A 144,179-nucleotide genomic window follows, 5' to 3' on the forward strand; every position below is an offset into this window, starting at 1 on the left:
GGTCACGAACCTCGCCCTCTGCTGGGGAAGACCCGGAAGTCTTCTATGTTGTCTCCGCCGCGGGGGATTCCATGATGACATCTTTGGCTTGAGCGGAGGGGGACGTGTTCTCCTCCAGAGGGGGCTCGTCCTGCGTTACCTCGCCCCCTCCTCCGCGCGAAGGGGCGGAAGGATTGTCTCCTCCGATGGGTGGGGCCAAGTCTTCGCTCTCGTGCCGGGGGCTGGGCTGGGGGCTCGACACGGGGTCTTCTGCATCCTTCCCCATCGAAGCCGAGCCCTTGTTACCCTCCAGTAACCCGAGGTGCCGGAGTTTCCTCCGGGGGTGATGGATGAGGGTCTCCGTCTCCTCTTCTATTTCCCTGCCGGCGACAACAAGAACAAGAGGTCAGTCAGCAAAAGAATTCAAATCCGCCAAAGAATAAATTTATCACAAAGAGAAATCCGCCTTACTCTTCTGCAATGAGCATGGAGTTCAAATTGAACTTCGTGGGAGGAGGAGACTCTCATCCTGTAACACCCCGGATGTAACTTTCCCAATTTGTACTCCAACTCTTGCCGTTTCCGGCGTTAAGTTATTTTATTTTCTCGGGTTCGGGTCTTTGTCTCCGTGTGTTGTTATCGTTGTCATGCATCTCATATCATGTCATCATGTGCATTGCATTTGCATACGTGTTCGTCTCATGCATTCGAGCATTTTCCCCATTGTCCGTTTTGCATTACGGCGCTTCGTTCTCCTCCGGTGGCCAATTCTAGCTTTCTTTCGTGTGTGGGGATTAAACATTTCCGGATTGGACCGATACTTGCCAAGCGGCCTTGGTTTACTACCGGTAGACCGCCTGTCAAGTTTCGTATCATTTGGACTTCGTTTGATACTCCAACGGTTAACCGAGGGACCGAAAAGGCCTCGTGTGTGTTGCAGCCAACACCCCTCCAATTTGGCCCAAAACCCACCTAAGCCTTCTCCATCATCTAGATCATTCGATCACGATCGCGTGGCCGAAAACCACACCTCATTTGGACTCTCCTAGCTCCCTCTATGCCTATATATACACCCCCCCCCATTCCAAATCTCGGATCTAATCTCTCTAACCCTAAAAAAACTGCTCCCCTCGCCGCGGACGTGTCCGATTCAGGCCGGACACGTCCACCCGCCGCAGCCGACCAACGGGCCATTGCCACGTGTCCCCGTGGCGCCCCACATCACCGCTCCGCGCTGCCGGCCCGCTTGGCCCAGGGCGGGCCCTCCCCGGCCCGCGTCTTCCGCCGCCCGCGCCCCGTGCGAGGGAGCCGCCGCCGCCGCGCTCGCCGGCCCCGCCGCCTCCGCGCGCCATCGCCGCCGACTCCCCGCCGGCGCGCGCGCGCCGCCCGCCGCCCGGCCGCCGCCGCACCGCCTCCCGCGCCCCTCGGCGTCCGCGCCCGGCCGCGCCTCCCCGGCCTCCTCCTCCTCTCCCTCGTCGCCGGCGCCCCTCTCCGGCCACCGCGGCCCGCAGCTCCAGCGAGAGCCCCGGCCATCCTCGTTTTCCGTGTCGCCCGATCCAGATCTGGAAAACCCTAGCCGGTTGACTTTTTGCCCGTCCTAGTTATTTTTTTGCAATGTTCATGGCCTCGTAACTTTGCATCCGTAGCTCCGTTTCATGCATATAGCATATCAAAATGTTCATCTCAGAGAGTACATCATTTCATTCCATTACATCATTTTCATTTGAGTTCATCTTGATGCCTGAAATGCTTTTAGAAGAGGGCTACTTGAGATAATTGTCAGATCTGCTACTCCGTTTAGCTTTTTGTCATTTTTGCCATGATTAATGTGTGCATGATATGCCCTGATGCTCTACATATGTTTTGTTAAGGGTTTTGTCATCTTTCCAGAGGTGCAACCCATGTATTTTTGTGATGTGTGTGGTGACTAGCACAAACTTACAAAGTGAGGCACTTGGTAACTTTGTTTTCAGGGACTTAGCAATTCCACTAAGTCCTTGAGTTGTTTATCTCATGATGCCATATGTTCATGTTGTTTCCTAGTGATCCGTGCCTCTTTTGAGGATGATCAGTAAGGATGTTTTGTTAATCTTGTAGTTCTCTATCCATCCATGTCTTTGTTTGCAATTATGGAGTACCATACCTTGAGTCAATCGAGCTCTACTCTTGCTACTTTGTGAATCTGGGCAGATTGTCAACTTGTTTGCAATTTTGCCGATGATGTTGTAGTTGATCCGTGCATGCTATACTATTGTTCTTGCCATGTCTAGGTTGCATTTTGTGTGTTCTTGATGGGTGTATGCCTAGCTTATCATGACTTGCACCGTAGTAAGTGCATCGAGCTCGTAAACATGCCTACTTGATATATGTTTTCAGCATGCCCCAGTTTTCACTAAGTCTGAAAACTGGTTATGTTTTTGCTATGTTCACATGCTTGCAATTGTATTTTCTGATCCCTTTTGGCTCAAGGTCACTAAGGGACTTTTGTTAAGCTCTTTGAGTAGCTCCATGCCATGCTTTACTTTGCCATGTTCAATTCCCGTAGCATGTAGTTTTTGTTGCTCCAAAGAGTGCTACCTGATCTGAAATTCCAGACAAGTGTTAATTTCAAGTCTGAGATCTGTTTGCCATATGCATTTTTTCCATGCTTGTTTGAACCTGTTAATGGATGAACTGGTCATAGCTCAGTGCTAGACTTTTGTTAAGCATCTTGAATGCATCCCTGCCATGTATTTTGTTGTCATGTTTGGATGTTGTAGCTTGTTCATCTCATTGCATTTAGATGGCTACTTGCTATAAATCGCAGACCGGTGCCATATTTGAATCGCTTGCCATTTCCAAACCGTAACTCCGATTCCAGCGTTCTTTATATCGTTTTCAAGCGATTTCATCTCATATTTCCAGTGGCACACTTGGATTTCCAAGTTGAGGCCAGGTTCATGCATTCCTTGTCACATCTTGCATATGCATCCCGCATCGCATCCCGCATAGCATATCATCTTTGCATCATCTTGTTTGATCCTTGCACGTGGTTGATTGTGTCCTTGTTGCTTGTTTGTCTTGTTTGGGTAGATCCGGGAGACGAGTTTGCTAACGAGGAGCCCGTTGAGTTTGCTTTCGAGGATCCACTCAACTCTGACAACTGTGCAGGCAAGATGATCATACCCTCGAAATCACTACTATCTTTGCTATGCTAGTTTGCTCGCTCTTTTGCTATGCCAATGCTACGATGCCTACCATTTGCTTTCAAGCCTCCCAAATTGCCATGTCAAACCTCTAACCCACCATGTCCTAGCAAACCGTTGATTGGCTATGTTACCGCTTTGCTCAGCCCCTCTTATAGCGTTGCTAGTTGCAGGTGAAGATTGGAGGCCGTTCCTTGTTGGAACATTTATTTACTTGTTGGGATAGCATTATATTATCTTGTTATCTTAATGCATCTATATACTTGGTGAAGGGTGGAAGGCTCGGCCTCTCGCCTAGTGTTTTGTTCCACTCTTGCCGCCCTAGTTTCTGTCATATCGGTGTTATGTTCTCGGATTTTGCGTTCCTTACGCGGTTGGGTTATAATGGGAACCCCTTGACAGTCCGCCTTGAATAAAACTCCAGCAATGCCCAACCTTGGTTTTACCATTTGCCACCTAGCCTTTTCCCTTGGGTTTCGCGGACTCAAGGGTCATCTTATTTTAACCCTCCCCCCCCCCCCGGGCCAGTGCTCCTCTGAGTGTTGGTCCAACCTAGAGCACCGTGCGGGGCCGTCCCTTGGCAACTTGGGTTACATTGGCTCCCGTACGCTTAGCTTATCTGGTGTGCCCTGAGAACGAGATATGTGCAGCTCCTATCGGGATTTGTCGGCACAGCGGGTGGTGTTGCTGGACTTGTTTTACCATTGTCGGAGTTGTCTTGAAGTACCGAGATACCGAGTCTGATCGGAACGTCTTGGGAGGAGGTCTATTCCTTCGTTGACAGTGAGAGCTTGTCATGGGCTAAGTTGGGACTCCCCTGCAGGGATTTGAACTTTCGAAAGCCGTGCCCGCGGTTATGGGCAGATGGGAATTTGTTAATGTCCGGTGGTAGATAACTTGAACCTTAACTTAATTAAAATGAATCAACTGAGTGTGTTACCGTGATGGCCTCTTCTCGGCGGAGTCCGGGAAATGGACACGGTGTTGGAGTTATGTTTGCGCAGGTTACTCTCTAGTTTCTCGCTCGCGCTTTGCCTCCTCTTCTTGCTCTCTTTTGCGAACAGGATAGCCACAGTATTTGCTAGTCGCTTGCTGCAGCTCCACTTATATTTACCTTGCCTTACCTATAAGCTTAAATAGTCTTGATCGCGAGGGTGCGAGATTGCTGAGTCCCTGTGGCTCACAGATTACTATTACACCAGATGCAGGGCCTGATGATTCCGCTCCAGGAGACGCACTTGAGCTCAAGTGGGAGTTCGACGAAGACTCTCAACGTTACTATGTTTCCTTTCCTGATGATCGGTAGTGGTGCCCAGTTGGGGGTGAACGGGACCGTTGTAGCATGTTGGGTTCTCTTTTATTTTGGTGCCGTAGTCGGGCCATGAGTGTTTGGATGATGTAATGTTATTTATGTACTTGATTGACGTGGCGAGTGTAAGCCAACTATGTTATCTCCCCTTTTATTATCATATTACATGGGATGTTGTGAAGATTGCCTAACTTGCGACATATGCCTTCAATGCGATTATGCCTCTAAGTCGTGCCTCGACACGTGGGATCTATAGTCGCATCGAGGGTGTTACAAGTTGGTAATCAGAGCCATCCTCGACCTTAGGAGCCCCATTGCTTGATCGTTCTTAGCGGCCGAGTTGTGTCTAGAAAAATGTTTTAGAGTCATTTAGGAATTATATATGAGAGAGTTTAGGAATTCTTTTACTTCCCAGTCTCCTCATCACTCTGGTAAGGCTTCCTGACGTAGAGTTTTGACTCTTCTCTTCTCAAATTTCACAAAAAAATTAAGATCACGCGGGTATCTTGGAATCGTTCCGATGGTTTTATGATGAGAACATTGTCTTGGTGCCTCCTGTCAGGGGTTTTGTGGAAGTGTCCCGGGGAGTTGAGCTCTGAGGTGTTGTCATCATAATTTTATCGTTGCAGTTCTGGAATACCTGAGTTTAGTACGCCGACATCGAAAATCTCTTTTATGCAGTTCGTTGGTGAGATTACCTCGACGCCACCCAGTACTGGGGCGGGAGTTCAGGAGTATCGCCATAACTTGTATAACGGATGCTTTTCGAAGGTTGAGGTAGATGGTTTCCGAAGTTTTTCTTGGTTATGTGTTGAAGGATGGATACAGCTGGATGTAGGATTTGCTAGTTTGGGTGAGATATTATGCTTCCCCTGTATCCCCAACACCTGATTGCATAACCGGAAAGGTTCAGGAGTTTCATAGGTGGGAATTCTAGTAGCTCTAGTTCTTCTTCCACGGATATTGGTTTGAGATTGGGATTTCTTACCAATTATTCATTCTTGATCCGTACCTTGTTGATTTATTTCTCTACCTTAATTCTACGTGGCTTCTCAATTTATGGATATGTGACCATTTCAAGAGGAATGCATTCGTTCATTTTGTTCGGATGTGAAGACTATATGTTGCAATTTTCATTCCGTTGGATTCAGCTTCAATATTTGTCTATCAGTGTGCTAATGGATGTCAACCTCTTCAGGATGGCTCCTCCAACGCGCACGACTCCGAATCCTGATCTGCCACCACCTCCACCTCCTCCGGAGGCATGGCAAGCTGTGATGGCCGCAACCAATGCAAACACACAGTTGATCATGCAAATTCTTCAAGAGCGCAATCAAGGCAACGATCAGAATCACTCTGCTACACTCAACCAGTTCCTTGCTAACGGTCCAAAGACTTTCAGCAATTGTGTTGAGGCAACCGATGTTGACAATTGGCTTGTGGATCTGTGCAAGCATTTCGAGTGCAGTAACGTCAGGCCTGAGGACTTTGTTAAGTTCGCTTCCTTCCAACTCAAAGATCAAGCTGCAGAATGGTTCCAGCAGTACAAGGACTCCAGAGGTGGACGTGTTATCACTTGGGATGAATTCCGTCAAGATTTCCGAGCTCATCATATTCCTTAGAGCGTGATTGAAAGCAAGTGTGAGGAATTCCGCAACCTGAAGCAAGGCTCTTTGTCTGTCTATGACTACAACAAGTTGTTCCAGAAGCTCGCCCGCTTTGCCAAGCAGGACGTGCCTGATGAGAAGAGCATGATATACCAGTTCAGGGGTGGTCTCAGAGAAGAAATTCAGCTAGCTCTTATTCTCTTTGAGCCCTTGAGATACGATGAGTTCTACAACATGGCACTGAAGCAAGAGGCTGCTCAGTTGAGGTGTGATGCTTCCAAGAAGCGAGTCAGAGATGTTACTCCTTCTTCCTCTACTCAAGTGGCAAGCAGCAGAAGTATTGGCTTCCTCCTCCTCTGTTCCTTCAGCCGTATCAGTAGAAGAGCAAAGGTGGCAGTGGTTCTTCCCACCCACCCAACCCTGGCTTTCAGAACAAGACTTCGTCTCAAGCTCCAAGATCGAGTGCTCCGTATCACCGTCCGCTTTCAGAGGTCACGTGCAACAAGTGCCAACAGAAGGGTCACTATGCCAACAAGTGTTTCAATCAGAGGCGTCTTCCTCCTCCTCCTGTCAGATCGGCAAGTACAGCTGTGGTTAAGCATAACCCCAAGCACGCTAAGGTCAACTTGCTGAATGCAGCTCAGGCAGAGGACTCGTCAGATGTCATCATGGGTAACTTCCCAGTTAACTCTATTCCCGCAAAAGTTCTTTTTGACACTGGTGCATCGCATTGTTTCATGTCAAGATCATTTGTTTCCAAGCATGACTTCGTTTCACAAATGTTGGGTAAACCTATGGGAGTGGTTTCTCCGGCTAAGTCTATGAGGGCTACTTCAATAGTCCCGGATATTTCTATCATGATGGGTGATTTCAAGTTTCTGGCTTCCCCAATGGTTCTTGGTAACTCGGATATTGATCTTATTCTCGGAATGGATTGGCTTTCTAAGCACAAGGCTCAGCTTGATTGTGCAGCCAGGCAGATTCAATTGACTCATTCGTCTGAGGATGTAATTGTCTTTGCCTCGAATGATGATACTATCCGTCTGTTTTCTCTCAATGAGAAGGGTGAACTGGATGCTATCTCGCAGATTCCAGTCTTTTGTGAATATCAAGACGTCTTTTCAGAAGAGCTTCCAGGAATGCCTCCGCACCGGCCAGTTGAATTCGTTATTGATCTTGAGCCTGGCACGGAACCTGTGTGCAAATGTCCTTACAAGCTTGGACCTGAAGAGTTGAAGGAGCTGAAGAAGCAACTCGATATTCAAGAGAAAATGGGTCTCATCCGGCCTAGTTCTTCTACGTGGGGTTGTGGTGTTCTTTTTTGTGAAGAAGAAGGATGGAATGGACCGGCTTTGTGTTGATTACCGTCCATTGAACAAGAAGACCATCAAGAACAAATACCCACTTCCCAACATCAATGAGCTGTTCGAACAACTCAAAGGTGCCCAAGTATTATCCAAGCTTGATCTCCGTATGGGTTATCATCAGATTCGAATCCGTGAGCAAGATATTCCCAAGACGGCTTTCAGGACAAGCTATGGTTCATATGAATACACTGTCATGTCTTTTGGCCTCGTCAACGCTCCTCTGACGTTCTCTCGCATGATGAACTTCATCTTCAACGCCTGCACCAATGACTTCGTTTTGGTCTATCTCGACGACATTCTGGTTTTCTCGAAGAACAAGGAAGATCATGCCAAGCACTTGCGTTTGGTGCTCGATAAGTTGAGGGAACATCAGTTCTACACCAAGTTCTCCAAGTGTGAATTTTGGCTCGATGAGGTTCTTTATCTTGGTCATATCATCTCTACCAAGGGTATTGCCGTGAATCCTGAGAAGGTGTCTGCAATTGTGAATTGGGAACCTCCTCAGAACGTGAAGCAACTCCATAGCTTCCTCGGTCTCGCAAGCTACTGCCGAAGATTCGTTGAAAACTTTTCTAAGATCGCGAAGCCTCTCTCAAATCTTCAGAAGCACGTCAAGTACGTTTGGTCTCCGGAGTGTGACATTGCTTTCAACACTTTGAAAGAGAAATTGATCACTACTCCAGTTCTAACTCCGCCTGATGAATCCAAGCCGTACGAGGTCTTTTGTGATGCCTCTCTCCAAGGTCTTGGCGCAGTTTTGATGCAAGAGAAGAAAGTTGTTGCTTATACCTCTCGCCAGTTGAAGCCTAATGAGAAGAACTATCCCACTCATGATCTCGAGTTGGCGGCAGTTGTGCATGCTCTTTTGACTTGGAGACATCTTCTATTGGGAAGAAAAGTGGACATTTTCACCGATCACAAGAGTCTCAAGTACATCTTCACTCAGCCTAATCTCAACCTCAGGCAAACTCGATGGGTCGATATGATTCAAGAGTATAATCCGAGTATCGAGTATACTCCAGGCAAGGCCAATGTGATTGCTGATGCATTGAGCAGAAAGGCTTACTGCAACAGTCTGATTCTCAAGCCTTATCAACCCGAGCTTTGTGAAGCTTTCCGCAAACTTAATCTACAAGTTGTTCCTCAAGGTTTCCTCGCCAACCTTCAAGTCTCTCCTACCTTGGAAGATCAGATTCGACAAGCCCAGCTTCTTGATGCTATGGTGAAAAAGGTGAAGATTGGGATTGCCAAGAGTCAACCCAAGTACAAGTGCTACCGCCTTGATGACAAGGACACTCTCTTCTTCGAGGATCGTATTGTTGTACCCAAAGGTGACCTCCGTAAAGTGATCATGAACGAGGCTCACAATTCTCTCCTCTCCATCCACCCTGGGAGCACGAAGATGTATCAGGACCTTAAGCAGGCTTATTGGTGGACTCGAATGAAGCGTGAGATCGCTCAATTCGTGAATGAATGTGATGTCTGCAGAAGAGTGAAGGCAGAACACCAAAGGCCAGCTGGTCTCCTCCAACCTCTTGCCATTCCAGAATGGAAGTTTGACCACATTGAAATGGACTTCGTGACTGGGTTTCCAAAGTCCAAGCGTGGCAATGATGCTATATTCGTTGTCATCGACAAACTCACTAAAGTGGCTCACTTTCTGCCTATCAAAGAGTCGATCACTGCAGCTCAATTGGCGGAACTCTATACCTCTCATATTGTCTCTCTACACGGTATTCCACAGATGATCTCTTCAGACCGTGGCAGCATCTTTACATCCAAGTTTTGGGATTCTTTTCAGAAGGCCATGGGCACCAACATCCGCTTCAGCACAGCTTTCCATCCTCAAACTAGCGGTCAAGTCGAGCGTGTCAACCAGATTCTTGAAGATATGCTCAGGGCTTGTGTGATCTTCTTCGGCATGAAGTGGGAGGATTGTCTTCCTTATGCTGAATTCTCCTACAACAACAGTTTTCAAGCAAGTTCGGGCAAAACCCCATTTGAAATTCTGTATGGCAGGAAGTGCCGTACCCCTCTCAACTGGTCTAAAACCGGTGAACGTCAGTTTTTGGGTAATGACTTAATCACAGAGGCAGAAGAAATGTGCAAAGTCATTCGTGATAACCTCAAAGCAGCCCAATCCCGTCAGAAGAGCTACTATGATAGTAAGCACCGTGATTTGGCTTTCGAGATCGGAGATCATGTTTACCTCCGCGTCTCTCCTATGAAAGGTACTCGTCGCTTCGGTATCAAAGGGAAGCTTGCCCCCAGATATGTGGGACCTTTCAAGATTGTCAGCAAGAGAGGCGACCTCGCCTATCAACTCGAGCTTCCTTCAAACTTTGCAAATGTTCATGACATGTTCCATGTCTCTCAGCTTCGAAAGTGCTTCAAGACTCCTGACCGCACCGTCAACTTCGAGGACATTGAGCTCCAAGAAGATCTCTCTTATCGTGAGCACCCAGTTGCTATTCTCGAAGAGACTGGACGCAAGACTCGCAACAAGTCAATCAAATTTCTCAAAGTCAAGTGGTCACACCATTCCGACCGTGGAGCTACTTGGGAACGAGAGGATCACCTCCGTTCTGAGTACCCGTCATTCTTTTAGTCCTAGATCTCGGGACGAGATCCTTTCGTAGTGGTGGAGTGTTGTAACACCTCGGATGTAACTTTCCCAATTTGTACTCCAACTCTTGCCATTTCCGGCGTTAAGTTATTTTATTTTCTCAGGTTCGGGTCTTTGTCTCCATGTGTTGTTATCGTTGTCATGCATCTCATATCATTTCATCATGTGCATTGCATTTGCATACGTGTTCGTCTCATGCATTCGAGCATTTTCCCCGTTGTCTGTTTTGCATTCCGGCACTTCGTTCTCCTCCAGTGGCCAATTCTAGCTTTCTTTCGTGTGTGGGGATTAAACATTTCCGGATTGGACCGAGACTTGCCAAGCGGCCTTGGTTTACTACCGGTAGACCGCCTATCAAGTTTCGTATCATTTGGACTTCGTTTGATACTCCAACAGTTAACCGAGGGACCAAAAAGGCCTCATGTGTGTTGCAGCCCAACACCCCTCTAATTTGGCCCAAAACCCACCTAAGCCTTCTCCATCATCTAGATCGTTCGATCACGATCGCGTGGCCGAAAACCGCACCTCATTTGGACTCTCCTAGCTCCCTCTATGCCTATATATACACCCCCCCCATTCCAAATCTCGGATCTCCTCTCTCTAACCCTAAAAAAACTGCTCCCCTCGCCGCGGACGTGTCCGATTCAAGCCGGACACGTCCGCCCGCCGCAGCCGACCAACGGGCCGCTGCCACGTGTCCCCGGGGCGCCCCACATCGCTGCTCCGCGCCGCCGGCCCGCTTGGCCCAGGGCGGGCCCTCCCCGGCCCGCGTCTTCCGCCGCCCGTGCCCCGCGCTCGCCGGCCCCGCCGCCTCCGTGCGCCATCGCCGCCGCCTCCCAACCGGCGCGCGCGCCGCCCGGCCGCCGCCGCACCGCCTCCCGCGCCCCTCGGCGTCCGCGCCCGGCCGCGCCTCCCCGGCCTCCTCCTCCTCTCCCTCGTCGTCGGCGCCCCTATCCGGCCACCGCGGCCCGCAGCTCTGGCGAGAGCCCCGGCCATCCTCATTTTCCGTGTCGCCCGATCCAGATCTGGAAACCCTAGCCGGTTGACTTTTTGCCCGTCCTAGTTATTTTTTTGCAATGTTCATGGCCTCGTAACTTTGCATCCATAGCTCCGTTTCATGCATATAGCATATCAAAATGTTCATCTCAGAGAGTACATCATTTCATCCCATTGCATCATTTTCATTTGAGTTCATCTTGATGCTCGAAATGCTGTTAGAAGAGGGCTACTTGAGATAATTGTCAGATCTGCTACTCTGTTTAGCTTTTTCTCATTTTTGCCATGATTAATGTGTGCATGATATGCCCTGATGCTCTACATATGTTTTGTTAAGGGTTTTGTCATCTTTCCAGAGGTGCAACCCATGTATTTTTGTGATGTGTGTGGTGACTAGCACAAACTTGCAAAGTGAGGCACTTGTAACTCTGTTTTCAGGGACTTAGCAATTCCATTAAGTCCTTGAGTTGTTTATCTCATGATGCCATATGTTCATGTTGTTTCCTAGTGATCCGTGCCTCTTTTGAGGATGATCAGTATGGATGTTCTGTTAATCTTGTAGTTCTCTATCCATCCATGTCTTTGGTTGCAATTATGTAGCACCCTAGCTTGAGTCAATCGAGCTCTACTCTTGCTACTTTGTGAATCTGGGCAGATTGTCAACTTGTTTGCAATTTTGCCAATGATGTTGTACTTGATCCCTGCATGCTATGCTATTGTTCTTGCCATGTCTAGCTTGAATTTTGTGTGTTCTTGATGGGTGTATGCCTAGCTTATCATGACTTGCACCGTAGTGAGTGCATCGAGCTCGTAAACATGCCTACTTGATATCTGTTTTCAGCATGCCCCAGTTTTCACTAAGTCTGAAAACTGATTATGTTTTTGCTATGTTCACATGCTTGCAATTGTATTTTCTGATCCCTTTTGGCTCAAGGTCACTAAGGGACTTTTGTTAAGCTCTTTGAGTAGCTCCATGCCATGCTTTACTTTGCCATGTTCAGTTCCTTTAGCATGTAGTTTTTATTGCTCCGAATAGTGCTACCTGATCTGAAATTCCAGACAAGTGTTAATTTCACTAAGTCTGAGATCTATTTGTCATATGCATTTTTGCCATGCTTGTTTGAACCTGTTAATGGATGAATTGGCCGTAGCTCAGTGCTAGACTTTTGTTAAGCATATTGAATGCATCCCTGCCATGTATTTTGTTGTCATGTTTGGATGTTGTAGCTTGTTCATCTCATTGCATTTAGATGGCTACTTCCTGTAAATCGCAGACCGGTGCCATATTTGAATCGCTTGCCATTTCCAAACCGTAACTCCGATTCCGGCGTTCTTTATATCGTTTTCAAGCGATTTCATCTCATCTTTCCAGTGGCACACTTGGATTTCCAAGTTGAGGCCAGGTTCATGCATTCCTTGTCACATCTTGCATATGCATCCCGCATCGCATCCCGCATAGCATATCATCTTTGCATCATCCTGTTTGATCCTTGCACGTGGTTGATTGTGTCCTTGTTGCTTGTTTGTCTTGTTTGGGTAGATCCGGGAGACGAGTTTGCTAAAGAGGAGCCCGTTGAGTTTGCTTTCGAGGATCCACTCAACTCTGACAACTGTGCAGGCAAGATGATCATACCCTCGAAATCACTACTATCTTTGCTATGCTAGTTTGCTCGCTCTTTTGCTATGCCAATGCTACGATGCCTACCATTTGCTTTCAAGCCTCCCAAATTGCCATGTCAAACCTCTAACCCACCATGTCCTAGCAAACCGTTGATTGGCTATGTTACCGCTTTTCTCAGCCCCTCTTATAGCGTTGCTAGTTGCAGGTGAAGATTGGAGGCCGTTCCTTGTTGGAACATTTATTTACTTGTTGGGATATCATTATATTATCTTGTTATCTTAATGCATCTATATACTTGGTGAAGGGTGGAAGGCTCGGCCTCTCGCCTAGTGTTTTGTTCCACTCTTGCCGCCCTAGTTTCCGTCATATCGGTGTTATGTTCCCGGATTTTGCGTTCCTTACGCGGTTGGGTTATAATGGGAACCCCTTGACAGTCCGCCTTGAATAAAACTCCTCCAGCAATGCCCAACCTTGGTTTTACCATTTGCCACCTAGCCTTTTCCCTTGGGTTTCGCGGACTCAAGGGTCATCTTATTTTAACCCCCCCCCCCCCGGGCCAGTGCTCCTCTGAGTGTTGGTCCAACCTAGAGCACCGTGCGGGGCCGTCCCTTGGCAACTTGGGTTACGTTGGCTCCCGTACGCTTAGCTTATCCGGTGTGCCCTGAGAACGAGATATGTGCAGCTCCTATCGGGATTTGTTGGCACAGCGGGTGGTGTTGGTGGACTTGTTTTACCATTGTCGGAGTTGTCTTGAAGTACCGAGATACCGAGTCTGATCGGAACGTCTTGGGAGGAGGTCTATTCCTTCGTTGACCGTGAGAGCTTGTCATGGGCTAAGTTGGGACTCCCCTGCAGGGATTTGAACTTTCGAAAGCCGTGCCTGCGGTTATGGGCAGATGGGAATTTGTTAATGTCCGGTGGTAGATAACTTGAACCTTAACTTAATTAAAATGAATCAACTGAGTGTGTTACCGTGATGGCCTCTTCTCGGCGGAGTCCGGGAAGTGGACACGGTGTTGGAGTTATGTTTGCGCAGGTTACTCTCTAGTTTCTCGCTCGCTCTTTGCCTCCTCTTCTCGCTCTCTTTTGCGAACAGGATAGCCAGCATATTTGCTAGTCGCTTGCTGCAGCTCCACTTATATTTACCTTGCCTTACCTATAAGCTTAAATAGTCTTGATCGCGAGGGTGCGAGATTGCTGAGTCCCTGTGGCTCACAGATTACTGTTACACCAGATGCAGGGCCTGATGATTTCGCTCCAGGAGACGCACTTGAGCTCAAGTGGGAGTTCAACGAAGACTCTCAACGTTACTATGTTTCCTTTCCTGATGATCGGTAGTGGTGCCCAGTTGGGGGTGAACGGGACCGTTGTCGCATGTTGGGTTCTCTTTTATTTTGGCGCCGTAGTCGGGCCATGAGTGTTTGGATGATGTAATGTTATTTATGTACTTGATTGACGTGGCGAGTGTAAGCCAACAATGTTATCTCCCCTTTTATTATCATATTACATGGGATGTTGTGAAGATTGCCTAACTTGCGACATGTGCCTTCAATGCGATTATGCCTCTAAGTCGTGCCTCGACACGTGGGAGCTATAGTCGCATCGAGGGTGTTACACATCCTCTCTTCAGAGATGGAACGGTGGAGCTTCCTGACAGCTTCGACACCCACTGTGGCACCAAGGGCTCCGGGGGAGATGAGCTCTACGAGGAACTCGAGATAGAACAGGAGATGGACTCCGCCTCCATGACCACCGACCATTTGGCATAAGGTGCCTTAGCCTGAGCAAGGTGAGGGGATTGACGGCACGCCACCTCGGCCTTGGAAGACTTGGTGGAGATCTTCTTCACCTTCTTGGTGGGAGGGACCAGGTTGGAGGACGCCGCTCCTCGACCGGCGGCACGCCTACGGGTGCGCTGGTCTAGGTCTGGCGGGGGGGCTTGCAGCCCCACCGCAAGCCAATCCTCTTCGGGGGCTGCTGCCATGCCCTCCTCCCGCTTTTCCTCCTCTCCCTCCTGGAGCTATGTTGCTGCCGTGGCTAGAGCATCTAGCCCGGCAAAGTTATCCCCGACAGCATCCTCTGTGGCTTGTGTCTCACTGCCGCCCTGGGAAGAGATCTCGTTTCCAGCCTTCCATTTGCTCTTTCCAGCCTTTGCGGCCTTTTCCATCTCTGCGCGGCGGGCATCCTTGTCTTCCGCGACCCTCTTTAGAATGTACGCTGCCTCTGTAGCTGAGGTGCATTTATACATCTCCCCTTCATCCCTGGTGGCCTTCTCCACCAAGGTTCGGCCGCTGTAGCTCTTCATCAAGGGAAGGGAGCTGCCAAGTGCCCGACACTCCCTCAGCATTGCACTCCGGCATCCAATTCAGTATCTGATCATGGGCAGAATTGATGTTCAGGGGGATGATGGATGTTGGGAGCTTGAACATCTCAAAGCGACCAAATAGCTGGTCGCACAACCAAGCATGGCCATAAACCGACAAGTTATTGGTCAGCCCCGGCAACAGTCTCATCCTATCCGCCGCGTCACCATATAGCCACGCAGACCTATCCCTTTCCTCCAGCGGTGAGATGTGATGGATGAGGAAATGTGCCCCCACATGCTCGATGGTTAGCCCGGCAGCCGCCAGGCGGATTATCCTATTAATTGTCGGGCGCAACATGTCCTCTGAAAGGCCCTTGGCGCTCCAATCCTTGTCGCGCTCGACGCACTCTTGCCGCGCTTCAAAAAACTCAGGGGCTTCCTTGTCCTGAATCCAGCACCAATCCCCTCTCCGTTCGTCCCATCTGTCGCATTGGTACCCAGGGAGGTAATCCTTCTTCGACCGGGGAATCCAACTGATGATCCCAGAACAGTTAACTTTGCTCTCCACCCGTGGGACAAAGTAATGCCGGAACAAATCCACGTTGGGCTTCACCCCACTGAAATTCTCACACAAATGCGCAAAGATTGCCATGGTCGCCCATTGCATTTGGCATGAAGTCAAGGAGGTGAAAATCGTAGATGTTCATGATTGCCTCAAAGAATTCAGAAAAAGGAGGGCAAAGACCATAGATGAAATAAGCGGCAAAGAACCGATAAGAATTGGGGGGATTCACATCGCCCGCTGCAAAGACCATGGGCGCTCTGTGCCCTTTCTCAACGGGCCGCCCCCACAAGTATCCGTACTTCGCCTGAAGCACGGGGCTGCTCAAGGTGGACGGAAGGAAGACGACGTTCGCGCTTCGCTTCTTGTTCAGCTCCGCCGATCTTTTGCTCCCCTCGGTGGTGGGCTCCTTCGCCGCGGTCGTCAACTTCTTCTTATCCGTGGGCTTCTTCCCCATCGCTGCAGCAACGTGAGAAGGAATCATTGGGGAGGATGGCAGCGGAAGGAGAAGCAAGATAGGGAACTGCCGTTTGGCTTGCGGAGGAAGAAGGTGGAGGAGCGGGGCGGGAGTCAGATGAATCGTGTTGTTCCGATTTTCTCTGCTCTTCAGAGGGCAGGAAAGTGGGGCAGAGGCGTGACGCTTCAGAAAGTTACCGTTTTACTATAATTACAACCACCCCATGACCCCACGACGCACAGTAATTGCGCAAGGTGAACGTTGGATTGACTAGTCACCGTGGCAAACCGTCACGACCCTCTCCCGCCATGTGTCCACGCACTATTTGGGGCCTAACCCAACGTGCCACCGACACGTATGGCTCAGGCCCGGGGGCTTATGTCGGGAAAAATATATGGGGGTTGATATTTTCCCCTGAATCATGCACGGACAAGCCAAGATTAAAGCAGAGATTGGAGAACCGAGAGATTTGAAGGACCAACATGCAGCTCAAATGGACCAAGGATTGAGCCTGACGAGCAAGGTATCGACAAGTGAAGGGCCGCCCTTGCCGGGCAGGTGAGCCCGGCAAGGGGCGAGGCCACCACCCAAAGCAAGCAACAAAGCCCCCCCCCACCCAGTAGAGCCTGCCCGGGTCCGTGGGGGCAGAACCGCCCAACCTACCGCTCAAAGCACGAGCCACATTGTCAATCAGTGAGGTGTCAAGCCGCAAGGTGATTAAGTGGCGGCCATTCGCCACATGGCAGCCATTTCCTATAGAGAAGCCTACAGATGACACCCGTCCTGCGACGTGTCAAGAGAGCAAGAGTGGAGTTGGTGAGATAGCCCAGCAGGCCTTGCCAGGCGCCCAGTGATGTGACACTAAGCAATGCATTTAATGCACCATGTCAGCCCGTAGAGTTAGGTATGATAGCACTGTTTGTTATCATATTAGTGGATAATGACCACTTTACCACTGTGGTGACCCCTTAATCTATAAAAGGAGGTCCATGGCACTCGTAGGAGGGGTTAGAAGGTTGAAAAGTTGACAACCCCAAGCCACCACATACACGTAGTCGCCTCGGGCAAACCTTGTCAGGCAAGTGTACTACACACCCCCACATCCATTCTTCCATCAATCCACTAAAGCAGGATTAGGTTCTTACGCCTCGCGGCAGCCCAAACCTGGGTAAATCGATTGTGTGCTCGCTGTCGCATGGTCGTATGCTGGTCTGATCTTTGTGCAACGCACCATCCCCTCGTTGAACCAACAAGGGGCCGCCTCGTCCCATAGGTGGTCGTGGAAATCCTGTGACTGGTAGGGGGTCCCGAACTATGCGTCTGGGGATCGAAGGTAACAAGGGACACAAGGAACACGATGTTTAACCAGGTTCAGGCCCTCTTAATGGAGGTAAAACCCTACATCCTACTTGATTGTATTTGATGTGTATAGGGGTTACAAGAGTCGATCTACCTCGAGATCGTAATGGCTAGAACCCTAGATGTCTAGCTTATATGAATTCTGATGATCTCTACGGACTAAACCCTCTAGTTTATATAGACACCGGAGGGGCCTAGGGTTGCACAGAGCCGGCTTGCAGAAGAAGGAAATTATACATCCGGAAACCAATCTTGCCATCCACGCATAGGTGAGTCCTATCCGAACACGGGGGGAGGCCTTCTACCTTATATCTTCACTGCCCATCAGTCCGGCCCGTATTACACAGCCCAGACACCCGAGGACCCCCTAATCCAGGACTCCCTCAATCAACACAGCCTAGTGTTGCACCTGTGTGTCAAAAGACGATCTCCCGAGAATAATAGATATTTTTCATCTTTAGGCATATCAAGTATAATGAAATCGGTAGGAATAACGTGTCCGTCTAATCTCAAGAGCATGTCTTCGGCTACTCCTATCGGTTTCCCCGTAGACTTGTTAGCCATCTATAAAGTTATTCCCATCAGGATGCATTCCCCTAAATTCAACTTGTGATAAAGTGTTAGAGGCATAATGCTTACTCCAGCTCCAATATCACAAAGAACATTGTTTATATCTATGTTACCTATGGAACAAGATTTCATCGGTATACCTGGATCTCCGAGTTTAGCCGGTATCTTGTCCTCAAAGGGGTACTTCCTTATCATGGCAACCTATTCTTCTAAATTCATGCTTCTTTTATTTTTAATAATATCCCGCATAAACTTTGCAAAAGTAGGAAACTTCAATATGTCAATTACATGCACAGAAACTTGAAGATTCGTTATATCTTTCAAGAAGGAAGCATATCAGGCTGCAAGTAGGACTATGCATGGGATTCCCACCTTTAGCCCACTTGATCCCACTAAGTTTGGTGGGAATAACAAGTCAAACCATCACAACTTACACAAATTATATGCGCACAAGTGGGATCCCACTTAGCACTCATGATTGCAAATATCACGCCAGAAGATGGGCCACAACACGTACAAACGCAACCAGCAGCTAAACTAGTGATATTCATCGCGTTTAAATCGCTAGGCAATCGGAACTAGTAGCTTACTAGCTTGCGGCGCGCGCCGATAGCCTGGTGGATACTATGGCGACGACCCTCCTCTGGCCTGTCGTAGGTGAGGACGGGTTGGAAGCCTTGTGATGGTCGTCGCCCCTTCACGGGAACAGTTTCGGGCCCTATCGGAGCTGGCCACCGAGGACTCATTGGCAAGATAGTCTCCTTCCAAGGCACGGTGCTCAATCGAGAGGTGGAGACTGGCGACAGAGGTGCAACTGAAATGCTGGGGACTCGACGGGTTGGTGTCGACGAGGTGCCTCAGTCGCCTCTGGTGGCGCGTGACACGCGCAGGGGTGTGATAGAGTCAGCGAGCTATTGTGGTTGGAGGTGAAGGAGGGGCCGACCGATCTTGGTGTGCGAGCAATGATGAACTTACCGGGTGATACGTCCATTTTGCATCATGCTTTTATATTGATATTTATTGCATTATGGGTTGTTATTACACATTATGTCACAATACTTATGCCTTTTCTCTCTTATTTTACAAGGTTTACATGAATAGGGAGAATGCCGGCAGCTGGAATTCTGGGCTGGAAAAGGAGAAAATATTACAGACCTATTCTGCACAACTCCAAAAGTCCTGAAACTTCATGAAAGTAAGTTTTGTAATATATTAAAAATATTGGGCGAAGAAAGCACCATAGGGGGGCCACCCACTGTCCACAAGGGTGGAGGGCGCGCCCTACCCCCTGGGCGCGCCCCTGCCTCATGGGCCACCTGGAAGCCCCCCGATGCCCATCTTCTGGTATAAGGTGTCTTTTGCCCTGGAAGAAATCAGAAGGAAGCTTTCGGGATGAAGCGTTGATGTCTCGAGGCGGAACCTTGGCGGAACCAATCTAGGGCTCCGGCGGCGCTGTTCTGCCGGGGAAACATCCCTCCGGGAGGGGGAAATCGTCGCCATCGTCATCACCATTGATCCTCTCATCAGGAGGGGGTCAATCTCCATCAACGTCTTCACCAGCACCATCTCCTCTCAAATCCTAGTTCATCTCTTGTATCCGATCTTTGTCTCAAAACCTCAGATTGGTACCTGTGGGTTGCTAGTAGTGTTGATTACTCCTTATAGTTGATGCTAGTTGGTTTATTCAGTGGAAGATTATATGTTCAGATCCTTTATGAACATTAATACCCCTCTAATTATGAACATGAATATGATTTGTGAGTATTTACATTTGTTCCTGAGGACATGGAAGAAGTCTTGTTATAAGTAGTCATATGAATTTGGTATTCGTTCGATATTTTGATGAGATGTATGTTGTCATTCCTCTAGTGGTGTTATGTGAACGTCGACTACATGACACTTCACCATTGTTTGGGCCTAGGGGAATGCATTGGGAAGTGATAAGTAGATGATGGGTTGCTAGAGTGACAGAAGCTTAAACCCTAGTTTATGTGTTGCTTCATAAGGGGCTGATTTGGATCCATATGTTTCATGCTATGGTTAGGTTTACCTTAATTCTTCTTTCGTAGTTGTGGATGCTTGCGAGGTGGGTTAATCATAAGTGGGATGCTTGTCCAAGGAAGGGCAGTACCCAAGCACCGGTCCACCCACATATCAAATTATCAAAGTAACGAACGCGAACCATATGAGCATGATGAAAACTAGCTTGACGATAATTCCCATGTGTCCTCGAGAGCGCTTTCCTTTATATAAGAGTTTGTCCAGGCTTGTCCTTTGCTACAAAAAGGATTGGTCCACCTTGCTGCACCTTGTTTACTTTTGTTACTTGTTACCCGTTATGAATTACCTTATCACAAAACTATCTGTTACCGATAATTTCAGTGCTTGCAGAGAATACCTTACTGAAAACTGCTTGTCATTTCCTTCTACTCGTTGGGTTCGACACTCTTACTTATCGAAAGGACTACGATAGATCCCCTATACTTGTGGGTCATCATCGGGTGCGACAGCGTGGGGCCCGGCGAGTTCAGGTGTGGCAGAGTTAGCCAGTGCGGAGGCCGGTGAGCTCTGGCTCGGGAGGCGCGGTTGCGAGAACAAGAGTAGAAAATCCTACCTCATTGCCCAGCTGCAGGCGGCGGCTGCGGCGGTCGTCCTCGCATGCACATTTTCAGGTGGTGGTGAGTCCATTTGCACTCATCTAGGTAGCCAGAGAAGAGGTCCTTGCCCAGCATTGCAACATTATCTTAGCGCTTAGCTCAATGGATGACATATCTGCATCACTGCATAGCTTTGAACGTCGCCTATGGCCTCCCATGCTCGTGATGATGCCCCAGGGTAAGGGCCTGGTGGGTGAGGTGGGTTCCCAGTGGGTTAATAGGGCTAGCCCACTTAAATTTTTGTAGGTCCAATGGGATCCCACCAAAGCAATTTAAGTGGGATGCGATGATTAGTCCCATTTAATTCCACTCTCATCTGCAGCCTGAGAAGCATATAACTCATTATTCAAAGGTGGCCTAACTACCTTAGGGTAAGGGAGAGTTTTCTTTGTTTTACCTTTCTCTTTTTATTTCTCCTTACCTTTATCTTTGTCTTTCGAATCCTGACTGCTCTCACCTCTTGTTGGATATGGAGGCTTGCTCCTCTTCTATATGGTTGTTTCTTCTATTCTATCATGCTCCCGCCCAGCCTCTTCTTCATTCTTATTGCTATTATCGTCGACGGTCTCTACATCAGAATCAACTTCTTTATCATTCTCCCCTTCTTCTTCATTACCATGTGCATCTTGTTGATCTGGTTCTTCTTGGTCCTTGTTATTGTTGAGGAGTTCATCTTCTTGAGTTTATTGCCGACTTTCTCTCCTCTTCAAGGCATCTTCATTCTCATATCACTCAGGTCCTTTTAGGTCCTGCATCATTTTATGAGTTTTAGAAATTTGTGAGCATTGAGTTTCTATCATGCGAGAATGTTTACCAAGATTGTTCACAACATGACATAAACCATCTATCAGAAAGATAAGATATAACCTTTTCATTGTGATGAATACACAATCTTAGGTCTCTATTGAAACCCTCTTGATGGTGCTTAAACCTATTCATCGTCTCCCTAAGCTCGTCTTCCTGCGGATAGATACTAAATAGATCCACTTTTTCATGAATAACTTGTTCAATATGTTTACCTTTTTCTTGAGGCACCTTCTTAAATTCCTCCATGTCTTCAACATGATAAATTTTTCCAGTGTATTTAACAGGCTCCTCAATATTCCGTTGCTCCCTGGCAGTTATAATTTTTTTTCTATTAATTCTTTTCCTTCTTATAGAGTAAGGGACATAAAGCATCCTCTTGTACTTAAATAAATGAAAGATTTAGATTCATCATTAGTTCCATGATAGAATATATGGAGTATAACATACTCAGCAAAACCATGGTTAGTGCAAAGATTCAAATAGAATAGAATGTCTCCCCCAAGCTACATATAGGCTCTCTCCGATTTCCTAAACAAAAGAAGTAAGATCTTTTCGAAGTTTCACAATTTTGGAGCAGGGGGAATTTAGCCATAAACTTCTCTGCACACATCTTCCAGCTAGTTATGTTGTGATATTGTAGTATATTATACCACTCTTCTACCTTATCTTTCAAAGAGAACTCGAAGAGTTCCAATAAAACAAATACTCTGGACACATCTTTGATTTTAGAAGTCCCCCATAAAGCATCAAAGAACATAAGATGTGCTTGAGGGTCTTCTTCCTTAGTCCCTGAAAAGGCATGCTTTTTGACTTGAGAATAGTCAATCAAATATTAGTAGCATAATTTGTAGGATATATTATATGAGATTTGGAGCCCATATACGAAGAACACTATTCCCTCATAGATTTTTTTTTTGAGTAATCATCATTTCTGCAAACAAAATATTGAGCTCAATAGTTTGATCGTTTTGTAGTTTTTCTAATAATGGAGCTCGAAGCTCCAGTGGAATACATGGAATATAATCTGGCAAATAAGTCTTACTAGAACGAGTAGAACCCCTGTCAGTATCAGGAAGCATCTATAATAACAGCACATACAGAACATTTATGAATCAAATACTCTGTGCTTCACTCACCGACAATGATGCCAAAAAATACTTTATGATCTGCAAGACACACGGGGGAGTGTAGCACTTTCATGTAAGTATCCCAAATAGTTATCGCCCCAACAAAGAGTGGAGGACAGTATTTATGAGTGATGTTTCTATCACACACAAGTTGTCATAGCTCTTGTGTCAAGTTCTGTATGTGATTCTGTAGAAGCTATTAATGTTACAAGAGGATAATAAACCAGTGTAGTAAATATGATGAGATGGTTGCTACGAGACTAATAATGACTTGAAAATAAAGCACATGAATTAAAGACTGAAAGTAGAAGTGTTTTCCTATAGTCTAGAAATTGGGCGTAGAGAAACTTCGGATCATGGTATACCTCAAGTGTGCCAGTTCAATGGTAATTGCTGACTCTCGTAGGAGTTGTTGAGATTCCCCCAAAGAGGAAGGGTGAAATAGAACAAAAGAAAAGTATTTCCCTTAGTTAGATAACCAATGTTATCAATCCGGTAGGAAGCTTACAAGCTAACAACTTAAACATCATGCACACAAGTGATACGTCTCCAACGTATCTATAATTTTTTATTGTTCCATGCTATTATATTATCTGTTTTGGATGTTTTACATGCATTACTATGCTATTTTATACTATTTTTGGGACTAACATATTAACCAGAGCCCAGTGCCAGTTTCTGTTTTTCCTTGTTTTTGAGTTTTACAGAAAAGGAATATCAAACGAAGTCCAAATGGAATAAAACTTTACGATGATTTTTCTTGGACTAGAAGACACATGTAGGACTTGGAGGATGAAGTCAAATGAGTCCCAAGGCAGTCACAAGCCTCAGGGGCGCGCCCTGATGGCTTGTGGGCCCCTCGGAGCTCCTCCAACCCTAATTCTTAGCCTATAAATTCAGAAATATACCCAAACCAACAGAAGCGTCCACCAAAATACTTTTGTGCTACCGCAAGCCTCTGTTTCCGTGAGATCCCATCTTGGGGCCTTTTTGGCATCCTGCCGGAGGGGGATTCGATCACGGAGGGCATCTACACCAACTCTATTGCCCTACCAATGAAGCATGAGTAGTTTACCACAAACCTACGGGTCCATAGCTAGTAGCTAGATGGCTTCTTCTCTCTCTTTGATCTTCAATACAATGTTCTCCTCGATGTTCTTGGAGTTCTATCCAATGTAATATTCTTTTGCAGTGTGTTTGTTGAGATCCGATAAATTATGTATTTATGATCAGATTATCTATGAATATTATTTGAGTCTTCTCTGAATTCTTATATGCATGGTTTGATATCTTCGTATTTCTCTTTGAATTATCGGTTTGGTTTGGCCAACTAGATTGGTTTTTCTTGCAATGAGAGAGGTGCTTAGTTTTGGGTTCAATCTTGCAATGTCCTCACCTAGTGACAAAGTAGGGGTAGCGAGGCGCGTATTGTATTGTTGCCATCAAGGGTAAAAAGATGGGGGTTTCATCATATTGCTTGAGTTTATCCCTCTACATCATGTCATCTTACTTAAGGTGTTACTCCGTTCTTATGAACTTTTACTCTAACTGCATGCTCGATAGCAGTCGATGTATGAAGTAATAGTAGTAGATGCAAGCAGGAGTCGGTATACTTGACACATACGTGATGCCCATATTCATAATCATTACCTTGGATATCGTCATAACGTTGTGCTTTTCTATCAATTGCGCGACAGTAATTTGTTCACCCGCCGTATTATTTTCCTTCAAGAGAGAAGCCTCTAGTGAAACATATGGCCCCCGAGTCTATTTTCCATCATATATTTTCAGTTCTATAAACCAAAAAACCCAAAAATACCTTGCTGCAATTTATTTACATTTATTTTGTTAATGTTTTAGTAATCTTTTATATCTATCTCTATCAGATCTCATCCTTGCAAGTGACCGTGAAGGGATTAACAACCCCTTCATCGCGTTGGGTGCAAGTGTTTGATTATTTGTGCAGGTGCATAGATTGGAGACTTGCGTGTATCTCCTACTGGATTGATAACTTGATTCTTAACTAAGGGAAATACTTATCTCTAATTTGCTGCATCACCATTTCCTCCTCAAGGGAAAAACCAACGAGAGCTCAAGTATAGCAGGAAGAATTTCTGGCGCCATTGCCGAGGAGATCTACATCAAGCCTACCAAGTACCCAACATAAACTCTCATCTCTTGCATTACATTATTTGCCATTTGCCTCTCGTTTTCCTCTCCCCCACTTCTAAAACATTTTCAGAAAAACACAAAAAGATGTGCCTTTTTATTCGCCCTTCTTTCATTCGTCTTTTCGTTCGCTTTTTGGTTGCTCGTGTGTTATATTGCTTGCTTTGTCGCGATGTCTCAAGAAAATACCAAGTTGTGTGACTTTTCCAATACTAATAATAATGATTTTATTATTACTCCAATTGCTCCCGCCACTAGTGCGGAATCTTATGAAATTAATGTTGCTTTGCTGAATCTTGTTACGAAAGATCAATTTTCCGGCCTTCCTAGTGAAGATGATGCATCCCATATAAATACTTTTGTTGAGTTGTGTGATATGAAGAAGAAAGATGTGGATAATGATATTGTTACATTGAAGCTATTTCCGTTCTCATTATGAGATCACACTAAAACTTGGTTTTCATCTTTGCCTAAAAATAGTATTGATTCATGGAATAAGTGTAAAGATACTTTTATTTCCAAGTACTTTCCTCTCGCTAAGATCATCTCCCTTAGGAAAGATATTATGAATTTTAAGAAACATGATCATGAACATGTTGCATAATCTTGGAAGAGGATGAAATTGATGATGAGAAATTGCCCTACTCATGGTTTAAGTTTATGGATGATCATACAATTTTTTATGCCGGATTAAATTTTGCATCTATAAATCTTTTAGATTCCGCCACGGGAGGTACTTTTATGGAAATTACTTTGGGAGAAGCTACTAAACTCCTATATAATATTATGTCTAATTATTCTCAATCACATACCGAAAGATCTTCCACTAGTAAAAATGTGCATGTGATTGAAGAAATTGATACCTTGAGTGGAAAGATGGATGAACTTATGAAATTGGTTGCTAGTAAGAGTGTTCATATTGATCCTAATGATATGCCTTTGTATAGTTTGATTGAGAATAATAATGATTCTATGGATGTGAATTTTGTTGGTAGGAACAATTTTGGTAATGACGCATATAGAGGTAATTTCATCCCTAGGGCCGTTTCCTAGTAATTCCTCTAATAATTATGGTAATTCCTACAACAATTCTTATGGAAATTATAATAAAATACCCTATTGTATTGAGAATAATATTAAAGAATTTATTAATTTGCAAAAAGTTCTCAATGCTATGGTTGAAGAAAAATTGCTCGAGATTGATGATTTGGCTAGGAACGTTGATAGAATTTCTCTTGAGATTGATTCTTTGATAATTAGATCTATGCCACCCAAGCATTATATTAATGAATCTCCGAAATCTATTAACATTTCTATTGATGAGTGTAAAGAAAGAACCGCTAGGATGCGTGCTAAGCGAGATTGGTTTGTAAAAGCATGTTCTTCTAGTTTTTTGTGAGAATAATGATGAAGATCTTAAAGTGATTGGTGTGACTCCTATTGAATCTTTGTTTTCTAATATAAATATTGATAAAGATGGGACTAGAGATGAGTCAACTTTAGCTAGAAGGTGTCCCAGTGATTCAGAGTTTATAGATCTTAATGCAAAAATTGATAAAAGTGAGATTGGAGAGGTCAAAACTTTAAGTAGCAATGAACCCACTCTTTTGGATTTCAAGGATTTTTAATTATAATAATTGTTCTTTTATAGATTGTATTTCCTTGTTGCAATCCATATTGAATTCTCCTCATGCTTATAATCAAAATAAAGCTTTTATTAAACATATCGTTGATGTTATGATGAAGTCTTTTGAAGAAAAGCTTGAATTGGAAGTTTCTATTCCTAGAAAACTTTATGATGAGTGGGAACCTACTATTAAGATTAAAATTAAAGATTATGAGTGCCATGCTTTGTGTGATTTGGGTTCTAGCGTTTCCATGATTCCAAAAACTTTATGTGATGTGCTAGGTTTCCGTGAATTTGATAATTGTTCATTGAATTTGCATCTAGCGGATTCCACTATTAAGAAACCTATGGGAGGGATTAGTGAGGTTCTTATTGTTGCAAATAGGAATTATGTGCGCGTAGATTTCATTGTCTTGATATAGATTGCAATCCTACATGTCTTATTATTCTTGGTAGACCTTTCCTTATAACGATTGGTGCAATTATTGATATGAAAAAAATGAAACATTAGATTTCAATTTCTGTTAAGGAAGGGCATGTAACACTTTCCAAGAAAGAAAATTAAGTTGCCATATGAATCTATTATGAGGTCTACTTATGGTTTGCATACCAAAGATGACAATACCTAGATCTATGTTTTATGCCTAGCTAGGGGCGTTAAACAATAGCACTTGTTGGGAGGCAACCCAATTTTCTTTTTATGTTTTTGGTTTTGGTTCTGTTTTGCAATAAATACACATTCTTACCTCTGTAATAATTGTGTTTTGGTGTTTTAATTAGTGTTTGAGCCAAGCAAGACCTTTGGGATGGTCTATGGTGATAGTTGATTTGATCTTGCTGGAAAACAGAAACTTTTGCGCTCATTGCCAGAATTTCTAAATATCACAGAATCATGGAAAAACTTTGAAAATTTTACACAAGATTGATATAGAAATTGCCTGTGTTGTTCTAATTTTTTAGAATTTTTGGAGTTACAGAAGTATACGATGTTTTCAGATTGCTACAAACTGTTCTGTTTTTGACAGATTCTGTTTCCTATGTGTTATTTGCTTATTTTGATGAATCTATGGGTAGTATCGGGGGGTATGAACCATGGAGAAGTTGGAATACAGTAGATATTACACCAATATTAATAAAGAATGAGTTCACAACGGTGCCAAAAAGTTGTGATTTATTTTCTTATACTAACGGATCTCATGAGTTTTCTTGTTGAGTTTTGTGTTATGAAGTTTCAAGTTTTGGGTAAAGATTTGATGGACAAGGGAATAAGGAGTGGCAGAAGCCTAATCTTGGGGATGCCCAAGGCACCCGAAGGTAATATTCAAGGACAACCAAGCATCTAAGCTTGGGGATGCCCCGGATGGCATCCCCTATTTCGCCCTCGACTATCGGCAAATTTACTTGAGGCTATATTTTATTCACCACATGATATGTGTTTTGCTTGGAGCATCTTGTATGATATGGGTATTTGCTTTTTATTTTGCACAATCATCCTTGATGTACACACCTTTTGAGAGAGTCACGCATTAATCGCGAATTTATTAGAATACTCTATGTGCTTCACTTATATTTTTTGAGCTAGGCAATTTGCTCTAGTGCTTCACTTATATCTTTTTAGAGCATGGTGGTGGATTTATTTTATAGAAATTTTTGAACTCTCATGCTTCACTTATATTATTTTGAGAGTCTCTAAACAGCATGGTAATTTTCTTAGGTTATGAATCTAGTCCTAATATGATGGGCATCCAAGAGGGATATAATAAAAACTTTCATATAAAGAGCATTGAATACTTTGTGAAGTTTGATTCCTTATAATTGTTTTGAGATATAAAAATGGTGATATTAGAGTCATGCTAGTGAGTAACTGTGGATTGGTAGAAATACTTGTGTTAAAGTTTGTGATTCCCGTAGCACACACGTATGGTGAACCTTTATGTGATGAAGTCGGAGCATAATTTATTTTTTGATTGTCTTCCTTATGAGTGGAGGTCGGGGATGAGCGATGGTCTTTTCCTACCAATCTATCCCCCTAGGAGCATGCGTGTAGTACTTTGTTTAGATGGCTAATAGATTTTTGCAATAAGTATGTGAGCTCTTTATGACTAATGTTGAGTCCATGGATTATACGCACTCTCACCCTTCCACCATTGCTAGCCTCTCTAGTACCGCACATTTTTCGCCGGTGCATTAAACCCACCATTACCTTCCTCAAAACAGCCACCATACCTACCTATTGCGGCATTTCCATAGCCATTCCGAGATATATTGCCATGCAACTTCCACCGTTCCGTTTTATTATGACACGCACCATCATTGTCATATTGCTTTGCATGATCATGTAGTTGGCATAGCATGCGTGTAGTACTTTGTTTCGATGGCTAATACATGTCACTCTTTATCATTGCACATCCCGGTACACCACCGGAGGCATTCATATAGAGTCACATTTTGTTCTGACTTCTAGTATCGAGTTGTAATTCTTGAATTGTAAGTAAATAAAAGTGTGATGATCATCATTATTAGAGCATCGTCCCATGTGAGAAAAGGATGATGGAAGCTATGATTCCCTCACAAGTTGGGATGAGTCTCCGGACTTTATAAAAAAAGAGGCCAAAGAAGCCCACAAAAAAATAAAGAGGCCAAGAAGCCCAAACAAAAAATGAGAGAAAAGAGAGAAGGGACAATGTTACTATCCTTTTTCCACACTTGTGCTTCAAAGTAGCACCATGATCTTCATGATAGAGAGTCTCCTATGTTGTCACTTTCATATAATAGTCGGAATTTTTAATTATAGAACTTGGCTTGTATATTCCAATGATGGGCTTCCACAAATTTCCCTATGTCGTCGTGAGCAAGCAAGTTGGATGCACACCCGCTTAGTTCCTTTTTGAGCTTTCATACACTTATAGCTCTAGTGCATCCGTTACATGGCAATCCCTACTTACTCGCATTGATATCTATTGATGGGCATCTCCATAGCCCGTTAATACGCCTAGTTGATGTGAGAATATCTCCTTCTTTTTGTCTTCTCCACAACCACCATATTCTATTCCACCTATAGTGCTACATCCATGGCTCATGCCCATGTATTGCGTGAAACTTGAAAAAGTTTGAGAACACCAAAAGTACGAAACAATTGCTTGGCTTTTCATCGGGGTTGTGCATGCTGAAATACTTTGTGTGATGAAGATGGAGCATAGCCAGACTATATGATTTTGTAGGGATAACTTTATTTGGCCATATTATTTTCAGAAGACATGATTGCTTTATTAGTATGCTTGAAGTATTATTGTTTTTATGTCAATATTAAAATTTTGTTTTTAATCTTATGGATTTGAATATTCATGCCACAATAAAGAAAATTACATGGATCAATATGTTAGGTAGCATTCCACATCAAAAATTTTATTTTTATCATTTACCTACTCGAGGACGAGTAGGAATTAAGCTTGGGGATGATTGATACGTCTCCAACGTATCTATAATTTTTTATTGTTCCATGCTATTATATTATCTGTTTTGGATGTTTTATGTGCATGGGACTAACTTATTAACCCAGAGCCCAGTGCCAGTTTCTGTTTTTTTTCCTTATTTTGAGTTTTACAGAAAAGCAATATCAAACGGAGTCCAAATGGAATAAAACTTTACATTGATTTTTCTTGGACCAGAAGACACATGTAGGACTTGGAGATGAAGTCAGAGGAGTCCCGAGGCGGCAACAAGCTTCAGGGGCGCGCCCTCGGTGGGGGGCATGCCCTGAGGGCTTGTGGGCCCCTCGGAGCTCCTCCAACCCTAATTCTTGGCCTATAAATTCAGAAATATTCCCAAACCAATAGAAGCGTCCACCAAAATACTTTTCTGCCGCTGCAAGCCTCTGTTTCCGTGAGATCCCATCTTGGGGCCTTTTCTGGCATCCTGCCGGAGGGGGATTCGATCACATAGGGCATCTACATCAACTCTATTGCCCTACGATGAAGCGTGAGTAGTTTACCACAGACCTACGGGTCCATAGCTAGTAGCTAGATGGCTTCTTCTCTCTCTTTGATCTTCAATACAATGTTCTCCTCGATGTTCTTGGAGTTCTATCCGATGTAATATTCTTTTGCGATGTGTTTGTCGAGATCCGATGAATTGTGTATTTATGATCAGATTATCTATGAATATTATTTAGGTCTTCTCTGAATTCTTATATGCATGATTTGATATATTTGTATTTGTCTTCGAATTATCGGTTTGGTTTGGCCAACTAGATTGGTTTTTTCTTGCAATGGGAGAGGTGCTTAGTTTTGGGTTCAATCTTGTGGTGTCCTCACCAAGTGACAAAGTAGGGGTAGCGAGGCACTATTGTATTGTTGCCATCAAGGGTAAAAAGATGGGGTTTTTCATCATATTTCTTGAGCTTATCCCTCTACATCATGGCATCGTACTTAAGGCGTTACTCCGTTCTTATGAACTTAATACTCTAGATGCTTGTTGGATAGCTGTCGACGTGTGGAACCATGAACGTATTGCAACACCCTACAACAGGGATCCCTCCATTTGCGCGACATGGAGGGCGCCGTAGGATAGCACGAAAATAAAATATACAACTCAAACCAATCATGATCATCTATCAACCCATAGGACAAAACGGATCTACTCAAACATCATAAGATAGCCATAGGTCATTGGGAAATAATATATAGCGTTGAGCACCATGTTTAAGTAGAGATTACAGCGGAGAAAAGGGGTGTTACACCACTGCATAGAGGGGGAGAGTTGGTGGTGACGGCGGCGAAGTTGTTGGAGCAGGTTGTCGTCACGATGATTGCCCCGACAGCGCTCCGACGCCGCTGGGAGAGAGGGGGAGAGAGCCCCCCTCCTTATTATTCTTCATCCCCCCCTAGATGGGAGGAGGGTTCCCTTCTGGTCCATGGCCTCCATGGCGGCGAAGAGCCCCTCCGAGATTGGATCTGTCTCTCTGTTCTCTTCTGTTTCACGTTCCTGTTTTCTGGCCCTTCACCATTTCTTAAATTCCCGGAGATCCGTAACTCCGATTGTGTTGGGATTTTAACACGATTTTTTTCCGGATATAAGCTTCATTGCGCCCGAAGTAGAGCTCCAACCGACATACAAGGAGGGCACAACCCACCACCACGCGCCTGGGCTGCCTGGGGCGCCCAGGTGTCTTGTGGTGGTTGTGGGCCCCTGTTTGCATTGATTCCACCTCCCAAAAATCACATATATTCCAAAATAATTCACCATAAAATTTTATCACGTTTGGACTTCGTTTGATATGGATATTCTGCGAAACAAAAACATGCAACAAACATGAACTGACATTGGGCACTGGATCAATAGGTTAGTCCAATAAATCATATAAAATATTGCCAAAAGTATGTGGAAGTTGTATAATATTGGCATAAAACAATCAAAAATTATAGATATGACGGAGATATGTGAGGAGTCCTCATCCAACCCCAATTCACCCCAAGCGTCTCCAACAAGCTAAGGGAGCCGCCCCACTCTTATTGGGTGTTATGGCCCCATAACTCTCCCCTACCAGGCCTTATAGGTATTTTCTTTAGCCAATTGACTCTAAATAAATATTAGGGACTCCTAGATAATTACATAAGCCCTCTATTATTTATATTAGGTCCCCCAAAACTACTTCCGTCTGTATATCATTTCCCGGTATTCCCCGAAACACTTCTGGTAACTTCGAAACGCTTTCGGTTTCTCTCGAAACTATTTCTATCATTCCTGAAACCATCCCGGTATTTTCTCATATTCAATCCAATAAAAATCAACAGATCGTAATTCCCTTAAGCATGTGACCCTGTAGGTTTGGTAAAACATAGACATGAACGAAAACACCTTATGATCAATAGCGGGACCATGGACTTCACGATAAGTTACAAAACTTGTGGTGAGATATGTTGGTATCCCTGCGAGTCATACACATGCTCACTATACCGGTCTCCTTGTTACCGGTTTTGTTCTTCTTTCTCGTAGTCATGTTCCGGCATCCCTGTGACCTAGTCACATGTGTCTGGACAAACGATGGTGGATGCCATCAAACCGATAGGGCCATAAGAACATCTCTCCATTACAGGAGCAGCAAATCCCACTCTTGAGCTATCTAGCCCCTTGACATACTTTTCGATAAACCTATAAGTTGTCGTTATGATCATTGTGTTATAGCTGATGTTGGAGCAACCCGAAAGGTGTACTGTCCATTATGAGGTCACATGATGCTCGCATGGTCTAAGGAACTAGGCATACATTAACTCTTTGAGTTATTACTATAGACTTGCGATGATAACATATCTAAGTATGACAAACAAGTTGGGTCAATTCAATATGATCATTCTTCTAACATCCTACTCTCAATGTTGTTGGCATCCTCATTAAATTAAATAAATGCCTATGATCAGGAAAACATAATCATCATACAACGCTTGAGCTAGTCCTAGAGGCAAGACTAGGAATCAGGTTAATGAGTTTTATCATTCTACACGTGCTAATGAGTTTTCCTATGAATCACATATTCAAGAATCACGATAGTTATAATATAGAACATAATACTTAATTATAAATGTGGAAATAAATAATACAAATATTATTTCCTCTAGGGCATATTTCCAATAAGCTTTGAAACCCTCGACCCCAGAGCCACGCCGCCGTCTTCACATTTTCCGGCGAGTCTCCGGCGAACTAGCCACCGCCGGCGAGCCTCTATTTTTTCAGCCGTTCGATTTAGATCCAATGCACCATGCGCACTTAGGTAAGTCGCCGAATCGATACGCAATCACAACTATTAAATCTAGTTCCGATGATCCACATTTTAACTTAACCGATACCAACCAATCAGAAGCTGCCACGTGTCCCAGCCTTATACAAAAACATATCACGTTTTTAATTTAAACCACTGGATTAGAATGGCACTTTTACAAAAAAACCCTAAATATTCGAACCATTATAAGTTTTTATGAGAGAGTCTAAATCAAGTGAAACTTTTTGCAAAATGATCCTTAGGAAATACACTTTCACCTGGAGCAATAAATTTATATTTTGAAAATTTTAGAAATTCAAATTTGAAAAGAACGTATTCAAATTCAATAGGGTCTAACTTGCAAATTATAAATCCAATTAAATTGAATCTTTTTGCAAAGTTAAAACTAGTGAATTGTAGTTTCAACTTAGCTCACCATAATTCAAATTTGAGCAGGTCAAAATTTGAATTTAAAAATAGTTCAACAAAAGAAAAATTCAAAATAAAGTTCAAACCTTATTTAATGAGAGATAAGGCTCCATCCCTCCGCTAGCAGGAGCCCATCAGCGACAAGCTCGATGCGCGCTTGCTCCATCACCATGGACGACAACCAATCGCCCTTCTTCCAGTCAGGCGGAAGCACACTCGAGGAGGACGCGTTGTTGTTGTTCTTCTTCTTCTTCTACTCGAGCTTGTTGTGAAGACATAGGAGGTGGCGAGAGATTGCGCGTGGAGAAGATGGGCGCAACAGTGAGACCGCGGTGGAGATGAGGAATTGGGGAGAGAATGGCAGGATTTGATCCCTTTGTTTATTTATATATGGTAGAGGAGTAGCAACCAATGCGTGACCTCAGCCTCTCATTCACCACATCAGCTCGACACGTGTCCAAGGTAATGGCATAAATTTCAGCAAGTGGAGTAATTGGGACGCAGTAGGCGTCGTCTGGGCCCCTTCACCATGCTGGTAACTGTTCAGACTAGTCAAAGGAGATCAAGCGTGGGAACCAAGGAGCTTTCCTACGAAATTCTCCTGTCAATTCCGATCTTGCTCTGAATCTTTCGGCAACACGCAAAAGATATTCCCTGATCCATTTGAACGAGTCATTAAACAAATTAATTCCAGACGGATGAAACAATCTCGACTGAGAAAATCTTAAACCAAATTTTCCACATAACTAGTGCAAAGAAAAGGGCGAGTGACCAATCACTCTTTGCAAATAAATTCTACAAGGTTATGAACCGATGATCCCTTCTTTTAGATTTTAAGATCACTCGGGAATATCTTGAACAAGGGGCGAATTTAATACCTTCCGTGGTCTGGTTTGGTCCTTTCTCTAGAAGACAAAGTATCAAAACTGCAAGTTTGGATCTGAAGTGGATGAGGAATTGGTATTCCTATGTGATAGTGACTGGCATCTCTCTAAGAGAGTTAGTCCAAACACCATAATCAGCACTTGAATTTTATGATACATCCTCAGTCGAATCACTAGCTAGCCTCTCTTAAAAGATACTGAGTATCATTGAACATTTCCCAAAAACTTGTTCGTGATAATTAGAGCCATGAAAGTTCTTGCTATCTAGAATCCACCAAGATCTTTCTCTGAGCAAATCTACGGCTCATCGAAATTTAACGATCACTCGGGATTCTGTTTTTCATGAATATTCAGCCGGGGTCCAACGAATTGTGTGATTCAACTTCCCGAGATCTTGATGGATTCGAGAGCTAATGACGAGGTCATCTCCCACCAGGTAGACCCATGATAATCGTTTGTGTCAGTTGACATGGGTCACGGTTGAAGAGAATTTCGTCACTGGGCTCATAATGAAAGGGACATATCCTCACTCAAATGGACTTCACTCAGATCTCACGTTTCGTGAGATTAAGCATCATTTTCATCCCTCTTACAGAACAATTATAGCAAATTCTTACTGTCATAGAAAACGTTCGATTTTTCATAATAAAAAATCTGGCGTCATATTTACAACGTTACCGATAACATCCGTAATTTTTAACCGTTCTGGTTTGTTCCTTCTCTAATCGGTACCTTTCCTTTGCCTAATAAAAAGAAAAAGAATACCCTTCCTCCCCGTCTCCTTCCCTTCACCGGCGGAGCCCACCACCGCTACCGCTAGTCGGCCAACCCGAAGAAGGCCGGAACACGTCACCGTCACCGTTCACACCGCCCCCACTTTCATTATTCAAACCCCCCTTCTTCTTTCTACTCCTTCTCCTCACTCACCTACCGTTCGCCTCCTCTCCTAGCCCCACCACCCGCCGCATCGCCGTCTCCTCTCCTCGGAGCACGGCGCCGCCCGCATGGCGTCCCCGACCGCTGCGGCCTCCCCGACCGTTGCGGCCTCCCCGACCCGTGCCCTCGCTGACACCACCGCGCCCTCGCCGGCCTCCCCGCCGCGCCGCCTCGCCTCGGCGCCGCCCGGCGTGGACGCGTCCGCGGTCTCCTCCCCGGTATCCGCCCACTCCGGGGACCTCTCCGCCTGCGATGTCTCGGTGGGTGGCTTGCTTCGGAATTGGAGCTTGTCGGACTTTTCCTGCTTTCTCCTCTTTTTTTTCTTCTCTCGTTTTTATGCCGCGCGGTTTGATCGTGCAGAGCCCGTTGCTCGCTAGTAGGAGCGAGGAGTACAGGCTGATGTTCCGGCTCCCGCCGGACGAGGTAATTCACATTTGGTGGCTTCCTCTGTTCGATCTAATTGTTGGCTTCTGATTGTGATGCGTTGTGCTGGGGGAATTTGTGTACCGAAGTGGTTGGACTGGGGTTGAGGGGATTTCATTCCATGTGGAAGATTCCTCACGGATAAAACTAACAAATTCGTACTTTAATCTTTGCTCTGCTTACCTAGGGTAACGTTTGTCGTGCCAATTTGGTTCCTTCTATAAAATGTGCATTATTGGTGATGGTTCAATTATTGATGAATTTGATATAGCTTGCCAAAATTGTGTCTGACTCGCTGTAGCTGGCAGATTTGCCGCGTTGGTATCGCAGCCATTTTTTATGTATGGATTTCAATAGCCATTTCTGTATGTGGTGGATTCAGTAGTCAGTTTGTGGTTTCATGATCTTACGGTTGATAACTAATTGAGTGACTATTTTAATTTGTTTCACGTGATCGTACTGTTCGGGGAACCAAAATGTCAACCTACCATGTCCTATCACAGTAACATGCCAAGTTTATCTTTTGATCAGGACATAATTTAGCAAGTTAATCGATTGTTTATGGTTGGTCACATGGTAAAATTTGGATTTTTCTTTGGAATTGAATAGAGCACCTTATCCAGTTTTGTAACCATGCTTTGGATAGTACCCGCTCATAGTCACAAGTGATCTCGCATGATATTTCATCAATTTAATGTTAGGATGTTAAATAGTTATTGTGTTATTGCAGGTCCTTGTGCAAGATTTTAACTGTGCCCTCCAAGAAAATATTCTTCTTCAGGTTTTTTTCTTTTCTTCGCTTCAACTTCTTATGTGCTCCTCTCCCAAATTAAACTAGAGTATATGCCTCTGTGATACTCCCTTGAGCATAAGTTGCCTGTATTTAGCGGTCATGCATAGTCCAACAATCAACTTTATTGGAATTGGACTAGTTATAATTGGCGCAACTCACACTGCGTGCAACTATGTTGGTCTAGATTTATCTCTGTTTGAACTTGCTTGCAGACATGTAAGCCCAACAAAAGTCAATTCAAATTTGTGCCATCGATATATAAAATATATATGCATGAACATACATAAAATATACATGCATGAACATACATAAAATATATATGCTTGAACATACATAATGGAAGTTGTAGATCCATCAAACTTCTACTTGTGAGGGAATTTCTGTTTCTCCTGTTAATATGGCAATTGTAGTCCTTATTAAATGAGAGATTTCCCTGGAGCTTGTTTAAAATAAATACCTACATAGATTACTAAGTGCCCAAAGTTGGGAAAAGGCATGTGCTTTGCAATTAAAGGAGCTGGTGCCAGTTACCATCTTTGTTGTCTTACCTTTGTTCGTTCTTCTCTTCATTGAAAAAACAACATATTTGACAATTTGGTGCCGTTAGTGCTTTAGCTTGTGCTTGTCTCTAAATTCTCTACACTCTTGCCAACCGCAAATGCTGGAATTGTACTGTAATTTTGGTTATTTCATTTTGCTGGAGAAAATATTTAGTTTCAACCTTGTTCACGATTTTCTGATTCTAACAAATATACATTGTTTGGCAGGGGCATATGTATTTATTTCTACACCATATATGCTTCTATTCTAACATTTTCGGATACGAGACGAAGGTAATAACTAATAAATGATCTGAAGACAGTTCCATCATGTATACCTTTTTTGGTTGCTTAATTGCGCTTGCTGATAACGAATTGATTTATGTAGTTCACAAATATTGTCAAATCATAATTTTGACAGATACCATTGCTCGAAGATTCTTGTTATCATTTGACACGTGTCTTGGCACTAACTTCATATAAAGATACATTGCCCTCAAAAGATTTGTTTGAGAAATGTATTGGGAGCTATGTGTCTATATTATTCTTTGAATTTGCTATGAAATTTTTATTGCTGTGTTCCATCACAAACAGCGTGAGCACTATGTTCTGCAAGTCTGCTTTTATCTTCTGCAGTGTTTCTGTTCTGCAATAAGTTTAAACTTTTATCATCTTGGAAGTCTCATAGGCATCAATGCTTTAATAATATTTGTTAAACCTGAATTCCTGCTAGTTTTGTTTTGTACTTCCCATCTTCTCTGTGGTCATTGTACTAAATATCATGCTTTTTTGCTTCCTGTGACATTTTTTAACAGCTTGAATGGAGAGTTAGTTGGACTGGAATTTTAAGTGTGGTTCTCCAACTAAGTTACTATATACTTGCATATTTACTGATTTACATGCTGACGAAGTTAGCTTTTTGTTACAGATTGGAATTATTCAATGCCGAATATCTAAAATTAAGTTTGTTACTTGATGTTAAATACTTATATGCTTATAGTATTGCTCATTAAGTATCTTGTCATTGCATATAATAATTTTTTACCAATATATGTACTGCTCGTACTATTAAAAACTTATTATTGACTATGTTACTCTGATATTGTTCTCTATGCAGAAAACTATACCTTTACAGGATGTCACTGATGTTCGTAAAGCAAAAACAGCTGCTATTTTTCCTAACGCCATAGAAATTGTTGCTGGTGCGAAGAGGGTGAGGAAGATATCACTGCCTAAATTTCTAGTATATATAAGATGTCACTCACTCATGTATGATTACTTGCAGCATTTTTTTGGATCTTTCTTGGTGCGCGATGAAGCGTATCGTATTATAGTAGATGGTTGGGAGCAGCATGTTAGCGATGCTAGGTTGCTCATTGAACGTCAGGTTGGTAAACTAGTTTCTATTGAACTCTTTTGTTCTAACAAGTTATAAAGAAGTTCATTTCTAATAGGCTGTCTGTACTTCTCTTTTGCTGCACCGTAGGATGCAAAGTCAGCAAGTAGCAGTGATGAAAATGGTTACGTTTTGTTGGAAGAAGGAAAAGAATCTAAACAAGATGAAGGTTCGTCGCCATTGAACAGGTTATCTTTACAGGCTGAACTAAATTGACCCTCTCGTTAGTTTAGCTCAAATGGACTTTTGTCCTTCATGAATTATCTGTGAATGTTCAGTTGGGTATTTTGAATGTAGGTCTGCCAATCCTACAGCTATCATTGGGGGTAGTGCTGATTGTGGTGATCCAGATGCCAGTACTTCTAAAAGATTCTTAAAAGCGCCAGTGGATGGAACCGAGGACAACCCTGGATCTCTTAACCCATTTAACTTGCAGCCGTTTGATGATGATGCTCCTAATGGTTTGTTTGAATTGTTCTTTTCTTTGTCTTTCTTGACATTGTTAACCCCGTTAGTTTTTTGTTACTTAACTATTTTTCTTGCCTGCATATCTTTCCCTTTTCCAGTACCTGAATCATATACTTTGATCACGGAGTCTAAGTTTCAGGTTTGCCAGATTTCACTTATTTTGTACTGCTATGACTATTAATGTAACTTTGCCCAACTGACATTCTGATGTTAGGTGCCTGTGGAAGTTTTCTTTAATGTCTTACTCTCTGATGGCGCCCTTGGCTTTCTGGATGATCTCCACAAAAAGTGTGGTGACAAAGGTTAATACCCAATACTTCCCCCTTTCCAGTTAACACATCTTGTCAGTAATATATTCTATTGATACCTAGATGACCTGCAGAATTTCGTTGTTCCAATTGGCGTTTGGATGGGCAAGGAGGACTTGTAAGAGATGTCTCATTCTTGCACCCAATTAAAATTTATCTTGGTATGTCTAGAACTTCGTGCCTACTGGATATAATAATTTGCATTTCATATGTCACCGTGTGCCTTAATTACTTTATGTTGTCGTAGCATTTATGTTGATAACTCTAAATTGTGTTTAGGTGCAAAATTTGGGACATGTCAGGAGGTTCAGAAGCTTCGTCTGTACAGAAACAGGTTAGTTTAAGTTTAATATACTTCTGCAGGTAGTCAAACGATCGCTAAGGTTATTAAGTCAAAGTTCAGCTGTGATATTACCTATTATTTCATGTGAATTTCTGTTCTTCTGCATGAACTTCTTGGTGGTGGTTTCTAGTGACATGGCCTAGAATTTAATCCGTACCAGAATATTTTTTGTTTAATCCAAATGATTATTTGGAATAGAATGTTAGCTCAGTTACTCAACCATCGTGGCAGTCTATACACACGCCCTAACTTGATAATTGGGTTTGCTAGTGCCAATTCTTGTATTAATGATAATCCATGTCGTTTGTATGTGAAGATGATTATGCTGCTTATCACCTACTCCCTCCGTTCCATGACAAGAATTATAGAACGGAGGCTGTACTTTTCTTTCTCGTTGAGTTTAGATATGTTTTGCGATTGCACTTAACCCAAGTTTGATTTTGCCTAGCAGTGGGCGGTATTGAGTTATTGACTACCACGTCTATTTCCTTAAGTCCCAGTTTTTAGTGCACTTAACTCCCCAATGTTCCATTACCATTTTATCAACTCTTGGATTAATAGCATAAACGATGGTATGGTACATATTGTCTTTTTTGCCACTTCTAAGTACACATGAATACTGTCAATGGACATCATGCCCCCACATCTTACGCCCTCCAAATATCACTCCTTCCCAAAGAGAGTGATAAATAGATAGGGAAGAGAGCAAAAGAGTATATGTGGAAGATGGAGTGAACACCGATGTGTGATGCCACAGTTGCAAAGCTCTTCTCAAACTGGCCTCGGGAGTAAAGTGATCCGGCATTCGATGACCAGGGATTTAAGATCACCCGTAAAAGATCGATGGGGTTAAGTAAACAAACACAGTACTATATAGCAGTACAGTGGACAGTTTCCTTTTTCTGTGATCTTGCTATACGTGCTAAAGAGCTTTTATGTTTTACCGCAATAAATGGTTCATGCTAAGACTTGCTGATGTATCTTTTTTCTTGTTTACTTGACCAGTCATGTTGTGATTCAGACATCTCAAGAAATTGGTGATGCACCATACGGGGACCATTTCATTGTTGAGGTCAGGAAACAAGTCACAATGTTGCTTCATGTAGCTTGAAATCACTTCTGTCCACTAAACTCAGCATGACGAATATAGTTCACATAGCTCTATCTGTTCAATTATAAATGCGTTAGGGTACATGATCTAGCGTTTTCAGTTTTGTGATTATCTTAATCCACACATTTAATTGAAATATACCTTAATTAATTTTTAGTGAAGAGGTATCTCATAGTGGCATAAAGTGTCACAGGCTGTTGTAATATTTCATGATAAAGTAACATGTGATTGAACTTGTGATCTCTTTTTAAACCTTAACATTATTTATCACCGTTGCATATAAATAGTGGCACATGCTGCTCACTAGTCCTCCCTATTGAGGGCCATGGGCATGAATGTGGAATCCAAGTTAAGCAAAAACAAAGCAATACCTTGCATCTTAATCAAACAGGTTAAAAACAAACATTGTCTCAAACGTCGATCCAAGCTTCGTCTTTTGGCAATGAAATATGAACTTTGAATTTTGGAACTTCCTTTTTTTGCTTCTATAAACTCCCTATTGTTGTTACAAATGACTAATGTTGAAATATGAACCTTGCTTTTATAAACTTTTACTGTTACAATAAATAGTTAAATCCTCATATGCCACTGCAAAGTTGAACCTCCTGTGTTTATGACACATGTGGGTACATGGGGCACCCTGCATCTATGACATTGTGTGCCTAGGGGCATATAAGGGTTTCAATTTTAGAAATGGCGAGTGTTATGGATGCTTACTTATGTCCTCTACACATACAGAAACATATATTTGTCATTGTAGGAAAGCCAATATTTTGTAGCGAGCTATATAAGTATTTTGTTGTTTTTATTTTTGTTTTGGGCACTTCCTGGAATTGTTGTTGGCCTATTTACCTTGCAGGGAATCTGGGATGTTGAACAAGACAGCCTAGATGAGAACAGTTGCCACCTCAGGGTATATACTAATGTAGCGTTCTCGAAGAGGACCATTTTTAGAGGTAAGATGTATCCATTGTATCCTGAATGGTGCTCCAGTGCTTTCAAAATTTAACTCAGTATGCTACAGTCAAAGGGGACAGAATTAGGCCAACTACCATCTGATTGCTTTGCTCAAACTTCAGCTTATACGTTGATAAGCTTCAGGCCAAATAAACTCTGAGAGTTTTGGTTATAGAAGCGTTGTACAGATGTTAGTTCTCTTCTCCTAAAATAGGCAGGACGACTTTCCTTGAGTAATTTTAATTCACTAAAGTTGATTAAATGTGCCAAAAAGTATTCAGTTTCATAAAATGGTTAAACCAATGTAGTCCCTCTGTCCTAAAATATGGTGTGTATTAGATATTTTTTAAGTCAAATCTTGCAAGCTTTGACCAAATTTATTGAATCAATCAATATCTAAAATACCAAATCATTAACATTATATGTATCATGAAATATATTGTCATATGGTATATATCAGGTATTGTAGATATGTATCATTTTATCTATAAACTTGGTCAAAGTTTGTGTAGCTTGACTTCCGCGAAAACCAATGCGCACTATATTATGGGACGGGGGGAGTAATAAATAGCACAACTTAATTAAGCAGGGTAGTAATAACCCACTCTTGGTGGTAAAAAGCATGAGCAACAACAACAACAACAACAACAACAACAACAAAGCCTTTAGTCCCAAACAAGTTGGGGTAGGCTAGTGGTAAAAAGCATGAGCACAATGTTAAATTAGTCTCTCCTGGGGTTGTTCAAACTTTTTTCTGTTTCTAAATCCTGAATGTAATTTTGATACCCAATAAATTTGCTGCGGTGGGTAGTGACTCCTGTTGGCAGTGTTCTAACATGCGTCTGCCTAGCCTTCTGCCTAGACTCACCTTGTCCCGCCTAATAGACGCTTAGGTGTTATGTGTCGGTCTGCCGCAGACTTGCTCCTAGCACCTTGAGGGATACTCCCCTTTGGTAATATTCTTGAAATGAAATCCCTTGTGGACCCAGAGTTGTGTAAACAATTATGATTTGTGGGAAACTGCTCGACACCCAATACGGGTGTGGCTATCTCATATATATAAGGGTACACGAAGTGTACAAATACAATATACAGAGTATACAAAGAAGCTACGTATAAACATTATCTAACACCCTCCCTCAATCTTAGCTGTGGCCTGAAGTACAAAGCAAGTTAAGATTGTGCCTACAACCTTCAAACTGAGGTTATGAAAGTGGCCTCGTGAAGATCTCAGCAAGTTGATCTTTGGAGGAGATGAACTTGATATGAAGAAGCTTCTATGCAACACGTTCCCTCACAAAGTGATAGTCAACTTCGATGTGCTTGATACGAGCATGGAAAACTGGATTAGATGAAAGATACGTTGCACCAATATTATCACACCAAAGAACCGGTGGCTGCTCTTGAGAGACTCCCAACTCTCTCAACAGAGACTGTACCCAGATGAGCTCAGTGGTGGCATTGGCAACCACCTTGTACTCTGCTTCAGTGCTACTTCGAGATACTGTGGCCTGCTTGCGCGCACTCCAGGCGATCAAGTTGCGACCAAAGAAGACATCATAGCCCCCTGTTGATCGCCGGTCATCCAGGCTCCCAGCCCAATCTGCATCAGAGAACGCCGAGAGAGCACTTGAGGAGGAAGGCCGAAGATGCAAAGCCATGGAGACAGTATGAGAGAGATAACGCAGTATACGCTTCACAGCCGACCAATGTGAAGTCCGAGAAGCATGAAGATACTGGCACACACGGTTTACCGCATATTGTATTTGGATGATGCTATAGAGTACCGCAGTATGTGAAGTCTGAGGAGCATGAGCATGATAGTCATGTACTGCAAGCCACCAACAATACTGCGGTATTCTATAGCATCATCTGAAGGAAGCAAGGCACCATCCAAGGCTGATAACCGATCAGTCACAGACATAGGGGTGGTAGCATGCTTGCACTGCAACATACCAGCACGTCGCATCAAGTCCTAGGAATACTTATGCTGACTGAGAGTCAGGCCAGCAGGGGACCGTGAAACCTCCAGACCAAGGAAGTAATGGAGAGCACCCGGATCCTTGACAGCAAAATAACCACTCAGAGCAGACAGTAGATGATCAGCGGCAGTCACTGAGGAGTTGATAAGAATAATGTCATCAACATAAACCAGCAGGAACATAGTAACCTCAGGACGATGGAACATGAACAGAGACGTGTCAGCAGTGGACGAAGCAAATCCAAGACGTCGAAGAACCGAGCCAAGTCGAGCATGCCATGCACGAGGAGCCTGCTTAAGTCCATAAAGCGCCTTAACAAGACGACACAAATGGTGTGGACGAGCAGGATCAACAAAACCTGGAGGTTGCCGCATGTAAACCTCTTCCTCCAAGACCCCATGGAGAAAAGCATTCTGAACATCAAGCTGACGCAGAGACCACCCTTTGGCAACAGCCAAGGACAGAAGCAGACGAATGATGGTAGGTTTGACAACTGGACTAAAGGTATTCTCATAATCAAGACCATACTGTTGTTTAAACCCTTTAGCCACCAACCGTGCCTTGTATCGCTCAATAGAACCATCAGCATGCTTCTTTACCTTAAACACCCACTTGGAGTCAATGATGTTGACACCAGACACAGGAGGAACCAAGCGCCAAGTATCGTTCCTCTGTAGTGCCTGAAACTCATGCTCCATGGCATTGCGCCAATGAGGAATCCGAAGAGCCGCCTGAAAATGCCGAGGCTCAACTGTGGGGTTAGCATCTGTCTGTGCCATGCACGCCGCAATCCATGCAGCCGTGCCGTTAGTGCGCTCCTTCGGCCGAAGAATACCATTCTGATTGCACGTACGAGGACGCAGAATAGGTCGGTGAAGATGGCGATGACGACGCAGACCGCTCCCTAGACGCAGAGCTAGTCGCGCCAGGCGATCGGCCTGACGAGGAAGGCGTGAACGCTGGCTCGGCAGAGGCTGGCTCGGGCGAAGCCAACACGGGCGGGGACGCCGGCTCGGCCCCGGCGGCAGAGGTGGGCTCGGGCGAAGCTAGCTCGGCCAGCTTGACCAGCTTAGCCAGCGCGTGGCCAGCCCCATGCTGGACCGAGGAAGCAGGGCTTGGCTCGAGCAGCCCCGTCGACAAGCCAGGTGACGGAGGAGCGTCGCGAGCGGGCTCGGCGAACGTCCGAGGGGACGCAGGCGGCTACTCATCCAGAAGCTTGAGGCGTGCTCCACGCCCAGTACCTGCACCATGGTTAGGTAGCAACAAGGGGGTATATGTAGCATCAACAAATTAACCAGGCAAAGGTAAAACAAATTTCTTAGGTGTAGTGGGAGTGGTATAGGTTACCGGAAGTGCGGAAAAAGGAAAAACATTCTCATCAAACACCACATCACGTGAGATGTTAGACGCGGTTAGAGGGAACATGAAGACACTTGTACCCTTTATGAAGAGAACTATAACCAAGAAACACACACTGTTTAGACTGAAACTCCAACCTGCGTTGGTTATATGGACGAAGATGTGGCCAACACGCACACCCAAAGACCTTGAGAAACGTATAATCAGGAACTTCATTCAACAAGAGCTCAAGTGGTGTTTTCATCTGACGGAGTCGTGTAGGGAGTCTGTTAATGAGAAAGCATGCAGTGGAAAATGCATCACTCCAAAACCGAAAGGGAACGGAGGCATGGGCAAGCAAAGCAAGACCAGTCTCAACTATATGACGATGCTTACGCTTAGCTACACCGTTTTGCTGATGTGTATGAGGACAAGACACACGATGTGTTCTTTCAAGCTTATTAAAGAATGCATTGAGGTTGTGATACTCAGCCCTCCCCCCCCCCCCAACAATCGGACTGCACATGAATGATTTTATGACTGAGTAGACGCTCAACATGCGCTTGGAATTGTAAGAAAACATTAAACACATCAGGCTTGCGTTTAAGAAGATAAAGCCAAGTGAACGGACTATAAGCATCAATGAAACTGACATAGTAATTATGACCACTAACAGAGGTTTGGGCATGTCCCCATACATCCGAAAACACAAGTTCAAGAGGTTTGGGCATGGCCCCATACATCTGAAAACACAAGTTCAAGCGGTTTATTGACTACACGACTCGAATCAGAAAAAGGAAGCTGATGACTCTTGCCCTGCTGACAGGCATCGCAAATTGCATCAACATGTTAATTGGACACAACTGGAAGCTCATGACAATGAAGTACATGGCGAACAATGGGAGTGGCAGGATGACCAAGGTGCGCATGCCAATGTGGTGGAGACACACGAACACCATTGAAAGCACTAGGAACTGGTGGCACATCAAGTGCATAGAGACCATTATGGCGCAGTCGACCTCTAAGGAGTACGTCCCTCGTGTCTCGGCCCTTAACAAAAGAATGAAAAGGATGAAATTCAGTAAGAACATTATTATCATGAGTAAGTTTAGGAACTGAAAGCAAACTACGTGAAACAGAGGGAACACGAAGGACATTAAGACGACATAATTGTGTGGATCGACGTGTAAGAAGTGATGCCTGATCAATATGTGAGATGTGCATACCTTCCCATTAGTGGTGCGAACCTGATCGTGTCCACGGTACCTCCTATGTAGAGAGCTTGCCCATCTCACTCGTCGGGTGATTGATAGCTCCCGTATCCATGTACCAAGATGCATCAACCGGATAGGAAGGAGTATGCCCCTGCTCATGACTTGCTAGGGCATCCTGCTTCTCATTACCCTTGCCATTGTTCCTGATCCCCAAGAAATTCTGCTTGAAGCGACGATGACACTGAGAGGCAAGGTGACCGTAAAGTCCACACAGCTAGCAGGGGACCTGAGCACCACATGAAGAGCAGCAGGAAGGGACTCGAGCTCCCGTGGAGGTAGTGGTGTTTCGCGAGTTAGGCGCGGTCGGCGGAGGTTTGCCACCAGTTGGTGGCTTGTAGGGCTTGCCCTTCCCATGTGTTACAACGTTGGTGGAAGGGAAACTCGGCGTAGAGTGACGAGCCTGGACGCGCTGTTCCGTGGCAAGAAGGCGCGCATACAACTCAGGCGGCTGGATGGGAGTGTCACGACGATTTATATTCTCCACCAAATTATCATAGTCGTCACTCAGTCCATTGAGCACGTAAGAGGTGAACTCCTCCGAACCAAGAGCCTTGCCAATGGAGGCAAGTGTGTCAGCCATACCCATCACCTTGTTGAAGTAGTAGGTGGCGGTGAGATCATGAAGCTTCACCTTCCCAAAGCGTAGTGTGAATAGCATGAGCCCGCGCCTGAGACTGCGAAGCAAAACTGGTATGAAGAGCCGTCCACGCGTCTCGAGACATAGCGGCGAAGATGACCAGCGACGAGACTCCCTCTGTGAGCCACTCACGCATGATGCCTCGGATGATATGGCGGAGGGCACGACAGAGTACCATCAACAAAGCCCTCCAAGTAGCGTATGCGGAGAAGCGGCAGCACCTGTGCCCGCCACGACAGGTAGTTATCCGACGTGAGCTTCACCGGGATTAGGTGCGCGAAGTAAAACGGTGCAGCAGCGGCGACATGATCCGGCGGAGGCGGCGCGTAGTAGCCCTGATGCGGACCACCGCCAGACGTCGGTGAGATGTGAACGAGCTCCGTCAAAGGAGCCGCAGCCGGCGGAGGATACGGTGCCGAGGAAGAACCATAGTACGGCTTGATCGGAGGAGCCGGCTGGTACCCGCCGTAGATCGCCGGTGCAGTGCTGTAGGGCGACGTAGCAGTGGCAGCTGCGTTGTAGGAAGCCGTGGAAGACGCATCGTGTGGAGCCAGGTTAGCCGGCCTAGGCGCGGGTGCTGCGCCGTATGCAGCCGGAGGCCATGCGCCGTAGGAGGTCATTGACCATGTACCGTAGACAGCGGGCGACGCTTGGGATGGCACCGTGGGCGCTGAGGGAGCCGCATGGGTTTGTGAGGCGGCCTCGTAGGGAATCAGCCACGGCTGGCTATGCATGGAGGTAGCGGCCTCGTAGGGAATCAGCCCCACGGCTGGCTATGCATGGAGGTAGCGGCCTCGTAGGGAATCAGCCACGGCTGGCTATGCATGGAGGTAGCAGCCTGCGAGGCGACCCACACAGCAGTTGGTGCGGCGGCACCCGCGATGGAGACCAGTGGGGGTGACGCCAGGAACGGAGAGACCGCGCTGGCCCGAGCGCTGTGGACCGGAGCAGCGGGCAGGGCGGCGGCGGCGGCGGCTGGTGCGGCACCGGCCGCGGCAGATGGGATCGGGAAGTAGCGGCGGCGGAAGACATGTTCGTAACCTAATCTGATAAACAATTATGAATTGTGGGAAACTGCTCGACACCCAATACAGGTGTGGCTATCTCATATATATAAGGATACACAAAGTGTACAAATACAATATACAGAGTATACACAGAAGCTACGTATAAACATTATTTAACAAGTTGGTGGTGTTAGGAAAGCAACTTGTATTCCCATGAGGCCATAGGCCGATATATATATACATGTACAGGTGTGGAACATATGCAGGAAACCCCTCATACAACGGGATAAATACAAAGGGGTACATGACTTATATTATAACTCTAACACCCCCCCTCAAACTCATGGTGGATGAACAACACTGAGTTTGGAGAGATAAAAGCCATGTTGTACTCTAGTCTGAGCCTTCGTCAGGAAATCCGCCAACTGTAACTCGGAAGGCACATACTGAAGAGCAATGACCTGATCCTGCACAGCAGCACGCACATAGAAAGTATCAACACCAATATGCTTGGTGAGCTCATGCTTCACAGGATCGCGTGCAATGCTGATAGCACCTATACTGTCAGATAGAAGCAGAGTCGGTGTAGTGACAGAAACACCAAAATCCTGAAGTAACCACCGTAACCAAGTCACCTCTGCCGTCAAAAGAGCCATTGCTCGCAACTCAGCCTCGGCACTCGAACGGGAAACTGCAAGCTGTTTCTTCGTCTTCCAGGCAATGAGAGAACCACCAAGAAAAACACAGTAAGCAGAAAGTGAACGGCGATCGGAAGGATCACTAGCCCACGTAGCATCCGAATAGGCCTGGAGCTGTAAAGAACTGGAGCGAGGAAAGAATAGACGGTGAGAGATCGTGCCTCGAAGATATCGAAGAACACGAAGGAGATGACTATAGTGAACCGAGGTGGGGGCAGAGACAAACTGACTCAGAATATGAACCGGATAAGATATGTCCGGACGAGTGACAGCTAGATAGACAAGACTGTCGACAAGATGACGATAACGCGTCGGATCAGGGAGAGGATCACCATCAGTGGCACGGAGGTGAACATTGAGCTCCATAGGAGTCTCAACAACGCGCTCGTCAGTAAGTGCAGCACGAGCAAGAAGATCCTGGATATACTTTTCCTGGGATATAAAAAAGCCATCAAAGGTAGAAGAGACTTCAATCCCAAGAAAGTAGCGAAGAGGTCCAAGATCAGACATAAGAAACTGCTCACTAAGACGGGCCTTTACAAAGGCAATATACTCGGGGTCATCCCCCGTGATGATCATGTCATCAACATAAAGAAGAAGAAGTGTCCGACCATGAGGAGAAAGGTGAATAAACAATGCGGGATCATGAGCACTTGCTAAAAAACCAGCAGCAGTGATCACAGAGGCAAAGCGCTCAAACCAGGCACGGGGGGCTTGCTTAAGGCCATAGAGAGAGCGACAAAGACGACATACCATGCCATCGGGAATAGAATACCCAGGTGGTGGCTGCATGTACACCTCCTCACGCAGCTCACCATTAAGAAAGGCATTCTTAACATCAAGCTGAGATATAGACCAGTGGCGTGCTGAGGCAACAACAAGAAGGGTACGAACAGTGGTCATATGAGCCACAGGAGCAAAAGTCTCGTCATAATCACGACCATGCTCCTGCTGAAAACCACGAGCCACAAGACGAGCTTTGTGACGCTCAAGAGAACCATCGGAGTGAGTCTTAACCTTGTAGACCCACTTACAAGTGATCGGACGGACTCCGGGAGGAAGAGAAACAAGATCCCAAGTACCAGTGCGTTCAAGAGCAGCAATCTCCTCTGCCATCGCAAACTGCCATTCAGGATGAACAACAGCCTGACGGTAAGAAGTTGGCTCAAGAACAGCAGCACCAGCAGTGGGAAATCCAAAGCGATCAACAGGCGGACGAGGACGAGAACGCAAGCCATAAGTAGGCTGAGAGGAAGATGACGACCCATCCACAGAGGCATCAACTGGTCGTGGACGACGAGTGTAATGCTGAGGAAGAGATGGAATAATAGAAGGAGGAATCGGCAAGGTAGAATCAGGGGGTGGCGACGAAGAAGTCACCGGAGATGAAGGTGTAGAATCCGGTGACAGACTGGGAGAGGAGACCGGGGATGAAGTCACCGGAGATGAGGGTGGAGAAGGAGAGGAAGTGGAACTGAGAGGTACAGTGTCGGCAGGGGTGATAAGTGAGTCAGGAAAAGTGAGGAAAGAGATATCCTGCACTGAAAAAGTCGAGGAAGATGGGCGTGGGTAGAAGGGACGAGACTCTTCAAAAGTCACATCTCGAGAGATACGCATCCGACGACCAATAGGATCCCAACAACGATAGCCCTTATGCTCATCACTGTAGCCTAAGAAGACACACTCAACAGACTGAGCGGTCAGTTTGGTGCGTTCGCGAGGGGCAAGAAGAACATAGCAAACACAACCAAACGAGCGAAGCATCGAATAATCGGGAGAACGATCAAAAAGTCGCTCGAAAGGAACACCACCCTGTAGAGCAGCGGAAGGCTATATATTGATAAGATAGGTGGATGTGGAGACGGCCTCAGCCCAAAAATGAGGCGGGAGAGAGGCAGCAATCATCAATGCACGAGCCGTCTCAAGAAGATGTCGATGCTTTCGCTCAGCCACACCATTCTGAGCATGAGCACCAGGACAAGAGAATTGAGAGAGAGTCCCGTGCTCAGCAAGAACACCACGCAACATCTTAGAGATATACTCGCCAGCAGAGTCAGCACGAAAAACACGAATGGGTGAAGAGAACTGAGTATGAACCATGGCAGCAAAACGCTTATAAATAGACAACACCTCAGAACGAGAAGTCATGAAATAAAGCCATGTGTAACGAGAGAAATCATCTATGAAAATAATATAGTATTTATGACCACCTTTCGAAGCGAAAGGGGCCGGACCCCATACATCAGAATGGACTAAATCGAAAGGACGCTTAGACACGGACTCACTATGTGAATATGGTAACTGAATCTGCTTGCCAAGACGACAACCCTGACACTCTAAAGAGACATCTCCTGAGACAGACCCCAGAAGGCCTCGACGAACTAAAGAAGACAATCGAGAACCACACAGATGACCAAGTCGATGATGCCACTGCTGGAAGGAACCAGTGACGGAGGCAACAGAAGCGGGAGAACTGGCGATGGTGGTGGCAGCAGAAGGAACATGAAGCCAGTCCAACTCCCAAAGACCCTGAGAATCACGGCGGCGAGGGCCAGCCCCAACCAGAGTGTGCGTGTGACGGTCCTGGACAGAACAAGAGTCAACGTCAAGGATGACGCGACAACCAGAATCCGTAAGTTGTCCAGCAGAAAACAAATTCATGGTAAGTCGAGGAACATGAGCAACATTAGGAACAGAATAAGGAGTAGTAAGATTGCCTCTACTAGCAACAGAAAGGGGAGTACCATCAGCAGTGAGGACATGAATAGGAGAATCGAGTGATCGAAGAGAGGACAAAGTGGAAGAATGAGAATACATATGAAAAGAAGCTCCAGAGTCCAGAACCCATGGGGATGTACCTGACTGTGTAAGGGTGAGTGCTCAGTGCGGGAAGCATCAGTCACAGAACCAGCAGCACCCGTCGAGGAAGAACCTGAAGCCGCGAGCAGACGCTTAAGTCTCAGAATATCCTGCTCAGTCAAAGCAATGGCTGAAGCTGTCGAGGTAGACGACGAAGTCCCTGAAGATGATGATCGAGCCTTGCGCAGGTGTTTCTTCTTCGTGTAGCACTGAGACTCAAGATGACCATCATTGTTGCAATAGGCGCAGTGTGGACGGGGACGACCTGAGCCTCCAGAAGGAGTGGGCAAGAGCGGCGGAGCACTCGAGCGAGAAGTGGTCGATGGAGCAGGTGGCGTAGGAGCACGAGTAGCAAGCACAGAGGGAACCTCCAGCAAACCAGCACCACGTAAGCGAGTCTCCTCTGCACGAATCTCAGAAAGCGCCTCCATGAGAGAAATACGGCCACGAGCAAACAACTGAGCACGCCGGGGCTCAAACTCCTTACGGAGCCGAGACAAGAACTCATAGACGCGATGAAACTCCAAATTGGCCTGGACAGCCTGGCAACAGGGGCAGGTACGACACCCAGCACTACGGAGAGAATCAAGCTGACGCCAGATAGCAGAACTCTGGGCATAGAAGTCATCAACAGTAGAGTCACCCTGCTGAAGAGCATGCTCCTGACGGATCACAGAGAGGTATAAGGCATCACCAGAGGGCTGATAGCGCTCACGAAGACGGGTCCACATCTCAAAGACAGTAGAAAGACCCAGAAATTCAGAAGCAAACTGAGGCAGAACACTAGCAGTGAGAACAGCTGCAGCACGAGCATCATCATCAAGCCACTGGGTGTAAGCAGACAGAGCACCATGATACAACTGAAGAGCCTCCTCATAAGCCAAAACCCTCTCATCATAAGCATGATCAGCAGCCTCATCAGCAACCTTAGCCGCATCCTTGGCTGCCTGATTAGCATTCGTGGGAAGAACCGATGGAGTTGGCGGAGTAGGGGCCACCGGAGGAACTGGACGTGGCGGACAGCAGACCTCGCTAGAAAGAACACCCCAAAGACGAATGCCACGCATGTGAATGCGCATGAAGCCAGTGAACTCGGTGTAGTTAGTACCATCAAAGATCACCGGACAGCGAGGGACAGCAACAAAACCCGATGCAGCAGACATGTTTTTTTTTTTTTTGGATCCGACGAGAACAACCAGATCGGGATCAGGCGCTGGCTGGGGACGGATCGAGCGGAAGATCGGGACGGGCCGGCAACAGGAGATCGGGACCAGCCACAGATGGAAGCAACAACACCGGTACTAGCCACCCAACAAAGTCAATGGAGGCAGTCAACAGAGGCAGCAAACAATGGGAGATCCGCGTCCGCTGCCTAATCCTGTAGAAGACGAGGCACCGTGATATGCTGCAAGATCTCACTGGAAGCGGTGGAACACGGCGACCGGCGACGGAATCCGACTAGGGATCACGAGAGACAGCGGCCGGCGACGGGATCCGACTGGAGGACAGCAGATCGAGCTCAGCTGGACGGGACGCCTACGAATCTGAGCGGAGCAGCGGGAGTTTGTCGTGGCTGCCGATCCAATCGGGAGATAAAGGGGAGGGGGCTGCAATCCGATCTCGAGAGGAAAACGAGCAGGCAGCTTCGACCTGATCTCGAGTAGAGGTCGGGCAGGAGCGACCAGCCGTGGAACCAGCAGCAGGAGCGGACGTGGGAAATAGGCGGCGGAGAGAGAAGCAGCTGCGGCGTCACGGAAGGATCAATCACACGAGTTGCGGCGTGTAAAAATTGACCTAGCTCTAATACCATGTTAGGAAAGCAACTTGTATTCCCATGAGGCCATAGGCCGATATATATATACATGTACAGGTGTGGAACATATGCAGGAAACCCCTCATACAACGGGATAAATACAAAGGGGTACATGACTTATATTATAACTCTAACAGGTGGATTATCATGTTCCTGGTGGCAGTTAAACCAAGGCCTCTTCATTGCTGTCTAATAGACTTCTCTGCACAGATGTCTTTAGTTGTGTACTGATTCTTTTTAGAGATGTCCGAATGCTTTGCACATCATTTTATTAAGCAGGAAACCAAGATAATGTACAGGAGTTCTGGACGGTGAAGAAGGGCTTTTCCATAAGAAGATAGGAAAAGGCCAACTAAAACCCCAAACAACACACACCTATGCCTCAGGGTGGATCAAATTTATTTCCTAATTACATCTTTACTTTAAATATGGAATTAGTTCTAAGATATTGTTTCTTGTGTCTGTAGTGTGATTAGCTTATTTCTACTCCCAAGAGCATTTCATTAATTAGAATTCAAGACATTGCTTCTTCTTATATTATCATGTTCATATTACAGGGAAAATAGAGCAATCAACGAAGGATGAATGTCGTGAGGTTTTTGGTCTCTGGATCAAGCTTGTACGTCTCTTGCAATCCCTGGAACATATTTCTATTCAGTGGTATTTACATTTCAAATTGTAAAAATCCTTCTCATCACGTGCGTGTTTTAGGCCCATGATATTTTGAAGCAGGATGGCATCTCTCGGAAAGGTTTGTATTTGCAGTTTCTACCACTTACCAACTCTTTCGCCGTGATTCGGCTTGTTTGATCCAAATAACATCCTAGGCCGCACGCAGCAAATGTCTAATTCTGAAACAATTGAATGACTTGATTCTTGCAGGAGCCTCCATCCCCATGAACGCTGATGTTGAATCAGGGCCTAGTCTGAACATTGAAGGTCCTTTGGAAAATACAGTCGCATACATGGCTTCGGCACCATATGATTCTGGTTTGAGTAGCCTTGTTCCTCCCATTGAACATCGTCAACAAAGCGTAGGCACTTTGGCATCCACTTCACAAGAATTCTGGGGCTCACTCGCCTCATATATGAGGTCCAGTCAATTTGGTCCGGTTTTAGGAGTGATGTTGGTGGCCATCGTTATCTTAATGCAGGCAAGTATTCAAGGCTTTTGGTGGCCTATCCTATCATGGGGAATGCTCAGTTTTTACTCTATTGTGACACTGTATTGATCACAGGTAACAATCATCGTTCTGCTCAGTAGACCCCCCAAGGTCCTCATGGTCAGTCCCGAAGCTTCTGTGAGCAGCTTGGGTTCATATAGCAAGGAGAGCATAGAGTGGTTGCAGAAGCGAGTGAGCTTACTCAGCGAGGAGATGCACATGGCGGAGGCGCACATGGAGAAGATGCGCCACGAGTTTGCATGGCTCAAGTCTCACCTTGAAAGACTGGAGAGGTTGAGGAGCAGCTCATGACCGGCCAAGGTGAATACGGACGTTGGTTGCATGATGAAGAATGTCTGTTGTGTGTAGAGACCGTACAGTTACATGAGTACAGGGTGAGACATGTCTGTTGTTGTGTGTTAGTCCTGGTATAGCATTGGTGAGGTACTGAGGTGTATATATATCCGGACTGCGCCCCGCTGTGCCCGGGTGCAAGGTGGTGTATGTATAAGGCCTTGTACAATGGGAGATGCTTAGAGAAATAAACCAGACTTTCTTTAAGCACTGGTGCTTATTTGTACAGGGTAGACGCTTAACTAAGCGTCTCTTCTGTAGAAATAGGCACCGGTGCTTCAGAAAATCTCGGTTTATTTTTCTAAGCACCCCTCTAAGCATCTCTCATTGTATAAGGCCTAAGACGGCACGACAGGATGGGGATGGTGGTGTGCAACAAGGAACGCTGGTGACCAATGATATTCAATTTTCTAACTGCCTCTTCTCTTCTCTCCTATCTCTGCTACTCCTACATAAAGGCGCCCCGCTTGGAATGTCTGAAATTTTACAACTGTAAATGATTACACTTAGAATAAATTTCTGCCTGTAATCCGCCGCGTTCCATAGGCATGGCTCCCAGACCCGATGTGTCTCACCACTGTATCATCGAACGATGATTGAAGAAATACAGCAGGCATTCAGAGGATGGGAAGGGGACAGAGGAGACTGGTAGCATGGTGCGGATCTGGCCGCTTGAAGCAAGAGGAGGGACTGAGTGGCCGGTGCTCGCCGCCGTCACCGTCGCTTTCAAACGGCCACCTGCCCTTAGACCCCCCGCACACGCACACACACATCACGGTTGCCGGGGACCTCACCGGCTTCGGAGCGGACGAGGTCTCTCGTCCTGTAAGTAGCCAGTGCCTTGCCCTTTGCGTCGTGGATGCGGCGACGCCTCCCTGTCCCTCGTTACGGCGGCGCAACGCTTAACCTGGTCTCGAGCGAGGAGGTGGGGAAATACGGCGCCCAGGGATCTGCATCATTTACGTGTCTGTTCCGGGTGTAAAAGTTGTATTTTTACAGCCTGAAAACGACGTTCCAAGCACCTAGTCGAAGCCCAACTGTTTTCTTTTACGGAGGGGATGTTTTACAGATGTAATGGGCTGAGAAACGACATTCCAAGCGGGGCCTAAGAACCTGCGCCTTGTCATGGGATAACAAAAAAATGTAACGAGCCACTAATTAACTAACATTCTCGTAGTCATTGTGTCCTCTTAAGTCACATACACTACCACTATATCCCAGCTTCTTTGGTGAGAAAACATGAGATCTAAAGAAATCAAAGCAAGTCCTAGCAAAGCCAGAAAAAACACTAACCATTTTGCACTTTTTCAGATAGAAGAGATAAGGCCTATACCAAATAACACCTACATTTGCTACCCCCCCCCCCCCCCCCCCCCACCCCCCAAAATGTACTCCCTCTGTCCCATAATGTATGACGTTTTTTGGCACTAGTGTAGTGTCAAAAAACGTTTTAGATTATGGGACGGAAGGAGTACCTGCTAGAGCTATCTATCGATCACTTACCTTTCATACTGAATTGCTAACGTGATTGAATAAGCCGCTAGTAGTAGACTAACCTAGAGTTAAAATAGCAAAACAATTTCTTCAGCCACTACAAGTCAATATCACCCCACAAATGCGAGATTTGACCAATTGCATGGTTGATACAAATGTGTACTAATAATCTACTCCCTCCGTTCCTAAATACTTGTTTTTCTAGGCATTTCAACAAGTGACTACATACGGAGCAAAATGAGTGAATCTACACTCTAAAATATGTCTACATACATCCGGATATAGTAGTCATTTGAAATGTCTAGAAAGACAAATATTTAGGAACTGAGGGAGTATTTGACAAGCATTCCTCAGCAATATTTCAAGTTTTTCTCGAAACAGGCTTTCGCCTCGCTTTATATATAAAATAAAACACACCAAAGTACACAGGCGAACAATACAATATGGTGAGGAGGCCCTCTTACAAAGCAAATCAAAAGACCTCACCAAGGCCCGACCAAAGACTCCTCAGCTCCATAACAACGCCCCCAAGAGTGATGTCATGAAGCATCGCCGCTGCCGAGTCCGAGCAAAGAGACAGAGGTTTTCACTTGGAACCTTGGAACTGGGACAAGACCCACGACAACGTATCCAATAAGCAAGCGGCACCCATGGGCACCGCCGGCGCCGGAAACGTGAATCTTTCGCTCAGAAACTCGTCTACACCACTAGGAGGAATCTTGGTCACAACCACAGCGAGGGCAAGCCCATCCACACAAGGCCTGGCATTCCCAGAGCAGAACATGGCCTCTGATACGTCTCAAACGTATCCATAATTTTTGATTGTTTCATGCTATTATATTATCAATTTTATGTACTTTTTATAGCAATTTATGTTATTTTTCTTGACTAATCTATTAATTTAGTGCCCAGTGTCAATTTATGTTTCCTGTTTGTATTTGGTTTCACAGGGAATCAATATTTAGGAAGGTCAAAACATGATGCAAATTATTGATGATTTTTTCTGGACAACGAAGGACCCTAGAAGCCTCGGGGGAGGACAAGACTTGCACCAGGGGGCCACACGGCCAGGTGGCGCGCCCTGGCCCTAGGGCGTGCCGCTTAAGCGTGTGGGGCCCATAGTTACTGCCATATCTCCGTTCCATCGCCATAAATCCCTATAAATACCGAAACCATCCGCCATATTTTTAGAAGAATTTTGTCGCCGCCGCAAGTTCCTATTTGATGAAGTTCCAATCTGGAGGACTGTTCCGGAGCTCTGCAGGAGGGGGATTCCATTGCCGGAGCCTTCTTCACCAACCTTGCTGATGGTGTCCCAGATAAGGGGGTGCTAATCAGGTCGGCTCCCCAACATGTGGGTCGGGCCAAGGACCCCCAAAACAACCAACCAATGGGCCACATTTGTCAGGCCCCAGGAGGAATCTTCCAAAGACTTGGCACATATTCCAAGGCACGAATGCAATCTTCGGCATGCTTATCTTCAGATGTAACTGACCATGTATAACCATAGGTACCCCGACTTCTATATAAGTAGAGGGGTGTAGACCGTAGAGGCCAACTCATTCATACTCGATCTCCAGGTAGATAAACCTATACTCCATCATCAATACAAACAAGCAGGACATATGGTTTTACCTCTTTGAGAGGGCCCAAACCTGGGTAAACATAGGTGCTCCGTTGTGTCTTGTTACCATCTAGTCAAGACTACCAGATCGGGACCTGTCGTGGTTTTGTCACGGGAGAAGGACTTAGGTTGGAGCCATCGCAACGTAGGTTAGCTTGAAGGGGTTGAACGGGACAAGGACACGGGGTTTACCCATGTTCGAACCCTCACAATGAGGTAAAAGCCTACTCCTGCTTTTGTTGACTATTGCTTGAATATTGATTACAAGGGAGCAGAATCGCTTGACCTAGCTATCGATCAATTGTTTCTTGAGTTAACCTGCCACAGGGTCTCGCCTTTATATACATAGGTCGAGCCCCCTGGCTTACAAGAGTCCAAGCCGGATCACACAACGTGACCAACTCGGTTTCGTTGACACCTGTAGAGCACATTTATAATCGCCCAGTTACGTTGTGACGTTTGGTAGCACACAAAGCGTTCCTCCGGTAAATGGGAGTTGCATAATCTCATAGTCATAGGAACATGTATAAGTCATGAATAAAGCAATAGCAACATACTAAACGATCGAGTGCTAAGCTAACGGAATGGGTCAAGTCAATCACATCATTCTCCTAATGATGTGATCCCGTTAATCAAATGACAACTCATGTCAATGGCTAGGAAACATAACCATCTTTGATCAACGAGCTAGTCAAGTAGAGGCATACTAGTGACACTCTGTTTGTCTATGTATTCACACAAGTATTATGTTTCCGGTTAATATAATTCTAGCATGAATAATAAACATTTATCATGATATAAGGAAATAAATAATAATTTTATTATTGCCTCTAGGGCATATTTCCTTCAACTGGTACACTGCGCCCGCTGGCGCCCGCCTGGCCTTGGTCGTCATGGGTCACGTCATATGAACCTCGCGAGGTGCACCTTGCATAGATATCTCCGTTCCTCGGGAGCCAGCCTGGTGAGGCCGGCCCCAGGGAGGCCCTGGATGCTGTCCGCCTCGTGAGGGTCTTGGATTGTTGCCGTTGACGCAGGGCCGTACCAGGCCGTCGATGGAGCCATGCCGTGGGCCGCAGGTAGGCAAGTCTGGGTACTCCCGTTCCCAGAATGCCAATAGTAGCCCCCGAGCCCAAGGCGCGCTTGTACTTGGCTTCGAGGCGAAGCCAAAGGGCAAATGCGGAGCACCGCGGGCCCTAATCGCCTGCGGCCTTGGTCGACGCATGGCGATTGATGGGACGTGGGCGCCTCCGCTTCCCCATGCTGCCTCGGCAACCGTCCGGCTTGATGAGACTTCACTTCATGCAGATAAAACCATCATTGTGCGGGATCATGGAGGCCGGCGGCTGGCCTCCCTCGGCTATAAATGAAGAGAGGGGCGGAGCCCCCTTGCTCATCTCCATCTTCTTGCTGCCTGCTTCTTGTTCCTCCTCTTTGCCTCGCCACCTTGCTGTAGTCCTTAAGGCACCGACGAGGAAGTTCTCCACCGTTGAGAAGGGGAAGGTCCCCCAAGGAGGGACCCGGCTCGCCGCCGCCCAAGAGAGGGCGAGGCTGCCCCCGTAAGCACGTCGCGACCCCTGCGGTGGCCTCTCGGGGGCGCGGGTGCACTCCTTCAGGGGTCGGCGCCGCCCTGGGCGGCCGTGGCGGTGCTCCTTCTCGTGGTGGAAGCCGCCAAGGGCGAGGCACCCCCTGTGATGAGGGGAGGTGCACCATGGTTGCCCGGCCTCCTCGGCTGCGCTTCCACTCAGCGAAGGTGCTCCCGGAGTTCGTCGTGTGGTCGGAGAGGCCGGCCGGCACCTGGCTCCATCTTCTGCGCTTCTTTGCCGGCGAGCTACCGGCCCTGGGGCCTGACGGCCTCTGGTTGCAGGCTGACGACTGCTGCAGTAAGGCCTCATGGGCCGCAGTCGAGGTCTCCGCCACGGGCAACGTGACACTGACCCGCGGCTGGAAGACGTTTGCTCGTGCATGTGGTCTGAGCGGGAGGTGCACCCTCCACTTCAAGTATGACGGCGTCGCGACCCTCTTCGTCGAGGGTGTTCGGGGAAGATGGAGGCCGCGTGGGGTACTGCCCCGAAGACGACGGCGGCGACGATGAGCTTGGCCTTGACGAAAGCAGTGGTGACGCTGAGGGTGAGCTTCTTGGCGACGACCATGGCTCATCTAGCAGCGGCGGCTCTTCCTCCGGCAGGAGCTCAAGCAGCGACGGTTATGACTAGCCGGCGGGCTCGCTTCGAGGGAGGTGTAACACCCATGATGCGGCTATATCTCCCACGTGTCAGAGCATGACTTAGAGGCATAACCGCATAGTAGGCATGTCGCAAGAGGGGTAATCTTTACACATCCCATGTACTGAATAAGAAAGGGATAAAGAGTTGGCTTACAATCGCCACTTCACAGAATATATAAATATAGCATTACATCATCCAGAATACAATCCAGGTCCGACTACGAAACCAAAATAAAAGAAGACCACCCCTAATGCTAGATCCCCGATCGCCCCGACTGGGCTCCACTACTGATCAACTGGAAAACGAAACAACACAACGAACACGATCTTCATCGAGCTCCCACTTGAGTTGGGTTGCGTCACCTGCACTGGCATCATCGGCACTTGCAACTGTTTTGGAAGTAATCTGTGAGTCACGGGGACTCAGCAATCTCACACCCTCGAGATCAACACTATTTAAGCTTATGGGTAGGAAAGGGGTAATGAGGTTGAGCTGCAGCAAGCACTAGCATATATGGTGGCTAAAATACGCAAATGAGAGCGAGAAGAGAAGCAAAGCAACGGTCGTGAAACTAGAAGTGATCAAGAAGTGATCCTGAAACTACTTACGTTCAAACATAACACCAAAACCGTGTTCACTTCCCGTACTCCGCCGAAAATAGACCATCACGGCTACACACGTGGTTGATGCATTTTAATTAAGATAAGTTTCAAGTTCTCTACAACCGGATATTAACAAATTCCCATCTGCCATTAACCGCGGGCACGGCTTTCAAAAGTTCAAAACCCTGCAGGGGTGTCCCAACTTAGCCCATCACAAGCTCTCACGGTCAATGAAGGATATTCCTTCCAGGAAGACCCGATCAGACTCGGAATCCCGGTTACAAGACATTTCGACAATGGTAAAACAAGACCAACAAAGCCGCCCGATATGCCGACAAATCCCGATAGGAGTCGCACGTATCTCGTTCTCAGGGCACACCGGATGAGCGCTTCGTACAACTAAAACCAAACCTCGAGTTGCCCCGAGGTGGCGCTGCAAAGGACTCTAGTTTGGACCAACACTCAGAGGAGCACTAGCCCGGGGGGTTAAAATAAAGATGACCCTTGAGTCTACAAAACCCAAGGGAAAAAGGCGTAGGTGGCAAATGGTAAAACCAAGGTTGGGCCTTGCTGGAGGAGTTTTATTCAAAGCGAACTGTCAAGGGGTTCCCATAACACCCAACCGCGTAAGGAACGCAAAATCAAGGAACATAACACCGGTATGACGAAAACTAGGGCGGCAAGAGTGGAACAAAACACCAGGCATAAGGCCGAGCCTTCCACCCTTTACCAAATATATAGATGCATTAAATTAAATAAGAGATATTGTGATATCCCAACAATAACCATGTTCCAACATGGAACAAACTCCATCTTCACCTACAACTAGCAACGCTATAAGAGGAGCTGAGCAAAGCGGTAACATAGCCAAACAACGGTTTGCTAGGACAAGGTGGGTTAGAGGCTTGACATGGCAATATGGGAGGCATGATATAGCAAGTGGTAGATATCGCGGTATAGAAAAAGAGCGAGCAACTAGCAAGCAAAGATAGAAGTGATTTCGAGGGTATGGTCATCTTGCCTGAGATCCCGCAAGGAAGAAGAACGGGTCCATGAAGAAGACAAACGGACGTAGTCGAACGGATCCTCACAAACGCGACGTTATCGGAACTAACCTGAAGAAGCAACACCAGAAAGAAGAAAAACAACATGGTAAACAACCATCATATAAACATGGCATGATGCATAACCAAGAATGACGCATGTCCGGTTTAATGAGGCATGGCATGGCAAAGTGAAACAAACAATACTAGAAATTAAGTGGAGTTCAATATGCAACGAGTTGCATATTGACGGAACACCACATCAATTATTTATCTCACTCTCGTTTATGTACCCAACAATGTTAAATGTTGATTAACATGGCAAGAGGTGAAGCAAATGAAAACTACCTATCTAGGCAAGTTTAAATGAGGCCGGAACAACAAACAACAAGTCCGGAAACTCCTCATGTGCATATTTTAGGTTTGGTACTGCTCTGCCCTAAACCATATTTTAGATTTTTTAAACATGCAAGAGGAGTGCACCATGTTAAACTAGGCATTTTTCTACCCCATTTATATATAAAGTTTGTTAGGTTTGGAGCTACAGTTATTTAGTTATGAATTAAAACATTTTAACATGGCATAGGAGCAAATTTAACCAAACAACATTTTAAACATGTCAAACATTCATGAAAGTTGCAAATTATTAATCTACACAAAATTCTAAGCATTTTTCATATTTAGATCATTTTGAACCGATGCACGGTTATTTAGTTATTCAATGCATGAAGCTGAGGTTTTTTTTGCAAATCTGTTTTACTGGATTAATTAGCAAATTCCCGGGCGCTGGAAAAAACATACACGGGCCGAAACTAGCTGGCCCAAAGGAAGGAAAAAGAAAGAGGCACTGGGGGGTTTGCCTCACCATGGGCCTTGGCCCGATTGAGGAAGAAGGGTCGGCCTAGGGAACGAAGAACGCTGCTGGGCCTCGGTCAACGCGATGCGGCCCTCGTGCGGGCACAGGCGTGCGCTCGCACGCACACGAGATGCGGAGATTGCGAAGGCGCAGGTTCAGAGCGGTGGCAGGCGACGGAGACGAGCGGTTCCAGGAGCGGGACATGGTTCTCTGGCGAGGTTCTTGGCGACGGCGGCGACAAGGGTCACCGGATCCGGCGGGGTTCCAGTCGGCAGGAGAGGCAGCGACGCTTGACACTCGATCTGGAGCAGGGAAGCAGAGGGGCCCAGGGGCGTCGCGACGCAAAGCGGGAACTTGGCTGACGGCGGGGTGGCTCGAGGCGGCTGATGAATGGGGATGGCCGGGGCTCGATGAGTGGGGGCCGGAGGCGGCAGCGGTGGTGGAGGCCCGGACGGGGGCGCCATGGACTCCACCTGCGAGAGAGAGAGACAGGCGGGGTGAGTGAGAGGAAGAAGAACCAGAGGAGGAAGGGAAGGAAGAGGTCACGCGACGGGGCCGGCCTGAGGTCGAGGTCGCCGGCTGGCAGGCTCGCCGGGCGGCGCGGTGACGAGGGGCGCGTGCTCCCTGAACTCAGGTGAGGTCGGGAAGAGGCGAGGCCTCGGGCGCACGAGGCTGTGGGTGCGGGACGCGGTGGCTTTGGTGCATTTGGATCGGGGCGAGGCACGGTGGAGGCTGGGTTGGTTCGGGAAGGAATGAGGGGATCCCGAGGAAACACAGCAGCGGCGGCGGAGGGAATCGGCGGATGGGACAGCTCTCCACAAATTAGGGCTGGACTGATACATATATAGCATGTGGGTTAGAGATTAGAGGCGACCTAGTCCCTCCGATCGGAATCTGAGGGTCGAGAAAAAAAATTAGGTAGGGAGTCTAAATAAGAAAACGGTGATGTAATGTAGATGTTTGGGAATGATCCGGACCCGTTGGTGACGACTGCCCGGGTCGGGTCCGGGACAGCTTTCGGACGCGCGCGCGAGGAGGGTCACGGGATGACGAGAGAGGTTAGGTAGGGCCTGACGGTGAGTGGTAGTGGGCTGTGCAGAAAGCCTAGGGCTGAGAGAAGAGAGAGACCCGGCGACTGTTTCCGGAGACCGAAAACGTCCGACGTCTTGACCGACTATATTGTCGCTATAGTTATCCATTGGGGCATCAAACGAACTCTGAATGAAATGAAACCTGGCAGGCGGTCTACTGACAACAAAACAACACCGCATGCCAACTTTCAACCCATCGCGAGAACATTTTCCGGCCACTTATAAAATAATATTTCGGACATGCCACAGGCACGTGCGAGTTTGGCTGGGTTCAGAACGGACAACGGAAAAAACGGGGAGACCGGGACAGATGCAAGTTTTGAAAACATGATGATGCAATGCACATGATGACATGGCAAGATGCAACACGCAAGCGAATGACAAGGCAACAACAACGAATAACTGGAAGACACCTGGCACAACGGTCTCGTGGCGTTACAATACTCCACCACTATGAAAGGATCTCGTCCCGAGATCTAGGATGGCACCGGAGGGAAAACGGAAGAGGAAGAGGAGAGGTAAAACTAATTGCTTCTTTGACAAATGACCGAAACCAAAGAACCTTTAGAGGTTAAACAATTTCGAGAAAAGAATACAAGGAAGGTGAACAAAGTCAAAAACACTCTGTTAGAAAAGAGGAACAAAGAACATTGCAAAAAACCTTGAGGTTAAATGCCAAGATAGATATTGGAACCACTCCGGTTAAAACAAGATAGAGAAGGAATAAGAATGATATAATTTGGACAATGCTCCGATTGAAAAGAGATGCACGACTTGATAAGATGAAAAGAACTTGAGGAGATGACACAACACTCCGATTAAATGGATAAGCACAGAAAAGAACACGATCCTCCAAATACAAGATGATGAGTGAAGAGAGCAATATCACTATGCCTCCGGAAGAAATAATAGACGATAGATCATTGGAATGACAGAATGGTGAAGAAAATGCCAACTTCTGCCACAAATGGGCTTGGAAAGCACCCTTCCAAGAAGGTTATAACGTAATTGTTGGAAAACTAACAACGAAACGAATAAACTTGTAGTGGGCTTATGGAAAACGTCTCAAAATTATGAGGTGAAATTCTGCCAGTAACGAAAACAATAGATTGGACTAAGGTCAACAAGGAGATGACAAACTTATTTCACCGGGAGGATGAAAGAAGAACTTGGGTCATTTATGAGCACCATAATTTGCAACAATCCTTAGGGAAAGCTTTCGGTGAAATATAACCCAAGATAATTCCAATGAAGAGATTGATGGGTTGAAAAGATCTCTTGAACGAAGAGAAAATGATGGATTTAAATATCTCATTGCTGACACTTGTGAATCGTGAAACACGAAGAGAAATTGTCAAGAATGACATAACACCATCCCAAAAGATAAGGTAGAAAGAATTTCACTTTGGAATGCAAGATGAAGAATACTTGAGCTCCTTTGAAAAGAATCTCGATGAATACTTCGAGAAGGAATTAAATCCTTTATGAACCATCATGTAGAGCCTCCATGAAGAACTCCGGTAAAAAAAGGATGATCAAACAGAAGGAAAGAGAGGTTGAAAACACAAGGTGAAGCCTTGCAATGATTGGATGAAGCTTTGCGACAAGATAAAGTGGAAACTTGGAACTCCGGAAGAAAAGATAAAGCATCTCGAACTGAGAACGTGATATGATGAACCACTCCGAAAATAAGAAATTAGAGCACTTGTATGAAACAATAATAAGAATTACGTTATGCGCATCCTTCACCAATTTAGATTGATGGTAAGCAACGGATTTGGCAAACTACTTATTCTCGTAGAAAAGACTAAGGTAGATATAGCGCCAACTTGGGAAGGTCTTCAACGAACCACCGGTAGGATTGGAAAGAACGAATGAATTGATATGATAACCAAGGAAGAGAGATCTTGAACGAACCACCGTAAGAATTGAAAAACGAACAAAGTAAAGGGATGAATCACCGGTAAGAATTTGAAAATGAACAAAGATAATTGAGGAAATTTAGATACAAGAGAATGAAGAGATCACGAGCTGATTAGATAATACTTGAATGATGCAGCAGTAAGATTTGGAGAACAAGAGCTGAAAGCTGGAATGGATAATTATGAGATGATGGGCTCCAGAGAATCAAACTAAAAAGACTCCTGAATTGCTCCAGATGGGTGAAAAGAATTCTCACAATCGAAAATAATTATGAGAGGGTGGCAACAAGCTAGAACCACGCTTCTTCAAGAGAACGAAGCAAGATTTAAGAGAAAATCTTCTTCGGTCTTCAAATGTTGAGGATGATGACGAGAACCACCACTAAGAATTGTTTAGACACTCCGGGAGAATCAAAAGCGAAGAGGTTGAGCCAACGATGAAAGAATTTGAAAGATCTTGGAGGAAGACATATGACTGATAACAATTCATTCTTACATCAAACTTAGAAATGAATTTGAGAATAACTTCGGGAAAATTAGAAGAGTCAGGTAAGATCCTGGGAAAAGACTTGGGTTAGGGACCACTCAAAAGAAACACCATTGAAAGATTTGAAAGAGAGATTGCGCCGGTTGAATTAAATGGCTTGAATGAGATAACAATCTCGAAAAAGGCTTGAACGAATACAGAGTGGAAGCACGAATCTTCGAGATATCTTTAGCACTCTAGAACAAATGAATAGCGAGGAGTGGATGATTAAGAGGTGCACCGGCATGAGAAAGCATTTGAAACGAGGAAAAGGGATATGATCAACACCAAAAGCTTGATTTGAACCCACTGGACAAGAAAATGAGTGAAGAGTGACGAACTTGAAGCTCCGTTAGTATCTTCTTGAGAATCACCGGATAAGAACATTGACGGAAAGGAATGGAGAGACTTCCCATCAGTAAAAGGATACTTGAATAAGAACTTTGAGTCCTTGAAGAAAAAGGGTGGGTGGGCGGGAAAACAAAGGCAACTTGGAGACGTATGAAACAAACACCATTGAGAGAACTTAGAATTGATCTTGCCGATGTTGAAAATGATCGGATCCACTTGAAGAGAAACACGCCGGTTGAAAAGGATTGACATGAAAATCTCGATGATCAAGAAGGATTAGCATCCACATAGAAATATGAGAACACCACTTAGACAAACATATGATAGATCCCATATCGTATCATGTGTCTGTTGGAAAGATATTCTAGGATATACTTGAATTCCCACTTATAGACTCCCGAAACTATCTGGTTATGCAATCAGGTGTTGGGGATACAGGGGAAGCATAATATCTCACTCAAAACTAGCAAATCCTACATCTAGCTGTATCCATCCTTCAAAGCATAACCAAGAAACCTTCGAAAATCGTTTACCTCAACCTTCGAAAAGCATCCGTTATACGAGTTATGGCAATACTCCCGAACTCCCGCCCCAGTACTGGGTGGCGTCAAGGATATCTCACCGACAACTGCATAAAAGAGATTTTCGATGTCGGCGAACTCAGGTATTCCAGAACTGCAGCGATAAAATTGTGACGACAACACCTCGGAGCTCAACTCCCCGGGACACTGCCACAACCCCTAAATGTCAGGAGGCACCAAGAACAATGTTCTCGTCACAAAACCATCGGAACGATTCCAAGATACCCGCGTGATCCTAAATTTTTATAGTGAAATTTGAGAAGAGAAGAGTAAAAACTATACGCCAGGAGGCCTCACCACAGCGACGAAGGGACTAAGGAGTAAAAAGAATCCTACTCTCTGATATATATAATCCTATAAGACTCAAAACATTTTTCTAGACTCAACAACGTCAGCGATTCGATCAAGCAGGGGGCTCCTAAGTCAGGGAAGGCTCTGATTACCAATTTGTAACACCCACGATGCAGCTATATCTCCCATGTGTCGGAGCACGACTTAGAGGCATAACCGCATAGTAGGCATGTCGAAAGAGGGGTAATCTTTACACATCCCATGTACTGAATAAGAAAGGGATAAAGAGTAGGCTTAAAGTCGCCACTTCACACAATACATAAATATAGCATTACATCATTCAGAATACAATCAAGGTCCGACTACGGAACCAAAATAAAAGAAGACCACCCCTAATGCTAGATCTCCAATCGCCCCGACTGGGCTCCACTACTGATCAACTGGAAACGAAACAACACAACGAATATGATCTTCATCGAGCTCCCACTCGAGCTGGGTTGCGTCACCTGCACTGGCATCATCGGCACCCGCAACTATTTTGGAAGTAATCCGTGAGTCACGGGGACTCAGCAATCTCACACCCTCGAGATCAACACTATTTAAAGCTTATGGGTAGGAAAGGGGTAATGAGGTGGAGCTGCAGCCAGCACTAGCATATATGGTGGCTAAAATACACAAATGAGAGCGAGAAGAGAAGCAAAGCAACGGTTGTGAAACTAGAAGTGATCAAGAAGTGATCCTGAAACTACTTACGTTCAAACATAACACCAAAACCGTGTTCACTTCCCGGACTCCGCCGGAAAGAGACCATCACGACTACACACGCGGTTGATGCATTTTAATTAAGATAAGTTTCAAGTTCTCTACAACCGGATATTAACAAATTCCCATCTGCCCATAACCGCGGGCACGACTTTCGAAAGTTCAAAACCCTGCAGGGGTGTCCCAACTTAGCCCATCACAAGCTCTCACGGTCAATGAAGGATATTCCTTCTCCCAGGAAGACCCGATCAGACTCGGAATCCCGGTTACAAGACATTTTGACAATGGTAAAACAAGACCAGCAAAGCCGCCCGATGTGCCGACAAATCCCGATAGGAGTCTCACGTATCTCGTTCTCAGGGCACACCGGATGAGCGCTCCGTACAACTAAAACCAAACCTTGAGTTGCCCCGAGCTGGCGCTGCAAAGGACTCTAGTTTGGAACAACACTCAGAGGAGCACTGGCCCGGGGGGGGGGGGTTAAATAAAGATGACCCTTGAGTCTGCAGAACCCAAGGGAAAAAGGCTTAGGTGGCAAATGGTAAAACCAAGGTTGGGCCTTACTGGAGGAGTTTTATTCAAAGCGAACTGTCAAGGGGTTCCCATAGCACCCAACCGCATAAGGAACGCAAAATCAAGGAACATAACACCGGTATGACGGAAACTAGGGTGGCAAGAGTGGAACAAAACACCAGGCATAAGGCCGAGCCTTCCACCCTTTACCAAGTATGTAGATGCATTAAATTAAATAAGAGATATTGTGATATCCCAACAATAACCATGTTCCAACATGGAACAAGCTCCATCTTCACCTACAACTAGCAACGCTATAAGAGGAGCTGAGCAAAGCGGTAACATAGCCAAACAACGGTTTGCTAGGACAAGGTGGGTTAGAGGCTTGACATGGCAATATGGGAGGCATGACATAGCAAGTGGTAGGTATCGTGGCATAGCAAAAGAGCGAGCAACTAGCAAGCAAAGATAGAAGTGATTTCGAGGGTATGGTCATCTTGCCTGAGATCCCGCAAGGAAGAAGAACGAGTCCATGAAGAAGACATACGGACGTAGTCGAACGGATCCTCACAAACGCGACATTATCAGAACTAACCCGAAGAAGCAACACCGGAAATAAGCAAAACAACATGGTAAACAACCATCACATAAATATGGCATGATGCACAACCAAGAATGATGCATGTCCAGTTTAATGAGGCCTAGCATGGCAAAGTGCAACAAACAATACTACAAATTAAGTGGAGTTCAATATGCAATGAGTTGCATATTGACGAATGTAACACCCACGATGCGGCTATATCTCCCACGTGTCGGAGCACGACTTAGAGGCATAACCGCATAGTAGGCATGTCACAAGAGGGGTAATCTTTACACATCCCATGTACTGAATAAGAAAGGGATAAAGAGTTGGCTTACAATCGCCACTTCACACAATACATAAATATAGCATTACATCATCCAGAATACAATCAAGGTCCGACTACGAAACCAAAATAAAAGAAGACAACCCGTAATGCTAGATCCCCGATCGCCCCGACTGGGCTCCACTACTGATCAACTGGAAAACGAAACAACACAACGAACACGATCTTCATCGAGCTCCTCCTTGAGCTCGGTTACGTCACCTACACGGTTATCATCGGCACCTGCAACTGTTTGGAAGTATCTGTGAGTCACGGGGACCCAGCAATCTCACACCTGCGAGATCAAGACTATTTAAGCTTATGGGTAGGAAAGGGGTAATGAGGTGGAGCTGCAGCAAGCACTAGCATATATGGTGGCTAACTTATGCAAAAATGAGAGCGAGAAGAGAAGCAAAGCACGGTCGTGAACTAGAAATGATCAAGAAGTGATCCTAAAACTGCTTACGTTCAAGCATAACACAAGAACCGTGTTCACTTCCCGGACTCCGCCTAGAAGAGACCATCACGGCTACACACGCGGTTGATGCATTTTAATTAAGTTAAGTTTCAAGTTCTCTACAACCGGATATTAACAAATTCCCATCTGCCCATAACCGCGGGCACGACTTTTGAAAGTTCAAAACCCTGCAGGGGTGTCCCAACTTAGCCCATCACAAGCTCTCACGGTCAACCAAGGATATTCCTTCTCCCAGGAAGACCCGATTAGGCTCGGAATCCCGATTACAAGACTTTTCGACAATGGTAACACAATACAAGCAAGACCGCCCGATGCGCCGACATCCCTATAGGAGCTGCATATATCTCGTTCTCAGGGCAACACCAGATGAGCGCTCCGTACAACTAAAACCAGCACTCAATTTTCCCCGAGGTGGCGCTGCAAAGGACTCTAGTTTGGACCAACACTTAGACAAGCACTGGCCGGGGGGGGGGGGGCTAAAATAAAGATGACCCTCGGGAGCGCGACTCCCAAGGGAAAAGGTAGGTCGTGGTGAGGCAAATGGTAAAACCAAGGTTGGGCCTTGCTGGAGGAGTTTTATTCAAAGCGAATTGTCAAGGGGTCCCCATAACACCCAACCGTGTAAGGAACGCAAATCAAGGAACATAACACCGGTATGACAGAAACTAGGGCGGCAAGAGTGGAACAAAACACCAGGCATAAGGCTGAGCCTTCCACCCTTTACCAAGTATATAGATGCATTGAATTAAATAAGAGATATTGTGATATCCCAACATATCCATGTTCCAAACATGGAACAAACTTCATCTTCACCTGCAACTAGCAACGCTATAAGAGGGGTTGAGCAAGTGGTAACATAGCCAAACAACGGTTTGCTAGGAAAGGTGGGTTAGACGCTTGACATGGCAATATGGGAGGCATGATAAAGCAAGTGGTAGGTATCGCGGCATAGCAATAGAGCGAGCAACTAGCAAGCAAAGATAGAAGTGATTTCGAGGGTATGGTCATCTTGCCTGAGATCCCGCAAGGAAGAAGAACGAGTCCATGAAGAAGACAAACAGACATAGATGAACGGATCCTCACAACTCCGGAACGAAACCGAAGCTAATGCGAGAAGTAACCCGGAAAGAAGCAAACAACATAGTAAATAACCACCACATAAACATGGCATGATGCACAACCAAGTATGATGCATGTCCGGTTTAATGAGGCATGGCATGGCAAAATGCACAAACAACCCTACAAATTAAGTGGAGCTCAACATGCAACTCCGTTGCATATTGACGAAACACCACATTCAAGTTATTTAGTTCGATCTCGTTTATGTACCCAACAATATTAAATGTTGATTAACATGGCAAGAGGTGAAGCAAAAGAAAACTACCTATCTAGGCAAGTTTAAATGAGGCCGGAACAACAAAACAACAAGTCCGGAAACTCCTCATGTGCATATATTAGATTTGGTACTATTCTGCCCTAAATATAATTTTAGAGTTGTTGAACACGCAAAGTAAGGTCACCATGTTGAACTAGGCATTTTTCTACCCCATATACATATAAAGTTTATTTTAAAATGGAGCTACGGTTAATTAGTTATGAAATAAAGCATTTTAACATGGCATATGAGTAAATTAATGCAAACAAAAAGTTAAACATTTCAAACATAGTTGAAAGTTGGATTATGAAACTAGACAAGATTCTAAGCATTTTTCATATATATGTTATTTACATCCGACGCACAGTTGTGAAGTTATTAAATGCATGAAGCTTAGGGGCTATACTGCAAAACTGGTTTCTCCGGATAATTAGCAAAATCATAGAGGCCAGAAAAAAATGGAATGGGCCGAAACTGGCAGGCCCAGAGGTGCACAGGGGAGGCCGGGGCTGCTCACCCGGCTGGGCTAGGCCCAGTCGGTTGGTGGAGAGGCCCAGGCAAGCCGGTTGTTGGAGAGGCCAACGCGGCTGGGCTGGATCGGGCGAAGGGGAGGCGGCCCACGCGAGGAGGATCTCGTCCCCGACCTCCCGCCGAGGCTGAGGCGAGCCATGGTGGCGGCGGCAGGGACCGGTGGTGGCCTGAGGCGGCGGGGCGAGGTGGTACCGGCAGGAATGGACAGATCCGGGACTGGGGAAGCCGGATCCGGTGTCGGAGGTGGCCGGCGGCGCTCAGGGAGGCTCCAAATGCGACGAACGACGCCCTAGAGAGAGAGATTGGGTGAGGTGGGAGAGATCAGTCGGGAAAGGAGAAGGAGGCGGGCGGCGTGACCTGGGTTGGTGCTCGCCGGCGAAGTGACGAGGGACGTCCGGGACGACGCGGGCGGAGTCCAGCGGTGGGGAACGGGGTCGCCAGCGGGAGGTTGCGGAGAGCTGCGTGGATCGGGGCTCCTCCCGATCGGTGAGGCGGCGGCGTGGTGCAGGCGCCTCGGGCCCAGATCAGGGCCCGGGCGGGCCTGGCGCGGGCCTGCGCGGCGGGGAGGAATGGGGGGACGTGGCAGGGACAGGCGGAGGGCCCTGGTTGGCTGGAGCGGCCCGCAGGGGCGACGTGTCGCGCCCAGATTGGTTCGGGGCACGGGGGTGGTGGTGCCAAGTGGCAGGGTGCGGCTGGGCGGCGCCGGAAAATGAGGTGGAGGCGGTGGCTGATGATTAGGGGCGCGGAATTATAGGAGGACCGGTAGGTAGCTGCCCAAAATGGAAGGGTAGGTGGTTTATATAGGGCAGGGGGGGTTAGGATTAGGGTTTGGAGGGGTTTTGAGAGTGTTTCGGAGCGTCCGATCGCGATCCGGTGGTTTCGATCGAAGGGTGGCTTAGAGAGCTAGTTGTGGGCTGAGAGAACAGAAGAGAGGCCCGGCGACTGCTTCGGAGACCAAAACGTCCGACGATAGACCGGCTATACTGCCGCTACAGTTATCCGTTGGGGCGTCAAACGGACTCCGAAAGTGATAAAACTTGGCAGGCGGCCTACCTACACTAAAATAAGACCGCACACCAACTTTCAACCCCATATGAGAACATTTTCCGGCCACTTATAAAATAATATTTCGGACATGCCACGGGCGCGTGCAAGTGTGTCTGGGCTCAGAACAGACAACAAAGAGAACTGGGAGACCTGAATGAATGCAAGTTTTGAAAACATGATGATGCAATGCACATGATGACATGGCAAGATGCAACAAGCAAGCGAATGACATGGCACGATGGCGAATAACTGGGAGACACCTGGCACATCGGTCTCGGGGCGTCACAACACTCCACCACTACGAGAGGATCTCGTCCCGAGATCTAGGATGGCACCGGAGGGAAAATGAAGAGGAAGAGAAGAGGTAAACTAAGTTGCTTCCTTGAAAAACAAGTGAAACCATGAACCTTGAGAGGTTGAACCATTTGAGAAAAGAAAACAATGGAGATGATCGAAATTGAAAACACTCCGTTAGAAAAGAGGAACACGGAACATTACTAGAGCCTTGTAGGTTGAAAGACATAAGAAAAGGGTTTCGATGGACAAGAAGTACAAGCAAGCACTCCGGTTGAAATGAGATGTACAAGGAACGATAAAAATCAATTACGACAACACTCTAGTTGGAAAAAGAAGGCATAGCATATGAAATTGGCAAAATGAAGGCACTTGGATGAGAGTCCGGTTATAAGAGGAATGATAGACATAACACTCCGGTTAAAACAAGATAGAGAAGGGAAAAGAATGATATAATTTGGACAACACTCCGACTGAATGGAAAGAATTGAATATGAACTTGGGAAGATTGGATGATACTTGATGAAATCAACAACACACTGCCTCCGGAACTATTGAAAGAATGGCACAATGGGTAAGAACAATTTCAGACGACACTCCGGTTGAGAAGGGAGGCAAAAGTTGATAAAATGGGAAGAACTTGAAAAGAGGGCATGACACTCCGATTGAAAGGATAAGCAAAGGAAAGAACATGATCTTGACAAAACAAGATGATGGGTTGAAGAGGGCAACATCACAATGCCTCCGGAAGAAACAAATGAATGGAATGGAATAAACGGAGGAAAACAAGATCTTGAAGGAGCACGCTTACAAGAAAAGCTAGAACAGAGTTGTTGGATTATCAACAACAAAAAGATAAGCTTGTAGTGGGCTTATGGAGAACATATCAAAACTATGAGGTGAAATACTGCCACTAACTGAAACAATAAATTGGATTGATATGAACAAGGAGACGAGAAACTTATTTCACCGGGAGGATAAATGAAGAACTTGGATCATTTATGAGCACTATAGATAGCAACAATCCTTAGGGAAGGCTTTAGGTGAAATATAACCCAAGATAACTCCAACGAAGAGATTGATTGGTTGAAAAGATGTCTTGAGCAGAGAGAAAATGATGGATTTATATATGTAACTCTTGAAAACTTGTGAATCATGAAAATACAAAAGGAAATTACCAAGAATGACATAACACCACCTCAAAAGATAAGATAGGAAGAACGAATTTCACTTCGGAATGCAAGATGAAGAAAGCTTGAACTCCTCAAAACAAGACATGTGTTGAACACCATGTTTATTTAAGAGTATAGCTTGGCGGATCTTAGCTTCGAGATAAACTTGGAGAATAATTGAAGAATGAAAAGAATCCTTGACGAACCACCATGTTGAGCCTCCATGAAGAACTCCAGATAGGAAAAGAAAACATAAAAGAATTGAAGGTTTGAAGCGAACAAGATTGAAGCCTTTCAATGATTAGATGGAGCTTCGTGACGAGATAATGCGGAAAACTTGGCACTCCGGAAAAGAAAAGATGAAGCAATTTGAAACCGAGAATTTGATGAACCTCCGGAATAAGGGATTAATCACTTGGATGAAAACAAGAATAAGAATTACATTATGCGTATGCTTCACCAATTCAAATTGATGACAAACAACGGATTTGGCATACTATTTATTCTCGTAGAAAGGATTAAGAGAGAGATAGCGCGAACTTAATGGACCACTGGTAGGATTTGAAAAGAACAAATGAGTTTCTATGATAAACGAAGAAAGAGAACTCTTGAATGAACCACCATAAGAATTGAAAATGAGAGTAGCAAAGGCACAAATCACCGGGAAGAATATGAAGAACGAATGAAGATACTTGAGGGTATTTAGATACAAGTGAACGAAGAGATCAAGAACTGATTAGAGGATACTTGAATGATGCACCGGTAAGATTTGGAGAATGAGAGCTGAAAGCTGAGAATGAATAAACCCGAAATGATGGCCTTCGGAGAATCAAACTGAAAAGACTCATGAATTGCTCCGGATAGGTGAAAAGAATTCTCGCAATCAAAACAATTATGAGAGGATGACATGAAGCTAGAACCACGAGTCTTCACGAGAACAGATATGATTTAAAAGAAACTCTTCTTCGGTCTTCAAAATCCGAGAATGATGACGAGAAACACCATCATGAATTGTTGAAACACTCCGGAATGACTAAAAGAGGAGAGGTTGAGCCAAAGAAGAAAAGACTTTGAAAGATCTTGAAAAAAAGACATTTGACTGATGACAATCCATACTTAGGTCAAACTTGGAAAATAATTTGAGAGTAACTCCGGGAAAATTAGAAGAGTCGGGTAAGATCCTGGAAAAGACCCGTGGGTTAGGGCCCACTCAAGAGAAGACACCGTTGAATGATTACTTGAAAAGGAGATAGCACCGGTTGAAATAAACAGCTTGAATGAGATAACAACCTCAAAATAGGTTGAACGGATCTTGAATGACAAGACGAGCCTTCTAAGATATCTTCAGCACTCCGGAACAATTGAATAGCGAGAAGTGGATGATTAAGAGGTGCACCGGCATGAGAAAAACATTTGGAATGAGGAAAAGATATGATCGACAAAGCTTGAATTCAATCCATCGGAGAAGAAAAGAGAACGAAGAATAATGAACTTGTAGAGCATATTCATGAGAACCGCCGGGTAAAACATTGAAAGACACGAATGAAGAGTCTTCACATCCATAAGATGGATACTCGATTAAGACATCAGATTCCTTGAAGGAAAAAGGGTGGGAGGGCGGGAAAACAAAGACAATTTGGGACGAATGAAAGAAAACACCGTTGAGAATACTTAGAGTTGGTCTTGCGGATGGGGAGAATGATGGGATCATCTCGAAGAGAAGCGCACTGATTGGAAATAGAATTGGGATGACAACCTCGATAAATAAGAAGGATTAGTATTCATGTAGGAATATGAGAACACCGTTTCAGAAAGGTATGGAATTAACACTTGACTTCGAAGCAACTCGAATACCACAACTCAAAACAAAACAAAGGATTGGCTTGCAAAATAAGCCGGAACAAATATATGATAGAGATTTCGTTCAAAGTTTTCATGGTGGGGCCCACATGGGCTCGATCGTACAACACCATCATGTACAAGGCAGTGCACATGACATACGAAGTGTCCCCGAGTCAGCATAGCCAAGGACTCTTTAAGACACAACAAGACCACTGTAAAACCAACCGTGGATAGGCGGACCACTAGACACCGAACCCCAATTTCATATCATACATCTGTCGGAAAGATATCCTAGGAGCTACTTGAATTCCCACTTATAAACTCCCGAAACTTTCTGGTTATGCAATCAGGTGTTGGGGATATAGGGGAAGCATAATATCTCACCCAAAACTAGCAAATCCTACATCCAGCTGTATCCATCCTTCAACACATAACCAAGAAACCTTCGGAAATCATTTACCTCAACCTTCGAAAAGCATCCGTTATACAAGTAGCAATACTCCCAAACTCCCGCCCCAGTACTGGGTGGTGTTGAGGTTATCTCACCAACAACTGCATAAAGGAGATTTTCGATGTTGGCGAACTCAGGTATTCCAGAACTGCAATGATAAAATTGTGATGACAACATCTCGGAGCTCAACTCCCCGGGACACTGCCACAACCCCTAAATGTCAGGAGGCACCAAGAACAATGTTCTCGTCACAAAACCATCGGAACGATTCCAAGATACCCGCGTGATCCTAAATTTTTATAGTGAAATTTGAGAAGAGAAGAGTAAAAACTATACGCCAGGAGGCCTCACCACAGCGACGAAGGGACTGAGGAGTAAAAAGAATCCTACTCTCTGATATATATAATCCTATAAGACTCAAAACATTTTTCTAGACTCAACAACGTCAGCGATTCGATCAAGCAGGGGGCTCCTAAGTCAGGGAAGGCTCTGATTACCAATTTGTAACACCCACGATGCAGCTATATCTCCCATGTGTCGGAGCACGACTTAGAGGCATAACCGCATAGTAGGCATGTCGAAAGAGGGGTAATCTTTACACATCCCATGTACTGAATAAGAAAGGGATAAAGAGTAGGCTTAAAGTCGCCACTTCACACAATACATAAATATAGCATTACATCATTCAGAATACAATCAAGGTCCGACTACGGAACCAAAATAAAAGAAGACCACCCCTAATGCTAGATCTCCAATCGCCCCGACTGGGCTCCACTACTGATCAACTGGAAACGAAACAACACAACGAATATGATCTTCATCGAGCTCCCACTCGAGCTGGGTTGCGTCACCTGCACTGGCATCATCGGCACCCGCAACTGTTTTGGAAGTAATCCGTGAGTCACGGGGACTCAGCAATCTCACACCCTCGAGATCAACACTATTTAAAGCTTATGGGTAGGAAAGGGGTAATGAGGTGGAGCTGCAGCCAGCACTAGCATATATGGTGGCTAAAATACACAAATGAGAGCGAGAAGAGAAGCAAAGCAACGGTTGTGAAACTAGAAGTGATCAAGAAGTGATCCTGAAACTACTTACGTTCAAACATAACACCAAAACCGTGTTCACTTCCCGGACTCCGCCGGAAAGAGACCATCACGACTACACACGCGGTTGATGCATTTTAATTAAGATAAGTTTCAAGTTCTCTACAACCGGATATTAACAAATTCCCATCTGCCCATAACAGCGGGCATGACTTTCGAAAGTTCAAAACCCTGTAGTGGTGTCCCAACTTAGCCCATCACAAGCTCTCACGGTCAACGAAGGATATTCCTTCTCCCAGGAAGACCCAACCAGGCTCGGAATCCCGGTTATAAGACTTTTCGACAATGGTAAAATAAGACCAGCAAGACGGCCCGATGTGCCGACATCGCGATAGGAGCTGCACATATCTCGTTCTCAGGGCAACACCGGATGAGCGCTCCGTACAACTAAAACCAGCCCTCAAATTTCCCCGAGGTGGCGCTGCAAAGGACTCTAGTTCGGACCAACACTTAGACAAGCACTGGCCCATGGGGGCTAAAATAAAGATGACCCTTGGGAGCGCGACTCCCAAGGGAAAAGGTAGCTCGTGGTGAGGCAAATGGTAAAACCAAGGTTGGGCCTTGCTGGAGGAGTTTTATTCAAAGCGAACTGTCAAGGGGTCCCCATAACACCCAATCGTGTAAGGAACGCAAAATCAAGGAACATAACACCGGTATGACGGAAACTAGGGCGGCAAGAGTGGAACAAAACACCAGGCATAAGGCCGAGCCTTGCACCCTTTACCAAGTATATAGATGCATTAAATTAAATAAGAGATATTGTGATATCCCAACATATCCATGTTCCAAACATGGAACAAACTTTATCTTCACCTGCAACTAGCAACGCTATAAGAGGGGCTGAGCAAGCGGTAACATAGCCAAACAACGGTTTGCTAGGAAAGGTGGATTAGAGGCTTGACATGGTAATATGGGAGGCATGATAAAGCAAGTGGTAGGTATCGCGGCATAGCAATAGAGCGATCAACTAGCAAGCAAAGATAGAAGTGATTTCGAGGGTATGGGCATCTTGCCCAAGATCCCGCAAGGAAGAAGAACGAGTCCATGAAGAAGATAAACAGACATAGATGAACGGATCCTCACAACTCCGGAACGAAACCGAAGCTAACGCGAGAAGTAACCCGAAAAGAAGCAAACAACATAGTAAACAACCACCACATAAACATGGCATGATGCACAACCAAGTATGTTGCATGTCCGGTTTAATGAGGCATGGCATGGAAAAATGCACAAACAATCCTACAAATTAAGTGGAGCTCAACATGCAACTCCGTTGCATATTGACGAAACACCACATTCAAGTTATTTAGTTCGATCTCGTTTATGTACCCAACAATATTAAATGTTGATTAACATGGCAAGAGGTGAAGCAAAAGAAAACTACCTATCTAGGCAAGTTTAAATGAGGCCGGAACAACAAAATAACAAGTCCGGAAACTCCTCATCTGCATATATTAGATTTGGTACTATTCTGCCCTAAACATAATTTTAGAGTTGTTGAACATGCAAAGTAAGGTCACCATGTTAAACTAGGCATTTGTCTACCCCATATACATATAAAATTTATTTAAAATGGAGCTACGGTTAATTAGTTATGAAATAAAGCATTTTAACATGGCATATGAGCAAATTAATGCAAACAGCAAGTTAAACATTTCAAACATAGTTGAAAGTTGGATATTAGGAAACTAGACAAGATTCTAAGCATTTTTCATATATAAGTTATTTACATCCGATGCACGGTTGTGAAGTTATTAAATGCATGAAGTTTAGGGGCTATACTGCAAAACTGGTTTCTCCGGATAATTAGTAAAATCACATAGGCCAGAAAAAAATGGAACGGGCCGAAACTGGCAAGCCCAGAGGTGCACACGGGAGGCTGGGGCTGCTCACCCAGCTGGGCCAGGCCCAGTCGGTTGGTGGAGAGGCCCAGGCAGGCCGGTTGCTGGGCTGCAGATGGAGAGGCCCACGCGGCTGGGCTGGATCGGGCGAAGGGGAGGCGGCCCACGCGAGGAGGATCTCGTCCCCGACCTCCCGTCGAGGCCGAGGCGAGCCATGGTGGCGGCGGCAGGGAGCGATGGTGGCCTGAGGCGGTGGGGCGAGGCGGTACCGGCAGGAATGGACAAATCCAGGACTGGGGAAGCCGGATCCGGTGTCGGAGGTGGCCGGCGGCGCTCGTGGAGGCTCCAAATGCGACGAACGACGCCCTGGAGAGAGAGAGAGAGATTGGGTGAGGTGGGAGAGATCCAGTCAGGAAAGGAGAAGGAGGCGGGCGGCGTGACCTGGGTTGGTGCTCGCCGGCGGCGGAGTGACGAGGGACGTCCGGGAAGGCGCCGACGGAGTCCAGCGGTGGGGAACGGGGTCGCCGGTGGGAGGTTGCGGAGAGCTGCGTGGATCGGGGCTCCTCCCGATCGGTGAGGCGGCGGCATGGTGCGGGCGCCTCGGGCCCAGATTGGGGCCCGGGCGGGCCTGGCACGGGCCTACGCGGCGGGGAGGTGTGGGGAGACGTGGCAGGGACAGGTGGAGGGCCTTGGTTGGCTGGAGCGGCGCGCAGGGCGACGTGGCGCGCCAAGATTGGTCCGGGGCGCGGGGGCGGCGACGCCAAGTGGCAGGGTGCGACTGGGCGTGCTACGTCTTGAGCTTGCGTTGGTTTTCCCCGAAGAGGAAGGGATGATGCAATAGAGTAGCATAAGTATTTCCCTCAGTTTTTGAGAACCAAGGTATCAATCTAGTAGGAGGCCACGCTCAAGTCCCTCGTACCTGCACAAAGCGATAGCTACTCACAACCAACGCGATTAGGGGTTGTCAATCCCTTCACGATCACTTACGAGAGTGAGATCTGATAGATATAATATTTTTGGTATTTTTGGTATAAAGATGCAAAGTAAAAAGTAAAGGCAAAGTAAAAAGCAAAGCAAGATTAAAGTGATGGAGATTGATATGATGAGAATAGACCCGGGGGCCATAGGTTTCACTAGTGGCTTCTCTCAAGAGCATAAGTATTCTACGGTGGGTGAACAAATTACTGTTGAGAAATTGACAGAATTGAGCGTAGTTATGAGAATATCTAGGCATGATCATGTATATAGGCATCACGTCCGTGACAAGTAGACCGAAGTGATTCTGCATCTACTACTATTACTCCACTCATCGACCGCTATCCAGCATGCATCTAGACTATTAAGTTAAAAATAGAGTAACGCCTTAAGCAAGATGACATGATGTAGAGAGATAAATTCATGCAATATGAAATAAACCCCATCTTGTTATCCTCGATGGCAACGTTGCAATACATGCCTGGCTGCCCCTTCTGTTACTGGGAAAGGACACCGCAAGATCGAACCCAAAGCTAAGCACTTCTCCCATGGCAAGAACTGCCAATCTAGTTGGCCAAACCAAACGGATAATTCGAAGAGACTTGCAAAGATAACCAATCATACATAAAATAATTCAGAGAAGATTCAAATATTATTCATAGATAGACTTGATCATAAACCCACAATTCATCGGTCTCAACAAACACACCGCAAAAAGAAGAAGATTACATCGAATAGATCTCCACAAGAGAGGGGGAGAACTTTGTATTGAGATCCAAAAAGAGAGAAGAAGCCATCTAGCTACTAACTATGGACCCGAAGGTCTGAGGTAAACTACTCACACTTCATCGGAGGGGCTATGATGATGTAGAAGCCCTCCGTGATGACCGCCCTCTTCCGGCGGAGCTCCGGAACAGGCCCCAAGATGGGATCTCGTGGATACAGAAAGTTGCGGCGGTGGAATTAGGTTTTTGGCTCCTGTTGTGATCGTTTGGGGGTACGTATGTATATATAGGAGGAAGGAGTACGTCGGTGGAGCACCGAGGGGCCCACGAGGCAGGGGGGCGCGCCCTAGGGGGGGCGCCCCCCACCCTCGCGACCTCCTCTTTGACTCCTTGGAGTAGGGTCCAAGTCTCCTGGATCACGTTCGGTGAGAAAATCACGTTCCCGAAGATTTTATTCCGTTTGGACTCCGTTTGATATTCCGTTTCTTCGAAACACTGAAATAGGCAAAAAATAGCAATTCTGGGCTGGGCCTCCGGTTAATAGGTTAGTCCCAAAAATAATATAAAAGTGGAAAATAAAGCCCAATATAGTGCAAAACAGTAGATAATATAGCATGGAGCAATCAAAAATTATAGATACGTTGGAGACGTATCTGGCATCCCCAAGCTTAATTCCTGATCGTCCTCGAGCAGGGAACTGATAAAAAGAGAATTTTTGATGCGGAGTGCTACTTGGCATAATTTCAATACAAATCTTCTTAATTGTGATATGAATATTCAGATTCAAAAGATTCAAGACAAAAGTTTATATTGACATAAAAATAATAATACTTCAAGCATACTAACAAAGCAATTATGTCTTCTCAAAATAACATGGCCAAAGAAAGTTATCCCTACAAAATCATATAGTCTGGCTATGCTCCATCTTCACCACACAAAGTATTTAAATCATGCACAACCCCGATGACAAGCCAAGCAATTGTTTCATACTCTAACTTTTTCAAAACTTTTTCAATCTTCACACAATACATGAGCGTGAGCCATGGATATAGCACTATAGGTGGAATAGAATGGTGGTTGTGGAGAAGACAAAAAGGAGGGGAAGATAGTCTCACATCAACTAGGCGTATCCACGGGCTATGAAGATGCCCATCAATAGATATCAATGTGAGTGAGTAGGGATTGCCATGCAACGGATGCACTAGAGCTATAAATGTATGAAAGCTCAACAAAAGAAACTAGTGGGTGTGCATCCAACTTGCTTGCTCATGAAGACCTAGGGCAATTTGAGGAAGTCCATCATTGGAATATACAAGCCAAGTTCTATAATGTAAAATTCCCACTAGTATATGAAAGTGATAACATGAGAGACTCTCTACTATGAAGATCATGGTGCTACTTTGAAGCACAAGTGTGGTAAAAGGATAGTAGCATTGCCCCTTTTTATTTAGTTTCTCTTTTTTTGGGCCATTTTTTCTTTAGCCTTTCTCTTTTTTTTGGGACAATGCTCTATTAAATGATGATCATCACACTTTTATTTATTTAAAACTCAATGATTACAACTCGATTCTAAGACAAAGTATGACTGTATATGGATGCCTCCAGCGGTGTACCGGGATATGCAATGAATCAAGAGTGACAAGTATGAAGAAATTATGAACGGTGGCTTTGCCACAAATACTATGTCAACTACATGATCATGCTAAGCAATATGACAATGATGAATGTGTCATGATGAACTAGATGGTGGAAAGTTGCATGGCAATATATCTCGGAATGGCTATGGAAATGCCATAATAGGTAGGTACGGTGGCTGTTTTGAGGAAGGTATATGGTAGGTGTATGATACCGGTGAAAGGTGCGCGGTATTAGAGAGGCTAGCAAAGGTGGAAGGGTGAGAGTGCGTATGATCAATGGACTCAACATTAGTCATAAAGAACTCATATACTTATTGCAAAAATCTAGAAGTTATCAAAGCAAAGTATTACGCGCATGCCCCTAGGGGGATAGATTGGTAGGAAAAGACCATCGCTCGTCCCCGACCGCCACTCATAAGGAAGACAATCAATAAATAAATCATGCTCCGACTTCATCACATAACGGTTCACCATACGTGCATGCTACAGGAATCACACACTTTAACACAAGTATTCTTTAAATTCACAACTACTCAACTAGCATGACTTTAATATTATCACCTCCATATCTCAAAACAATTATCAAGCTTCAATCTTTTCTTAGTATTCAACACACTCAAAAGAAAGTTTCACAAATCTTGAATACCAAGCATATTATTATTAAGCAAATTACCATGCTATTAAGAGACTCTCAAAATAATTTAAGTGAAGCATGAGAGATCAATAGTTTCTTTAAAAAAGATCCACCACCATGCTCTAAAATATCTAAGTGAAGCACATAGAGCAAAATTATAACGCTCAAAAGATATAAGTGAAGCACATAGAGCAAAACTATTTAGCTCAAAAGATATAAGTGAAGCACATAGAGTATTCTATCAAATTTTAACTCATGTATGTCTCTCTCAAAAGGTGTGTACATCAAGGATGATTGTGGCATACTAAGACACAAAGACACAAATAATACAAGACGCTCCAAGCAAAACACATATCATGTTGGTGAATAAAAATATAGCTCCAAGTAAATTACCGATGGAAGTGGACGAAAGAGGGGATGCCTTCCGGGGCATCCCCAAGCTTTGACTTCTTGGTGTCCTTGGATTATCTTGGGGGTGCCATGGGCATCCCCAAGCTTAGGCTCTTGCCACTCCTTGTTCCATAATCCATCAAAAGAATTCACCCAAAACTTGAAAACTTCACAACACAAAACTCAAAATAGAAAACTCGTGAGCTCCATTAGCGAAAGAAAACAAAAGACCACTTCAAGGTACTGTAATGAACTCATTCTTTATTTATATTGGTGTTAAACCTACTGTATCCCAACTTCTCTATGGATTATAAACTATTTTACTAGCCATAGATTCATCAAAATAAGCAAACAACACACGAAAACAGAATCTGTCAAAAACAGAACAGTCTGTAGTAATCTGTAGCTAGCGCAAGATCTGGAACCCTAAAAATTCTAAAATAAATTGCTGGACGTGAGGAATTTATCTATTAATCATCTTCAAAAATAATTAACTAAATATCACTCTTCAAATAAAAATGAGAGAAGTTCTCGTGAATGCTAAAGTTTCTGTTTTTTACAGCAAGTTCAACAAGACTTTCCCCAAGTCTTCCCAACGGTTCTACTTGGCACAAACACTAATTAAACACAAAAAACAGAACCAAAATAGAGGCTAAATAATTTATTTATTACTAAGCAGGAGCAAAAGGCAAGGAATAAAAATAAAATTGGGTTGCCTCCCAACAAGCGCTATCGTTTAACGCCCCTAGCTAGGCATAAAAGCGAGGATAGATCTAGGTATTGCCATCTTTGGTAGGCAATCCATAAGTGGATCTCATGATAGTTTCATATGGTAATTTTATTTTATTTCTTGGAAAGTGTTCCATGCCCTTTTTAATGGAAATTGAAATCTAATATTCCCTTCCTTCATATCAATAATCGCACCAACCGTTCTAAGGAAAGGTCTACCAAGAATAATAGGGCAAGAAGGATTGCAATCTATATCAAGAACAATGAAATCTACGGGAACATAATTCCTATTTGCAACAATAAGAACATCATTAATCCTTCCCATAGGTTTCTTAATAGTAGAATCCGCGATATGCAAGTTTAGAGAGCAATCATCAAAATTGCGGAAATCTAGCAAATCACACAAAGTTTTGGGAATAGTGGAGACACTAGCACCCAAATCACACAAAGCATAAAACTCATGATCTTTAATTTTATTAATAGTTGGTTCCCACTCATCATAGAGTTTTCTAGGGATAGAAACTTTCAACTCAAATTTTTCTTCATAAGATTGCATCAAGGCATCAATAATATGTTCGGTGAAGGCTTTATTTTGACTATAAGCATGTGGAGAATTTAGCACGGATTGCAAAAAGGAAATACAATAAATTAAAGAGCACATTTCATAATTGAATTCCTTGAAATCCAATATAGTGGGTTTAGCAACATCTAGATTTTTATTTCTTTCAATCCCACTTTCATCGATTTCATCATTAAGATCTAAATACTCCGAATTTTTAGAACGCCTTCTAGGTAAAGGAAGATCATATTCAGTTTCATCAAGATTTATATTGCAAAACAAAGATTTAATAGGAGACACATCAATAACTTTTAGATCTTCATCTTGATTTTCATAGGAATTGGAAGACCACGCTTTAATAAAGGCATCTTTGGAAGCACGCATCCTAGCAGTTCTTTCCTTGCACTCCTCAATGGAAATTCTCATGGCTTTGAGAGACTCATTGATATCATGCTTAGGAGGAATAGATCTAAGCTTTAAAGAATCAATGTCAAGAGAAATTCTATCAACGTTTCTAGCCAAATCATCAACTTTAAGCAATTTCTCTTCAAGCAAAGCATTAAAATTCTTTTGTGAATTCATAAACTCTTTAACACTATTCTCAAATTCAGAGGGCATCTTATTATAATTTCCATAAGAGTTTTTGTAGGAATCCCCATAATTATTAGAAGGATTACTAGGATATGGCCTAGGATTAAAATTCCCTCTATAAGCGTTGTTACCAAAATTATTCCTACCAACAAAATTTACATCCATCGATTCATTGTTATTCTCAATCAAAGTAGACAAAGGCATATCATTAGGATCAGAAGAGACACTCTTAGTAGCAAATAATTTGATAAGTTCATCCATCTTTCCACTCAAAACATTGATTTCTTCTATCACATGCACTTTTTTATTAGAAGATCTTTCAGTATGCCATTGAGAATAATTAACCATAATATTATCTAGGAGTTTAGTAGCATCTCCTAAAGTGATTTCCATAAAAGTACCTCCCGCGGCCGAATCTAAAAGATTTCTAGAAGCAAAATTCAATCCGGCATAAATTTTTTGTATAATCATCCACAAATTCAAACCATGAGTAGGGCAATTACGTATCATTAATTTCATTCTCTCCCAAGCTTGTGCAACATGTTCATGATCAAGTTGCTTAAAATTCATAATATCATTTCTAAGAGAGATGATCTTAGCGGGAGGGAAATACTTAGAGATAAAAGCATCTTTGCACTTGTTCCAAGAATCAATACTATTCTTAGGCAAAGACGAAAACCAAGCTTTAGCACGATCTCTAAGCGAAAAAGGAAATAGCTTCAATTTAACAACATCATTATCGACATCTCTTTTCTTTTGCATATCACATAAATCAACAAAGCTATTCAGATGAGTAGCGGCATCTTCACTAGGAAGGCCGGCGAATTGATCTTTCATAACAAGATTCAACAAAGCAGTATTAATTTCACAAGATTCAGCATCGGTAAGAGGAGCAATTGGAGTGCTAAGGAAATCATTATTATTGGTATTGGTGAAGTCACACAATTTGGTAGTATCTTGAGCCATCGCGACAAACAAGCAAACTAGCACACGAGCAAATAAGAGCAAACGGGCAAAAGGAAGCAAATAGAGAGGGAGGATAGAGAGAGAGAGAGGGCGAATAAAACAGCAAGGGTGAAGTGGGGGAGAGGAAAATGAGAGGCAAATGGCAAATAATGTAATGCGAGAGATAGGGATTGTGATGGGTACTTGGTATGTTGACTTTTGCGCAGACTCCCCGTCAACGGCGCCAGAAATCCTTCTTGCTATGTCTTGAGCTTGCGTTGGTTTTCCCCGAAGAGGAAGGGATGATGCAGCAGAGTAGCGTAAGTATTTCCCTCAGTTTTTGAGAACCAAGGTATCAATCCAGTAGGAGGCCACACTCAAGTCCCTCGTACCTGCACAAAGCGATAGCTACTCGCAACCAACGCGATTAGGGGTTGTCAATCGCTTCATGGTCACTTACGAGAGTGAGATCTGATAGATATAATATTTTTGGTATAAAGATGTAAAGTAAAAAGTAAAGGCAAAGTAAAAAAGCAAAGCAAGATTAAAGTGATGGAGATTGATATGATGAGAATAGACCCGGGGGCCATAGGTTTCACTAGTGGCTTCTCTCAAGAGCATAAGTATTCTACGGTGGGTGAACAAATTACTATTGAGCAATTGACAGAATTGAGCGTAGTTATGAGAATATCTAGGCATGATCATGTATATAGGCATCACTTCCGTGACAAGTAGACCGAAACGATTCTGCATCTACTACTATTACTCCACTCATCGACCGCTATCCAGCATGCATCTAGAGTATTAAGTTAAAAACAGTGTAACACCTTAAGCAAGATGACATGATGTAGAGAGATAAATTCATGCAATATGAAATAAACCCCATCTTGTTATCCTCGATGGCAACGATGCAATACGTGCCTTGCTGCCCCTTCTGTCACTAGGAAAGGACACCACAAGATCGAACCCAAAGCTAAGCACTTCTCCCATGGCAAGAACTACCAATCTAGTTGGCCAAACCAAACGGATAATTCGAAGAGACTTGCAAAGATAACCAATCATACATAAAAGAATTCAGAGAAGATTCAAATATTATTCATAGATAGACTTGATCATAAACCCACAATTCATCGGTCTCAACAAACACACCGCAAAAAGAAGAAGATTGCATCGAATAGATCTCCACAAGAGAGGGGGAGAACTTTGTATTGAGATCCAAAAAGAGAGAAGAAGCCATCTAGCTACTAACTATGGACCCGAAGGTCTGAGGTAAACTACTCACACTTCATCGGAGGGGCTATGATGATGTAGAAGCCCTCCGTGATGACGGCTCTCTTCTGGCGGAGCTCCGGAACAGGCCCCAACATGGGATCTCATGGATACAGAAAGTTGCGACGGTGGAATTAGGTTTTTGGCTCCTGTTCTGATCATTTGGGGGTATGTATGTACATATAGGAGGAAGGAGTACGTCGGTGGAGCACCGAGGGGCCCACGAGGCAGGGGGCGCGCCCTAGGGGGGGGCCCACCCTCGTGACCTCCTCTTTGACTCCTTGGAGTAGGGTCCAAGTCTCTTGGACCACGTTCGGTGAGAAAATCACGTTCCTGAAGATTTTATTCCATTTGGACTCCGTTTGATATTCCGTTTCTTCGAAACACTGATATAGGCAAAAAACAACAATTCTGGGCTGGGCCTCCGGTTAATAGGTTAGTCCCAAAAATAATATAAAAGTGGAAAATAAAGCCCAATATAGTCCAAAACAGTAGATAATATAGCATGGAGCAATCAAAAATTATAGATACGTTGGAGACGTATCAGGGCGGCGCCGGAAAACGAGGTGGAGGCGGCGGCTGCTGATTAGGGGCGCGGAATTATAGGAGGAGGGGTAGGTAGCTGCCCAAAATGGAAGGGGAGGTGGTTTATATAGGCCAGGGGGGTTAGGATTAGGGTTTGGAGGGGTTTTGAGAGTGTTTCGGAGCGTCCGATCGCGATCCGGTGGTTTCGATCGAAGGGGGGCTGAGAGAGCTAGTTGTGGGCTGAGAGAAGAGAAGAGAGAGAGGCCCGACGACTGCTTCGGAGACCGAAATGTCCGACGATAGACCGGCTATACTGCCACTATAGTTATCCGATGGGGTGTCAAACGGACTCCGAAAGTGATGAAACTTGGCAGACGGCCTACACTAAAATAAGACCGCATGCCAACTTTCAACCCCATCTGAGAACATTTTCCGGCCACTTATAAAATAATATTTCGGACATGCCACGGGCGCGTGCAAGTGTGTCTGGGCTTAGAACGGACAACGAAGAGAACTGGGAGACCCGGACGAATGCAAGTTTTGAAAACATGATGATGCAATGCACATGATGACATGGCAAGATGCAACACGCAAGCGAATGACATGGCACGACGGCGAATTACTGGGAGACACCTGGCACATCGGTCTCGGGGCGTCACAACGGAACACCACATCAATTATTTAGCTCACTCTTGTTTATGTACCCAACAATGTTAAATGTTGATTAACATGGGAAGAGGTGAAGCAAATGAAAACTACCTATCTAGGCAAGTTTAAATGATTCCGGAACAACAAACAACAAGTCCGTAAACTCCTCATATGCATATTTTAGGTTTGGTACTGCTCTGCCCTAAACCATATTTTAGAGTTGTTAAACATGCAAGAGGAGTGCACCATGTTAAACTAGGCATTTTCTACCCCATTTAGATATAAAGTTTGTTAGGTTTGGAGCTATGGTTATGTAGTCATGAATTAAAACATTTTAACATGGCATATGAGAAAATTTAACCAAACAACATTTTAAACATGTCAAACATTCATGAAAGTTGCAAATTCTTAATCTACACAAAATTCTATGCATTTTTCATATTTAGATCATTTTAAACCGAAGCACGGTTATTTAGCTATTCAATGCATGAAGCTGAGGTTTTTTTTACAAATTTGTTTTACTGGATTAATTAGCAAATTCCCAGGCGCTGGAAAAAAACATACACGGGCCGGAACTAGCTGGGCCAAAGGATGGGGAAAAAAGAGGCACTGGGGGGGGGTTGCCTCACCATGGGCCTTGGCCCGATTGAGGAAGAAGGGGCGGCCTGGGGAACGAAGAACGCTGCTGGGCCTCAGTCAACGCGATGCGGCCCTCATGCGGGCACAGGCGTGCGCTCACACACACACGAGATGCAGAGACTACGGAGGCGCATGTTCAGAGTGGTGGCAGGCGACGGAGACGAGCGGTTCCAGGAGCGGGACATGGTTCTCCGGCGAGGTTCTTGGTGACGGCGGAGGTTGAGCAAAGCAGTAACATAGAGAAACAACGGTTTGCTAGGATGGTGGAAAAGGTTAGAGGCTATCATGGCAATTTGGAAGGCTCGATAAACAAGTGGTAGGTAGCGCGACATAGCGATAGCATCGAGACAACTAGCAAAGCAAAGATAGTAGTGAGACCCAAGGTGACGGTCATCTTGCCTGAAATCCCTCTAGGGAGAAGAACGAGTCCATGAAGAAGACGATCCCACGTAGTCGACGAATCCTCACAATCGCAACGAAATAGGAACTATCCAGAAGGAGCACAATCGGAAAGAAGCAAACAACATGGTAAACACACAACACATAAACATGGCATGATGCTCAACCAAGTATGATGCATGTCCGGTTAAATGAGGCATGGCAAAACAAACAAGGATGGCATGATGCTCATCATGAACAAACTGCGGAAGAAGGGATTAAATCACTTGGATGAAACAAGAATAAGAATTATGTTATGCGTTTCCTTCATCAATTTAAATTGACGACAAGCAATGGATTTGGCGTACTACTTATTCTTCTTGAAAATATTGAAGAGATATAGCCAATCTTGGGAAGGTCTTCAATGAACCACCGATAGGATTTGAAAATAACAAATGAATTGATATGATAAAGAGAAGGGGAATCTTGAAAGAACCACCATAAGAATTGAAAATGAACGTAGCAACGGCACAATTCACCAGGAAGAGTTAGAAAACGAACGAACATACCTAGGGAAATTTAGATACAAGAGAATGAAGAGATCACGAGCTGACTAAGGAATACTTGAGCTATGCACCGGTTAGATTTGGAGAACGAGAGCTGAAAGCTGAGAATGAATAATTCTGAGATGATGGGCTCCAGAGAATCAAACTGAAAAGACTTCTGACTTTCTCCGAATGGGTGACATGAATTCTCACAATTGAAAACAATTATGAGAGGATGGCATAAAGCTAGAACCATGAATCTTTGAGAGAACGGACAAGATCTAAGAGAAACTCTTCTTCGGTCTTTAAAATCTAAGAATGACGATGAGAAACACCACCATGAATTATTGAGGCACTCCGGAATGAGGAGTAGAAAGGTTGAATCAACGATGAAAAGAATTTGAAAGATCTTGGAGAAAGACATATGATTGATGAAATCCATTCTTACGTCAAACTTCAAAAAGGAATTTGAGAAAGCTCCGGGAAAATTAGAAGAGTTAGGTAAGATCCTGGGAAAAGACCTGTGGGCTAGGGCCCATTTAGAAGAAAAACCGTTGAAGTGACTTTTAAAGAGAGATTGCACCGATAGAATTAAATGGCTTGAATGAGGTAACAACCTCAAAATAACTTGAACGGATTGAGAATGGAAACGCAAATCTTCCGAGATATCTTCAACACTCCGAGTATGAACTAGGAGAGGTGAATAAATAAGAGAGCCTTGGATAAGAAACTCGCATGGGAAAATATGTGAAACAAAAGGAAGAGGTATGATCAACACCGAAGCCTAAAATTAATCCACCGGAGAAGAAAATGAGTGAAGAATGACGAACTTGAAACACCGGGTAAAACATTGAAAGAAAAGACTGAAGATACTTCTCATAAATAAAAGGATACATGATTATGAAATCTGAATCATTGAAGAAATTGGGTGGGAGGGCGGGAAAACAAAGACAACTTGGGACGGATGAAACAAACACCGTTGAGAAAACTTAGAATTGATCTCGCGAATGGGGAAAATGATAAGATCATCTTGACGAGAAGTGAACCTATTGGAAAAGAATTGACATGAAAATCTCGATAAGCAAGAAGGATTAGCATCCTCATAGAAATATGAGAACACCGCTTAGGGAAGGTATGGAGTCAACACCTGACATTGAATCAACTCAACTACCACAGACCAACACAAAACAAAGGATTGGCTTACAGAATAAGCCGGAACAAACATATGATAGACCCCATATCATATCATGTGTCTGTTGGAAAGATATCCTATGTGATACTTGAATTCCCACCTATTAACTCCCGGAACTTTCTGGTTATGCAATCTGGTATTGGGGATACAGGGAGGCACAAAATATATCACACAACTAACAAGCCCTACGCTCCAACTGTATCCATCCGTCAACACATAACCAAGAAAACTCCAGAAATCATGCACCTCAACCTTCGAAAAGCATCCGATATACGAGCTGTGGCAATACTCCCGAACTCCCGCCCTAGTACTGGGTGGCGTCGAGGTTATCTCACCACTAACTGCATATAAGAGATTTTCGATGTCGGCGAAAAACTCAGGTATACCGGAACTGCAACAATAGAATTGTGACGACAACACCTCGAGGCTCAACTCCCCGGGACACTGCCATAACCCCTAAATGACAGGAGGCACCAAGAACAATGTTCTCGTCACAAAATCATCGGAACGACTCCAAGATACCCGTGTGATCCTAATTTTTTAGTGAAAATGAGGAGAGGGAGGTCAAAACACCTACGTCAGGAGACCTCACCAGAGCGACGAAGGGGGCTGAGGATAAAAAAAATCCTACTCTCCGATATATATATAATCCTAAGACTCAAAATAGTTTTGTTCTAGACTCAACAAAGCCAGGGATCAATCAAGACGGCTCCTATGGTCGGTCGAGGATCTAATACCAACTTGTCACGCACAATGTGCGACACTATCCTAAAGGGACTCGAAGGTCCCACCAAGGATAGAACCGCATATTGACACACTTTTGCAAGGTGGATACCATCGTACCATTACATAATATTTGAGATACATACCAAAGGCATACAATGCCACAAGAGTACATCAATACATCATACATAGAACAACATCCGACTACAGATGAAACGCAAACAAAAGCTCAGACGACATCCACCCTGCTAGCCCAAGCTGCCGACTAGGAACCTATCCCCTAAATGAAGAAGAAGCAGAAGAAGAACTCCAACACAAGCAAACGTCGCTCTCGCGTCATGATCATCGCATTACCTGTACCTGCAACTGTTGGTGTAGTAAACCGTGAGCCACGAGGACTCAACAATCCCGTTACTATGGGTATCAAGACTAGCAAAGCTTAATGGGTAAGGAAGGGGTAAAGTGGTGAGGTTGCAGCAGCGACTAAGCAAAGTATGGTGGCTGACTTACGAATACAAGAGTAAGATGAGAAACTACGCAAACGGTCACAAACTAGTAATGATCAATAAGTGATCTTGAACTACTTACATTCAAACATAACCCAACCGTTTTCTCCTCTCATACTTCCCCGAAAAGAGACAGTCATGGTTACGCACGCGGTTGGTGTATTTTAAATTGAGTTTACTTCAAGTCCTCTACAACCGGATATTAACAAATTCCCATCTGCCACATAACTGCGGGCACGGCTCTCGAAAGTTTAAACCCTGCAGGGGTGTCCCAACTTAGCTCATGACAAGCTCACGATCCATGGAGACAATCCTCCATCGCGGGACCCTCCGATCAGAGTCGGAATCCCTGTGCAAAAGACATTTCGACAATGGTAAAACAAGTCCAGCAAGACCTCCTGATGCACCAACCTAGCCTGTTAGGAGTTGCACGATCTCATTCTCAGCGTACACCAGATGAGCGAGGCGTACATGATCCAAATACCCCAAGTTGCCTAGGGGCGGTCCCGCACGGTGCTCTATTTGGGACCAACACCATCAGCACTGCCCCCCTGTATGTCGAAATTCTCAGGTTCATGACGCCCTATGCCAATTAATTGTTAGGTTCAAGTATTATTATGGCAAATGTTAAAACCAATGTTGGGCCTTGCTGGAAGAGTTTTACTCAAAGCGAACTGTCAAGAGGGGCCCATAAATTCTCATCGTGTTAGGGATGCAAAATCAAGGAACATAACACCGGTATGATGGAAACTAGGGCGACAAGAGTGGAAAAAAACACCAGGCATAAGGCCGAGCCTTCCAGCCTTTACCAAGTATATAGATGCATTAATTAAATAAGAGATATTGTTATATCCCATGATATCCATGTCCCAACATGGAACAACCTGCAACTAGCAACGCTATAAGAGGGGCTGAGCAAATCAGTAACATAGCCAAACAACGGTCTGCTAGGAAGGGTAAAAAGGTTAGAGGCTATCATGGCAATTTGGGAGGCTTGATAAACAAGTGGTAGGTAGCGTGACATAGCGATAGCATCGAGACAACTAGCGTAGCAAACATAGTAGTGAGATCCAAGGTGACAGTCATCTTGCCTGAAATCCCGCTAGGGAGAAGAACGAGTCCATGAAGAAGACGATCCCACTTAGTCGAACGAATCCTCACAATCGCAACGAAACAGGAACTATCGAGAAGGAGCACAACCGAAAAGAAGCAAACAACACGGTAAACAGACAACACACAAACATAGCATGATGCTCATCCAAGTATGATGCATGTCCGGTTTAATGAGGCATGGCATGGCAAAGTGCAACAAACAATACTAGAAGTTAAGTGCAACTCAATATGCAATGAGTTGCATATTGACGAAACATCACAACAATTATTTAATTCTCTATCATTTAAGCTACTCATCCATATTATGTTGGTTAACATGGCAAGAGGTGAAGCATAATAAAGCTACACTATCTAAGCAATTTAAATGGGGCCGAAAACAACAAATCCGGAAAATCCCCATGTGCATATTTTGAATTTGGTACTGTTAAGCCCTAAAACATATTTTAGAGTTGTTAAACATGCAAAGTAAGTGCATCATGCTAATCTATGCATTTTTCTAGACAAGTTACATATGTAGTTTATTAAATTTGGAGCTACGGCTATTAAGTTATGAAATAAACCATTTTAACGTGGCATTTATGAAAATTAATGCAAACATGAAATTTAAATATTTTTAACAGGGATGAAAGTTGCATATTGTGAAAGTACATGAAATCTAAGCATTTTACATATATGACATGTTTTTATTTGGATGCATGGATATTTAGTTATTAATAATATAAAAGAGTGGCATTTATGTAAATATGCAATGCACTTGAAAAATACTAAAAACTAGAGAAGGAAAAAAACATACCTGTGCTGAATTGCAACATAGTGCAGCGGCTCAGGAGGAGATTTGGCCCAGCGGTGACAGTGTGCATAAGAAATGGGAAACAGGGCAAAAAGCTGGGGCGCCTGGGACTCGAACCCAGCACCTCAGAGCATCTCTAGTGGATCATCTATATGGACGTGTATAGTAAATATACACGATGCGAGCTAAAAAACAGCTCCCAGCGACTCGTGTAAAAGGGCGTGTAAACATCCACGCCCAGGCCACGACGATACGAGGCGTGGAAATATACACGAGCAATCCACGCTCGTGAGCTCGCGAAAAGGAGACCGCTGCTTCGTCCCGCGCCTGCCCGGAGGAAGGATTGAAGGAGCTCGCCCCCAGGTCACCGTCGCATTTCTTCTCCGGTCGTCACCCAAGGTAACAATTTCTTCCTCTCTGGCCTTGCTCACGAGTGGGAGGGCGGGGACGGGGGGCCTCACGCCCTGCAGCTAGATCTGGTGGCGGCGGGAGGTCGGCCGCGTGGGGTGGCTGTGCGGGCGGCGGGCCGGCGGCGCTAGCTGCGGGCGGCGTGGTGCGAGATGCGGGCGGCGGGCGGCGCTGTGCGGGCGGCGGGGTGCGGGATGCGGGCGGCACTGTGCGGGCGGCGGGGTGCGGGATGCGGGCGGCGGAGTGCGGGGTGCGGGCGGCGCTAGCTGTGGCCTGGGAAGAGGTAGGAGGTCGACGGGCGGGCTGGGGAGGCCGGCTGCCTGCAGCCTTGGGAGAGCAGTGAGGTCGACGGGCAGGGGAGAGGCAGCGTCAGTATCGAAGCAGTGAGGCCGAGTGGGTGGGGAAAAGCAGGAAATTGCAATGCTTTCTCCATCTGGTGTTGATATTTGGTATTTGTCTACTGCAAATTGTTGCTTGGCCATGTCAATTTGATGTCAGATTGTGGTCTAAAATAGCTGTGCATTGTTTGCTTGCAGATGGATTGTGACCAAAGCTTCTTGGACACCATTAGTTTTGGTTACACACAAACACAACCAGATAGTCCAATTGGAGAGCAGGCAACTCCATCAACTCAGCATCGTTCTGCAATAACAGAGAAAGGAAAATCCAACAAAGGAAAAAATTGGTCTAGTGATGAGGACAAGGTTCTCATAGCAGCATGGGCAAATACAAGTTTGGATATTGTTGGGACAGATGAAAATCGAGATGCTTATTGGGATAGAATTTCAGAGTACTACAACACACACAAGGAATCATCATGGCCGGAGCGTAATGCTAATGCAATCAATTGCCGTTACACAACGATTAACAGAGAGACCTCTAAATTTTGTGGTTGCCTTCAGCATATTTTAAATAGGCAAGAAAGTGGAAGGACTATAGAAGAAAAGGTATGCGCCTTTCTTGTAATTCTATATGTGATGTGCAATATTCTATATGTGTTGTGCTTATTTTAACAACATATTTATATGTGCAGACAAACGATGCACACATCTTGTTCAAGGAAATGGATCTTAAAAAAAGAAGCCTTTCACACTGATGCATTGCTATGTCACTACAGGAATCAGCTATTTTGCCGTCTGCCACGGCGGACGGCAAAGGCATGAACGGCGGACGACAAAGGCCTTTGCCGTCAGCCGCGGACGGCAAAAGGCTCCGACAAAGTAGGCTACGGTAAACAGCTACTTTGCCGCCTGCTTCCCGGCGGCTGACGGCAAAGGCCCTTTGCCGTCTGCGGCGGACGGCAAAGAGAGCGGACGGCAATAATTGCGTTGTCAGTCCGTTAAGTGGCTAACGGCAGGCCTTTGCCGTCCGCCGCTGACGGCAAAATTTCTAGTGTCTTTGCCGTCCGCCGTATGATGTCATCTACACGTCACTGCATGGCAGGTTCTTTGCCGTCTGCCACTGATGGCAAAGTCTTTGCCGTCTACCACTGTAGGCAAACTGACCAAATGGGTCAGCTCCCAGGAAGCACAGCTGGATGCCACGTGTCCTCTTTGCCGTCCGCGGCAGACGGCAAAGAGCCCGTTGCCGTCGGTGGCCGACGGCAAAGAGCCTGCATATTGGGTCTTTTATCTGTTTTTTATTAAATCCAACAATTTTCATCACAAATATATATGACATATATAGATATATTTCAAAAGGCCATTACAGAGCAAACATATAAGATATCCAACACATAACTTCATCATCCAACCATATATATTACATGCATAGTTCCATCATACATAACAAGTTCAACATATATAGAGGCATCCAACCATATATATTACAATAGTTTCATCCAACGATACATGCATAGTTCAACGATACAAAAGAAACAGAGAAAGGGATAAGGAGCACTCCATCTATGCAAGCTTTCGTCAAGTGAATGAAATCTGCAAAATGAAAAATAAGAAAGTTATAACAGGAAGAGTAGAACAAGAAGAAGAGTAGAACAAGAAGAAGACTAGAACAAGAAGAGTAGAACAAGAAGAAGACTAGAACAAGAAGAGTATGTCATTTATGAGCTAACTTACGTGAAATGGATCATATATGAGCTAACTAAGTTGAAATGGGTCGTTTATGAGCTAGCTAAGGTGAAATGGATCATTTATGAGCTAACTTAGTTGAAATGGGTCGTTTATGAGCTAACTAAGGTGAAATGGATCGTTTTTGAGGTAACTAAGGTGAAATGGATCGTTTTTCAGCTAACTTAGGTGAAATGGATCATTTATGAGCTAACTTAGTTGAAATGGATCGTTTTTGAGCTAACTTAGGTGAAATGGATCATTTATGAGCTAATTTAGTTGAAATGGATCTTTTTGAGCTAACTTAGGTGAAATGGATCATTTAAGAGCTAATTTAGGTGAAATGGATCATTTTTTAGCTAACTTGGTGAAATGGATCGTTTATGAGCTAAATTAGTTGAAATGGATCGTTTATGAGATAACCTAGGTAAGATGGGTCATTTTGGAGTTAACCTAGGTGAAATGGGTCATTTTAAAGCTAACGTAGGTAAAATGGATCATTTAGGAGCTAATCTAGGTAAAATGGGTCATTTTTGAGCTAACTTGGATGAACTGGATCATTTATAAGCTAACCTAGGTAAAATGGGTCATTTTAGAGGTAACTTAGGTAAAATGGATCGTCTATGAGCTAACTAAGCTAATTATGCAATTTTTGACATAAGTAAGCTAAGTACAGATCGTTTTAGAGCTAACTTAGGTAAAATGGATGGTTTTGGAGGTCAGTAAGCTTATTAAGTCATTTTGGAGGAGAAGAAGCTAAGTCTAGGTCATTATGGTAAGCATTGGAGGAAATAAAGCTAAGTCTAGGTCTTTATGCATGTGTTAAGCAAAACACTAGATAAACTTACCAAGATCCAGGAGGTGTAGGAGCGGGGTGGCTCGTGTCGGTAGCTGGAGAAGGATCGTGCGATGCTTGTCTGGAGTTATGCTGCACCAAAGATCATTTCCAATGTCTTGTTAGCATGATGACACTCAAATGTTAAGACTAGCAAGTAATGTCCATTCAAATAAAACTCACCGTGGTCCCAGGAGCAATCACTGGCATCGGCAGAGCGGTCTGACCTGTCTTCTCGCACACAGACTGCACATTTGGTTTTGACGACTCAGTCATACTAGTTAGTAATGAGACAAACACTACATGAATGTTTTGGCTAATCTGCAGAAGAAACTTACCACAAGGAGCTCGTACATGGCCCTTGCCTGCATGTCATTCCGTGCCCTCTCCTCCTCCATCATCTTTGTCGTCCTCTCCTCCAACTCCCGCTGCCTCTCCGCCGCCTCCGCCAGAAGTTTCTCCGTTCTATCTCTCTCACTCTGTATAGCAGCCTGCAACACCACTCACATGACCATTTGTAATCATTGATGGAAGCGCACACAATGTAATGGAGAAAGATAACTGAGTACGTATCACTAACCTTGATGGCGAGTTGCACTGGCCGTTCACGAGGCCTTATCTCAGGAGCGAAGCTCGACTGGCGCGCCTTGATCTCCGGGAGAGTGCTAGGACAACGGATAAGTCCATCTCCAATGGCTATGGAGCCATGGGACCTCCCGCCACCAGATATCATCACCAGCTCTGGATCAATGGGACCCTGGCTCGGGTTAAAGTCCTCCCCTTTCCTCGCCTTCCCCTCATCTCTATATCTCACGAGCTTGTTGTGGGAGGAGATGTTGGTGAAGTTGTTTGCATCATCGAGGTCAGACTGAGAGAAAGCCTTGACTTTCTTGAAAGAGGCAGTGTGGGCCATGGCATACAGGTCGTACACCTCTGGCACCTTATCCGCCTTATTGTAGCGTGCCTGAAAGAGAGAAACAATGAAAATTAGCAATTAAAGGGCTCAAGCTAGCATGATGAATGAATTGCATGAATCATGAAGCAAACCACATACCCAGTTGCGCCCGAACTGATACAAGTTGGAGCTGCCTTGATGGTGTGGCACACCTTCCATTTGGGCACGTTTGTCCTTGGCCTCGTTGTGGAGGGCTAGCCATTGTTTTGAGCACCACTCATCGACCAACACCTCCCAACAATCCATCCGATCCGCACACCATCTCGGAGGCGCCTAAGTTAGCAAATAGAAACTTGAGCGCTACGGCTAAGAATTACTAAATGAAGGAAATTAAGTAGAGAAGGCCTTAAGAATTACCTTCATGTACTGCTCCTTACTCAGGAACTTATCGCGGCACGCCGGCTTGGTCTTCTTGATACCACGCAAGGCGTAGTAGTCTCGAACAGCCTGCACCCGAGCCTCGTGTCGTAAGTTCTGGAGTAGGCGCTTGCAGACGTTCTCGATAACATGTGCCGCGTCCTCCTCGTATCCCTCCTCACACCTGTAGAATGTCTGCAATCAAATGAGACAATATTGATTAGTACAATTAATAACTAGCTAGTTGAAGATTTTTAAATGTGTAAAGGAGAAATTACCCAGAACTTTCTGATCACCATGTCTGCCCTCGTGTCGCACACGACACCGTCGATAATCTCATCCGGCGGGGCCGGGGCAGCCACGTAGTGCTCCCAGTTCAATCCAAGCTCTGGAAGCCGACCCTCACCAGGCAATGTGACAAACCCCGGGAAGTTTTGCCGGCAAAGAACTCCAAGGACGGAGTTGGGCCGGCGGACACTATGATGGTGGTCCCAACCCCTGCAGCATGACAAGGCCAACGCATTAGTTATTTGAAGAAACGTGAATGCAGAAGGTAAAAAAATATTAAATGCACTTACGTACCTCTCCCCATCAGGGAAAATCAACCACCTCTACTCGCGGGTCGCTGGCACGGACAAGAGCCGTGTAGCACCACGCTGGTAGATGGTGCCCCCCCTCCTCCTCAAGATCAGTCGGCTCCCCGCCATCATCAGCATGGCCACTCGGCTCCTCGGGCTGATCCGGTCAGGTACCCCATCCGGACGTGTGCTCCTCCCGGGTCTCGTGGGCCGAACTCTCGTGGGCCGAAGGCCAGTCAACCCGAGGCTCGTGGGCCCAAGACCCGTGGACCGGAGGCTCATGGACCGGAGTCCGTGTAGCCTCCTCCTCGGACGAGTCCACCCTAGCAGTCACGTGCTCGGGTGAAACAGCTGGGGGTGGCGGCGAGGAAGGCGCCGTAGCAGTCACCCTTCCTCCTCTCCCACGACCACGTGCCCCACCTCCTCTCTTCCTACCTCGTCCCCTGCTGGGCACCGCGGTCGACGAAGAAGGGCCCGGCGGTGTGGCCATACTGTCCAGCAACGCTCGGCGGAGAGGTGCGTCTGGAATGGAAGACCTCAGACCACGCGCCGACGAAGAAGGGGCCTTGGCGCGCTCCCGACCAGCGCCCACCATCTTTCAACACCTGCCATGACAAACAGTAAACGAAATTAGTACAACATAAAAAAAGACCGACATGAATAATAATATGTGTATCACTTAAGTGTATCATCATCAAGTACAACATAAAAAAATTTAATACCTGACACTACTAATAATCTCGATCAGTATCATCAATAAATGCATAATCATCATCATCATCACTATAATCAATGACGGGCTCATAGGGTTCATTGGCATCAACATGTGCAAGGCCACCTTGACGTAATCGGTCAAGCATTGACAGGTCATCCGCAGCAGTAACCTCTTCTTGTTCCGGCTCTTCTTGTTCCTGCTCTGGGGTGATGTCGGATTCATTGTCGCTGTCTACTTCAATGTTTTGGGGTGAAGTATAGCGGTTCTTGAAACGCTTTTTGGAAAGACCTGTCTCTTGGAAGAATTCTCCTTCATATGTGTCTGGGTTAATGTGAGGTTCATAATCCTCTTCCTTTGGGGGAGAAAGTCTAGCACGTGGCGGCACTTCATAAACGACATCCCAACCTTTCAGATTTGGATTAGTTTGGCAGGCCCATGGTAGATAGAATACTTGGGTCGCCTGTTGAGCCATAATATAGACATCAGGAACATCTAAATGAGTGCTTTGGTTGATTTCAACTAGCCCTATATGTTCATGATTCCTTCTAGTCTCCTTCGGATGAAACCAATAACATTTGAAGACTACGACATTCGGTGGGTTTTCACCATAGAACAGAAGTTCATAAATTGCTTCAACTCTCCCATAATACTCGGTACCTCCTTCGCCGATAGCAGATACACAACAATTTGTAGACTTTCGGTCGGCCATAGATAGCTCTTTGCCATAGGTACGAAAGCGATACCCGTTGATGTCGTACTTGTCAAATGAACGGACCTTATAGTCAAAACCATTAGCGACTTGTCTCAATTCGGCGTCCATAGACTCTGAATTAGCCTACAAGTTTAATATGAAAGGATTGTTGCATTATGCACAAATTAGCGAATGAAATGAAATTGTCTAATAGAAATTACCGTTTCTTTGAACCAAGAGATGAAACTGGGATAGCCACCTCCTTGCTTTGCGAGAAGCTCATACTCTTCGACGGAATCCTTTTGGATCTCCGCTCCATACGAGAATATGGCGACGTATCGACTGTATGACATATCCAGGAATAAGAGTAGTTAAAAGGAAATAGAAGTTGCGAAACAATGTACCGAGAACTTACTCGATGTACGGCCGCACTTGTATCAGGTTGTTGAAGATATACAACGAAATGGTCCGCCATTCTTCGTTATCCAAAGATATTGGATGTGAAACGCTAGCTGGTGCGAGATTCCCTTTGAATAGGCTGAGGTTGGATCCACCCTTTTTAGGCTCGTCAGCATTGTACCGAGGCTTCGGATTATGCAAATGACGATTTTTGGCTTCGTAGTGCGCTGTTACGAAGTTTGCCGCCTCCTCTGTGATGAATGCCTCAGCCATCGATGCTTCAATTCTACGTTTATTTTTACATTTTTCTCAAAGCATCTTCTGCATCCTCTCAGTTGGGTAGCACCAACGATTTTGCATGGGCCCCCCCAATCTTGCCTCGGCCGGGAGATGCAAAATCAAATGCTGCATTGGATTAAAGAAGCCCGGTGGAAAGATCTTCTCTAACTTGCAGATCAACTCCGGCGCCAACTCTTCCATTTCTTCTAGCACGCCAGGCGATAGTTCTTTCGCACAAAGAACACGAAAGAAATAGCTGAGTTCTGCCAGTACTAGCCATTCATCCTCAGGGATGAAGCCACGCAACATCACTGGCATTACCCGCTCAATCCATATGTGCCAATCATGACTCTTGAGACCAAATATCTTCAGTTTATCAAGATTCGCTCCCCTCTTTAGATTCGCTGCATACCCATCGAGGAACATCAACTGCTGTTGCACCCACAAGAGAATTTCCCTCATAGCTGGCCTTCCAAGATTGAACCATGCCTTTGGCTTCGTCCAGTTCTGCTTTCCTTTCGGTTCTTTCATGTTTTGTAATGGCCTATCACATAGCGCCTCCAGATCGACTCTAGCCTTAGTATTATCCTTTGACTTCCCATCTATGCCGAACAATGTACCAAAAAGTGCCTCGGCGATATTCTTCTCAGTGTGCATCACGTCGATGTTGTGTGGGCAAAGGAGGTCTTTGAAGTAAGGCAGATCCCATAAGCATCTTTTGTGAGTCCACGCGTGCTTAGTATTATACCCCTTGGAGTACCCTGGACGTTGTGGATCTGGCTCGAGAGCGTTTAACTGATCTAGGGTCTGTTGGCCTGTCAATGCAGGTGGTGCAGAGTTTTTGACAACTCTACCCCTGATGAAGTTCTTCTTGTCTTTCCTGAACCTATGGCGAGGATCCAGGAACTGTCTATGCATGTCGAAGCAAGAAAACTTGCGACCGGCTTGAAGCCAACGAAACTCAAGAGCTCCCTTGCATGTGGGGCACGGGAACCTTCCATGCACACACCAGCCAACGAATAGCGCATACGCCGGCAAGTCATGCGTCGAGTACATGTACCAGACACGCATTATGAAGTTCCGTTTGCTAAAGGCGTCGTATGTCTTGAACCCATTATCCCAGGCTTCTTGCAATTCGTCCTTAAGCGGCTGCATGTACACATTCATATTTTTGCCCGGATAGTTGGGTCCTGGAATTATCAACGTCAGGAAAATGTTCTTTCTTTGCATAATCTGTCCGGGGGGGAGATTGAGTGGAAAGACAAATACGGGCCAACAACTGTATTGGGCTGCTGTCATACCAAACACACTGAACCCATCCGTGCTGATGCCGACTCGAGGATGCCTCGGATCTGCCGCTTTGTCAGCATGTAATTCATCAAACTTTTTCCACGCAACACCATCCGATGTGTGTACCATCATCAGATTCCCATCTGCATCTAGTTCGGTTCTTTTGCCTGTTTTGTGCCATGTCATCTGTCTGGCCGTCTCTTCGACAATGAAAAGACGTTGAAGTCTTGGTACGATTGGCATATACCGAAGAACACTAACGGGGATTTTGGTCTGTGTCTTCTCACCCATACCGTTGTCTACCACAATATACCTGGAAGACTTGCAAATGGGACAATAGTTCAAGTCCGCATAGTCAAGCCTAAATAAGGCACATCCTTTCTCACAGGCATGTATCTTCTCATAGGGCATCTTCAGTGCACGGAGGATTTTGTCCGACTGGTACAGGTTTGCAGGCATTACATGGCCTTTGGGTAGAAAGCGTCCAAATACTGTCATAATTGCGTCATAGCATTCTCTGCCCAAGTTAAACTGAGCCTTCAGAGCCATTACTTGTGAGATGGCATCCAACTAACAAAGCTCAGCGTGCTCGTGGAGCGGACGTTTTGAAGACTCCAACATTTCATTGAAGGCCTTTGCAGATTCCTCCATCTCCTCGTCCGAATCCCGAGCATCATCATAGTCTTGCACCATGTTTCCCATCCCGGTACCATGCTCGTCGGTGCAACGACGATCCACCTCAGCTCGGTCACATTGGGCAGACTCACCATGAAATGTCCACACCGTATAATTAGGCGTAAAACCACTCTTCTGCAGGTGTTTGCCCATTTCAGCCTCTGTCCTCTTTTCCCAATTGCCGCACCGGAAACAGGGGCACCAGGTTTTCCTCTGGCCATTTGCAAATGCGGCTTGCACAAACCCCTTGGTTTTTGTGAACCATTCAGCGCTCCATTTGTTCTGACCAGTGTGACCGGTATACATCCACGCACGATCACTCATCTTGACTTTCAGAGCTACTGGACACACAACAATTATATATGTAATTCACCATGTAGATATTCATCAGTTGATCTACTTTGTCAATTTTATTACGTCCATGCAACCTACACTCTAATAGGTACTGATAGGTCCTAATCCCACCCGTGTATGTGTAGATTGGGTTCATTTTCCCATGCTATGCTCCGGATCCGACGCAAAATTTCGGCAGCACCTCCCCGCTGTTCTCCTGATACACGTCTCTACAATAAACAGAGAGGATGTGTACCCAGAGAACAACAGGGGAGGCACTGACGAAATTTATGCGTCGGATCCGGAGCAAAGCATATGGGAAAATGAACCCAATCTACACATACTCGGGCTGTCCATGGATAGCGTTGGACAACTCGAAAGAATCAAGGTTATAAATATGCAAATGCATGCATATTTCTAACTATGACGCTTTCGAACGGGAGACACATATTTGGTTACGCATACTGATGATTCAAGACACATATATAGCTAGCTATCAAGTTTCATCGGAATAGATCAAATAATTAATGGGGGAGGAGGACATGTCATTTGTGCTCACCCACTAAAGAAGGGGCAGAGCTCGTCAAACGCACGGCGAGGTCGTCGAACACCAAACCTCGTCGATGAAACAACTGCACATTTAAAACTACCCGATCAACACAATTATATATGATGTTTTTCATAACAAAATCGAAAAATATATGACCTAACTAATAATTGACAAATATATGACCCCGTCGGCCTCTGGAAGGCCAAAGAACACCTTTTCGGGAGGTGTTGGGGCACGGGGTCTCGTGTCGGTGTCGGGGTGCCGTGTCGGGGTCGGGGTGCTGTTTTGGGGTCGGGGGGTCGGGGTGTCGTGTCGATGTCGGGGTAGTGCCGTGTCGGTGTCGGGGTGTTGTTTCGGGGTCGGGGTGTGGTGTCGGGGTCAGGGTGTCGGGTCAGGCTTGGGGTCGGGGTGTCGGGGTGTCGGGGTCGGGGTCGGGGTGTCGGGGTCGGGGTCGGGCTCGGGGTGTCGGGGTCGGGGTCTCGGGGTCGGGGTGTCGTGTCGGGGTGCCGGGTCGGGGTCTTTTTTCCTTTTCTTCTTCTTCCTCTTCTTCCTTTTCTTCCTTTTCTTCCTTTTTTCCTTCTTCTTCTTCTTCTTCCTCCTTTCCTTTTTCCTCTTCTTCTTCTCCTCCTCTCCTGTTTTTTTCTTGTTCTTCTTCTTCCTCTTCTTCTTTTTTCTTCTCCTCCTCCTCCTCTTCTTCTTCTCCTCCTCTCCTGTTTTTCTTCTTCTTCTTCTTCTTCTTCCTCTTCTTTTTTCTTCTCCTCCTCCTCTTCTTCTTCCTCCTTTCCTTTTTCCTCTTCTTCTTCTCCTCCTCTCCTGTTTTTTCTTCTTCTTCTTTTTCTTTCCTAAAACTGAACTAAACCTAAAACTAAACCTAAATCTAATCTAAACATAAACCTAAAACTAAAAAAACAGAAAAAAGGAAAAAAACTAAATCTAAACCTAAAACTAAACTAAGACTAAACCTAAACCTAAAACTAAAACTGAAACTAAATCTAAACTAAACATAAACCTAAAACTAAAAAAACAGAAAAAAAGGAAAAACAGAGGAGAGGTAGAGCTCACCTGGGCCGATGGAGGAGGTGGCCGGTGGAGGAGGGGGGCGGGGCGGCCTGGGGCGGCGGCGCCGGGCCCAGGGCGGTGGGGCGCGGGGGGGGCGGGGGGCCGGGGCGCGGCGGCGCTGAGACGGGGGGCCGGTGGAGGAGGGGGGGCGGGGCGGCGGTAGTGGCGACGAGGCGGGGGGCCGGTGGAGGAGGGGGGGCGGGGCGGCGGCGCCGGGCCCGGGGCGGTGGGGCGTGGGGGGGGGGGGGGGCGCGGCGGCGGCGAGTGGTGGTGGCGGCGGCGCGCGTATGGGAGCAGGGGAAAGAAACAGAGCGAGAGGGCGCGGGGTGGGGGGCGCGCCATTAGATATGTTAAATCTTTGCCGTCCGCCCCCCTTTGCCGTCCGCTTATTTGCTCTTTGCCGTCTGCTAGCAGACGGCAAAGAGGGGGGGCCGTTAAGTTTTTTTTAAGAAGCTCGTCAGTGGGGCCCCTTCCTCTTTGCCGTCTGCTAGCCGACGACAAAGACCTTTGCCATCAGCCAGTTCTTTGCCGTCTGCTTTCAGGTAGCTGATGACAAAGAGCTTCTTTGCCGTCTGCTAGCAGACGGCAAAGAGCTGGCAGATGGCAAAGTAGCTGATTCCAGTAGTGTGTAGAGTTTTCGAAGTATCCAAAGTGGCAGACAAGAGAAGTTGAAACTTCTCTTAAGAAACAAAAGAAGACCATTGATGCAAGTCCGGGCACAGCCACCAATGATCCGGCTGATGCATCCTCGGTACGTATTGATGCTACCTCGATATGCACTGATGCTCTTGAACATGAGAAAAGACCTGATGGTGTGAAGAAGGATAAGAGAGGTAAAGCTGACGATAGTGCTTGCAAGCTGTCATTAGAAACTGTGTGGGCAGCAAAGCTAGAGAAGGATGAGATCAAAGAGGCGGCAAGAAATGCTCGCTACGCACAGCAATTGGAATTGCGAAAAGAGGAAATTGGACTAAAAAAGAATGAAGATGCACGAAATGAGAGGGAGGATGCACGGAGATAGTTTGAATTAGATGAGAGGATCATGCTCATCGACACTAGTGGTATGACTAATGTGCAAAAGCAGTTCTACCGAGATAAGCAGAAGGAGATCCTTGCTCGCGGCCTAGGGTAATGTGAGCTATATGTTGTAGTTGTAAGAACTATTTACTGCTTTCTGCTAGTTGAGGACATGGATTACATCACTCATTGCATAAATATTGTTTTGATAGCTGCATTACAAAGACATGGATTACATCACTCATTGCATAAATTAAAACTAGATGAAAAGAAATGGATTACAAACTTATAGCTAGGATATCACTCGTTTCCAAACTTCTGCCACACATGGTCAATTAGATCAAGTTTAAGCTGATCATGTTCATCGAAATTTCTAATCCGGTGAGTCATCTGAATAAAAGAGCTCAGTTCGTCCGCATGAGTACGAGAGACTGTGACTCTTTCTCCCATTGCCTCAAAAGTGCAGCTTTGCCGACCAGTTTGTCGCTCCTCTTCAACTATCATATTGTGCATTATGACACAAGCTTTCATGACATCAGTGATTTCTTTACGTTTCCATCCTTTAGTAGGTCCATGAACAATGGCAAAACGGGATTGCAGAACTCCAAAGGCTCGTTCCACATCTTTTCTAGCCCCCTCTTGCTTCTTGGCAAAAGTTTTATGCTTTCTGCTAGTTGGAGCTGGTATGCTCTTCACAAATGTTGCCCATCGTGGATAGATACCATCTGCAAGGTAATACCCCATTGTGTACTGATGTCCATTGATGCTATAATTCACTGGAGGAGTTTGGCCTTCGGCTAGCTTTGTAAAAATAGGAGAACGTTGAAGAACATTTATATCATTCAGAGACCCTGGTAAACCAAAATAAGCATGCCAAATCCAAAGATCTTGTGAAGCAACTGCTTCCAAGATCATAGTGGGCTCGCTCACATGGCCTTTAAACATGCCATGCCATTTTTTGGGGCAATTTTTCCACCCCCAGTGCATGCAATCTATGCTCCCTAACATACCGGGAAATCCTCTTTCCTCCCCTATTGCAAGTAACCTAGCAATGTCTTCTTCATTTGGAGATCTCAGGTACTTTTCCCCAAAAACTTCACAAACTTTGATCACAAATTTCTTGCAAGACTCTAAATTAGTAGACTCAGCGGACCGGATGTACTCATCAACACCATCAGCTGCTATTCCATATGTTAGCATAGGCATTGCCGCGGTCATCTTTTGCAAAGGATGTAACCCAAGAGCTCAAGAAGCACTTCTTTTTTGCGTAAAAAACCCATCATAGTCATGCTCAAGTATACCATCAGCTATGCGGTTGAACAAAGTACGCGACATCCTAAATCTGTGCATAAAAAGTAAATGAGACAGGGAAATGAAAAAAAGGACCAAAGCAGAGAAGTGTACTAATTACGAACCTTCGTCGAAACAAATGTCCGGGAAAGCAAGGAACCTCTTTGAAGTAGTCGTCCCACAGAAGAAGAAATCCGGCATCTCTTCCTCGATCGATTGACTGACGTCCATGCTTGGAACCACCATGGCGTCGAGCGTTCTTTCTCTCTTCCTCCTCGCGCTCGGCGAATGCTGCAAGTATGAGTTCATCGTCGCCAGATGAAGATGACGGAGAACTCATGTCCCAAGTGGATGTGTTCATTGTGTTGCGTGAGAAACGATAGAGAAATCTAGGTGAGAAGAGAAGTCACAGGTAGAAGTGTGCTGGAAGAGAGGTGGTAGGGGTGGCTTATATAGATCGGAAATATGGCCGTTGAAAATATACCCGTTGGAATATACACGTCCTAATTTACACGTTACACTGAAAAACTGGAACGTGTATAATTTAGCAAGGTATATATGGACGTGTATATGGAGATATACACGTCCAAATTTACACCATCCACTAGAGATGCTCTCATGATGTTGGTTCGCTAGGATGACTAGTAGAGCTGTCTGGGTGCTAGTGTTTAGCGTGAGGCTCGTCTGTAGATCAATCGGAGCCAAGAGTTGTTCCACTGGAGAGACAAAGATTGCAGAAAAGAATGCAGTTACGGGGATTTGATCCCTTGTCTCCCGGGTGAAGGGAGGCAAAGCTAGCCATTGGGCTAGTTGCCTAGCTTCGAATGAGGAAGGGAACATATGCCATAAGAAGGTAACAGCAGCGCAGCGCATGGATCACCATGGCCACGAAGAGGAGCTTGAAGCCGACATGCTGGAGCATGCCAGCGACTCCAGGCAATGCAGAGCACCAGCGGGGTCGCGGAAACTGGCGAGGGAAGCGGTGGTGGGACGCGCGTATGTGTAGGAGACCCATGGGTGTGAGGAGCTCGAGCACCTCATCCAGTGAGGTGCGGCGTAGGTACTAGGAGGGCATGGCGTGGCCTACAGGCGATCTGCGGTGCTACGATGCGTGTGTGTGCGGACAGGAGCTGTGGGTGACGAGGTGTGCAGCAAAGGTGCTATGCATCAAGGGTACTGCGACTACGGCGAGCATGACCTAGGATGTGACGGGAAACGACGGGCATGCATGGAAAAATTTGAGACGGAAAAGGGTTGGGACAAGCGGTGGCTCACCATGGGTTGGATGGTGTAGTCAATCGTGCTCGGGGACGAACGGAGGCAAGGAGGGAAGGCACTGACCAGCACTGTCCCTGAATTAGCAAGAAGCAGGGGAGAAAGAAAACGACGGGAGGTAGCCGGACTTGGCGATCCTTGGGCGTGGCTCGATGTTAGAATGGATCCAGGGCAGCGTGGCTGTGTTCGGGGACGCAGAAGGGAGGCCGGTGAAGGAAGCCGGCGACGAGCTCGTGGCCGCAGCGACCATGGCTCCTCAAGGCGCGGAAGCAGGTGCGTGGGTGCCCGCTTACCTTTAGCGGCGGCGCAGAGGGGAAAGGAGGGAGGAGGAGGAATCCTAGGGTGATGGCTGTGGGATTTATAGGAGGGAACGCGGCTCGGCTGGCTGCCTCGGTGGCCATGTGCCTCACTCGGCTGTGTGAGTTACTGTGAGAGGGGGTGCTGCCAAGGTGGGAGAAAAAGGAGAGGAGGGAGAAGATGACAAGCGGGGCCGGTCCGGTGGATGTGTGGGATTTACCAGGGGAGAGAGAGCGAGAGGTCCAGGTGGGCTGGGCTTGAACGGGAGGAGGAGGCCCAGGTACATTGCTGGGAGGCCCCTTCCCTTTTCTTTCGTTTCTGAAAATTTGAATTCCAAGTTCAGAAAAGGAAAAGGCCAGGGGTTTAGGTGATGAATTAAGAATAATCAAGAATAAATTTGGAACCCTGGATTTATGTAGGATTTGAATAAAGTGCTCTAGAATTTTTGGAAGGTAGAAAAATAATTAGAGTTTGAATTATTCTCAAACTTCAATCATTTTTGAACTTGAGCAAAAAAACTTCAAATGGGATGAAATCTGACAGAGAGGGTGTAGGCAAGAGGCAAGATTTATAGGGAAAGAATGAACATTAAAGGAGACGGGAGAAATGTCACTTGCAAAATAAAAGAAAGGAGAAGGAAGGGAGAGGTGATGATGCATGTGCATGGTCTGAGAGAGAGATGACAAGGAATGATGCTCACACATATGAAAGTAACATGTAACATAAGGATGAGTGCAATGCACATGATGCTCATGGCAACACCATGAATGACCAAAAGCAATATGACAAGAGGTAGGCATGGCAAAACAAACAAGGATGGCATAATGCAATATAATAAAAGATGAACACGATGCAAGAAGCAAAATATGACAAGGCAATCAACATGGTCATGGCATAAAATATAGGAATGAAATATGCAAGACAATTATGATAATGCAAAAAACATAATAAACACACGACAAAAACTAAAATAAAGGAAGGCAACTGGAGCATTGATCTAGGGGCATCACAACACTCCCCCACTAACAAGAGATCTCGTCCCGAGATCTTAGGAACGCGACAGAAGAGGAATAGAAAAACAAGGTTGCTTCTTGGACAAATGAGTGAAAGAAAAGAACCTTGAGAGGCTAAGACATTCTAAGGAAAGAATACAACAGAGATGAGGGATGTAGAAAACACTCCGGTAGAAAAGAGGAACAAGGGAGATTACGAGAACCATGAGCTTAAGGAAGAAGAAAGCCTTTGAAACCACTCCGGTTAGAATGAAATAGACAAGGGATAAGAACGAAAGACTTCGAACTGCACTCCGGTTGAAAAGGAGAAGCAAAACTTGATAAGATCGAAAGAACTTGAAAAGAGGACACAACACCTCGATTAAGTGGATTTGCAAGGAAAGGACATGATCTTGGAAAACCGAGATGATGGGATGAAGAGAGAAACATCACAATGCCTCTGAAAGAAGTGAAAGAATGGGATTAAGAGAATGGAGAATAGAACAACAACCTCTTCTACCGCAAATGAATTTGAAAGAGCCTCCTTAAAAAGAAGGATTGAACAACATTGTTGGGTAATCAACAACGAAGAGAACAAGCTTGTTGTGGGCTTATGAAAAACATCTCAAAACTTGAGGTGAATTTCTGCCACTAATGAAAAAAATTGATTTTATTGAAAGCCACAAAAGAGAGAAATCTTCTTCCACCGAGGTGAGAAGGAAAAAACTTGGATCATAGATAAGCACCACAATTAGCAACATTCACAATGGAAGGCTTTATGTGTAATCTATACCCAGATAACTCCAACTAAGAGATTGATGGGTTGCAAATATCTCCTGAACGAGGAGAAAATGATGGTTTTAAAATATCTCATCCTTGACAACTTGTGAATCACGAAACACGAAGGGAAATTATCAATAATGACATAACACCACCTCAAAAGATAAGATAGAAAGAATGGCACTTTGGAATGCAAGCTGAAGAATTCCTGGACTCCTCAAAACAAAACGTGCGTTGAGCACCATGTTTATTTTAGAGTATAGCTTAGCGGATCTTAACTTCGAGAGAAATCTTGATGAACAATTGAAGAATGAAAGGAATCCTTTATGAACCACCATTTTGAGCCTTCGTGAGAACTCCGGTAATAAAAGAATGATCAAACGAAAGGAAAGTTGAAAAGAACTCCGGTAGAAGCCCTGCAATGATTTAGATGGAGCTCCATGACGATATAACCACGAAGCGTTGCAACTTCGGAAAGAAAGATGGATCACTTGGAATAGAGAATTTACTCATCATGAAAAAACTCCGGAAGAAGGGATTAAATCATTTGTATGAAACAATAATAAGAATTATGTTATGCGTTTCCTTCATCAATTTAAATTGACGACAAGCAACGGATTTGGCATACTACTTATTCTTCTTGAAAAGATTGAAGAGATATAGCCAAGCTTGGGAAGGTCTTCAATGAACCACCGGTAGGATTTGAAAAGAACAAATGAATTGATATGATAAAGAGAAGAGGAATCTTGAAAGAACCACCATAAGAATTAAAGATGAACGTAGCAAAGGCATAATTCACCGGGAAGAATTAGAAAACGAACGAAGATACTTGGGGAAATTTAGATACAAGAGAATGAAGATATCATGAGCTGACTAAGGAATATTTGAGCGATGCACCGGTTAGATTTGGAGAACGAGAGGTGAAAGCTGAGAATGAATTATTCTGAGATGATGGGCTCCGGAGAATCAAACTGAAAATACTCCTGAATTGCTCCGAATGGGTGAAATAAATTCTCACAATCGAAAACAATTATGAGAGGATGGCATAAAGCTAGAACCATGAATCTTCGAAAGAACAAACAAGATTTAAGAGAAACTCTTCTTCGGTCTTCAAAATCTGAGAATGACGATGAGAAACACCACCATGAATTATTGAGGCACTCCGGAATGAGGAGTAGAAAGGTTGAATCAATGATGAAAAGAATTTGAAAGATCTTGGAGAAAGACATATGACTGATGAAATCCATTCTAACGTCAAACTTCAAAAAGGAATTTGAGAAAGCTTCGGGAAAATTAGAAGAGTCAGGTAATATCCTGGGAAATGACCTGTCGGTTAGGGCCCACTTAGAAGAAAAACCGTTGAAGTGATTTTTAAAGAGAGATTGCACCGGTTGAATTAAATGGCTTGAATGAGGTAACAACCTCAAAATAACTTGAACGGATTGAGAATGGAAAGGCGAATCTTCTGAGATATCTTCAACACTCCGGATATGAACTTGTAGAGGTGAATAAATAAGAGAGCCTTGGATAAGAAATTCACATGGCAAAATATGTGAAACAAAAGGAAGATATATGATCAACACCGAAGCTTGAAATTAATCCACCGGAGCAGAAAATGAGTGAAGAATGACGAACTTGAAACACAAGGTAAAACATTGAAAGAAAAGACTGAAGAGACTTCTCACAAATGAAAGGATACATGATTATGAAATCTGACTCCTGAAAGAAAAGGGGTGGGAAGGCGGGAAAACAAAGACAACTTGGGATGGATGAAACAAACACCGTTGAGAAAACTTTGAATTGATCCCACGAATGGGGAAAATGATAGGATCATCTTGTCGAGAAGCGAACCCATTGGAAAAGAATTGACATGACAATCTCGATAAGCAAGAAGGATTAGCATCCTCATAGAAATATGAGAACACCGCTTATGAAAGGTATGGAGTCAACAGTTGACATTGAAGCAACTCGACTACCACAAACCAAAACAAAACAAAGGATTGGCTTGCAGAATAAGATGGAACAAACATATGATAGACCCCATATCGTATCATGTGTCTGTTGGAAAGATATCCTACGTGATACTTGAATTCCCACCTATTAACTCCTGGAACTTTCTGGTTATGCAATCTGGTGTTGGGGATACAGGGAGGCACAAAATATATCACACAACTAACACACCCTACGCTCCAACTGTACCATCCGTCAACACATAACCAAGAAAACTCCAGAAATCGTGTACCCCAACCTTTAAAAAGCATCTGATATACGAGTTGTGGCAATACTCCCGAACTCCCGCCCCAGTACTGGGTGGTGTCGAGGTTATCTCACCACTAACTGCATATAAGATATTTTCGATGTCGGCGAAAAACTCAGGTATACCAGAACTGCAACGATAAAATTGTGACGACAACACCTTGGAGCTTAACTCCCTGGTACACTGCCACAACCCCTAAATGACAGGAGGCACCAAGAACAATGTTCTCGTCACAAAATCATTGGAACAACTCGAAGATACCCGCGTGATCCTAATTTTTTTAGATGGCCACCAGAGAGGGATTCCCCCCTCCGACAGGGTGCCAGAACGGGTATAGATTGGTTTTCGGTGGCTACGGAGGCTTCTGGCAGCGAAAATCCCGATCTATTCTATTCTTCGATGTTTTTAGGGTATATGGACATATATAGGCGAAAGAAATCAGTCAGGGGAGCCACGAGGGGCCCACGAGGGTGTTGGGGCATGCCCAGGTGGTAGGGCGCACCTCCCTGCCTCATGGCTTCCTCGAAGCTTCCCTGATGTCTACTCCAAGTCTCCTGGATTGCTTCCGTTCCAAAAATAACTCTCCCGATGGTTTCATTCCGTTTGGACTCCATTTGATATTCCTTTTCTTCGAAACACTGAAATAGGCAAGGAAACAACAATTTGGGTTGGGCCTCCGGTTAATAGGTTAGTCCCAAAAATAATATAAGAGTGTATAATAAAGACCATAAACATCCAAAACAGATAATATAATAGCATGGAACAATAAAAAATTATAGATACGTTGGAGACGTATCAAGCATTCCCAAGCTTAATTCCTGCCCGTCCTCGAGTAGGTAAATGATAAAAACAGAATTTTTGACGTGGAATTCTACCTAACATATTTATCAATGTAATCTTCTTTATTGTGGCAAGAATATTCAGATCCATAAGATTCAAGACAAAAGTTTAATATTGACATAAAAATAATAATACTTCACGCATAGTAACAAAGTAATCATGTCTCATCAAAATAACATGGCTAAAGAAAGCTATCCCTACAAAATCATATAGTCTGGCTATGCTCAATCTTCATCACACAAAATATTTAAATCATTCACAACCCCAATGACAAGCCAAGCAATCGTTTCATACTTTTGATGTTCTCAAACTTCTTCAATCTTCACGCAATACATGAGCGTGAGCCATGGACATAGCACTATAGGTGGAATAGAATGGTGGTTGTGGAGAAGACAAAAAGGATAAGATAGTATCACATCAACTAGGCGTATCAACGGGTTATGGAGATGCCCATCAATAGATATCAATGTGAGTGAGTAGGGATTGCCATGCAACGGATGCACTAGAGCTATAAGTGTATGAAAGCTCAACAAAAGAAACAGGTGGGTGTGCATCCAACTCGCTTGCTCACGAAGACCTAGGGCATTTTGAGGAAGCCCATCATTGGAATATACAAGCCAAGTTCTATAATGAAAGATTCCCACTAGTATATGAAAGAGACAACATAGGAGACTCTCTATCATGAAGATAATGGTGCTACTTTGAAGCACAAGTGTGGTAAAAGGATAGTAGCATTGCCCCTTCTCTCTTTTTCTCTCATTTTTTATTTTATTTTTTATTTTATTATTTGGGCCTTTTTTTCTTTTGGCCTCTTTTCTCTCTTTTTTTCGTCCAGAGTCTCATCCCTACTTGTGGGGGAATCATAGTCTCCATCATCCTTTCCTCACTAGGACAATGCTCTAATAATGATGATCATCACACTTCTTTTTTACTTACAATTCAAGAATTACAACTCAATACTTAGAACAAAATATGACTCTATGTGAATGCCTCCGGTATTGTACCGGGATATGCAATGAATCAAGAGTGACATGTATGAAAAAAATTATGAACGGTGGCTTTGCCACAAATACAATGTAAACTACATGATCATGCAAAGCAATATGACAATGATGAAGCGTGTCATAACAATGGAATGGTGGAAAGTTGCATGGCAATATATCTCGGAATGGCTATGGAAATGCCATAATAGGTAGGTATGGTGGCTGTTTTGAGGAAGGTATATGGTGGGTTTATGGTACCGGCGAATGTTGCGCGGTACTAGAGAGGCTAGCAATGGTGGAAGGTTGAGAGTGCGTATAATCCATGGACTCAACATTAGTCATAAAGAACTCACATACTTATTGCAAAAATCTATTAGTTATCGAAACAAAGTACTACGCGCATGCTCCTAGGGGGATAGATTGGTAGGAAGAGACCATCGCTCGTCCCCGACCGCCACTCATAAGGAAGACAATCAATAAATAAATCATGCTCCGACTTCATCACATAACGGTTCACCATACGTGCATGCTACGGGAATCACAAACTTTAACACAAGTATCTCTCAAATTCACAACTACTCAAATGGCATGACTCTAATATCACAATCTTCATATCTCAAAACAATCATCAAATATCAAACTTTTCATAGTATTCAATGCACTTTATATGAAAGTTTTTATTATATCCCTCTTGGATGCCTATCATATTAGGACTAAATTCATAACCAAAGAAAACTACCATGCTGTTCTAAAAGACTCCCAAAATAATATAAGTGAATCATGAGAGTTCAACAATTTCTTCAAAATAAAACCACCGCCGTGCTCTAAAAAGATATAAGTGAAGCACTAGAGCAAATGACAAACTACTCCAAAAGATATAAGTGAAGATCAATGAGTAGTCAAATAATTATGCAACTATGTGAATACTCTCTAGCATTTAAGAATTTCACATATTGGTATTTTATTCAAACAGCAAGCATAGCAAAATAAAATAAAATGACGCTCCAAGCAAAACACATATCATGTGGCGAATAAAAATATAGCTCCAAGTAAAGTTACCGATGAACGAAGACAAAAGAGGGGATGCCATCCGGGGCATCCCCAAGCTTAGGCTCTTGGTTTTCCTTGAATATTACCTTGGGGTGCTTTGGTCATCCCCAAGCTTAGGCTCTTGCCACTCCTTATTCCATAGTCCATCGAATCTTTACCCAAAACTTGAAATCTTCACAACACAAAACTTAACAGAAAACTCGTAAGCTCCGTTAGTATAAGAAAATAAATCACCACTTAGTTACTGTTGTGAACTAATTCTAAATTCATATTGGTGTAATATCTACTGTGTTCCAACTTCTCTATAGTTCATACCCTCCGATACTACTCATAGTTTCATCAAAATAAGCAAACAACACATAGAAAACAGAATCTGTGAAAAACAGAACAATCTGTACTAATCTGTAGGTTTCGACTACTTCTGGAACCCCCAAAATTCTAAAGTAAATTGCTAGATGTTAGAGATTTATCTATTAATCATCATCACAAATAATTAACTAAATAGCACTCTTTAATAAAAAATGGCAGCAATTCTCGTTAGCACTAAAGTTTCTGTTTTTTACAGCAAGATCACAAAGACTTTCCCCAAGTCTTCCCAAAGGTTCTACTTGGCACAAACACTAATTAAAATCATAAAAATTCAATCATAACAGAGGATAGATGAATTATTTATTACTAAACAGGAACAAAAAGCAAGGAACAAAAATAAAGTTGGGTTGCCTCCCAACAAGCGCTATCGTTTAACGCCCCTAGCTAGGCATGATGATTTCAATGATGCTCACACAAAAGATAAGAATTGAAACATAAAGAGAGCATCATGAAGAATATGACTAGCACATTTAAGTCTAACCCACTTGCTATGCATAGGGATTTTGTGAGCAAACAACTTATGGGAACAATAATCAACTAGCATAGGAAGGCAAAACAAGCATAACTTCAGAACTTTAAGCACATAGAGAGAGAACTTGATATTATTGCAATTCCTACAAGCATATGTTCCTCCCTCATAATAATTTTCAGTAGCATCATGAATGGATTCAACAATGTAACCATCACATAAAGCATTCTTTTCATGATCTACAAGCAAAGAAATTTTATTACTCTCCACATAAGAAAAATTCTTCTCATTCAGAATAGTGGGAGTATCATAAGAAACTCGAATACTATAAATCGTTTCCACATTAAAAGAGTAATGTTCAGAAAAAGGGTAATCATAATCATGACAAGTTTTATGGTTATCATTATTCTTAATAGCATACAAGTCATCACAATAATCATCATAGATAGCAACTTTGTTCTCATAATCAATTAGAACCTCTTCCGAAATAGTGGAATCATTACTAAATAAAGTCATGACCTCTTAAAATCTAGTTTTATAATTATCACAATAAGATTAAACATACTCCAAAATAGTGGGATCATCACTTCCTAAAGTTGACACTCTTCCGAACCCACTTTCATAAATATAATCATCATAAATAGGAGGCATGCTATTATAATAAATTTGCTCATCAAAACTTGGGAGACAAAAAATATCATGTTCATTAAACATAGCTTCCCCAAGCTTGTGGCTTTGCATATCATTAGCATCATGGATATTCAAAGAATTCATACTAATAACATTGCAATCATCCTCATCATCCAAAGATTTAGTGCCAAACATTCTAATGCATTCTTCTTCTAACACTTTGGCACAATTATCAGAATCCTTATTTTCATGAAAGACATTAAAAAGATGAAGCATATGAGGTATACTCAATTCCATTTTTTTAATAATTTTATTTTATAAACTAAACTAGTGATAAAACAAGAAACAAAAAGATTCGATTGCAAGATCTAAAGTTATACGTTCAAGCGCTAACTTCCCCGGCAACGGCGCCAGAAAAGAGCTTGATGTCTACTACACAACCTTCTTCTTGTAGACGTTGTTGGGACTCCAAGTGCAGGGTTTGTAGGACAGTAGAAAATTTCCCTCAAGTGGATGACCTAAGGTTTATAAATCCGTGGGAGGCGTAGGATGAAGATGGTCTCTCTCAAGCAACCCTTCAACCAAATAACAATGAGTCTCTTGTGTTCCCAACACACCCAATACAATGATAAATTGTATAGGTGCACTAGTTCGGCGAAGAGATGGTGATACAAATGCAATATGGATAGTAGATAATGGTTTTTGTAATCTGAAAATATAAAAACAGCAAGGTAGCAAGTGGTAAAAGTGAGCACAAATGGTATTGCAATGCTAGGAAACAAGGCCTAGGGTTCATACTTTCACTAGTGCAAGTTCTCTCAACAATAATAACATAATTGGATCATATAACTATCCCTCAACATGCAACAAAGAGTCACTCCAAAGTCACTAATAACGGAGAACAAACGAACAGATTATGGTAGGGTATGAAACCACCTCAAAGTTATCCTTTCTGATCGATCTATTCAAGAGTCCGTAGTAAAATAACATGAAGCTATTCTTTCCGTTCGATCTATCATAGCGTTCGTACTAGAATAACACCTTAAGGTACAAATCAACCAAAACCCTAATGTCACCTAGATACTCCAATGTCACCTCAAGTATCCGTGGGTATGATTATACGATATGCATCACACAATCTCAGATTCATCTATTCAACCAACACAAAGAACTTCAAAGAGTGCCCCAAAGCTTCTACCGGAGAGTCAAGACGAAAACGTGTGCCAACCCCTATGCATAAGTTCACGAGGTCACGGAACTCGCAAGTTGATCACCAAAACATACATCAAGTGGTTCATGTAATATCCCATTGTCACCACAGATAAGCACATGCAAGACATACATCAAGTGTTCTCAAATCCTTAAAGACTCAATCTGATAAGATAACTTCAAAGGGAAAACTCAATTCATCACAAGAGAGTAGAGTGGAGAAACATCATAAGATCCAAATATAATAGCAAAGCTCACGATACATCAAGACCGTGCTGTCTCAAGAACATGTGAGAGAGAGAGAGATCAAACACATAGCTACTGGTACATACCCTCAGCCCCGAGGGAGTACTACTCCCTCCTCGTCATGGAGAGCACCGGGATGATGAAGATGGTCACCAGAGAGGGATTCCCCCCTCCGGCAGGGTGCCAGAACGGGTCTAGATTGGTTTTCAGTGGCTACGAAGGCTTCTGGCAGCGAAACTCCCGATCTATTCTATTCTTCGTTGTTTTTAGGGTATATGGACATATATAGGCGAAAGAAGTCAGTCAGGGGAGCCACGAGGGGCCCACGAGGGTGTTGGGGCATGCCCAGGTGGTAGGGCGCACCTCCCTGCCTCATGGCTTCCTCGAAGCTTCCCTGATGTCTACTCCAAGTCTCCTGGATTGCTTCCGTTCCAAAAATAACTCTCCCGATGGTTTCATTCCGTTTGGACTCCGTTTGATATTCCTTTTCTTCGAAACACTGAAATAGGCAAGAAAACACCAATTTGGGCTGGGCCTCCGGTTAATAGTTTAGTCCCAAAAATAATATAAAAGTGGATAATAAAGCCCATAAACATCGAAAACAGATAATATAATAGCATTGAACAATAAAAAATTATAGATATTGGAGACATATCACTTTCCTAAATGGTGAAATTGAGGAGGAAGTTTATGTCAAACAACCTCCCAGCTTTGTTAATCCTAAGAAACTCGATCATGTTTACAAACTTCACAAACCTCTTTATGGTCTTAAACAATCTCCTAAAGCGTGGTATAAATGCTTGACCAAATTCCTTATTGAAAATGGCTTTGAGATTGGAAAGATTGATTCTACTCTTTTTACTAAAAGGGTTAATGGTGAATTATTTGTGTGCCAAATTTATGTTGATGATATCATATTTGGTTCAACTAACCCTCATTTTAGTGAAAAGTTTGGGAAGCTAATGTCGGAGAAGTTTGAGATGTCTATGATGAGTGAACTCAAGTTCTTTCTTTGTTTGCAAATCAAGCAAACTAAGGAAGGCACCTTTGTCTCTCAAACAAAGTACACCAAGGACTTATTCAAGAAGTTTAACATGCAAGAAAGCAAAGGTATGAAAACCCCCATGCCTACTAGTGGACATCTTGACTTGACTAAGGATGGCAAACCGGTTGACCAAATGGTTTATCGCTCTATGATTGGTTCATTGTTATATCTATGTGCCTCCCGTCCCGATATTATGCTAAGTTTGTGCATGTGTGCATGATATCAAGCGACCCCCAAAGAATGACATCTTAAGGCTGTGAAAAGGATAGTGAGATACCTAATACATACACAAAATTTTGGCATTTGGTATCCTAAGAGGTCTTCTTTTGATCTTGTTGGCTACTCCGATTCGGACTATGCCGGTGACAAGGTTGATAGAAAGTCCACTTCGGGTACTTGTCAATTTCTTGGTAGATCTCTTGTATCTTGGTCCTCCAAGAAACAAAACTCGGTATCCTTATCCACCGCCGAAGCGGAATACATTGCTGCCGGTTCATGTTGTGCTCAATTACTTTGGATGACCCAAACTCTTAAAGATTATGGGATCTATGTGGAACATGTTCCATTGCTTTGTGACAATGGAAGTGCTATTAAGATTGCTCATAATCCCATGCAACATTCTCGAACCAAGCACATTGAAGTTCGTCATCATTTCATTCGAGATCATGTTGCCAAAGGGGACATTGATCTTAAGCAAGTTCGTACGGACAAGAAATTGGCGGATATATTCACCAAACTGCTTGATGAGAAAGTATTTTGCCATTTGAGAGGTGAATTGAACATCATTGATGCTTCAAACTTGGAGTAGAAACTCCATTTGGATACATGCAAGGCATGATCCTTTGACTAATCCTTGATGTTTCTCTTATGATGATGATCATATGTCTTGGATATATTTGCACCCTTGCATGCTATCTAACCCTTGTAGGTACTTGGATGAATCAAAATCTATGAGATTGCAAATAACTCACATCTTGAACAATCTCTACATCACCAAGTCTCTACAATATGGTGGTTGAATACAAGGAAGCATGAAACCTTTCAAAATATCCTTTGACCATTTGTCGGTGTCAAAACCGGCAGATCTCGGGTAGGGGGTCCCGAACTGTGCGTCTAGGCGGATGGTAACATGAGACAAGGGACACGATGTTTTTACCCATGTTCGGGCCCTCTCGATGGAGGTAAAACCCTACTCCTGCTTGATTAATATTGATGATATGGGCAGTACAAGAGTAGATCTACCACGAGATCAAGGAGGCTAAACCCTAGAAGCTAGCCTATGGTATGATTGTTGTATGATGAAGTTGTCCTACGGACTAGAACCCTCCAGTTTATATAGACACCGGATAGGGTTAGGGTTACACAGAGTCGGTTACAATGGTAGGAGATCTTGAATATCCGCATCGCCAAGCTTGCCTTCCACGCCAAGGAAAGTCCCATCCGGACACGGGACGAAGTCTTCAATCTTGTATCTTCATAGTCCTGGAGTCCGGCTGAAGGTATAGTCTGGCTACCCAAACACCCCCTAATCCAGGACTCCCTCACCATTTATATATATATATCAAATTTCATTTGGTATCAAATTCATGATTGTCAATTTGGATACACAAGTGCTCTTCCTTGCAAGACTAACCCATGTAGGTAGATGAACTCAAACTACAAGTGGTGCTCCCAATATTTGATGAGCTACAATAATCTTGAGCATCCCACACAAGTTCAACTACACGATCAAGTTCAACACCACCACCCAAGGTATGTTATTCCATCTTAGAGAAGCTTTACCCCAAGTCATGGGTCAAAGCAACTCAACAAGATGCGAATACATCAAATGCTTAAACGAAAAATGGTAACCCCATTTTGAGCTTAAACAATGAGTATGACCTATGATCAAGTGTTCTCACTTGACTCCTCAGTCAATATACTCTAACATAGGTGACTTTGTCGCCGACCAATTCTAGATGATGTTCTCTAGTGTTTCTCTATATTCTTGCATTTGTCTCTTTCATATTTGTTTACCTTCATTAGATTTCTTTTCTTTTTCTTTGTTTTGTTCTGCATTCCCTCCATCCAATTCATTGAAAACCCTTTAGTTAATTCATTACAAATCTTTGTGAGATCTTATTTTCCCAGTGAGCTAAGGTGACAAATGTTCTCTCTGTATTGAACTTGGTCACACTGGTCTGTAGCTTTCGGTCAAACTGAACCATTTCGGTGCCACCGGTTAATACAACTCGGTGTTACCGGTTTCACCGGAGAGAAGACAATTTGCCACTTGCATCCTGCATAATTGACCTAGCTCCACTCAATGATTCTTGTCCTCTACCAGCATCACACTCTAAATGCTCCTTTGCTCGGTGACTCAAGGACCAAATCTATTTTGACTCCAGAAGATCCCTTCTTGGAAATTGATGTCAAAAGGGGAGAGAGATCACATCAAAGCTAAAAAGGGGGGAGAGAGAGATCACATCAAAGCTAAAAGGGGGAGAGTACTTCAAAGGGGGAGAATGCTTAATCACATCAAATGGAGAGAGAGACCCCAGATGCTTGGTATTCAAGAGGAGAGAAGTCACATGTCTTTAAGAGGGGAAAGACATGTTAGTTTGTCTTATGTTTCTGTGCTCTGATATGTTTTGCTCTGATTTTCTGTTCCCTATATTCTCCCATTATCAAATATAAGATTCAAGAGGAGAAAGACATCTAAGGGAAGTAAATCTTGAATTCATTGCATATCTCTATCCTTGGGGGCATGTCTATATCCAATGGGAGTACCTAGTACTCATTCTCTACATGTCATCCCAGTCTTGGTACTCTTGTGGTTTGCCGTTAGCTATGTTTAGTAGATGTATCTGTGTTATCTAACCTTGTTTACTCAGGTTCATATCTTCCTAAGCCAGCTCAAGACCACACGGTAAGTATACACATCACATTTGTGTGCATGATGATCTCTTGCTAATGTACATATGGTTTGCAAGAAGGACTCATGAACATGAAGGTACAGTTCCTATATCCACATCATTTGCTCTGATGCATATAGCCAAGATACATGTAACTCATTTCTTGCTCTGTCATGCTTATGCATTCACATGATCTTATATTCCACATTCACATCTTTGCATACATGTAGGGGGAGCCTATGCATGTTACATGTCCTTCCAAAGCTTTACTTGCTATTCCCTATATTTTTATCTAAAGCTTTGATGTATGTTGTCATCAATTACCAAAAAGGGGGACATTGAAAGCACAAGTGCTCCCTAGGTGGTTTTGGTAATTAATGTCAACATATCTCTTGTTGGACTAATGTTTTTATGTAGTACATTTCCGATAAGTTCAACAGATGGAGTGGCGTGGACAAGAGAATGTGGAACCCCTTCAAAATGCTAAGGTCACATATTGGCTCAAGCTCAAGACTCTACATTTTACTTTTAGTGATCCAAGATCACATTGAGTCCATAGGAAAAGCCAATACTATTAAAAGGGGATGAGGGGTTGCTTAATCGCTTGCTTGCTCAAAATGCTCAGTGATATGCTCCAAAGCCCTCAACCACATATGTCCCAAACCAAAAGTCAAACTCGGCCCCACCGATTTGATCCATCCGGCACCACCGAGTTCACTTGACATAGCCACTGCCAGAAACCCTAATCAAATCGGTCTCACTGATGGGATCTCGGTATCACCGAGATGGGCTTGCAAACTCTCTGTTGCCTATTGCAATTATTTCGGTCCCACTGAGATAAGCAATCGGTCCCACCGAGTTTGCCTGACCAATTCTCTGTTTTGCTTATTACCAAAATCGGCCTCACCGAGTTTGTGTAATCGGTCAAACCGAGATGAGGTTTTACCCTAACCCTAGCACATCGGTCCCACCGAGTTGATCATATCGGTCCCACCGAAAAGCCTAACATTCACATTTGAATTGAATCGGTCCCATCGAGTTTTTTGATACGGTCCCAGCAAGTTTGGTGAATTGTGTGTAACGGTTAGATTTTGTGTGGAGGCTATATATACCCCTCCACCCTTCATTATGAAGGAGAGCCATCAGAACGTGCCTACACTTCAGCATTCATTTTCTGAGAGAGAACCACCTACTCATATGTTGAGACCAAGATATTCCATTCCAAGCATTTGAATCTTGATCTCTAGCCTTCCCCAAGTTGCTTTCTACTCAAATCATCTTTCCACCAAATCCAAATCTATGAGAGAGAGTTGAGTGTTGGCGAGACTATCATTTGAAGCACAGGAGCAAGGAGTTCATCATCAACACACAGTCTATTACCTTTTGGAGAGTGGTGTCTCATAGATTGGTTAGGTGTCACTTGGGAGCCTCCGTCAAGATTGTGGACTTGAACCAAGGAGTTTGTACGGGCAAGGAGATCGCCTACTTTGTGAAGATCTACCCTAGTGAGGCAAGTCCTTCATGGGTGATGGCCATGGTGGGATAGACAAGGTTGCTTCTTCATGGACCCTTCGTCGGTGGAGGCCTCCGTGGACTCATGCAACCATTACCCTTCGTGGGCTGAAGTCTCCATCAATGTGGATGTACGGTAGCACCACCTATCGGAACCACGCCAAAAATCTCCGAGTCTCCAATTGCGTTTGAACATTCCAATCCCATCCCTTTACTTTCTTGCAAGTTGCATGCTTTACTTTCCGCTGCTCATATACTCTTGCCATGCTTGCTTGAATGTATTGTGAATGGTTAAACTTGTGCTAAAACTCCACCTTAACTTAAAGAAATTCAAAATTGTCACTTTTCTTTACTAAGAGTCTATTCACCCCCCTCTAGACACCTCTTCTCGATCCTTTGAGGTGGCCATGTGCCTCGCTCGGCTGTGCGAGTTACTGTGAGAGGGGGTGCTGCCAAGGTGGAAGGAAAAGGAGAGGAGGGAGAGGATGACAAGCAGGGCCGGCCCGATGCATGTGTGGGATTTATCAGGGGAGAGAGATCAAGATGTCTAGGTAGGCTGGGCTTGAACTGGAGGAGGAGGCCCAAGTACTCTGCTGGGAGGCCCCTTCCCTTTTCCTTCTTTTTTGAAAATTTGAATTCCAGGTTCAGAAAAGGAAAAGGCCAAGGGTTTAGGTGATGAATTAAGAATAAGTAAAAATAAATTTGGAACCCTAGATTTATGTAGGATTTGAATAAAGTGCTTTGGAATTTTTAGAAGGCAGAAAAATAATTAGAGTTTGAATTATTCTCAAACTTCAATCATTTTTGAACCTGACCAAAACAACTTCAAATAGGATGAAATATGAAAGAGAGGGTGTAGGCAAGAGGCAATATTTATAGGGAAAGAATGAACATTAAAGGAGAAGGGAGAAATGGCACTTGCAAAATAGAAGAAAGGAGAAGGAAGGGAGAGGTGATGATGCATGTGCATGGTCTGAGAGAGATGACAAGGAATGATGCTCACACATATGAAAGTAACAGGTAACATAAGGATGAGTGCAATGCACATGATGCTCATGGAAACAACATGAATGACCAAAAGCAATATGACAAGAGGTAGGCATGGCAAAACAAACAAGGATGGCATAATGCGATATAATAAAAGATGAACATGATGCAAGAAGCAAAATATGACAAGGCAATCAACATGGTCATGGCATAAACATATAGGAATGAAATATGCAAGACAATTATGATAATGCAACAAACATAATAAACACACTACAACAACTAAAATAAAGGAAGGCAACTGGAGCATCGATCTCGGGGCGTCACACCTGTGAACCACCCAGGAGTGTTGCGACAACGTGAGGCGCCGGTGCCGCAAAGCGCATGATGAGGAGGCTGCGCAACTCCTCCCAAGAGGCCACCGAAGATCCTGACAGGTTGAGAAGCCAGGCGCGCGGCGCGCCCGCGAGGGCCATGGGAAGCTAGTTTGCTATGACCTTGTCGTCACCGCCTGTTGCCCAGACAGCCTCCTCATATGCCTTTAGGAAGCCTGTTGGGACCGCCGGACCGTTGTATCGGGGTGGCAGATCTGCCCTGAACCTGGGTGGCCACTGCACTCGTCGTAAGTCAGGGGTGAAGGCCCGGAGGCCCTCGGTGCCTCCGTGCACGCCCGTCGATCCAGCCAGAGGGGCGGTGCCCGCCATGAGAGCCGAACAAAGAGATGAAGCAGACGGAGAGACAGAGCGGACAGAGAGGCAGAGCGGGCGAAGAGGCGGAGCGGATGGAGAGGTGGGGTGGGTGGAGGGCGGAGCTTCGATGCACCCCTACCTGGTACGCCAAATGTCGGATTCAGGGTTTCGCAAACCCTTGAGAGGTTCAAACTCTGGGGTGCGTGTGAAGAACTCGTCCTCCCCAGTATGCCTGCTCAACGATTCCAAGGCCTAGCTCGATGAACCCAACAAACAAGGGACACAACAGTTTATCCTGCTTTGGGCCACCTTGTGGTGTAATACCCTACTTAAGCTTTGTGGTGGATTTCCTCGAGAGGCTGAGGATGAACTAGTACGGTGGCAGAATAGCCTTGGGAGGTGAGGTGTTCTTGAGCTTGATGAGCTGGTGGGTGAGAGGATGATCCGAATGATCCGTCCCCCTCTATGATGGTGGCTAAGTCCTATTTATAGTGGCCTTGGTCCTCTTCGCAAAATGTAGGCGGGAAGGGATCCCACAACGCCCAAATTCGAAGAGAGACAACTAGTACAAGTTATCCTCACAAAAGTAGTCTTCGCCTCAAAAGCCTCTGGTGCTGACGCCGCGGTGGGCTCCGCGGTGGGCTCCGCGATGACCCCTGTCCTGCCGTCCTAGCGGTCTTGGTCTCATTGCACCAAAATGGAAACCTTTGTTTGATTCCTTGGGACCCCACACCTGCACTTGCTCCCTTGGCACCAAAGAGGAAACTGGTGAAGGAAATATGCCCTAGAGGCAATAATAAAGTTGTTATTTATATTTCCTTATATCATGATAAATGTTTATTATTCATGCTAGAATTGTATTAACCGGAAACTTAGTACATGTGTGAATACATAGACAAATAGAGTGCCCCTAGTATGCCTCTACTCGACTAGCTTGTTAATCAAAGATGGTTAAGTTTCCTGACCATAGACACGTGTTCTCATTTGATGAACAGGATCACATCATTAGAGAATGATGTGATGGACAAGACCCATTCGGTAGTAATGATCGTTTAGTTTTATTGCTATTGCTTTCTTCATGACTTATACATGTTCCTCTGACAATGAGATTATGCAACTCCCGAATACCGGAGGAATACCTTGTGTGCTATCAAACGTCACAACGTAACTGGATGATTATAAAGATGCTCTACAGGTGTTTCTGATGGTGTTTGTTGAGTTGGCATAGATCGAGATTAGGATTTGTCACTCTGTGTATCGAAGAGGTATCTCTGGGCCCTCTCGGTAATGCACATCACTATGAGCCTTGCAAGCAATGTGACTAATGAGTTAGTCACATGATGATGCATTATGGAACGAGTAAATAGACTTGCTGGTAATGAGATTGAAATAGGTATGGTGATACCGACGATTGAATGTCGGGCAATAACACACCGATGACAAAGGGAACAACGTATGTTGTTATGCGGTTTGACTGATAAAGATCTTCATAGAATATGTAGTAGCCAATATGAGCATCCAGGTTCCGCTATTGGTTATTGATCGGAGATGTGTCTCGGTCATGTGTACATAGTTCTCGAACCCGTAGGGTCCGCACGCTTAAGGTTCAATGATGATTTGTACTATGAGTTCTATGATTTGATTACCGAAGTTTGTTCGGAGTCCCGGATGAGATCACGGACATGACGAGGAGTCTCGAACTAGTTGAGACATAAAGATTGATATATTGGACGATGTCATTCGGACACCGGATGAGTTCCGAGAGGTACCGGGTAATTATTGGAGTGCTGGAGGGTTATCGGAACCCCTCGGGGGGACTAATGGGCCTTAGTGGGGAGAGATAAGGGCCACAAGGGGCTGGCCGCGCGCCCCCCTTGGGTCCGAATTGGACTAGGGGAAGGGGGCGGCGCCCCCTTTCCTTCCCCTCTCCCTCTCCCTTCCTTCTCCCCCTTCCTCTAGGTGGAATCCTACTAGGACTTGGTGTCCTAGTAGGACTCCTCTCTCCTAGCGCGCCCTACAGGGGCCGGCTGGCCTCCCCCTCCCCTCCTTTATATACGGGGATAGGGGGCACCCTAGAACACACAAGATCAATTGTCTTAGCCATGTGCGGTGCCCCCCTCCACAGTTTACCACCTCGGTCATATCGTTGTAGTGCTTAGGCGATGCCCTGCACCGATAACTTCATCATCACCATCGCCACGCCGTCGTGCTGAAGAAACTCTCCCTCGTCCTGAAGTAGACCAAGAGCTCGTGGGACGTCATCGATCTGAACATGTGCTGAACACGGATGTGCCATACATTCGGTGCTTGGATCGGTTGGATCTCACAGACGTTGAACTACATCAACCGCGTTCCTAAACGCTTCCGCTTTCGGTCTATGAGGGTACATGGACACACTCTCCCCTCTTGTTGCTATGCATCTCCTAGATAGATCTTGCATGATCATAGGAATTTTTTTGAAATATTGTGTTCCCCAACAGTGGCATCCAAGCCAGGTCTATGCGTAGATGTTATATGCACGAGTAGAACACAATGAGTTGTGGGCGATAATAGTCATACTGCTTACCAGCAACATCTTACTTTGATTCAGCGGTATTGTTGGATGAAGCAGCCCGGACCAACATTACATGACCATGCTCATGAGACTGGTTCTACCGACGTGCTTTGCACACAGGTGGCTGGCGGGTGTCTGTTTGTCCAACTTTAGTTGAATCGAGTTTGACTACGCACAGTCCTTGTTGAAGGTTAAAACAACACACTTGACGAAAAATCATTGTGGTTTTGATGCATAGGTAAGAACGGTTCTTGCTAGAAGCCCATTGCAGCCATGTAAAACTTGCAACAACAAAGTAGAGGCCGTCTAACTTGTTTTTGCAGGGCATGTTGTGATGTGATATGATCAAGACGTGATGAGATATAAATTGTTGTATGAGATGATCATGTTTTGTATAAGTTATTGGCAACTGGCAGGAGCCTTGTGGTTGTCGCTTTATTGTATGAAATGCAATCGCCATGTAATTGCTTTACTTTATCACTAAGTGGTAGCGATAGTTGTAAAAGCAATAGTTGGCAAGAGGACAACGATGCTACGATGGAGATCAAGGTGTCAAGCCAGTGACGATGGTGATCATGATGGTGCTTTGGAGATGGAGATCAAAGGAACAATATGATGATGGCCATATCATATCACTTATTTTGATTGCATGTGATGTTTATCATTTATGCATCTTATTTTGCTTAGTACGGTGGTAGCACTATAAGATGACCTCTCACTAAATTTGAAGGTATAAGTGTTCTCCCTGAGTATGCACCGTTGCTACAGTTCGTCGTGCCGAGACACCATGTGATGATCGGGTGTGATAAGCTCTATGTTCACATACAACGGGTGCAAGCCAGTTTTGCACATGCAGAATACTCGGGTTAAACTTGACGAGCCTAGCATATGTAGATTTGGCCTCGTAACATTGAGACCGAAAGGTCGAACATGAATCATATAGTAGATCTGAACAACATAGTGATGTTCACCATTGAAAACTACTCCATCTCACGTGATGATCGGACATGGTTTAGTTGATATGGATCTCGTGATCATTTAGATGACTAGAGAGATGTCTCCCTAAGTGGGAGTTCTTAAGTAATATGATTAATTGAACTTTAATTTATCATGAACTTAGTACCTGATAGTATTTTGCATGTCTATGTTGTTGTAGATCAATGGCCCATGCTACTGTTCCCTTGAATTTTAATGTGTTCATAGAGAAAGCTAAGTTGAAAGATGATGGTAGCAACTACACAGACCGGGTCCATAACTTGAGGATTATCCTCATTGCCGCACAGAAGAATTACGTCCTGGAAGCACCGCTAGGTGCAAAACCCACTGCAGGAGCAACTCCAGACGTTATGAACGTCTGGCAGAGCAAAGCTGATGACTACTCGATAGTTCAGTGTGCCATGCTTTACGGCTTAGAACCGGGACTCCAACGACGTTTTGAACGTCATGGAGCATATGAGATGTTCTAGGAGTTGAAGTTAATATTTCAAGCAAATGCCCAGATTGAGAGATATGAAGTCTCCAATAAGTTCTACAGCTTCAAGATGGAGGAGAATAGTTCTGTCAGTGAACATATACTCATAATGTCTGGGTACCACAACCACTTGACTCAACTAGGAGTTAATCTTCTTGATGAGAGTGTCATTGACAGAGTTCTTCAGTCACTGCCACCAATCTACAAAAGCTTCGTGCTGAACTATAATATGCAAGGGATGGATAAGACAATTCCCGAGCTCTTTGCGATGCTAAAGGCTGCAGAGGTAGAAACCAAGAAGGAGCATTAAGTGTTGATGGTTAACAAGACCACTAGTTTCAAGAAAAAGGGCAAAGGGAAGAAGGGGAACTTCAAGAAGAATGGCAAGCAAGTTTCTGCTCAAGTGAAGAAGCCCAAGTCTGGACCTAAGCCTGAGACTGAGTGCTTCTATTGCAAAGGGACTGGTCACTGGAAGTGGAACTGCCCCAAGTATTTGGCGGATAAGAAGGATGGCAAAGTGAAAGGTATATTTGATATACATGTTATTGATGTGTACCTTACTAATGCTCGTAGTAGCGCCTGGGTATTAAACGAAGATTAGACGAAGATTAGCTAAGAACGAGGTGACGATGCGTGTGGGAAATGGTTCCAAAGTCGATGTGATCGCTGTCAGCACATACGCTACCTCTACATCTACCGTCGGGATTATTTTTATACATAAATAATTGTTATTTGGTGCCAGCGTTGAGCATGAACATTATATTTGGATCTTGTTTGATGCGAGACGGTTATTCATTTAAATCAGAGAATAATGGTTGTTTTATTTATATGAGCAATATATTTTATGGTCATGCACCCTTGATGAGTGGTCTATTCTTGTTGAATCTCGATTGTAGTGATACCCATATTCATAATATTGAAGCCAAAAGATGCAAGGTTTATAATGATAGTGCAACTTATTTGCGGCACTGCCATTTAGGTCATATTGGTGTAAAGCGCATGAAGAAACTCCATGCTGATGGACTTTTGGAATCACTTGATGCTTGCGAACCATGCCTCGTGGGCAAGATGACTAAGAATCCGTTCTCCAAAACAATGGAGCGAACAACAGACTTGTTGGAAATAATACATACTGATGTATGCGGTCCGATGAGTGTTGAGGCTCGCGACGGGTATCGTTGTTTTCTGACCTTCACAGATGACTTGAGCAGATATGGGTATATCTACTTGATGAAACATAAGTATGAAACATTTGAAAAGTTAAAGCATTTTAGAGTGAAGTAGAAAATCATAGTAACAAGAAAATAAAGTTTCTACGATCTGATCATGGAGGTGAATATTTGAGTTATGAGTTTGGTTTTCATTTGGAACAATGCGGAATAGTTTCGCAACTCATGCCACCTGGAACACCACAGCATAATGGTGTGTCCGATCATCGTAACCGCACTTTATTAGATATGGTGCAATCTATGATGTCTCTTACTGATTTACCGCTATCATTTTGGGGTTATGCTTTAGAGACGGCTGCATTCACGTTAAATAGGGCACCATCTAAATTCGTTGAGACGACATCATATGAACTGTGGTTTGGCAAGAAACAGAAGTTGTCTTTTCTTAAAGTTTGGGGTTGCGATGCTTATGTGAAAAAGCTTCAACCTGATAAGCTCAAACCCAAATCGGAGAAATGTGTCTTCATAGGATACCCAAAGGAGACTATTGGGTACACCTTCTATCACAGATCCGAAGGCAATATTTTCATTGCTAAGAATGGATCCTTTCTAGAGAAGGAGTTTCTCTTGAAAGAAGTGAGTGGGAGGAAAGTAGAACTTGATGAGGTAATTGTACCTTCTCTCGAATTGTAAAGTAGTTCTTCACAGAAATCAGTTCTAGTGATTCCTAGACCAATTAGTGAGGAAGCTAATGATGATGATCATGCAACTTCAGATCAAGTTACTACTGAACCTCGTAGGTCAACCAGAGTAAGGTCCGCACCAGAGTGGTACGGTAATCCTATTCTGGAGGTCATGTTACTTGACCATGACGAACCTACGAACTACGAGGAAGCGATGGTGAGCCCAGATTCTGCGAAATGGCTTGAGGCCATGAAATCTGAGATGGGATCCATGTATGAGAACAAGGTGTGGACTTTGGTTGACTTGCCCGATGATTGGCAAGCCACAGAGAATAAATGGATGTTCAAGAGAAGAAGACTGACGCTGACGGTAATGTTACTGTCTACAAAGTTTGACTTGTTGTGAAAGGTTTTTGAGAAGTTCAAGGAGTTGACTACGATGAGACCTTCTCACCTGTAGCATTGCTTAAGTCTGTCCGAATCATGTTAGCAATTGCCACATTTTATGATTATGAAATCTGGCAAATGGATGTCAAAACTGCATTCCTTAATGGATATCTTAAAGAAGAGTTGTATATGATGCAACCAGAAGGTTTTGTCGATCCTAAAGGTGCTAACAAAGTGTGCAAGCTCCAGCAATCCATTTATGGACTGGTGCAAGCCTCTCGGAGTTGGAATATAAGCTTTGATAGTGTGATCAAAGCATATGGTTTTATACAAACTTTTGGAGAAGCCTGTATTTACAAGAAAGTGAGTGGGAGCTCTATAGCATTTCTGATACTATATGTGGATGACATATTATTGATCGGAAATGATACTGAATTTCTGAATAGCATAAAAGGATACTTGAATAAGAATTTTTCAATGAAAGACCTTGGTGAAGCTGCTTATATATTGGGCATCAAGATCTATAGAGATAGATCAAGACGCTTAATTGGACTTTCACAAAGCACATACCTTGATAAAGTTTTGAAGAAGTTCAAAATTGATCAGTCAAAGAAAGGGTTCTTTCCTGTGTTACAAGGTGTGAAGTGATACGTCTCCAACGTATCTATAATTTTTTATTGTTCCATGCTATTATATTACCAACCTTGGATGATTTATATGCAGTTATATACTATTTTATATGATTTTTGGGACTAACCTATTAACCTAGAGCCTAGTGCCAGTTTCTGTTTTTTCGATGTTTTTCAGTATCGCAGAAAAGGAAAATCAAACGGAGTCCAATTGACCTGAAACTTCACGGAACTTATTTTTGGACCAGAAGAAGGCCATGGAGTAAAAGAGTTGGGCCAGAAGAGTCTCGGGCTGCCCACGAGGGTGGGGGGCGCGCCCACCCCTTGGGCACGCCTCCCTACCTTGTGGACAACCCGGAGACCCCCCGACTTGTTCTCGACACCAAAACCTCTTATATATACTGAAACTTCCAGAAAGAAACCTAGATCGGGATTTTCGCCGCCGCAAGCCTCCGTAGCCACCGAAAACCAATCTAGACCCGTTCCGGCACCCTGCCGGAGGGGGGAATCCCTCTCCGGTGGCCATCTTCATCATCCCTGCGCTCTCCATGACGAGGAAAGAGTAGTTCACCCTCGGGGCTGAGGGTATGTAGCAGTAGCTATGTGTTTGATCTCTCTCTCTCTCTCTCTCTCGTGTTCTTGATATGGCACGATCTTGATGTATCGCAAGCTTTGCTATTATAGTTGGATCTTATGATGTTTCTCCCCCTCTACTCTCTTTTGATGAATTGAGTTTTCCCTTTGAAGTTATCTTATCGGATTGAGTCTTTAAGGATTTGAGAACACTTGATGTATGTCTTGCATGTGCTTATCTGTGGTGACAATGGGATATCACGTGATCCACTTGATGTATGTTTTGGTGATCAACTTGCGAGTTCCGTGACCCCGTGAACTTATGCATAGGGGTTGGCACACATTTTCGTCTTGACTCTCCGGTTGAAACTTTGGGTAACTCTTTGAAGTTCTTTGTGTTGGGTGAATAGATGAATCCGAGATTGTGTGATGCATATCGTATAATCATACCCACGGATACTTGAGGTGACATTGGAGTATCTAGGTGACATTAGGGTTTTGGTTTATTTGTGTCTTAAGGTGCTATTCTAGTACGAACTCTATGATAGATTGAATGAAAAAATAGCTTCGTGTTATTTTACTACGGACTCTTGAATAGATCGATCAGAATGAATAACTTTGAGGTGGTTTCGTACCCTACAATAATATCTTCGTTTGTTCTCCGCTATTAGTGACTTTGGAGTGACTCTTTGTTTCATGTTGTGGGATAGTTATATGATCCAATTATGTTATTATTGTTGAGAGAACTTGCACTAGTGAAAGTATGAACCCTAGGTCTTGTTTCAACACATTGCAATACCGTTTTCGCTCACTTTTATCATTAGTTACCTTGCTGTTTTTATAGTTTCGGATTACAAAAACCTATATCTACCATCCATATTGCACTTGTATCACCATCTCTTCGCCGAACTAGTGCACCTATACAATTTATCATTGTATTGGGTGTGCTGGGGACACAAGAGACTCTTTGTTATTTGGTTGCAGGGTTGTTTGAGAGAGACCATCTTCATCCTATGCCTCCCACGGATTGATAAACCTTAGGTCATCCACTTGAGGGAAATTTGCTACTGTCCTACAAACCTCTGCACTTGGAGGCCCAACAACGTCTACAAGAAGAAGGTTGTGTAGTAGACATCATGAAGTTGAGCCAGACTCAATGCCCGACCACTGTAGAAGATAGAGATAAAACGAAAGTCATTCCCTATGCCTGAGCCATAGGTTCTATCATGTATGCAATGCTGTGTACCAGACCTGATGTGTGCCTTGCTATTAGTTTAGCAGGGAGGTACCAAAGTAATCCATGAGTGGATCACTTGACAGCGGTCAAGAACATCCTGAAATACCTGAAAAGGACTAGGGATATGTTTCTCGTTTATGAAGGTGACAAAGAGCTCGTCGCAAACAGTTACGTCGATGCAAGCTTTGACATTGATCCGGATGACTCCAAGTCACAAACCGGATACGTATTTATATTGAATGGTGGAGCTGTCAGTTGGCGTAGTTCCAAGTAGAGCATTGCGGAGGGATCTACGTGTGAAGCGGAGTACATAGCTGCTTCGGAAGCAGCAAATGAAGGAGTTCATATCTGATCTAGGTGTAATACCTAGTGCATCGGGTCCAATGAAAATCTTTTGTGACAATACTGGAACAATTGCCTTGGCAAAGGAATCCAGATTTCACAAGAGAACCAAAAACATCAAGAGACGCTTCAATTCCATCCGCGATCAAGTCAAGGAGGGAGACATAGAGATTTGCAAGATACATACAAATCTTAATGTTGTAGACCCGTTGACTAAGCCTCTCTCACGAGCAAAACATGATCAACACCAAGACTCCATGGGTGTTAGAATCATTACTATGTAATCTAGATTACTGACTCTAGTGCAAGTGGGATACTGAAGGAAATATGCCCTAGAGGTAATAATAAAGTTGTTATTTATATTTCCTTATATATGATAAATGTTTATTATTCATGCTAGAATTTTATTAACCTAAAACTTAGTACATGTGTGAATACATAGACAAATAGAGTGTCCCTAGTATGCCTCTACTAGACTATCTCGTTAATCAAAGATGGTTAAGTTTCCTGACCATAGACATGTGTTGTCATTTGATGAACGGGATCACATCTTACAAAATGATGTGATGGACAAGACCCATCCGTCAGCTTAGCATAATGATCGTTTAGTTATATTGCTATTGCTTTCTTCACGACATATACATGTTCCTCTGACTATAAGATTATGCAACTCCCGAATACCAGAGGAATACCTTATGTGCTATCAAACGTCACAACGTAACTGGGTGATTATAAAGATGCTCTACAGGTGTCTCCGATGGTGTTTGTTGAGTTGGCATAGATCGAGATTAGGATTTGTCACTCCGTGTATCGGATAGGTATCTCTGGGCCCTCTCGGTAATGCACATCGCTATGAGCCTTGCAAGCAATGTGGCTAATGAGTTAGTCACGGGATGATGCATTACGGAATGAGTAAATAGACTTGCCGGTAACGAGATTGAACTAGGTATGATGATACCGACGATTGAATCTCGGGCAAGTAACATACCGATGACAAAGGGACCAATGTATGTTCTTATGCGGTTTGACCGATAAATATCTTCATAGAATATGTAGTAGCCAATATGAGCATCCAGGTTCCACTATTGGTTATTGACCGAAGATGTGTCTCGGTCATGTCTACATAGTTCTCGAACCCATAGGGTCCGCATGCTTAATGTTCAATGATGATTTGTATTCTGAGTTATGTGATTTGATGACCGAAGTTTGTTTGGAGTCCCGGATGAGATCACGGACATGATGAGGAGTCTTGAAATGGTTGAGACATAAAGATTGATATATTGGGCGATGTTATCCGGTCACCAGATGAGTTCGGAGAGGTACCGGGTAATTATCAGAGTGCCGGAGGGTTATCGGAACCTCCCGGGGGAACTAATGGGCCTTCATTGGCCTTAGTGGGAAGAGAGAAGGGCCACAAGGGGCTCGCTGCGCGCCCCAACCTTGGGTCCGAATTGTACTAGGGGAAGGGGGCGCCCCCCTTTCCTTCCTCTCTCCCTCTCCCTTCCTTCTTCCCTTCCTCCAGGTGGAATCCTACTTGGACTTGGAGTCCTAGTAGGACTCCTCTCTCCTGGCGCACCCTACAGGGGCCGGCCGGCCTCCCCCTCCCCTCCTTTATATACGGGGGCAGGGGGCACCCTAGTACACACAAGATCAATTATCTTAGCCGTGTGCGGTGCCCCCCTCCACAATTTACCACCTCGGTCATATCGTCGTAGTGCTTAGGCAAAGCCCTGCGCCGGTAAGTTCATTATCACCATCGCCACGCCGCCGTGCTGATGAAACTCTCCCTTGTCCTCAAATGGATCAAGAGCTCGAGGGACGTCATTGAGCTGAACGTGTGCTGAACACGGAGGTGCCGTAGTTCGGTGCTTGGATTGGTTGGATCGCGAAGACGTTCGACTACATCAACCGCGTTACTAAACGCTTCTGCTTTCGGTCTACGAGGGTACGTGGACACACTCTCCCCTTTCATTTCTAGGCATCTCCTAGATAGATCTTGCGTGATCGTAAGAATTTTTTTGAAATACTGCGTTCCCCAACAATTGGTACATTGCGCCCGCTGGCGCCCGCCTGGCCTTGGTCGTCATGGCTCAAGTCATATGAACCTCGCGAGGTGCACCTTGCATAGATATCTCTGCTCCTCGGGAGCCAGCCTAGTGAGGCTGCCCCTCAGAAAGGCCCTAGATGTCGTCCGCCTCGCGAGGCTTGGCCCCTCGCGAGGGTCTTGGATTGTTGTCATTGAATCTAGGCCATACCAAGTCGTTGATGGAGCCCCGCCGTGGGCTGCAGGTAGGCAAGTTTGGGAACCCCTGTTCCCAGAATGCCGACAAGGCGGCTTATCATCATACATTAATCCACCATACTTTTATTCTCAGGCCATAACTTTTAACTTGCCATCATGACTAAGACTCCCACCTCTTGTGACTGGATTGCCTCCAAAGTCACGGTGAGCACACTCAATGATTTTGTGACCATGGGGGTTTTGCCTCCTCAAGAGGTCATTCACTGGCAGGTTGCAGGCTCCGAATGTCCCCCTGAACCCCAAGAAGGGGAGGCTGTAGTTTTTATAGATCATCTTCTCCGTTGTTTCTCACCCCCGGGTCAAAAAAAATTCAGGATGTTTTATATTTCTACAATATTCATCCACAAGACATTGGTCCCAACTCCGTCTCTAACGTATGCAACTTCCAAGTATTTTGCGAGGTGTACCTTAGGGAGGAACCCTCTGTTGATTTATTCAGACACAACTTTTATATCAACTGTCAAACTGAAATGTCAGATGGGCCCAGTCTTGAGCTCGGTGGTGTTTCCATCCAAAGGTGAAGAGACGTAGTTTTTCCTTCACCCGCCCTGCCCAATCACCCCAAAGACTGGAATTTCACCTGGTTCTACTGCAAAGATACCTCCCCATCTAGAGAGAACCCCTTGCCAGGTTTCCGCTCCTACCGGCTTGATACGTCTCCGTCGTATCTACTTTTCCAAACACTTTTGCCCTTGTTTTGGACTCTAACTTGCATGATTTGAATGGAACTAACCCGGACTGACGCTGTTTTCAGCAGAATTACCATGGTGTTATTTATGTGCAGAAACAAACGTTCTCGGAATGACCTGAAACTTCACGGAGCAACTTTTTGGAAAATATAAAAAATACCTGCAAAAGATGAAGGCCAGGGGGCCCCCACCTGTCCACGAGGGTGGGGGCGCGCCCCCTACCTTGTGGCCCCCTGGTGCCTCTCCGACTCCAACTCCAACTCTATATATTGTGTTTCGGGGAGAAAAAAATTAGAGAGAAGGATTCATCGCGTTTTACGATACGGAGCCGCCGCCAAGCCCTAAAACCTCTCGGGAGGGCTGATCTGGAGTCCGTTCGGGGCTCCGGAGAGGGGAATCCATCGCCATCGTCATCATCAACCATCCTGCATCACCAATTTCATGATGCTCACCGCCATGCGTGAGTAATTCCATCGTAGGCTTGCTGGACGGTGATGGGTTGGATGAGATTTATCATCTAATCGAGTTAGTTTTGTTAGGGTTTGATCCCTAGTATCCACTATCTTCTGAGATTGATGTTGCTATGACTTTGCTATGCTTAATACTTGTCACTAGGGCCCGAGTGCCATGATTTCAGATCTGAACCTATTATGTTTTCATCAATATATGAGAGTTCTTGATCCTATCTTGCAAGTCTATAGTCACCTATTATGTGTTATGATCCGTTAACCCCGAAGTGACAATAATCGGGATACTTACCGGTGATGACCGTAGTTTGAGGAGTTCATGTATTCACTATGTGTTAATGCTTTGTTTCGGTACTCTATTAAAAGGAGGCCTTAATATCCCTTAGTTTCCGTAAGGAACCCGCTGCCACGGGAGGGTAGGACAAAAGATGTCATGCAAGTTCTTTTCCATAAGCACGTATGACTATATTTGGAATACATGCCTACATTACATTGATGAACTGGAGCTAGTTCTGTGTCACCCTAGGTTACGACTGTTACATGATGAACCTCATCCGGCATAATTTTCTATCACCGATCCATTGCCTACGAGCTTTCCATATATTGTTCTTCGCTTATTTACTTTTCCGTCGCTATTGCTATCATCACTACAAAATACCAAAACCATTACTTTTACTACTGTTACCTTTTGCTACCGTTACCACTATTATCATATTACCTTGCTACTAAACACTTTGCTGCAGATATTAAGTTCACAGGTGTGGTTGAATTGACAGCTCAGCTGCTAATACTTGAGAATATTCTTTGGCTCCCCTTGTGTCGAATCAAAAAATTTGGGTTAATACTCTACCCTCGAAAACTGTTGCGATCCCCTATACTTGTGGGTTATCACGGCTTACCACTATCGGCCAGCTTCCAGGTCATTTAACTGCTGCCGAACACGCTCCCTTTGCTGCCACCTTTTCAAAGATAAGGGCCTTGCTCGCCAATGGCCTAACTGGAGTTGACCTAGTCCGGCTGGCGCGGCGGCTTAATGTGTCATTATACTAGTGACCCAAAAGACCCACAACGCTACAACCCATCTCGTTTAACTGATAATGAGATCAATGAGATGGTCAATATGCTGCTCGGTGAGTCTCTGGCAAGCTGCAGCAAAGTGGGATTGAATCCCTTCTAGACACTTAACTTGGCTCCTCCTGTAAGTCATTAGATCGTCATCATGTTTTCATCCATTTTTGTAACTTTCTCCTTATTTCATTTTTCTGTTGCTCATTTGTATACATGCCAACTCTCCATTCTAGAGAAGGAAACTTCAAGCCACCGCCCCAGTTAAGAAGACCAAAACAAAAACTCGTGGTCTAGGTCGCCCCAAGAAACCATCAACCGAAGAAATGCTCCATCTTGATGATGAGTCGGAGGTAGAACTTGACTCCCTTGGCTTTCTTTTCATGCAACTTATTGACGCTGATTCCTCTCAGGAAGAGGCAGAGACCAGCCATGCAGATGCGGTAGAGGTAACTATAATTTCCTCCAGCTCAGAAGCCTTAACAACCAAGAAAATTCGGCAGGTCGTCCAGAAGGTGAAATTTTCCCATCCTCTTGCTCACTTGGATCCCAACTTTATTTTGAAGAAATAGCAACACGAGTCAAGGCGCTTGACCTGGAGTGGCGACTCTCACGACCTCGTCTCCGGCTTACCTAACACGCCTGCTCTTTGCAAGCATCGACATGAGGTGCCACATAACCCAGACTCTCTTTACCCATTAGCTGACCTCATACGTCAACCTCTTAATCCTTCGAACTCAAATTATCAAAAGACAGCTCTGTCATTCAGTGACTCTTCTAGGACTCAGATGCCAACTTTTAAGATCGCCCATGGTGCAAGTATTTCAATTTGTTAAGAAGCAGAAGTTGGGCGGGTCTTCGAAGGATCCCAAAACTGCTGAACCAGAGAAGCAGTCTACAGATATTTCTGAGGCCCTCACTCAAGACCCGGAAGAACCTATTAATGACCCGCCACCATCAATCGATGCCACCGCCCCTGAGCAAATGGATACTGAATTTAACCTGGCGGCCAGCCATGACCCGCCGATCCCTAAGTCGCCGACTTCTCCGAAGCCAGCTGAAGAGATCCCTCTTGAAAAGGACTCTGATAATGTGACCATCACTAGGACAACTCATACAGTGCCAGGGGCTTCCACTGTGGTAGCTAAGCATGGTGCCAAGGAAGAATCTCCTTCATTGGAAAAAGGCAAGGCGAAGCTGGACCAAGAAAGCTGTGCTGCCCTTAGTGCAAGCGACATCCATGCAGGCTATCTGAACCACCTTCATACTAGCCATGATCTGGAAGCTGGCTTAGTGAACCTGATGAAGGAACTCTATGAGGTATGTTGCTAACCCCTTTCCATATGCATTTATATAGTCGCCAAGTCTAGAGTATAGGAAAATAGTGACTATGCTGTAGACTTATAACCTTTTACAATTTGTAACCCCAATTCTTCATGTTCTCCTTGCATATTAACCATTGCCTTATCTATTTCATGCAGAATTGAACATGAAGGAATCACAAGTTGGTGATTTAAGAAAAAGTTTAAACCTGTAGTAGACAGAAACCTCCAAGGCCAAGTTAGAGCTGATAGCCTCATTAGAAGAAATTGAGAAACTTAAAGCAGGTTTTGATGTTGGGAGAGACGTCTAGGAGTTTGACAAGGCTACTCTAACAAAAAAGGCCGAAGATGCTGAAGCTGCGCTTAAGCTGATAACTAAAAAGTTATTCGGCTACAACACATCTCTCAAATGATAGTCGCCATCTTCGGTAAGTGTAATGCGCCATTCAAATTCCGTAACCAACCTGGCTTCTCATATATATATATATATATATATATATATATATATATATATATATATATATGACAGCACTATTCTAATCCCAGGATTAGAATGGTTATTTGGATCACGACGCGCCCTATATAGGAGCCGCGGTGGTGTTCCTGAACTCCCGCAACTGTGCACGTTATAGAGAAAAGAAACCAAACCACACGATCCACCCCCACCCCATCGATCCCCGCATCTGTTCCCTGGATCAGGCAACCGTCGTCCTCCCCCGGATCGCGCAGCCGCCGCCGTCCCACCCAGATCGCGCCGCCACCGCCGTCCTCCCCGGGTCGCGCAGCCGCCGCCGTCCTCCCTGGATCGCGCAGCCGCCGCCGTCCTCCCAGATCGCGCAGCCGCCGCCGTCCTCCCTGGATCACGCCGCCCCAGATCACGCCGCCGCCGCCCTCCCCAGATCACGTCGCCGCCGTTTCCATTCTCCCTGGATTGTGCTGCCACATCCACCCGCCAGTCCACATCCCTGGAGCGCCTCCTCCCGCAACACCGCCGGTGGCCTCCTCCTAGATCCGGCTTGACTACCCACTGCAGTCGGCACATGCCCCATCCCGCGGCCGCCCCGGATCCCCACCTGCCGCCGCGACCTTCCAGCAACTGCCACATCGACCTTCCTCCCTCCATAGGCACCTGCCGCAGGTGACGCGCCCCCACGACATATGCTTCTTCCCTGCTGCTCTGCTCCCGAAAAGTACCTCAACCCCTACTGGCGCCAGCCGCCAGTGCGACACCTCTCCCCCTCCCACTGGTTCTTCTGTTCCTGGCCTGTGTGGCCTTATGATCGTCGTTCTCGTCCATCTCCCCCAGAAGTTCAAGGATTCTTTTTTGTGCAGATTCTACAATCAGTACAATCCTCCCTGATTGTTCTATTTATTTTGTTCATTTTGTGTGTGACCCCGCTCTGATTTGCTATGAGCAAACAAGAAAAATCTTGCGGCAGATCTCCTAAAAAATGTGTGCGGCAGATCTCATCCTCTCTCTTTATGTGTGACCATTTTAGAGATCTTTGATTTTCTTTGTTCTTGTGTATGAGTTGATGGCATCTACCCATTTCATGTTATACTTACAACAACACCGTGTGTGTGCGCACGCATTCTGTGTGTATGTTTTGTCAAATAATGGCTGGTTTTATGTTCTTTTTGTGTATATAGGAGAAAGAGGAAGAAGTTCAAAAATAAGAAATGAAGAAGTTCAAAAATATGTAATACGATAAAAATTTTGTGTACAAAAATCATGTGCAAAAATAAAATAAATTCACAATGAGGTTCATATATTAAAAGAAATTGAAGTTCGCATAGACAAAAAAAGGTGGATTTCTGAAAAGAATGTACTGAAAAGTACATATTCTCTAATTCGTGATGCTAATATGGTCGTCTTGTGACACTGAAATCTTTTTCATTTTAGGTGAGACAAATTTTTGTGTGGATGTGCTGTGCATGTGCTTGTGCGTAGTACATTGAATAGAAAAAAAATTATGGGTGCCCTCCAAATGTTTGTCCTATTGCTTATGAGAATTTACCCAAATTTTCCTATT

General features: G+C 44.7%; 2 protein-coding genes and 1 pseudogene across 2 annotated transcripts; 2 read left to right on the forward strand and 1 right to left on the reverse strand.

Moving 5' to 3' along the window:
- Nucleotides 1–35,263: 35,263 nt before the first annotated feature.
- On the forward strand, nucleotides 35,264–55,210 carry VAD1 (GRAM domain family protein). Its single transcript, XM_048700195.2, has 18 exons — nucleotides 35,264–35,593; nucleotides 35,694–35,756; nucleotides 36,487–36,537; nucleotides 37,317–37,382; nucleotides 38,206–38,301; nucleotides 38,374–38,475; nucleotides 38,575–38,672; nucleotides 38,782–38,945; nucleotides 39,051–39,091; nucleotides 39,167–39,254; nucleotides 39,335–39,421; nucleotides 39,540–39,594; nucleotides 40,609–40,675; nucleotides 41,574–41,670; nucleotides 53,837–53,898; nucleotides 53,991–54,030; nucleotides 54,162–54,433; nucleotides 54,518–55,210. Exons 1-18 carry the CDS (start codon nucleotides 35,402–35,404, stop codon nucleotides 54,752–54,754), a joined length of 1,878 nt encoding a protein of 625 aa, XP_048556152.1. The 5' UTR covers nucleotides 35,264–35,401; the 3' UTR covers nucleotides 54,755–55,210.
- Nucleotides 50,438–52,629, reverse strand: LOC147984698 (uncharacterized). The gene is made up of 3 exons (XM_087543705.1): nucleotides 51,466–52,629; nucleotides 51,022–51,190; nucleotides 50,438–50,979 (listed from the first exon to the last, which is right to left on the reverse strand). The coding sequence occupies exons 1-3, from the start codon at nucleotides 52,627–52,629 to the stop codon at nucleotides 50,438–50,440; spliced, it is 1,875 nt and encodes a 624-aa protein (XP_087399831.1).
- A 4,415-nt stretch (nucleotides 55,211–59,625) lies between the features above and the next one.
- Nucleotides 59,626–107,557, forward strand: LOC125535918 (uncharacterized; annotated as a pseudogene).
- Nucleotides 107,558–144,179: the final 36,622 nt, after the last annotated feature.

Source organism: Triticum urartu, chromosome 2A, assembly GCF_056163025.1.
Source record: "Triticum urartu cultivar PI428250 chromosome 2A, HENAU_Tu73, whole genome shotgun sequence".
Lineage (NCBI taxonomy): Eukaryota > Viridiplantae > Streptophyta > Magnoliopsida > Poales > Poaceae > Triticum > Triticum urartu.

Coding starts and splice junctions, on each gene's coding strand:
- VAD1 (XM_048700195.2), top strand. CDS start 35,402: ATGGCGTCCCCGACCGCTGCGGCCTCCCCGACCGTTGCGGCCTCCCCG. Junction 36,538..37,316: donor AAGAAAATATTCTTCTTCAG/GTTTTTTTCTTT, acceptor ATTGTTTGGCAG/GGGCATATGTATTTATTTCT. Junction 37,383..38,205: donor TTTTCGGATACGAGACGAAG/GTAATAACTAAT, acceptor TTCTCTATGCAG/AAAACTATACCTTTACAGGA.
- LOC147984698 (XM_087543705.1), bottom strand. CDS start 52,629: ATGTCTGCTGCATCGGGTTTTGTTGCTGTCCCTCGCTGTCCGGTGATC. Junction 51,191..51,465: donor ACTCACCCTTACACAGTCAG/GTACATCCCCAT, acceptor TGTTCTGTCCAG/GACCGTCACACGCACACTCT. Junction 50,980..51,021: donor GCAGTGGCATCATCGACTTG/GTCATCTGTGTG, acceptor TAGTTCGTCGAG/GCCTTCTGGGGTCTGTCTCA.